The 144,179-nt window shown below is 47.0% G+C and overlaps 1 protein-coding gene and 1 pseudogene across 1 annotated transcript; one reads left to right on the forward strand and one right to left on the reverse strand.

Annotated features, from left to right (window-relative positions):
- The first annotated feature begins 6,121 nt into the window (after window positions 1–6,121).
- Window positions 6,122–95,795, forward strand: LOC146187306 (cytochrome P450 3A24-like). Its single transcript, XM_084607633.1, has 14 exons — window positions 6,122–6,319; window positions 12,631–12,727; window positions 26,589–26,641; window positions 41,785–41,881; window positions 42,337–42,453; window positions 43,452–43,540; window positions 59,292–59,437; window positions 76,280–76,398; window positions 76,626–76,764; window positions 80,240–80,400; window positions 81,217–81,308; window positions 82,021–82,164; window positions 83,036–83,198; window positions 95,598–95,795. The coding sequence occupies exons 1-14, from the start codon at window positions 6,252–6,254 to the stop codon at window positions 95,682–95,684; spliced, it is 1,572 nt and encodes a 523-aa protein (XP_084463759.1). The 5' UTR covers window positions 6,122–6,251; the 3' UTR covers window positions 95,685–95,795.
- A 4,545-nt stretch (window positions 95,796–100,340) lies between these two features.
- LOC146187307 (uncharacterized) lies at window positions 100,341–105,794 on the reverse strand (annotated as a pseudogene).
- Between the last annotated feature and the right edge of the window lie 38,385 nt (window positions 105,795–144,179).

Raw genomic sequence — 144,179 nt, forward strand, 5'->3', positions numbered from 1 at the left:
CGTGTGTGTGTATATATACAAGTACCTATGTATGTAGAAGACTATTCCCTGTACTGTTCATCTACCGTGGCGGCCACTGAGGGAACCAGGCATTGTCCAGTTTCAGTTTTCTTTTCGGGATTCTGTTAGGGCGCTGTAGAGGGTGCGGCAATGCCCGTAACCGCCTTCCCGGCAGCGGACGTTGGGGGCACCTCGTGGTCTTCATAGACGACTTCTGCTTGCTTGTCCTCTAATTCTTCAGACGGCGCGGCCGCGGTCGTGGCCTCCTTGCTATCTTCCTCGGTGATGGCGTTTGTAGACGCGTCACCCTGCGTCTCGGTTTCTTTCGGGTTTTCAGGGGTTGCCAGCGCGAGTGCGGGCTGCTCCTAATAATCGACTTGTTGATCATTCACGTCTTCACTCACTAACACTGGCGCAAATATCTTCTTACATGCCTTTACAGCGTGGTTCTTACCACACCTAGGGCACACGGCCTCACACATTTCATGTCCTTATGCGCCGCAACGCTCGCACTGTGGCGTGTTGCAACTAGCGCCCATGTGGCCTGCGTATCCGCACTTCCGACATACCCTCTTGACTCCTTCATTCTCGCACTGGATGGTTGTATCAATCACATTAAGGAAGTTTGGAATAGACCATCTCTGTCTTGATCAGCCGGATCCCCGTGGTGACGAACGGGAAACCGGGGACGGTCTCGCGAGCTACGCTGACAGTTTTTCTATAGGGCTGCAGTGCACTTGCCAACTTGATGTCATTGATGTTCCGATGAGTAGCCGAAGACGCTCACCAGCTTCGCGTGAGTGCCCCGATACTCAAAAGTCACCGCAGTTCCCTTAACATCTACGATGGGACCTTCAGGAATCTCTCAAAAGCAGCCCGTCTTCAGGAAAATCTCGAACTTCCCGCCTGTGAAACCTTGAACGCCACGAAGTTCCATTTTCGAAAAACGTTTCGCTAGGATCTTCGTCAGTTCTAGCATTGTGGTGCCTTGCGGCGCACAGCCAACAAACGTAAAAGGCTTCAGCCGCTTGGCTCCTGGCATTGCAAGAACGCGCCGGCGAGCGCCGGACGCGCAAGTGTCCTCTCAGCGACGCGAGGCAAGAATGGCGGCGTGGACGCACAATAATCAAATCACAGGGCCAGCTGGCCAACTCACCCCTTTAGGTAACGCATTCATCCTTGCGTCGCCTTCCTTATCGCGTAACACGAGCGTTATTGTCCTGGCACCTCGGAGTTCCAGAAATTCACAAAAAGGTCGCGAGGCCAGAGCCGATGCGGCGCACATGCGCACAGCTCAGCATCTCTTTTGCTCTGTTTTACAGTTTATTATAAAGTTTCGTCTACCTTCCACGCCAGAGCAGCAATTTCCACGGTACGGCCTTTCCTTGTTTTGAGCTGAACCCCGGAAATGGCCGCATACTCGGAAAACACTGTGAAGGAAACATATTCTTTCACCATAGTTGGGCTTTATCTAACAACGAAACTTCCTTCGCCACAAGCAGCAATTTTCGCCGGCCAGTTATAAACACTTTCGTCGAGTTTATATCAGTGAAGGCTTTTCTATTCTTATAGCTTCAGCAAGAAACAAGGCAGCAGGCTTTGATAGATTCTGCGATGCTATATAAAGAAAATTGATTTTCTAGGAACCATACTGCTAAATCTAAGCATGTAGATTAGAATGTAGAATATTATACCCACTCCCCTCTGTAACGCCTAACGGCCCTGAGGGTAAAATAAAATAAATAAATAAATAACACAATTACGATTGAGAATAATAATATCCGCATAAATAAACATATAATAATGTTTAGTCAACACCAGTGGAAATTACACGAAAGGCTTAAAATTTTTTTCATCAACACCAGAAGAAAAAAAATTACGAGGGACTTTAGCGACTAAAGTAGTGAAAGGCGAAACCCTGAGAAGTCTCATCTTGTCTAGCATTGCTGCCATCAGCCATCTCACACTTGAACGCGCGCCAAGGAACGCCACGCGACAGGAGCGATGACGTACCATCCAAATGCACACTTGTCGAAGAAAGTGTGACAGATACTGCGCCTTTCCTCCAGAAGTCTCATCTTGTTTAGCGTTCCGGTCATCTGCGATCCCACATTTGAACGCGCGCCATGGAACGGCACGCGACAGCCGCCACAAAAATGGGACACACTTTGTCCTTGATTCCGGTTCCTCCTTGCGTGGAGTGCGGACGCGCTTCACGTCGACTCCGTGCGAAGACGACGAAATTCGTCAGTACCTAGGCAGCACAGAATGTGGGGCCCCAGTAGGTGCGATGTAGGCAAGTGGGGCTTGGGCAACCATCATAAAACCTGCATCGGTCCCCGATAGGGCAAATGTGGGCAAGCCACACTTTGGCTTGCCCCTGTTCCTTCGTCAAGGGTCCCATAGCGGCGTTGCTCGCGCTAATGAAAAGCCCATTCCTCCATCCAGACCGCAAGAGTCCTTTGTCGGATATTTAAGGGAAATCCAACTTTAATGTTGGCTTTTTATGGGAAAGCCCTCATAGATCAGAAATGAGGCAGCCCCCATAAATTCTTTTTGGGACCTACATTGGCCGTAGTGGGGAAAAAAATGGACATGCCCACATGCTGCCTCAATCGGCAACTTGTAGGTTACTTGAAGGCAGGTGAAATATGAATAAGAGCTCAATTTGAGTAAGCCCTCGTGAAGCCCAAATGAGGCAGCCTTAGCTAAACCGCTTTAGGTCCCACATAGGCTGTAATGGGGCTGGAAAGCGGGCGTGCCCGCATGGTAGCAAAATTGGTCCCTTGTGGGAAATTGGAAAGAGCGTGCAACTGCAGGTGGGCTTTAGGTTCAAAAACGACACCCAGCCCAATTGGGGCTGCCCGCACAAAACTGCTTCATATCCCACATTGGCCGTAATGGGGCTGGAAGGCGGGCAGGCCTGCATGATACAAAAATCGGTCTCTTGTGGGGAATTGGAAGGCATGTGCAACCGCAAGTGGGCTTTAGGTTCAAAAACAACATCCAGCCCAATTGGGGCTGCCCACACAAAACTGCTGTAGGTCCCACATCGGCCGCAACGGGGCTAGAAGGCTTGCGTGCAATTGTATAATGATTCTTTCCAACCTTTATTTGTATTAGATGCTGCCCTATATTACTATTATAGATGATTTGTTTAACAGTTGTTGCCATGTTTAGCCGGTTAGAAATATTAGGATTTAGTTCTCGCGCTCATGCAAATTGCGCTAAAAATACTAAAACATACTGATTGCTAAGTGTTGCTCCTAATGTGGTTGCTGTGGATAGTCCGCAATACCAAGCACAATAATACTGTTCAGAACACACATCTCCATAGCCGTAACAAGATGTACAGGAAGTCATTTAGGTTAGAATAATGTTAAGAATTATTGTAAAATTTATTATTGTGGCTATTTAGAAAGGGCAGATAAAATAATCAATTATGTGCATAAATAATGATTGGGAAAATTTGGACAACGGCTTCCCATCCATTTCCTGTGTCGGACCGCTATGAGAATAATGTGGGAAGCCCAAGTGCGGCTTGCGCTATAGAGCCCGCACCGGTCCTATGTCATTATCTGACGGGCTAACCGAAATAAAAATATAAATGTCCAACCAGAGCGGCAGCCCGAATCTGCCCAAAGTAGGACCATCATGGGAAGCTAGCAGGATGGGCCCTTTTGGCAATGCGTGGAAAACGTGGGCAGCCCTCTTCAGACCTACGTCGGCCCCTCTTGCAGCACCCACATTGAGCCCACCAGAGCTGTCCTGCATTGCCTACATCGGACCCACCAGGGGCCCACCTTCATAGCCCACTTTGTGCTACCTGGGTAGCCCGAACCTGTGGCCTATATTTCAACAACAAGAGCCCTGTGAAGGTGAGCGCCATGCACATACCACTTTTCGGCCCGTCTGGCCAGTTTTCGGGACCCCACGGCCCATTTCGTCTTGAGCCGCCGCGTCGCCCGAGCTAGGCCTCACTCAGCTGGGAGCTAGGCCTACTCCGTACGAGACCTCCAAGCCCAGTCATCATGAAGGTGAAAGTGCCAGGCGAAGCTATTGACCCTCGGAACTTCAATCCGCGGTACTGGACTCACATCCTCAGCGTTCCCGCCCGCACCCATGAGCGACAGCAGAATGATCAGATCTCCGCCATGCAGACCGATGAGGCACACAAGCCTACCACAGACGCTGGAGCGGCATCACCTGCCACCCAAGATACTATCAAGGCCCAGGCATCCGAGCAGCTCCGTGCCGCCCGTGCTGCCGCAGAAAGGTCACGACAGCAGCCGCCACTACCGACGGAAGATTACAAGGTGATTTTCCTCTCCTATGGAGGACTTCACCTCACCTCAGTACCCCTACGACAGCTCCGCGTCTCAATCTCGAACGCCATCGCTTCACTCCAGGAGCCCACCCACACCCAGCTACGCGTTCATCCCACCAAAAACACGTGCACAATGAGCACGCAACACCAGACCTTCGCACTTATGCTGGTACAAATCATCAAAATAATTACCAAGACACCACCTACACCTTAGCAGCCTACATCGCTCCCCCGGACAGTGCGGTGAGAGGGGTAATCTCGAACGCCTACTGGAATGAAACCCCCGGGGCGCTACTGGAGGATCTCGTGAACAGCAATCCCTGTGCTCCAATAGTGGACGCTCGACGCATGGGTGTCACTCGATCGATATTAATTAATTTTAGAGAAGGACCGGTTCCTCGCACAGTTCTTTATGGCGGGGGACTCCACAGGTGCACTCCTTACAGAGGCCACATGGACGCTTGTATCAACTGCAGACAGCCAGGCCACAGGACAGATGTGCGCACGCTGCCACGTACGAATAAGTGCCCGAGGTGTGGGATACCACATTTGGGTCGATATAGTATGGCACAGTTAGGTAAAAGGGACGTTCGTACATGCCCTAAATGAACGCTTCATGAGAATACCACTGGAGTCAGCATTTACAACTCTAACCCGCAATTCCTCTTCGGATTTGTGTCGGTGGCCACGCCTAAGCCAAGAAGCTTGCACACACTTTCACCTATACTCTTTTTACCTAGCTGCATGTGTACGCAGCAGCTGACATCTTTTCACCTGAAATGCAACTGCGCTCTAGTTCTGCTAGAAAATTGTTTTTGCATGTGCTGTATGTTTAAAATTTTCCGCAGTGCGATATATATGCAAGAAGCATCGATGAATGTAAGCACCAGCCTGGGTAACGATTTACAGCTGGTTTGCTGACAGAGCATAGCACCGGTACTTCTTATTCATTTTGCCTACTTTCTCTGATGTCACCAGTATACTTGTATTTAAGTTAATATATTCAAACGTCTGCTATCCATTTGAAGGAAATAATGTACTCTAAACCATCAACTAGTTTCTCGGACGATTACACCTCGCTTGAGTGAAATGTAACTACAGTAAATCCCCACGTTTTGAAAGTCGAAGAGTAGACTATATAACAGCGAATGTGCCTTCCCCCTTCACCCATCTATATACCCCGGCCTGATTGCCACGATGAGGTGGAAAATATCGCATGGAGCCTAATTTTCGAGGTCACTTCACATCAGCGAATTACGGAGCATAACCAGTTAGAAATATTTATTTGTTGCAATGCACACCTTTGGCTTGGTGCAGTAAATTGATGAAGAATATAGCCTGCACCGCTGCTAAGAAACTATATAGGACAAAACGAGGACTACAAAGTAGAAACACTTGCCATCTGGTCTTCGTTTTGTTTAGTGCGAATTCCTAGTTGTAGTGCTTCGAATTCTTGATCATGTGCAATCAACTAGCCTCACATTTCACATGGTGGTAAACAATAGTCCATAAGTTTTAAGAGCTCGTCGTCTTAAAGCAACATAACTGATCTGTATATGGTTATGGCGCCGAAAACAGGGTTCAGTGAATGTCACTGCTGAGATGTATGCGCAGATTAGCTCTCGCTTCATGCTCCATCCATCATATCTTCTTGACAAGGCAGAAGCGTCTGTACAGAGGTCTCCGGCTGTTGTCGTTGTATGTGGCTTGCTCTCCTAGATAACATTTCGCGTCCCTGAAAGACCTCCGGCCTAAGTGCCGTTTTCTGATACACTTATTCGGGATTGGCAGTTACTCCTGGTGAAACAGCAGAGTGGTGGCTTGGTTTAGAGCTGGTTCAGGGCAGTGTTCTTTTGCGTTCATCATTTTCACATGTGAGACGGAACAGAAAACTGCTTCAATTTTGACAACGAACGCCTGCGCCATGATACCTCCACTGAGCGTTGTAGACTTCACCATTGTCGCTGTCACGGCATGCGCCCTCCTGTACATGTGAGCAGAGTGAACTGTTTCTTTTGCCGGCTTCAGCTTTGATTTCGGCTTCTTATGCAAATATTTTGGGGCCCGACTGCATAGCAGCTGTTGTGAAAAAGGATGCGTGGAATTAAGCGATATCGTACCGCCTCAGCCACAGATTTGCTGCTGCTGTTATGCCTGCTTCTATGGCAATCACTTCAAGTTAATTTGTTAAGGAGGAAACAAGGAGCTACAAGGAAGCTCACTGATGACTCTTAAAATATTTTACTCAGAGTTTTGGTTACAACATTGTCCGCTTTTGATAGCGCTGCAAACATGTCCCTCTGTCAGCGTCAAATATTAAGTTATATGACAGTGATAAATGTAAGATGATTCATACCTTAGTTCATCCAAGTTTCTCCGCCTCTGTCGCAGGAGCTGAGGGATAAATCCATCCCATGTAAAACGAAGTCTCCTTAGATACCGCTATAATTTAAATAAATGGTTACACTTATTAGGTCTCCTAGTTATTAGTTACCCTAGGTTAGTTATTAGTTAGTTCAAGGCGAGTTATGTGCCGCTGTATTTGATAGCCAGGCAGCATACCTTCCATTTGGATCTGCTGCACGTAACTTCAACTCCTTGCCCATCCATTAGCGTCCCCAAATTTGCTTTTTCCACGGGCCTGAGGTATCGGGTGGCTTTCAAAAGCTTCTTGATTGGGGTACGGGGGAGTCTTCTTGAGGTACGACGGAGGCCATAGGTCTTGAGAAAGCAGGGGTTGACACGTGGGTGCAGCGGCGACCTCGTATAGATTGGCGCATCTGCCATCGTACGACACGCCAAAGACGAACATTTGTTTTCCGATAACAGGAATGTTAATACTGACCCATTAAAAATGTGAATGACCTATTTGAATGAGCATCCCTTAATTGTTACAAGTTTCGAGGCAACAAACCTTGACAAACGGCATTGCGGGATATATCAGGTTTCATCTCAAGGAATTCAAAACAGCTCACTTCGTCCTTCAATTTATTAGAAAGCTAGCCATGTCTGGGACCCGCAATATTGGCCGCAAAAGATAACTTTTTATAGAAGCCTATGAGGAGCTTCCAAAGCGATGATGACAAGCTTTCAGATGGTTAAGGCACTAGCTAATGCTAATTTCAAGCCCAGACGTTACATTATTTCATTTTAGAGTTTGCGTAGAGTCCCAGCGCTGGCATTCAGCAAACTGTCAGAGACATCCGTGATCAGGTTCACGGACGGTTTGTGGCGGGAGGTCATGCATAATCTTTCGTATCATGTTGGCCGGCGGTATGGGGAACCCAGGGCCAGCGTTTAACAGTTGCAGGCTGACTAGATGGGCCACCTTACGGCTACCCACCGGTGAAGGGGACGGCGACATCCCTCGAGTCAAGAAGGGGGGTTTAATATCTGTGCTTCAACAATTGCGTGTCTAGTCAATGAAATTTGACAGGCAAAGGTGTGTCCCCCTTGCTGGCGCCGGATACTCGTCGTTGTTCGCTATGTTTGTTCGAGGATGGAGGGTTTCCACTTCTTATGGACAAACAAGCATATGTTCAGTACAAAAAAAAAGTATTCGGCTGATATGCGTTGTTAATCCAATTTATTAGTTGATAGTTAGTAAATCATGAAATGCACGAATAGAACTTCTATCTCGATATTTTTTTAGAAGATCGACATTGCAGTAGAATAACATTCATATATGTCCCGTGCTTCCTTAGGTCCCGCCTTTTGCGCCGTTCCATCGGTAATAAAATGTAACCTGCATTTGGGAACGTTTTCTGAAAAATGAAAATGCCGAAATTAAAGCTACTTTTCTGCTAACAAAAAAAGAGGTACAACACGCTATGACTTCAGGTCAAATTTCTGTCCCGAAAAATTAGCTGCTGAGAAGCAGCATATTGAATGACCAGAAAGGACAGAAATCAGAATACAATCTTGTCTCTGAATTGAACAAATGGAAACATATCTGCGACATTTTTAGGTCGTGCATACATTGTGTAGGGGGCCAAGCTTGCTTGACTTAAATATAATTCTTAATCTCAATAGCTCAAAGCTAGCAATCGCCAAGAAAACAGTACTCACGTAGTCTGATGCTGTGATTTTTGTATACCCAGACCTTCATTTTTCGAAGCCGCTGCGAACTCCAGGAAGGGAGACAGCTCTAAACCCTTCAAGATGACAAGTCGCTGCGCACCTGATAGATATAAAGGAGTGTTCTGTAATTAAGCCGGTTATATTAATTCAAGCTTCTCGAATACTATACATGCATGCCTAATTGTTCGATTAAAATTCAAGTATTATCCTCAAATCTTTGTTACAGTATGCACTGGGTACCGCTTTCATTGCTTTTAGCATTTATTTTATGTGTAAAATAGTCCAGCTGGTGTAACCATCAGATGTCTTGCTTTCATTCGTTTAATATTTATTCTAAATACGCTTTACGTCAGAAACCAGAAGCATGTCACGAAAAACGTTCTTTCGGCAACAAAATATTCTACCGAATATTGTCCACAACATATAGCTTGAATAAAATCCTTGCGCAGTTCTACACGGCGGTAATCCTTCTTTTGTACATTATACAACACTAAAAGGAGAATTTGGGAGTAGCTTTTCTCTGTATATTATTTACTCTCCATTATTTCAGCGTCAATGATGAATCATTGGAGGAAGGTTTGCAATTGATGCAAATTATTTATTTGCTGCTCGCGGTAAGGCGTATAAAATTTGGGGATTACATCTCACACTTGGCACGTTGGTTCCATCCGATAAACGCGAGTAGGCTTCCTTCTAGAATAGATATTTTTGGTCACCTAGAAACATTTGATAGAGGAAATAAAGACTGCTATAATGTAAAAAAGCTGACACGTAATCGTAGAAGTAGCCTACAACATACCTGGCACGTGCATGCTCTAAAAATACAAATCATGCGACATAACCTGGGGGCCATTACGAGATAGAGTTGCGTCATAATTTTTAAACGAATATCGAGAAAGCTGGCGCCGCTTGAGAGTCAGCCATTGAGAGTCAGCGGTACATGAAATGGCGGTGGCATCGGTCACAAGTGGGTCTGGTAGCATCCAGTGATTCAACGTGGGCGCTAAAATGGCTGTGTCGGTCATACGACTGGTTGATGGCGTGACCATATCTTTGTTCCCATCGCTGGGGTCTCTACAACCATTTTGCGAAAATGGCGAAAAAACGCAACCATTTTTTTAAGGAGATGTAAAAAACATTCGCAATGAATATAATGCTGTGACATGATTTAATGCTCTCGTTCATTGAGCGGGTTCCACCTCTCCCGAAGGCCACTTAAAATAATCGAAGTCGCTAACTTGAAATGAAACGTGTTTCTCAGGCAGGTGCTGAGTTCAGTGATTGCGTGCGTTTCGAGGAAAAAACACTCATTTGCATCTACTTCACTCTTTCCAACGATTTTTTCGTTGCCTAAGTGAGCAACCTCTCTGTTTTAGTGCCTGCCTTAATGGTAGCGGGCAATCAGCTGTTTCCATCCTTAAGTGGCTTTTACCCGAAGTTTCTTATATGATTCAAAATAAAAAAGAAACGGATACTTTATTACCAACTTCTCATACGTCATCGGCAGGGCTCATTGATTTCTTGGGAGATTACAACGCAGGCGAGACTCGCGCACGATCTGTACCAAGGCTGTCTAAGGGTGTTTGCAAATGGATAAGCAGCCAAGCCACTTGAGATTATGCCTGACGCAGTTGAAAGTCCAACACCACGCTCTGGTAGTGAATATCTCGAGTGTCTTGCTGTTGGTGTTGCAGCAGGGGCACAATTCCGTTGTGAGCTAAAAGCACTGGCTTTAAACCTACCGCAGTGTTGTGAATCGGCCTGGGTGACTCCTCAAGCTCGCTCCCCACGTTTCGCCGCGCGATGACAAGAAGTAAAAGCGTTGTGAAAACAATGGTGAGGTGTGGACGGTGTGTGTGATGTTTTTTTTTTATAAACAAAGAAAAAGAAGGGAGAGGGGATAGTCATTTGCAAGGATGTGAATTTGTTTCACCATTTCTGTGCATGTTGTCATTATGTTTTGTTGATGCCGAAATATAGAACCTAACTGTATAACTTCTCATAGGTGCAAAAAATGTTTGAACGTCTTAATTTAAAGTGTTTACAAACATTGTGCATATTGGAACACGAAAATATCGACGTGTAAACAGTAAATGTTTCTGAATGAAATTAGTGTGGATAATTATTGTGCACCGCATACGAAATGTAAGCACTGCTCATAACGTGGCAGAAAAACTAGCGTCTTCTTCGCCACCAGCATGACAGAGTAAAATGCGTTTGTGTTGTCAGTGCTGCAGTCCCACAGTGAAGAAGTGTTTCCTGTTTAGCGGCATTTCTTAGCGGGCAAGAAGAGAAAATTTATGAAAAAAAAAAAAGCATTCCCGCAATGGATGGTCTTGTGGAATATAGAAGCATGCCTTTCCAAATGGGTGCAGGCAACTGCCCCCTCCCCAGCTTGGCATTTTTCCTGAATGTTCTTAAATGATGTTTTAAATCTATAAACAATTTTGCCATTTTCCTTAATAAATTTTTATTTAGACGCCTCAAATACCTCTTAAGTTATACCCAAACTTATACCTGTGCCGTCATACCTCCGCGTGAGCTATGACAGCTAGTTGCAAGTAAAAAAAAAAATTAGAGGGAAAATATACAGCGTCATTAAACGCACTGCCTTTAGATGGTTTTGTTGAATAATATATTAGAGGTGGGTTTTGAACGCGAAATGTTTTAATTCGTCTGCTCGCCCTTTTATTTTTGTGTTATTTTTTGCATTGCCCTGCAAGACATTATTCTGAACATACAAAAAAAATATATATATAGAGAGAGACCCTTGAGCTCCGCAATAAAATTAAGGACTCTACAGCTTGCAGACGGGTCCCTCAGGATCTCTACATTGCCGTGCAACAAACTGTCTGAGGCGTCGATGTTCCGTTTGGCCATTGAAGGTTGTCCGAGGCCGAGGACAATCTGACCAGGCTGATCAGTTCCCACTGTGAGAGCGGGGTCGCCTGTGCCACCCTTAGGTAACCACCTTCTACTCCAACAGAGACGCCGCTGATACCAGGGACCGAAGCCTAAGAGTTGCGCTCTTGAAAACGTTATACACAGAAACTCAGACGTCATCATTCTACACTGGTTATACTAAAAGCGAACACAGTGCTAATTGTGACTGATAAATGAGAAACGAATTCGCCCTACCTGCCAGTACTGATTTGTTCACCAATTGTAGTTATGATCGCGTGCATCCGCGGGTGTTCGCAAAATGAAGTTCCAACAACAACTGACCAAGCATACAACAATGCTCAATATCGTGCGATACATGCTAGGCATGCACACCATAGTACAGCAGGCACAGGGCACAATAAATTTACTAGTCTTCAAATCTAAATTTATTCCTGAGCTTCGACCCTTTTCTGTAGCGTTTCCATCATTTATTTGTTTCATTTACAATAGTCTGCAAGAGGTAAACGAATACACATTTCTTCTAAAATGCATCACAGACTGATTCTGAGCTAGTTAGCCATCTGCTTCAATCAAGAGAATGGTGTACGGAATAACATCATTAGAATACCGGTGAAGATTGTCGTTTTTGTAGGAATGTTGTTGCGGATGGCTCGAATTATGAAATACCTCGTCTCTTTCTGCGGTGAAAATATTGTCTCACCGCATTATTTGAACTTGACGCGCAGAGTCCACAACAAGAAAAAATGGGTACATTTATTGAGCTCAATATGCCACACACCAAGCATATATACCTGCCACCGCGAAATGCACTGGTGCTTCTCGCATCTTACTTCATAAGATATCACGTGCCTGTTTTGATGTCGGCTTGAAGATCAAGCAACACTGACATGTTTTCTCCGCGTTCAGAGAGCATAGTTCTAGTGAAAACGCGTATAGTAAGGCCAGGTTTAAGAAAAACGTCTATAAGGTAAAGTAAAATGATTGACATCTAAATCAGTTTTGTGATGAATATAAATACCACAATTAGCTTTCCGCTTTGATTTTGACCTGTTCCCTTGTGTCGTGATGTTTTTTCACCGAGTTCACCTACGTCTATGGGACACAGGGAATGCTATATGTCGTGAATGTCATGTTGGTTCAAGCGGCCGCCAAATAATTATCATTTTGACAAAATGTTTTCACAGCTGCGCTATGAGGTCATTACTAAGAATACAAAAACTTTTATCAAAATATAAATGTTGCTGCATGCATAAACATTTTCCTGAACGAGAGACATGACGGTGTCCGATGATGGCCTACAAGACACTGATTATTTCCAGGTATGCTGCAAGGCACCGAAACTACTGGAAGAAGCAGAATGTGCCTCACGAGAAATTTTCCTTGATACTTGGTCCTGCCAAACGTCTGTTATTGAAGGTAACGTTTGCCTACCACAGTGCATGATTTGTTCGCATATTGAATAGCAGAGTGTTTGTTCTGTTTATATATATATATATATATATATATATATATTGTTACGACGTTTATTTAGACAGATCTTAGGCTGCGCCAGAGAATAGCACACAAGAGCGGGCAGAACCAGCTTCCTCTTCTTCTGCTTATCCCGCCAAACCTTATCTTCCTTTAATAAGGACCGCAGGAAGTGCGTGACACTGCCCCCTTCGCAGACGATGCCCGCCGGGGGAGTCAAGGTTCGTCACGTTGATAGAAGGGCTTCATGCGGGCCACGTGGACTACTTGAGTCTTCCGAGAACGACGCCCTTGGGTGGTCACGCGAGAGACTACAAAGTTTACTGCGCTCAGGCGTTCCAATACAACGAAAGGGCCAGTATAGTGGTGCAACAGTTTCTGGCACAAGCCGCGCTTACGCAACGGCGTCCAAAGCCACACCATGTCACCAGGGGCATAATTAAAATCTTGATGACGCTTGTCGTAGCGTTGCTTGTAGCGTTCCTGGGAGGCTAGAGTGCGAAGTCTAGCGAGTCGACGAGCTTCTTCAGCCAAATAGAGAGTATGCGCTAGTGAAGTTTCAGCAGGGAGTGAGAAAGGCAGAAACGTGTCCAAAGTGCTTCGTGGAGGTCGTGCATAGAGAAGAAAAAACGGACTGTAGCCTGTCGTTTCGTGCTTAGCAGTGTTAAATGCGTATGTTATAAACGGAAGGACTTCATCCCAGTTTTTGTGGCGGGAGTCGACATACATTGCGAGCATATTGCTGAGCGTCCGATTGGTGCGTTCGGTAAGACCGTTTGTTTGTGGGTGGTAAGGAGTTGAATGGCGAAAATGGGATGAGCAGAGGCGAAGAAGTTCTTCTACAACTTCTGCCGTAAACTGTCGGCTACGATCGCTCATTAACACACGAGGAGGCCCATGTCGAAGAATGATGGACCGTAGGAGGAACGCCGAGACATCAGAAGCAGTGGCTGACGGTATAGCAGCAGTTTCACAGTACCGCGTGAGGTAGTCTACGCACACTATGACCCAGCGGTTTCCGTTGGAGGAACGGGGAAACGGTCCTAGAAGATCAATTCCCGCCTGTTCGAATGGGGTTCGTGGTGGCGTTATAGGCTGAAGATGACCCGGCGGTGAGCAGGTTGGGTGCTTGAAACGCTGGCACTGGAGGCAGCTGGCCACATAATGTTGAGTAGTTTGACGCATCTTCGGCCAATAAAAACGTTCTTTAGTCCTGTGCAATGTCCTTGCGAAACCCAAGTGTCCAGCTGTGGCATCGTCGTGCATTACCCGAAGAACCTGACACCTAAGACTTGTAGGAACTACCAGAAGAAGCCGCACACCTACTGACGAGTAGTTCTTCCTGTATAGTACACCGTCACGAATGCAGAATGAGGTCGTAGGGATCCGGGATTTTGCTGCCTCAAAAAGCGGCGCCAACTCGTTGTCGTGCCGCTGCGCAATCTTGAATTCACCAACATCAGGGAAACTTGTAGAGATAGCAGCTATATATTCATCCGAGACCTCATTGTCGCAATCAGTAGTTTCTAGTGGCAACCGTGACAAGCAGTCAGCATCACCGTGCTTACGACCACTCTTAAAAGACACAGTAAAATTGAATTCTTGAAGGCGCAAAGCCCACCGCGCAAGGCGTCCACAGGGGTCACGAAGGTTTACAAGCCAACATAAGGAATGATGGTCCGTCACAATTTTAAATGCACATCCATAAAGATATGACCTAAACCGTTGCACACCGAATACAACAGCTAAGCATTCCTGTTCAGTTACTGTGTATTTACGCTCAGCCTTGCTCAAAGAACGGCTTGCATACGCAACGACATGTTCATAGCCATTGTGGCGCTGTATGAGCACAGCACCAATTCCAACTGCGCTGGCGTCAGTGTGAAGTTCTGTTGGAGCTGATGGACAGAAGTGGCGTAGTACTGGTCCTGATGTCAAAATAAACTTTAACTCACGAAAGGCGGAGTCACAATCGGCAGTCCACTTGAAAGGCACATCTTTTTGCAGAAGACAAGTAAGGGGATATGCTAGGTCAGAAAATTTCGAAACAAAACGCCGAAAATAGGAGCAAAGCCCCAAAAAACTCCTGAGCTGTTTTAACGATTTCGGCGGTTTAAAACAAGTGACAGCTTCGATCTTTTTCGGGTCAGGCCTGATTCCATTCTTGTCTATGAGATGTCCAAGTACCACAGTCTGGCGTTCTCCAAAACGACATTTCTTGGAATTGAGTACCAGACCAGCTTTCTCAATACACTCCAAGACAACCTCTAATCGACTGTTGTGTTCATGAGAAGTTTTCCCGAATATCACTACATCGTCCAAATAACACATACAAATGTGCCACTTCAGACCGCGCAAAACTGTATCCATGAATCTTTCGAACGTGGCTGGAGCGTTACATAATCCAAACGGCATCGCATTAAATTCATACAGCCCGTCTGGGGTAATGAATGCCGTCTTTTCTTTATCTTCCGGGTGCATGGGGATCTGCCAATAGCCTGATTGCAGGTCAACTGAGGAAAAATAGGAGGCAGAATGTAAGCAATCAATGGCGTCATCAATACGTGGCAGGGGATACACGTCCTTCTTGGTAACAGTATTCAGACGTCGATAATCAACACAAAATCGCCATGTGCCATCTTTCTTTTTGACTAGAATCACAGGGGCAGCCCACGGACTAGACGATTCCTGAATGATGCCCTTATGCAGCATGTCACGAACTTGTTCTTCGATTGTTTGGCGCTCTGATGGGGATACACGATAAGGCTTCTGGCGGATTGGATCAGCAGTTCCTGTATTGATTCGGTGCTGAGTACGGGAAATGGGATTCCGTGGTGGCGAGTCCCGAGAAAAATCGAAAGCCGCAGTATGTTTCGCCAGAACTTCCACTAAACTGTGACGGTCACTTGTTGGCAGGGATTCATTAATCATGGCAAGCAATTTTGTCTCATCTTCTTCTGAGCATACGGTAGGCTGGGAATTGTCTGTGCTGAGCACGGCCACTGATTTAAAAGTGTCTTCGTCAAAGTTGGCAAGTTTTAGACCACGTGGTAATACAACAGGTTCGTTAGAGCAGTTAGTCGTCCACAAAGAAGAATGGCCATTCATGACTGCGATGATGCAGCGGGGAATCAGAATACTTTTCTTCGCGCAGTTGAGGGTGAGTGGACAGCGTCGAACGCACCACTGGCACAGCTGTAACTAACAACTCGTATAAACTCTGCTGACATTGCAGGAATGACTATGTCTTCCGAAACCGAAAGCGTGCTAGGATGGGTCCGCGAATTTTCACGCAAAGCAGATTCAATTCGAGTGCTCACAGAAATGTCTCCATTGCGAAAGTCGAGAGTGGCCCCACATTGCTCCAGAAAATCGAGTCCAAGAATTACGTCATGCGTTGATCGAGTAAGTACTGCGAATTCAGTTCGAAATGTGTGGCCGGCGATAACAAGATTCACGGAACAGACTCCAAGTGGGTTAAGCGGTTCGCCACCAATACCACATAATGTCGCACTATCCCAAGCAACCATAATTTTACGACCAAGGCAGTTTTTAAAAGCGAGACTTATAATAGAAATAGCTGCACCTGTGTCCAACAATGCCATAGCACGTACACCGTCCACAAACACTTCAATTCGGTTTTTTAACATCGAAATGGGCAGAGGCATGGGTAAGCTAGAATCTTTTGCGACCACACCTCCATCGGCCGCACTCACTAGTTTCCCGGAGGTGGCGACCGTCGTCGGGGAGAAGGGGATTGTCGTAGGCGCCGAGATGGTGGTGTCAGGCTACGGTCAGAGGCCGGTGATTCGTTTCGGTTCAGTACCACTCTGCGTTCTTGTCGGTTAGCTGTTGTCCTGTACTCATTCCGGCCAGGTGTTCTTCTATATGGATCATCATTGTCAGCAGGAAGCCTTGTACGGGAGTTCACCCATTGTCGGCGATACTGCTGGTACGGACGACGGTTGCGGCAAAAGCGGGAAATGTTGCCGATCATTCCACAGGTATAACACACTGGCGGCTCACGTTCGTTCGATGAATAAGGCTCATCGTCGCTTGTATTAAATGTTTCATGCTCTGGATGTGGTCGACGAGGAGGACGAGAGTGCTCGCTGTTGTAGGCGTTGATGTTGATAGGCTGGCTGTTCGGGCGATGAGCAGCAGAGCATCGGGTGTCCGAAGCAGACGTAACAGAGGGATCATAACAGGTAGAAGATGGGCTGTCTGACGAAGAGGTACTCCTGTAGACGGGTCTGACATGGCCCCCAATATCTTGACGCCTCCGAAGCTCTTCGCGGACGATCTGGCGAATTGTATCTGCCAGGCTTGTCGTTTCAGACACATCCACACTAGCGACAGTTGTCACATTAGGCAGCCGACCAAACTTCGGAATGATACGGCGTCGCTTCAAAGATTCAAACGTGCGGCAGTGTCGTGTTACATCAGCGGTGGTATTCAAATCCTCCTTGCAGATGAGAAAGTTTTACACATCTTGCGCTATTCCTTTGAGGAGGTGGCCCACTTTGTCTTCTTCTGTCATTCGGTCATCAACTATTCTGCATAGCTTGAGGACTTCTTCTATATAAGTTGTGCAGGTCTCCCCCGGTACTTGTGCTCGCTGAGCCAGAGTCTGTTCTGCGCTCTTTTTTCGAGCATCGGCATCGCCGAATCCCGCTCTCATTTCTTCTATGAAGCGATCCCAGGTGCTAAGGGATGCTTCATGATTGTCAAACCATGTTAATGCAGTTTCTTCAAGAAAGAATACCGCATTCGCCAGCTTGGTATTCGCATCCCAGCGGTTGTATTTGCTCACCCGATTGTAGTGGGTGAGCCAGTCATCAACGTCTTCCCCAGGCTTGCCATAAAAGTGTCGGGGTTCCCGATAAGGCTGTGGGGTGGTCGGTTGTGCTGCTGGCATGGGCGGCGTTGAAACATCTGCTTGCGCCATCTCCGTCCGTAGGGGGGGTAGCCCAGTAATTCTTCTGCTCCGGCGAAGTAGGAGAGGTTCCGTGGTGATCTTTAGCCCGCAAACTTCACCACACTTGTTACGACGTTTATTTAGACAGATCTTAGGCTGCGCTAGAGAATAGCACACAAGAGCAGAGCAGAACCATCTTCTTCTTCTTCTGCTTATCCCGCCAAACCTCATCTTCCTTTAATAAGGACCGCGGGATGTGCGTGGCACTATATATATATATATATATATATATATATATATATATATATATATATATATATATATATATATATATATATATATATAATTTTTACGTGATGGGCAAATGTCTTGACGCAAAGGAATGATCCTTACTCTTGCGTAATACGGCGCTGTTTTCTCGGAAAAAAGTATTATATCACGAGAAGTTGAAAACGTCGTTCTTGCTATTTTAAAAAGTTGTACGTTTGGAGACCTGCTGATTTCGTACTAAGGTACTGCCGTCAGTTATTATTTACTAACTCTATGCAACTTTTAATTCTATAAGGACTACTAGATAAACGTTTTGCTGTTGCAGTTGATCGAGTTGAAAACGTAAACATTGCTTCACGAGGCATGGGCTGAAAAAAAGTTCAATTTCGATCTTACATACTATCATGACGCCTTACGTTGTTTGCACTAAAACATTTTTTTTTACTTATTAAGTAGGTTACATTGTTATTTCACACAAAATGTAGAGCTCTAGATTTATAAGTGTGTCCTCCACAAGGCATAAAATTCGCCCGAAATTTGAAAACAGCAAAACAGGGGCAAATTTTATTCCGGTTTTTAAAATAAACATCGTCATGAATTTTTATAAATATCCCTTTCAATAGTCCGTAGTACCTCGGAAATATTACGGAGTATAATCTTGTTGCAATATATTCTTTAAAATTATACCTTGTTTTATTATTCTCCCTACATTCTAGGGCGACTCAATAGAGTGTTGACACTGAAACTTTATGCATGTTTTATCTAGCTCTTGTTCTTTATTTCTGGAAAAATTCGAAGCTCACAATTAAGAGAATGAATCGCTCAAGAGGAAAGTATACAACAGTTGCATCTTACCTGTACTCACCTATGGGGCTGAAACGTGGAGGCTAACCAAGACGGTTCTACTTAAGTTGAGGACAACGCAGAAGGCTATAGAACGAAAAATGATAGGAGTTACATTAATAGATAGGAAACGTGCAAAGTGGGTAAAAGAAATAACTCGTCACTGACATTTTAGTGCAAATTAAGAAGAAGAAATGGGCATGGGCAGGACATGTAGTGCGAAAAGAGGATAACAGATGGTCGCTTAGGGTAACAAAGTGGATTCCAAGGGAAGGAAAGCGTAGAAGGGGGCGGCAGAAAGTTAGGTGGGCGGATGAGGTCAAGAAGTTCGCAGGGGTCAAGCGGATGTGGCTAGCACAGAACTGGGTTAATTGGAGAAGTATGGGGGAGGCCTTTGCCCTGCAGTGGGTATAGTTAGGCTGATGATGATGATGTTCTTTATTTCTGGAAAAATTTGAAGCTCTAGAGTTCTCCGTCCTTTCTGTGTAATATTTTGAAAATGACAAAAACTGAAACAAAAAACCAAAAATGGACAACTTTGTTTCGATTTAAATATTTACTGCGGCTTCCTTGTTTATTGCAATCAATTAATATTGTCATAAGTACGTTATAAATATCAAGCTCTAAATGCATTTCATTATATAAATTAAAGCATAAATATAATAACAAACAACGAAATTTTTATTCTGTATAAGAAAGTCGGGTTTAGTTTGTGGGGTTTAACGTTCAAAAACTACACAGGCTAGAAAGTTGCCGTAGTGTAGGGCTCCTAAAAGTTTTACCACCTTGTGTTCTTTAACGTACATTGACATCTCACAGCACACGGGCGTCTTGCTTTTCGCCTCCAACAAGGAGCGGGCGTTGCCTCCACTACGGCGCCTCTCATATCCTTAGTTGCTCTGGGACGTTAACCATCCCCCCCCGCCCCTATATATATATATATATATTGTACTGTGATAGTCATCGCCATCGACATGCACCTGTGCGTTGTGCGACGAAGAAGAAGTACACTGGGCTCGCCGTTGCAAGGTCCTGTCCTCACAGCTCTCCATCTGAGCGTCAATAAACGCCCTATTACAATTGGCGGAGGTGCCGGAAACGATCCCACCCAAACTGGAACTGCGAAGCCGTACACTACCCTCTACGACCGCCATGCAAGACACTTCGACGCTGCCGGCCGTTCCACCCACGATCATGTGTGCTGGCGTCGTGCGCCAGCGTGACCCTTGCCTGTTCAGCGGCACGGCCGATCAAGATGTCGACGACTGGCTGTCATCCTATGAAAGAGTAAGCACCTACAACAAGTGGGATGACTCATACAAGCTCAGTAACGTCATATTCTATCTGACGGACGTGGCGAACCTCTGGTTTTGCAACCATGAGGCTGACCTGTCATCTTGGTCGACATTTAAAAAGAATTTCGCGGAAGTGTTCGGCCGCCCGGCAGTGCGTAAGCTTCGTGCCGAACAACGTTTACACGATCGTGTTCAGCGCGCTGATGAGACCTTTACCAGCTACATAGAAGACGTCGTTGATCTCTGCAAACGAGTCGACCCGGCCATGCCGGAAGCAAACAAAATCCGCTACATCCTCGAGGGCATTTCTGAGGACGCCTTCCAGATGCTGGTAGCGAAAGATCCCACCAGCGTTAGTGAACTCGTGAAGCTTTGCCAGAGCTACGACGAGCTCCGCAAGCGGCGCGCTTCTAGACGCCGCTCCAGTGTGTGCGACGAAGGCGTATCCGCATTAGCCCTGGGTGGTTCGCCAACTTCTGAAGGGAGCCCGCTGAATCAAAAGATCAAAGATTTTATTCGTGAAGAGGTCGCACGTCAAATCTCACTCCTTCCCCATTTTCAAGACTCGGGCCGCCTCGTTCCTGAACTGGCTCCATCTTTGGCCCCTGCTATACGCCGTGTCGTGCAAGAACACGTCGCTGATGCCTTGCCGTCCAACCCCGTGGTGCCGCCTGTGACGGCACCTCTCACGTATGCCCAAGTAACGGCTAGGCCACCACCTTCGCCCACGTCTGGCTCCTATGTGCAGGTCCCTGCCTACCGTTCACCGCCGCATGCTGAGCCTTCGTTTCAAGCCCCACCCTCAAGGTTCCGCCCACATCCTATGAAACCTTGGCGTACTACGGACAACCTTCCGATTTGCTATGCCTGCGGTCGGCCGGGCCATGTTGCGCGCCTTTGTCGCCAGCGCCTCCAACCTTCACAGCCTGACATTCGATTTTACCCGTACGATACCGACTCACGCTCGCAAATGATTCCGCCCGGTTCTCAATTTGTCCCACAAGATCGCCAAACCTATACCACTCGTCGATCACATTCTCCTCGGCGCCGATCGCTTTCTCCAATGCTGCGACGTTCTACCAGCACCGTTGAGGGAAACTAACAGTCGCAGTTCCGGGGGCAAGAACTGCGCTTGTTTCGAATTCCTCAAGTCCTCCATGCCGTCCCGCTAATGTTAACAAAGTTTCTGTAGAAGGCGCCACAGTTCTCGCTCTCGTCGATACCGGTGCAGCCGTCTCCGTCATCAGTGAAGCGCTCTGCCGTCGAATTCGCAAAGTGACCACTCCGATTTCCGACTTTTCGCTCCGCACCGCCTCATCACAGCACATTCACCCCTCCGCATCTTGCACAGCCCGTGTGCTCATTCAAGACATCTTGTACCCCATCGAGTTTATTGTTCTGCCGAACTGCTCGCATGATATCATCCTCGGATACGATTTTCTATCGACTCCCCAGTCGGAAAAAACTACAGAAAATATTCTGATGTTACGACAGAATTTCTGTGCGGTTTTTGACGGGAAACCTGTTGTGACAACAGAACATTCTGTCGTAACATCAGAAATTTCTGTAGTTACAACAGAAAAGTGCTACAGAACTACAGACAACAGAAATATACTACAGAAAACCTACAGAACTACAGAAAAGGACTACAGAACTACAGAAAAATCTCATGGTTACGACAGAACTACAGGATATTTTGTCGTATTTTTGACAAAGTTCTGTAGTTTTTTTCGACTGGGTCATCAAGCCGTTATTGACTGTGCTCGTGCACAAATTGCCTTCGCCCCCCTCTGTGATGCCCCCTTCTGTGATACCCCTCCCCGCACTGCAAAACTTCTCGTCGCCCATGACACCGACATTCCTCCGTTCTCTGCTGCCCTCGTACCACTGTCTTGTGAGTGGGTAACTCCTTTGACTGCGATTTTTACACCTTCCGAAGCCACCTCCCGTCATCCCTGCCTCCTTTTTCCGTTCGCTGTTCTCGAAATTCAAGACGGCAAGAGTGCACTTTACGCCTCGAACCCATTTTCTTGCCCAGCAGTCCTGCTCCGTGGCGAATGCATTGGACGTCTTGAAGAGCTTGATCCCAGTCATATCACCACTCTTGCTGACTCAACCCCCTCCTTCGACGTTAGTCTGTGCTCTTGCGATGTTGCGACCGCTTCGACGCCCTCCGACGTTTTCCAACATGCTATTGATGCTCATCTTCCACTTGCGCAACGTGATCAACTTGTCGCCCTCTTGCAGAACTTCGCTTCTTCATTCGACTTTCCTCAAACTGACTTGGGCCGCACGTCTGTCGTAGAGCACACCATCGACACCGGTAAAACTGCACCTTTGCGCCAGCGCCCCTATCGCGTGTCGGCTTCGGAGCGCCAAGTAATTGCTGATCATGTGGACGACATGCTCCGTCGGGGTGTCATTCGGCCATCCCACAGTCCCTGGGCGTCTCCAGTTGTGTTGGTACCTAAGAAAGATGGCTCCTTCCGGTTTTGTGTCGACTACCGCCGGCTCAACAAGATCACGCGCAAGGACGTCTATCCTCTGCCACGCATCGATGACGCACTAGACTGCTTGCAGGGCGCCGAGTTTTTCTCCTCGTTGGATTTACGATCTGGCTACTGGCAGGTGCCAATGGCTGACGCTGACCGCTCTAAAACTGCCTTCATCACACCAGATGGATTATATGAATTCAACGTCATGCCCTTTGGGCTTTGCAACGCCCCGGCCACATTTGAACGCCTCATGGACACTGTGCTTCGTGGATTCAAGTGGCGAACCTGTCTTTGCTATCTCGATGATATCGTAGTCTTTTCTACCGATTTTCAATCCCACCTGCTCCGACTGAAGGACGTTCTCACTTGTCTCGCTACCGCCGGCCTCCAACTGAATCTGAAGAAGTGCCGCTTTGCTGCTCGCCGACTAACAATTCTAGCTCATGTCGTTTCTAAGGATGGCATTCTTCCCGATCCCACCAAACTTCGTGCAGTTGCCGAATTCCCACGCCCAAAATCACTGAAGCAGCTACGAAGTTTCATTGGCCTATGCTCCTACTTTCGCCGCTTCATCTTAAATTTCGCCTCTATTATTGCTCCTCTCATCCAGCTCCTCTCCGGTAGCTCCGACCTCTCCGCATGGACACCTGCTTGTGATGACGCCTTCAACACTTTACGCCGTCTTTTGGTTTCGCCTCCCATCCTCCGCCACTTCGACCCGAATGCGCCAACTGAGATTCACACTGACGCTAGCGGTATTGGGATAGGCGCCGTTCTCACCCAACGCAAACCTGGTATCCGAGACTATGTGGTGGCGTACGCAAGCCGCACCTTGACCAAGGCAGAGTCCAATTATTCTGTTACGGAAAGAGAATGCTTGGCCATTATTTGGGCCATCGGCAAATTCCGTCCGTATGTCTATGGCCGACCATTTTATGTGGTCACTGATCATCACGCTCTGTGCTGGCTGGCGTCCCTCAAGGACCCGTCCGGCCGCCTTGCTCGCTGGGCTCTTCGCCTCCAAGAGTATGACATTCGTGTCATATATCGCTCAGGCCTCAAGCATACTGACGCGGACGCTCTTTCGCGCTCACCGCTGCCTCCCTCTTCGTTGCCTGATGAGATCTGCGCCTACGATTTGTCTTCGCTTGCCACTATTGACATGGCCACGGAACAGCGGCGCGACCCGTGGATATCTACACTTCTGGACTTTCTTTCAAGTCACTCTCCAGGTCGTCTGTCTCGGGCGCTTGCCCGCCAAGCTCACCATTTTTCAATTCGTGACGGGCTGCTCTATCGCCGCAATTATCTTCACGACGGAAGGAAGTGGCTTTTAGTCATCCCCCGTCATCTCCGCGCCGAAATTTGTGCTGCTTTCCATACTGATCCCCAGTGCGCCCACGGCGGAGTGTTGAAAACCTACACGCGCTTGCGTCTACGCTTCTTCTGGCGTGGAATGTACCGCTTTGTCCGCCATTTTGTCCGCTCATGCCAGTCTTCCCAACGCCGAAAAACTCCTCTCAAGTCCTCTGCTTCGTTGCAGCCGTTGCCCTGTCCTGCCCGTCCGTTTGATCGTGTCGGCATAGATCTATACGGTCCCCTTCCTACAACTTCAGCTGGCAACCGCTGGATTATCGTGGCAGTGGATCATCTAACCCGCTACACTGAGACATCATCATTGCCCTCTGCTTCCGCACGCGACGTGGCTGCCTTTATTCTGAAAAACCTGGTTCTTCGCCATGGTGCCCCTCGCGAACTGCTCAGTGACCGCGGACGCGTTTTCTTATCAGACGCTCTTGAGGCTCTCCTGAAAGAATGCCGCATCATACACCGCACCGCTACCTCGTACCACCCTCAGACGAATGGACTGACAGAACGTTTTAACCGCACTCTCGGTGACATGCTGGCTATGTACGTGAACACCGACCATTCCAATTGGGACCAAGTTCTACCGTTTGTTACTTACGCATTTAACACCGCGACACAGGCCACTACTGGATTCTCTCCATTCTTTCTCCTTTACGGGCGCGAGCCACCCTGTACTATGGACACACTTTTTCCCTACCGCCCTGACGTTTCCGAATCTTCCCCGCTATCCGATGCCGTCACGTACGCAGAAGAATGCCGTCAGCTCGCCCGCTCTCTCACAACAGAAAATCAGTGGCAACAAAAATACCTCCGTGATACCGGCGAAGCTTCGCCATATCTCCCGGACACACTGGTGTGGCTCTGGGTGCCCTCCACAACCCCTGGCCTTTCAAAGAAGTTTCTTGCTCGCTACCACGGGCCATGTAGGGTCCTCCAGCAAACATCTGCAGTCAACTACGTAGTTGAGCCCGTCACGCCCTCTGCGGACTTGCGTCGCCGTGGTCGTGAAACAGTTCACGTGAACCGATTGAAGCCATTCTATGACCCCGCTGTGCTTTCCGCGCCATAAGTCGCCAGGATGGCTCCTTTTTTTTACCCGGGGGGAAAATGTACTGTGATAGTCATCGCCATCGACATGCACCTGTGCGTTGTGCGACGAAGAAGAAGTACGCTGGGCTCGCCGTTGCAAGGTCCTGTCCTCACAGCTCTCCATCTGAGCGTCAATAAACGCCCTATTACAATATATATATTTTACTGTACCCTTATTACGCTAGCTCCTTATTGACAGTTATAATGCAGTTATCCATAACTACACATTTTCTAAGGCGGATATATATATATATATATATATATAAGGCGGATATATATATATATATATATATATATATATATATATATATATATATATATATATATATATATATATATATATCCGCCTTAGAAAATGTGTAGTTATGGATAACTGCATTATAACTGTCAATAAGGAGCTTTTCGAGCATTTTCTAAGGCGGATATATATATATATATATATATATATATATATATATATATATATATATATATATATATATATATATATATATATATATATATATATATATATCCGCCTTAGAAAATGTGTAGTTATGGATAACTGCATTATAACTGTCAATAAGGAGCTAGCGTAATAAGGGTACAGTAAAAATACCACTTGACCAAACGCCGTTTAAGCGAAGTATTCAGTTTTTCGAACTTCATTATATTCCCCCGTCGAAGCTTCATTGAACGCTATGAACGCACTTCATTTTAACAAAATTCAATTGCTGATCATTTCAGCTCAACAAACATTTTCTATAGCACCATCCTGTGTCTCCCACGTCATACTGAGCATTTCAACCATAACAACGTGCACGTTATGGTGATAATTTGTACGTTGAGAAACACATTTTATTAGCGCGTGACGAAAAATGGGCGTCATTTAGCTCTAAGCTTGACTGGCTATCAAAATAAGCTTGTATCCAACGGAATCGCTTGATAGCCTTGCATACTTAATCAGATCCACGGTCATAGCCACTCATAGCCACAGCTTCAGCCCTACAAAGGCGCTTATCTCCAAGAATGGCGTACGTGTGCATGCTGGTTAATCGCGATCTGCTGAAGGAATGATCTGCTTGGAGGAAATAAAAGCCTCTGCTGCCCAGCAAACCACTGCAGTCCTAAGTTCAAAAGTGCTGCAAATGTTACTGCATTATGAGTATAATATTTACCGCAGAGCGGCAGGACGATAGAAAGACAGGACGAACATGGGCGCTGTTCGTTCCGTTTTTCTGTCGTCCCAGCGTTTTGCGCGAAATACTATACTTGTGATGTCAGAACTGGAACTAGTTCAACATTTAACTCTTTTAAAGCTTACTGCATTATTTGCTTTGAAATGAGTGCAGGGAGTAATTGAAGTTAAGTTGAGATATGATTCAAACACCGGATGTTTCTTGGAGCTAATGGAAATAAGCTTCCACGCATTTATTTCAGTTCAGTGAACTTTCACTTCAACAAATATTATCCTAAGGTCGCTTGAAGTTCGTTCAAGTGAAGTTTCACTGTATTTTGAATTCTAAACAAACCACATCTTTCTTTTTCAGCCTGTATGCCTCAGCGACCAGGAAAGATATAAGAAATTTGGACGGTTATTCGGGTGAGGCTTATTTAGTAATCATTATCTATGCACAGACCTTGTGTTTCAACTCTACTGGGCCATTAAAATTTTCACTTATTTTCTCCTGCTTGCCCACTGAACAAGCTATGCGTAAAGTACAGCACAAGTTGTCGTCGCTCTGTGCTTATTGCTTCGATTGCTGCAATAATGCAAATCGCTTTGCTGGCGACGCACACGCTACCAAGTGTCTTCTTTGAAATATTTGGTCGGAGGTTCAAGTTGTTTTCAGCTATCGGTGGGATTATCCTCCGGAATTTTGTCCAGTAATTGCTCCACCGTAGTTCCAGAACGAGGCACATACATTATACCCGGCTCATCTAGATCGCGCAACATACAGCCTAAAGCAATTGTAAATATTCAACTTATGCTGTCAATATCTAGAGTACATATCCGAATAAAGACGCGAATACCGCTTGCGTCTTCGCGAGTTCAGATTTACGCTGCGCATTGTTCTGCCCGCGTTTTCCATTCGAAAGCAGTCCCGATGGCTTCTCAGCGCATTTTCCAGACTGACTACTCAACAAATGCGAGCGTTGCGCCTCATGAAACATGAGCCATCACGGAACAAATGCCGCACTTTTGCTAACCGTTATACACAAGTGATACCTAAACGATAGTTAAATATCAGCTTTCCGATCTATACAATGCGCTGTATAGGGAGGGCCAAAGGTAATTGGAAACTCCCCAATGATTTCCCCACTCGCAATATTGGAGATGCGTTTGCGTACTGGTCGCTCTTTTTCGCTATCCCCCTCTCGTGTTCCTCTCCGGTTGATCACAAACTTGCGCGGCTGATGAGTGGCCCGAATGGCCTGCTTTTTTTTTTTAATTCAAACCTGTTCCCAGTATTTTGTCAGTGAGCTTTTCGTACTGAATACTTCCCATATACATTTACATAGGTGACTTGGTATATTCTAGACACCAGCTCTTCCAACTTTCTTTTCTTCTGATATACGCGTGATATACTTCGACCATAAAAGTAAAGCTATACCAGCTTTCGTTGGAAAATAAAAATAGCCAACCTCTTGCTAGTACGTTGCAATTGTGGCGTCATTAGATTGCTCGGCTAGTGGAAAAAGACACTAGCATCATATCATACGCATGTGACGTGAAGCAATGATGGTCAGACAGAATTAATTCTTGGTGTAGACTTCAGCAGTGTTTAAATACCTGTTCTACCTGTACCCTATCGTCACACGGGCCAAAATATTGTTACGGGGATGTACTTAATGTAACGGCACTGCGAAGGGCTGAACTCGACGCTAAGACTTCAGTAGCCGTGCAGTATTCGCTCTGTCAGCGTCGTCCTCTTTCTCAACGCTTCGTCGTGCCCGCGTTCCTCGGTCGTCGTCTTTGTCAGTGAGCACATCACTTTGGTCCCGCGTTTCCCGGTAACACTACCCTCCTCGGCAAGGCCTCCGATGTACAGGTTTTGCATCGCCGGTGTCAATGCGGTGAGTCACAACTGATGCTTGGCCCAGAGAAACGGCAGCAAAGTCAAAAATGTCGGAGAAGGACGACAAAAGGTTGTGCAGGTCCTGAGCGTGTTCGGGGCTGAGGTCAGAGGCAATCATTGCGGAAATAGGGTCGGCAATTGTGGTGGGGTGTACGGGTGTTGGAAGGACGCTTGAATGTGGGCCAGGAGTGAGGGCACAAATGGTGCAGTCTGTGAGAGGGGACAAGGTAGCAAGGGATATTCCTTCGGGGAGAACTGGGGGTGACAGACTGAAGTTCAAGATAGGAAGGTAGGTGTTATTCTGTGTAACGTGTACAATGAGATGAGGAAGAACGACGTTGCGGTCAAGAAAGACCTCGGTGATAGGGCAAGCAACATAGTAACCGTCAGGCACAGGCGGGAAGGTGACAAAGGTAGGTAAACAGCAGAGTCAGGGGCGGGCGAGCGAACTCGGTGGAGCGAAGGCGGGGTGTAGATGGAGGATGTTCTGAGCAGACAGGTAGGTCAAAACGAAGAAGGCCGCTGTAGCAGTCGATAAGGGCAGAGTGGGCCGTTAAAATGTCAAGGCTGAGGATCACATTGTGAGGGCACTGGTTGAGGACGGTGAACAAAACAGGGATGTGATGACCGGCAAGGGTGACTCGGGCAGTGCACAGCCCAGTGGCGGCAGCAGTACTGCCATCGGCAACACGAACGGTGGGCGATGCGGCGGGGGTCTGTACTTTCTTAAGGCGGCGGCAAAACGATGAGCTCATGATCGAGACTTGGGCACCAGTGTTAATGAGGGCAGAGACGGGATCACCATCTACGAACAGGGAGAGGAGGTTACAGGGCAAAGAAATGGGCAATAGAGGATTTCCAGGCCGGGGTATCAATGCAGCGTCACCTCCGGGAGCTGCATTGGCTAGTTTCCCATGAAGCGGCCGGCAGAGGACGGCAAGGAACTGCGGCTAGGAAGAGGTGAACGGGAACGGCGGGCTGGCGGGGAAGGAGAGCGACTGGACACAGGAGGAGGCGGAGTGGTATCGGTGCGGGGAGGCTCATAACGAGGCGTAAAACGGCGGTGACCGTAATCGGAGTAGCGGTCAACGTAAGGAAAACGTCGAGGTGGTGATGTCCAGTGGCTGCGGAAGTGGCGAGTGATGTGGCCAATACGTGAGCACGTGAAACAAATCCGCCTGTCGTCAAGGGTGCGCCACTCATCAGGATTGCGGTATCGGTAGTGTTGCGTGTAGGTGTTGCGGCACTTAGCGGTGGCGACCATGGGAGGGACGGGGCTCGAACTGTGGTGTTCCACGGTGTGGCTATAGGGGATGCCCAAGTTGGCAACCTCTTGACGAACAATGGCTTGAATGAGGGATATCGTCGCTAGGTTGCTGTCCGAGGAGGGCGGGTTGGATGCAGCAGGAGCGAGCGGTTCCAGTTCACGACGCACGATGCGGGTCACATTTTTAGCGTTGGAAGGTTGCCTTAGGGTCGGCAGATCCTCGCACGTGGAGCTAGGGGCAGTGTTGGGGAGCCGATTGAAGCGATGTGCAATGCGTTGTGTTTGGCCTGCTCGAAATGTCGACAAACCTGCATAACGGAGTCAACCGTAGAACAGTCCCGACAGAGTAAAAGATTGAAGGCATCGTCGGCTATGCCTTTGAGGATGTGCCCCACCTTATCTGGTTCTTTCATGTCTTTATCCGCTTTTCAGCAGAGGGCCAGAACATCTTGTATATACGTAATATAAGGCTCGGTAGATGTCTGGGCACGTGTGGCGAGGTCCCTCTTGGCGACGAGTTGACGGCCAACCGGTTTTCCGAACAGGTCACGGAGTTTTTGTTTGCAAACATCCCAGGAGGGTATATCTGCTTCATGTGTTTCCAACCACACGCGTGCCGTGCCAGTAAGGTAGAAGATGACATTGGCCAGCATCAGCGTGGCGTCCCACCTGTTGGGCTGGCTAACACGCTCATAAAGCGAAAGCCAGTCCTCGACATCGACCTCATCTGTACCGCAGAATGGGCCAGGGTCACGGGGGTGGGCTACGACGACAGTTGGAGTTGCGGAAGTAGATGGAGCTGCCTCAGTTGTCATCGTGACGGTTCCGAGGTGATGGCCACTGCGGAGACCCAGCGTCAGATTGTGTCGAAGCCGCACCTCCACAAAGATGTTACGGGGATGTACTTAATGTAACGGCACTGCGATGGGCTGAACTCGACGCTAAGACTTCAGTAGCCGTGCAGTATTCGCTCTGTCAGCGTCGTCCTCTTTCTCAAAGTTTCGTCGTGCCCGCGTTCCTCGGTCGTCGTCTTTGTCAGTGAGCACATCACTTTGGTCCCGCGTTTCCCGGTAACAATATCATGCTCTGATGTTTGCTTAGGTAGTGTTCTGCAACTTTATCGTACCCGTATTGAAAAATTCTCCCACCTCAACCGAAGGCTCATTGGCGTGAGACTGCGCAGAAAGCTTGCGAGTTGTTGTCCCATTTCTTACAAGGTACGTTTGACCATCGTGCATGTACAGAAACCAGAACCGTCTGCAACGAGACTGAGAAGCAAAAGACGCAAACGCAAATTTTCAGCCGAAGGGTAGTGCTGGCGCCATCTAGCACCCTTTCAAGAACGTGCCATGCTTACCTAGGAGCTTTTGAACCACAGCGTTTTCCTCCAGCAACGCCAGAAGACGCCACAGCTTCCTTTTGCAGAAACTGCGCTGGCGTTTTTTGCTCCTCAATCTCGTCGCAGACGGTTCTGGTCTTGCATAATGCGCCGCCAAACTAAGTAAGCACGATGATAAAACTTGCCTCGTACAGAAGGGGACGACAACTCACAAGCTTTCTGCACACTTACAGCGCAAATGAGCCTCCGTTTAAGGCGAGAGACGTTTTCAAAATTGGGTACGATAAAGTTACAGAATACTGTATATGCAGCACCGTTCAGCACAGGTTAACCAAAATATCTTCAAGAAGCTGACATTAGCTAGGATGTTTCCTTTGACGTAGTTCTGAACCTTATATATTGCACTCCTGGCTTTAGAGGAGATGAGCATGACTGTAAATGGCAACGTTTTCCATGGTTCTAAAGCGAACCATCCGCTCCTTAGCTGTTGATCAGGGTAGAATGACAGAAAGAAGGAAGACGGCAACACAGTATGAAACAGCACTGAACAAGGGTAGAGCTAGAGTCTATGTTTGCAAGCCAAGCCAACGCTTCGATAAGAAAGCTTTTCTTCTATGCAGCGCGATCATCACAAAGCGGGTATAAATAAGCTTTTGCTTCTGAAGACGAAAATCCAAGGGGGGGGGGGAGAGTAGAAGCATTGAAAAGAGGGAAAGAATTTTTCCTCACTATGAATTTCTGAGTCTGAAACCAGTGACCACATCATCATCATCATCCTGAGCCTGACTATACCCACTGCAGGGCGAAGGCCTCTCTCATATTCATCCAATTAACCCGGTCCTGTGCGAGCTGCATCACTTGCCCCTTGCAAACTTCTTAACCTCATCGGCCCACCTAATTCTCTGCCGCCCCCTGCTGCGCGTTCCTTCCCTTGGAATCCAGTTTGTTGCCCTAAGCGACCACCAGTTATCTTTGCTTCGCACTAAATTTCCTACCCACGCCCATTTCGTCTTCTTGATTTCCACTGGAATGTCAATAACTTGAGTTATTTGTCTGACCCACTCTGCACGTTTCCTATCTCCTAACGTTATCCCTACCATTTTGCTTTCCTTAGCACACTGTGTTGTCCTCAACTTAAGTAGAATCGTCTTTGTCAGCTTCCACGTTTCAGCCCCTTAGGCAAGTACAGGTAAGATGTAACTGTTGTATACTTTCCTCGTGAGCGATACCGGTAAGCTGCTAAGTCATAATCGGGGAGTGCTTGTCAAATGCGCTCCCTCCAGTCTTATTATCCTGGGTATTTCCCTTTCATGGTCCGGATCTGCGGTTACTATCTATCCTAAGCAGATATATTCGCCATCTACTTCCAGTACTTCGCTACCTAACGTAAACTGCTGCTCCTTCCCTAGGCCATTGAAAATTACCTTAGTCTTCTGCACATTGATTTTCAAGTTGCAATTTATCCCCTGAGTTACTTAGCAAGTCAATGTCATAAGCAGATCGCAGATTACTGAGGTAATCTCCATCTACTCTTATCCACAACTGGTCCTATTACAAGTCTGAATATTTCTTCTAAGCAAGCTGTGAATAGTACTGGAGAGATCGTGTGCACTTGCCTAAAACCTTTCTTTATTAGAATTTTGTTACATTCTTTATGCAGAACTATGGTTGCTGTGCACCCTCTCTATATATGTTCCAGCACTTTCACGTACGGCTCGTCTACACCCTGATTTCGTAATGTCTGTATGACTGTCGAGGTTTTTACTGAGTCAAATACTTTTTCGTAATCAATGAATGATATGCATAAGGGCTGGTTATATTAAAACATTTTTATCACCTGGTTGATGGTACGGATATGATCGATAGTAGAGTAGTCTTTCCGAAAAAATGCTTGATGTTTTGGTTGGTTACAGTCTAATGTTGCCCTGATTCTATTAGCGATTACTTTGGTAAATACTTTATACGTAACAGGCAGTAAGATAATTGGTCTGTAATTTTTCAAGTCCTTAGCGTCCCCTTTCTTATGAGTTAAGATAATATTTACGTTCTTCAATGGTTCCGGTATCGTCGATGACACCAGACATTGCGTACATAGGGGGGCTAGCTTTTCTGGCACGATATCCCCCCATCCTTCAACAATTCTATAGTTACCTGATCCCCTCCAGCTGCTTTTCTCCATTTCATAGTTTCTAATGCTTTCTTAACTTCGTCCTTCGTAACTGGCGGAACGTCTGGCTGCGTCTCCCTACCGTCAATCTCATTATTGTCGCGACTTCGTTGGCTGCTGTAGAGATCAGTATAGAACTTCTCGGCTACTTTGACTATCGAGTCCATATTCGTGATGACATTGTCCGCTTTGTCCCTCGCAGACATCTGATTTTTGCCTATGCCCAATTTTTTCTTCATCGCTTTAAGGCTTCCCCCATTTTTTACAGCATGCTCAAGTTTCTGCATGTTATACTTCCTTATATCGGCCACTTTGAGCTTATTGATTAGCTTTGATATGTCGGCCAATTCGATCTGGTCTGTTGGATTTGAAGTTTTCGTACTCTCGCGTTTCTTAATCAAATCTTTCGTCTCCTTAGATAGCTTACCGGTATCCTCTCTAACTATCCTACCGCCTACGTCCACCGCACACTCAGTAATATCTCTGAAATTATTGTTCATTGCTTCGAGGGTAATGTCGCCATCCTCGGTTAGAGCTGAATATCGATTCTGTAGCGAGATCCTGAATTCCTCTGCCCTCCCCCTCACCGCTAATTCGTTGATGGCTTTCTTTCTTACTAATCTGTTGCATGTTGCGTTCCTTCAGATTTAGCTAATTCGGGACCTCACCATCCTGTGGTCACTGCATGGCACCTTCCCGATTACTTCTACGTCCTACACAACGGCGGGTTTAGAACACATTATGAAGTCAATATAATTTTTAGTCCCCCCCGTTACGGTTTTACCATGTCCACTTCCGGTTCTTCCGTTTGCTGAAGAATGTATTCATGATTCGTAAGTTATTTGGCTCTGCAAACTCAACTAGTAACTCCCCCCTGCTATCCCTAAAACAAATGTCATAATCACCCACAGCCTGATTTCCAGCCTGCTTTTTCCCTACCTTTGCATTGAAGTCGCCCATTAGTACAGTATACTGCATCTTTCGTTTCAGCATTGCCAATTCATGTAGGTGCGGGCCTGTAAAACCTTCAGTTTATACCGCTTATTAAGCTTATTTAGGAGGCCTGCCACCATCTCATTGGTGCTATAGAATTAATTTATATTGCCAGCTATATAATTATTGATAAGGAAAAGTAGCATTAGTTCTCGCTTCTCCGGTAAACCTCGATAACACAGTACATACCCGCGCTTCAGTGCAGTATATGAATCATTTGGCTTAACTAAGTCCTATGACATCCCATTTAAAACATTCTAGTTCCTCTAACACCACTGCTAACCTAGCTTCACTAACTAGTATTCTAGCGTTACACGTTGCCAGGGTCAGTTTCCAATTGTCACGTAGTGGTGAAAAGGTCGACGACACAAATGAAGGATCGATGATTACACTGAAGAAACTCTTTATAGGGCTGACTTGCGCCCGCAAAAGAAGTAAGCAACTGGGCGGCGGCGATAGCAACAAACGTGCTCGTCGATCGTAAAACAAAGAATGCCCGTCCCACTCGTCAACGCTCAATTTAAAGGCGGCTCAGAACAATCTAGATAACGTCGCAAACTGCTACCAGTACACCCTGGAACGTTGTGGAAACATGCACAAGTGATCGGAATCTTCGAGACATCTCGGCGCATCTTTCGCGACAAATAAAATGATAACTCGTCATATCGCGACAACGAGCATGAACAAACACGGGATACAGAATTGATACGCGTGCCAGAATCACAGTGATAAGGCCGCATGCCGGCGGCTGTTAAAAAACACAACAAATGCAGTTTTGAAGGTTTCGCGGCACAATGGCGGCCTGTCCAGCAGAGCCAGAGATTCTTAGCACCCCCCGCTGTGCCACAGGTCTGACCACCGTTGGTGACTGAGGGCCGGGGTTTTTAGGGCTAATCATAGGAAGTTATGGCCAATTACTGCACCAGGGTGGCCAATTCCTGTTCTGGTGAGCGAGTGCGTTGCCGAAGGTGCTAACCGGTATCAGGTCGCACCCAGTGATGACGTGAGCTGCCAATAAAATATAACGCTGAAGCAGCACGAAAACGTACAATGCGATGTTGGTGATGTAGTTGCACCTGCAGGTTCGAAGCTGGCGCTTATTACTTGAAGTGGGACCGGCCTTCAAAAAAGACCTGATAAGAATTACAGCTGCAGGGGAATAGCTATGATGAGCTTTCCGGAAGAAGGAGAGGACAAAAACATAATAAAACAGAGCAGACCATATCTGTTAATCTTCGAAAATTGTGAAAAAAAAGCTTCAAAGAGGAACAACGTTAGAAGTGATAAGACGGAAACATGTTTGGGAAAACACGTGGAGCTTACGCTATTGCAAGGAGTGGGAAGGGGGGAGGGGAGGTTTACTATGCGCGTGATGTGAATAAAGTGTGCAATCAACGCTTTATAAAATCCTTTTCGTGACTATGTACGGCTCAGAGGGGGAATATATTTAAGGAATTTTTATGATCCTTTCGGGATATATATATGTTGGTTCCAATATTTTAAATTGACGGTTTAGATATGCCTGCCTAGATTATCTGCTTCTCATATAAAGGCAGGCGTTCCTAATACTAGTAGCTAGTGCTAGTGCTGGTACTTCACAGCACCGGTGCTCTTTCAACACATCCCACTTGGCGGCTCAGCGTGTCTGCTAAAAGTAACTGGCAGCTGTTTTTGAGTTCCTTACTGTAATAACAGTACCTCGTGAAGCGGTGCAGGTAATAAGTACGTGACAGCGCGGCTTCCCTGCATTCAATTTAGGATCGCATGCACGAGGAATGTTGCCTCAGAATCATTCTGAGAATGCAACAAAATTTGCATGGGCTGTCGGCATTTTTTCTTTCATTATTCTTGCAGTGACAAAAGAGCCCCCACGAGGACTAAAAAAGCCGCAAACGAAATGACTGAGTTTAGATGCAGAAGTACAACGCAATTGAGCTGTGAAGCTGATTCTGCGCCGAAGGGTCTACTCGTCGCGCTCCACGCCGCTGCCCTACACTTTCATCTCTATCCGACCGTAAGGAACTATAGCGAAATAAGTTGCCGTTTTCATGCCTGTGCTTCGGGCAGCAACCAGCCTCACCAAAGCATGCCGGAATTTCGGGAAGTATACTAGAAAAACATTAGTTGTGGTTTAGCTCTGATTGACCCTAGCTGAATTGCAAAAGCAACGGTGGAAAGTTCTTTTGCCTGCTACATTATTCCACTATGTGCCTGCTTGTCGTAGGGGTAACGAGAATGCAAGTGGTTCTGGCAGGCTGATTCTGATACCAACCTCCCGTATGAAAGGAGTGACCCGAGTTGGCAGTTCCTGCCCGTGACATATGGGCAACGTGAATTTAAACGCCATGGCAGGCTGATTTTTTATAAGGGACCACGGACACGGACAGGCACACAGCGACGAGCGGTTAGACCTAGTGTACTATTGCTCTCACAATAAAAACAAAAAGCAACGTACACTGACGGCCCGAGCTCTTGACTAACCAGGAAGGCCTCTGCTGTCGTTCACACCGCCGCATCATCACTGATGCCACGGGCTGACGCTTATCTATACGTGAAGTATTTAATAAAGGCACACTGGCAGGTTCAGTGAAAAGGAATGCTTTTTTTTTTCAGTGTAAACAGTTGCAAAGAATAAACATTCCAAACTGAGTTTATGATGCTATTTACTTTTCTTTGCTTATAAAATACATCATCTTCGGTCTCACAACGATAAAGCATATATGTGCTACGTAAAATGTTTCGAACTATAGTCCTTTCATACCAAAGCACATGATGAGTTGGGGTCGCATAGCACTGAGCATCCTGACTAGCATCTGCGGCAGTATTTCAGCGCATCCAGTGATGGTCTTGGGGATTAGTTCTTCAAGGCTTTCTGGTTCAGTCGTATATATTTCATTCTTCACACAACACCAAGGGAAAATATCACATGGTTCCGCTCAAGTCTGCTTAAGAGCGGATGTGCTAAAGCATTTGCCTTTTTGCTTCGCTCTAATTTTCCGCTTTTCTGTTTTTTCAGTTTTCATTTCTTGTTTCCCATTTTGTTTTTGATCTCTTTCCGTGTTTGTTTTCAATTTTCTTGTGTGTTTGCTTATGTATCGGTGTACTGGAATCCACAGCATTCGAGAAACAAACCCATAACGTTTTTGGTATCACATCAATAGCAAGGTCACTGTAACTGCTATCGCCAAATATCATCATCCCTATCACTACTATTTTTATTATTCCTGCTATCACATAATATTTTCATCATTATCGTTATGATATCACTTTTATTAAGAATCACTACACTATCTTTAGCAATTACCAGCATCACTGTAGTTCTCCAGAACTATCATTATCTTTAGCTACCATCACTAACATTATTTACTGTACTTACAGTACCCTAGTATGCATACAGTACTAGTCAACTCTTGCTTAATAACCTACTGCAATGTATGTAAATAAGATACAAATGATGATTCAAGTTTGCGCGCACAAAGTTTTGGCCGACAACATTGACTACGCCATACATGAGCCAAGAAAGACTCTGGTGTTCAAAATCTATAAGTGGCCGACACCAGGAGACCTTGGCGGCCAGTGAATGCGGTCACTCCGTTCAATTCACAGCTGAGAAAAATTCCCATTTAGGACCTCAAAGCAAGTGGCGATACAAGCACTGATGCCCTGTCATAAGCAAGCCAGACCTCTTTTACCAAGCTAAGTGAAATACAAGGAAATCGTCCGCATGTTACTCTCAAATGTTTTCTCTGCAACATTTTTCGTTCAGTCGTTCTTCACAAAAGTGCACTCCTACTATTTTGCTGCAAAAGAAGCTGCGCCACATACGCAGCGACCATATACTTGATGTTACTGCTTTTTTAGCCAATTAGAGCTGACGTCCGACCAGTAGTGCGCGTTGTGCATGCTTCCAACAGGGTTCCGGCAGATATGTGTTTCATTTGTCGATATTGCATTCTTACTTCAGGGCCTTTATCAGTTTGCATTAGGGCCCAATTGAAGTTCTCATGCAGCTTAAATTCCGCAATTGCTGATTTCTGATGCAAGCTTGCATAAGAAAGAAGGATCCGATGTTTTTTTGTTTTGTTTTTATCCCCTTTAGAATTGGCAATCTTGACTCCGCGCGTTGATACAAGCGCTGGCACCTCTGGCTTTTTACGTCGTAACTTCGTCAGTAGACTGCTGGCACTGCTAGTTCCGCATTACGGATCTCGTGGATGGATATTTGTAAAAAACATGCTGCAAGGACTAATCTCAAAGAGCAAGGCACCCGCCGTACTGGAGACCGTAAGGCTGAGCAGAGAGAGCCTGTTTCTTTGCACTGCGATGTAGGTAATCACAGTCTTCCCTTGAATTCTCTGTTCCACTTGATTCAAGGAAGGCATTACGAAACGCGCGCTCGCTGCATCCCGGAGCAGCGTGCCATTACTTTTGCAAATTCGAGAGACGATGGAATCTTGAAGCTCAACCGGCCTGTATCCCCCAGGCAGCTACTCTGCACGCTTTGTTTCACCGCAGGCCCCAAACAACTAACTGATCGCTTGCAGAACAAAGCTCGTGTAGGCTGTCGCGATACCCCTGCTCAAATCCCGCATGTGGGCGACCTCAGGAGCGTTCGTGCCGCTGCTTGTTCTCGAAATTTATCTTAAAAATATGTCTAAATTGGTTTACAGAAAAGGCTGGTTGATTGGTTTGTTTGATTAGCTCATGGCGTGTAACATGCCTATATAAAACTCAGGCTGTGAGAGACGCCGGGATGGAGGGCTGCCAAAATTTATACTGCTGGATGTCTTTAACGTGCATTGACATTGCACTGGCGCTAGCTTTAACGCTACCATGTCATGGGATGCCCTCTATGAGTATATCGAAACACAACTCTCCAAACGTGCCGGAATAGTTGCCAGGTTTCGCTGTTTTTTTCCCGTTTCCACAAAATTTATGATTTACAACATACTCTTTCTTTCGTATCTTAATGTTGTTTGGTGGGGGGGGGGGGGAACTCTACACATAAAAATGTTAGTAAAATATTCCCTCTGCAGAAAAGGGTGATTCGTTGTATTACCAATGTGAATTTTTATGCCCATACTCAAGAACTATTACAACGTTTCAGTATCGTCCCGGTACATAACTTACATGACTACTGTTTACGTGTTAGGTATAAGTCTCTCAATAAAAAATCAGCATGCGGTTTTGCAACTAGTAAATTTAGAGGCAAAGCTCGCCCCTTACCCACTTCGACAGCAAAGTTTTGGCACGTTCTAAGTTCTAGAACTCAACTTGGGTGCCAAATGTTGTGTCATACCTTGCCGCGACTTTTAAATACCTATTGTTTGAGAAACATTCCGGTAGAAAAATGTAGTGTTCGTCTTATCAAATCAATGTTCCTCTCATAACTCATTAAATCTTAATTGACAAAAGGGTGATCTTACACCGTGCATGTTTTTTGTGTCTTCTTGTTCTTGTTTCTGATCACAATTAGCAGTGATAAGTTGTTGGCTTCGATGTATGGCCATGTACAGGGGGGCTCAGGTATCATTCCAGCGCTTTTTGCCTCAGCCTGCCTGTTGTGCCGGTGGGGTTATCACACAGTAGCCCACCGTCAACAGGGTTGTGCCAAGGAGTTGGTAACGCAGCGCTCGTCACCCGTTTCGTGAACGAGGGCTGTCAGCTCCCTGGGCGGTAGCGATGAATCCGAGTCGGCGTTGCTGAGATGAAGAAAAGGCTTTATACACTATTTACAGGTATTTACACAACAAGATCGGCTCTGGGGCCGAAAGCTAACATAGCCATACGCGACTGTTCTCACGCAGCGACGGCCGGGAAGATTCCGCCGCGTCCGCACTGTCAGGTGGCGAACTGCTCCCGATGGACGCTATTGACGAACTCACACTCGGAGTCTCGAACGGAAGCACTTGAGACTCTGTCGCCGAGAACCGTTGACGCTCAAAATGGCCCAATCCGACGGCAGCACTTTCGCAGGGCCAATGGGAGAGCTTGCTGCGCTCTCGCTTCAAATATGCCGCGGGGCGAGAAGGGGTCCACCGCCAGGGCCACGGCGCCGTGCTGTTTGGACGCTCAGCTCATGTTGAAACACGTCGCTTCTCTCCCTTTGGCACGGCTCGCCTACAGTGCACGGATGCTTTGCAGAGAAGTATCTGTATTTTGTGAAGGAGGCGTTAGCCGAAGAAGTTTGGCGTCCGGCTGAATTTCTGGGCGGCTTTGGCCAGGCACAACAGCCCACATCTCTGTGATGTAAATAAAATGAAATAAAAAAAAATAACACATGGGTGCGTTGATTTTCGCCTCCATCTAAAAGTGTTAAAAATGACCACCGTGGTTGAGATTTGATCCCGCATTCTTTGACAAACGTCGAGCGCTCAAGCCACTGCAGCGCTAGGTCAGGGCGTTTACGAGGAAGGAAAGGCACAGCTTCCGTCACATTTCTCAGTGGGCACCTTAACCCTGCCGTAAAAATTGGAGCAAGGTGGTAGAAAAAGACGAATTAAGGAAAGATTTGCCACAATGGAGAGCTATGAAAATATTTCAACCGTAGCTTTATACTACGGCATCTCTTCCTATTTTTTTCACTGACATTTTCCTCCATTCCTTTCCACCAAGAAAGCGGAGAAAAAGTCACGAGATGCTTGCCACAGTCATTTTCGTAACTTCGGGCCGTGAAAGATACGCCTTTTTAGAAAAAGGGTACGCGGTGGTCGCACTTTGTAGTGCTACAGATTCAAAAACCTGAATTGTATATCGCTGGCAGCGGCCTACCGACCTCCCATTCTAATTATGCGCATAACTGCAATATTAAAAACTAAACTGTTCAGAATTAGCTCATCAGAATAGTGATTAACATAAATCACATGCTTTGAGACTTCGGCAAAGTCAAAGATACCAACCTCGCCGCTGCCATCTCGATATCCGAGAAAATATATTTTTTAATAATTATGGTTTCCCTTTAGCTGAAACGCTGTATACTTAGGCACGGCAATCCTGGAGTCCTGCAATTCGAATAAAGGAAGTTTTTTTGGAACGTCGATATTAAACAAAAGCTAATATGCTTTAGGATGATTTTGGCCCTAGTGATATAGGGGCTGCGTCGGGCACCTTGTAAGCGGCAGAGTGGTTTAACTAGCTCAATAGTGAAAAAATATTTTATTTAATTTTCAGATATTTCCTTTAGCAGGTTTGATTTATGTGCAGAGATACAGCTCATTATGTAAATCGCATATACGTGAAAGAAACGACTTAACAAATTCTAACGCGCGTTAACATGCGCCCATATGGGACCCGATTTTCCACATCACACAACTACATACAGAAGCGAGCGCGTGTGACGTAGATCAATTCACATAGTGCGTTTGCCGCTGTACTAGCGCAGCCTAAAATTCAGAGCCACCCAGTATTTCGTCGTTAGTTTGGCTTTTGCCGAGGCCTGATTGCCACCGCATTTTACAACCAATGCGTGCAATCATTTCGCTCGCAGTGTGTTCTTAAAACACTGAGGTGGAGCAATGTGCGCGGAAGGCGCTCGCTGCATGTGTTTTACCCTTTCAAGTCACAGTCAGGCAGACATTTGTGCGCCTCGTAATGCAAACTACAAAATAATTAATTTTCTTTTCTCGAGTATACTAACAAGAGGACGAGCTCTTTATAAAATTCAACATACCTATTGAAAGAAGAACAAAAAATGAAATAACCTATCTTGTTAATTAGCGAACTATCTAAAGCACTCTGCCTCCTACTTGGTGCCCGTCGTAACTACCAACACAGCCCTAGGGCAAATATAAACTTGAAACGAGTTTTCTTTGAATACAATTTTTGGAACTCTTAAACAATATCGTTAATATCGTTTTGGAGCGATAACACATAGTTAACGTTGTTTATTAATTTTCTTCAGCGTCTACGAACAAGGCAAGCCCACCCTGGTAGTAGCCGACCCTAATTTGATAAAGCTGGTTCTGGTGAAGGATTTTCAGCTTTTGCCCAACAGAATGGTAAGTGAAACCCAGCGTTGTGCCCTCAATATGAGCCTCTAAAAATACGGAACCTGTGCTCTATGGCAGAGCATATCCCTACAAATATCAGAATTCTCTACTGGATTATTATCGAGGGGACTATTTTCATATTTATAGAGGAGCAAAACAACTGACGTTCAAAAAAAAAAAAGATATTAGCAGGGTTAACTACTTACAAAAGATATTTTTGACCAGTACTTGGAGCAAACTTATATAGGATCAAGCAAGACGAAGAATGTTTTTGGGATGCATGTGTGCTAAAAGAACATCCTTAATGAATAGTCCTTGCAGAAAAGTGGAGTTTTTGTCTCGCTATCGTATTGTATTCCAGAGAACCATTTGCCCTGAAACTCTTTAAAACTCAATAGCTGGCAGAAGTTGTAATCATTTATATTCAGCCGTGACAGTTTTTTGCTGCTTGCGTCCCCCTGCAGCATCGGCGCAGCTCGAATCCTATCGTCGACAACATGATGGTGGTGGCAGCCGTGGATCGGTGGCGGTCAATTCGTCCAGCTGCGAGCCCGGCTTTCTCAACTGCGAAATTGCGCAAGGTATGGGGCATTTTGAACTTAGCCTTCTAGAAGGTGGCTGCAACCTCAGAGTTGAGGTAAGCGGAGAGGGGCGGGGAAGGCTTCCGCAGGTGGCAAGGTTTCACTTGCTGCAGGCGTTTTGGGGATTGTCGCTCTTCTGCCGTTCAAATAAGGAAAGGGTATGCTCCAAATGAAGTACACTTAAAACAGTGTTCTAGCCTCAGTACCAGAACATTAGGTGAGCGTACGAAGCTTCGTCATGCTACTGGTCATGTTTCCAGCCATGAGATAATACCGGAAATGCATTGCATGTGCCTTGGCTCCAGGGTTGAGGCATCATGTGTCGAGGTCTCAAGGAAACATTCTAGGTAGCAAAGAGATAGCACATCCAAATATATCTGCGTCATCAATATCAACGCCCACCACAAAGAGTTTCTTAAATGTTGGATTTGGTTATAGGTTTCACGTACCGAGGCACATCGGCTATGAGGGTGGCGTAGTGGCGGGCCCTGTAAATGTCGACAATATGGAGGTTTTCAAGCGCACCGACGTCGCAATTTCAATGAATGCACAACCACAGGTGGCTCGGTTGCGGCTACAGGTTAAAGAGGTTCTGGCGACATCAAGATAGAGGCAGTATATGACTGGCGGCTTTGTTGAGTCTTAGTGTCTTCATCTTCCACATGCATGCGATAGGAGTAACAAAAATGTGTCTGTTGATTGTCGTCCATATTCTCTCAGTAGCCTGTTCTGCGAGGAAGACAGAAAAATATGTACATCAGTTCTGGCATTTTAATCTCAGAATAGCTCTAACGCACGCAATCTGAATTTGCTGTACTTAATACTTTTCCTTTCCTTACTAAATTTATTTCTTATTATTTAATTTCAACAGCTGCTTGTACGATTTCCAATGGGAAACTCTCAGTTAACAAGGAAAATATGAGTGTGGGAGAACAGTGGTTTGAACGCTTTAAGAAATGGCTGTGCAATACTTTGCGTAATTGTTGAATTTGTTTCAGATGAACGCATTGATTCAAGACTGCGCAAGAATCACATGTTCGCATCTCAAGGCTGCCGCTGAAAAAAATGATGACATCGATATCAAGAGGTAAGTTAAGCCGCAGACACTAAACATGATGGTAGTTTGCTCTGTAGTGTGGAAGCACCTTTTTACGACGTATGCTGAAGGTTAGTTTCACATGACATAAAGAACTAAAAGCAGATAGAGAAAACATTCCTTCTGAAGTTTAAATCAGCTCTTTTGGGGTGCCTTATATAGCTTGCTACTTTGAAAATTGATAGCAGAGTTCTCTTCGGTATCATTTACTTTAGTTCTTTTTTTCTGCAATGAATTTGCAGTTGCATACCGACATGTTTGATTAGACGCCTTCGATAAGCAATTGGCTCGATGCGTCCTGTGCCTAGACATGTTCCTTTCTGCAAGAGTCGCAATATCATGATCGATCATTTAATGTTTTTAAACATCGAACTATTTCACCAATAGGCGCCATAAACCGAGGTTTTTCTCTGATAAAAATCGTAGGCTTTCTATTTCCATTTTTCATCACAGCCAAAGGTATTGACCGGGGAGATTTCGTGGATGATGCGATAAGGGTCATGGTATTCCGTGCAATATATTAAAGAAAATTCTGGTTGGGTGCCAGAGTGATTCTGAAAGTAATTTTTCGGTGTCTGATCTTCGTCGGGACGAAGAAAAAGGGGGAACAAAACTTATACATACTTAATGTATACAGTTCTTCTAAGGACAAAAGCGCGGGCGTCCCGGACCTCCTCAGGTGAGTGGCAAAGCATGTGGGTAAGGCGCAGCTTGTCGTTGTTGGCGACTTTAACGCGCGTCATCCAGCGTGGGAATATCTGACAGGCGACCCTAAAGGAACGAAATTATGGGAAATCATTCAAGACCTAGGACTAACCATCTTGAATGACACACAACAACCGACCCGTATAGGCAATACCGTTAGTAAAGACAAGAGCCCTGACCTCACATTGACGAGGAACATTTGGTGGGCTGAATGGCTGAATACGGGAGTACCATTGGGCAGCGACCACTATGTGATCTCAGTTACCTTTTACACTGTGCAGCACAAACGCACAATGCCTCAAGCAAGAATAACCGACTGGGATAGATTCCGAAAAATGAGGGAAGCGCGGACAGGCGGTGCAATTTCCGATTTGGATGCCTGGATAAACGATCTTAAGCAAGACGCTGAGCAGGCCACCGGGAAGGTGGACACCACCGAAGAACACCCCGCGGCAGACAAACGGCTCATGCACATGTGGGGGTGCACGCGTCTCTTTTGGCCAGGTGGAAGTCGACCAAGCACAATAGGAAGCTCGGACTCCGCATTTTCAAATTGGAAAGGGAGATTGAAGATCACGCCAATGAACTCAACAGACAACAGTGGGGGCAGATATGGGACGGGCTAAATAGGCAACTGGGAAATACGAAATCGTGGCTTCTGTTGCGGCACCTTCTAGACCCGACAAAGTCCGCGGCTCGGACGGCCTTGAACCAGGTAGTACATCAGCGAAGAACTACTAGAGGACTTGAAAAGTAAATACCTCAACACGCCACTAGATGGGAAGGCACCCCCTCGATATATTGGGGTGGAGAATGAGACACTATAGACGCGGATATCGCCACCACGGAGGTGATAGCTGCGATAGAGAAACTCCGCACGACCTCGGCGGTGTGGCCGGACGGAATAACTAACAAAATCCTCAAAAATCTGGATGGCGATTCGGTCCAGGCTTTAACAGAATATATTGCCGCATAGAAGAGGACGCAAAAGATGACGACTGGGAACAAAAGCGCGAGCCTGAAAGAAGAAAGAGGAAGCTTGATCGCAAGACTCGTTCCAGTCGACTATTAAAACCTTCTTATTTCAAGCCCTCCTTGGGGTTCTATCGAGACGTGACACTGGTGGAGCGCGCTGTGGTATGCATAAGACTCCTTCCGGCAGTCCACAGCGGATCCCAGACATCGACACGCCGGTGCATCGCGCTAGCCGCCGCCTTTTAGGCCTAGCCCCTGAGTTCAGCCATCTGCCAAACGACTCTTCAAACGCCCAAGTTCATCAGGTCTTCCAAGTCATGGCACATCCCAACCCTACGCCGGTGACTCTTCAGAACACCAAGGTGCCAGAGTGCTTTCGCGGGGAAGCGTTTGAAGATGTGGAGGACTGGCTTGACCAGTTTGAGCGAGTGGCCAAGATAAATCAATGGAGCGCAGACCAGAAGCTTTCCAATGTTTATTTCGCCCTTCAGGACAATGCGAGAACGTGGTTTGAAAACCACGAGGCCAGCTTATCCACATGGAATGACTTCCGCCGGCAGCTGGTAGACACATTTGAGAGAAGTGATCGACGAGACAATGCGCTACGCCTGCTTGAAGTGCGCATCCAGTAGCCGAATGAGAGCGTGGCTATGTTTGCGGAAGACATGGCACGCCTCTTTCGGCGTGCCTACCCTGATATGAGTGAGCCACGAAAGCTGTGCATCTATGCACGGTGTTAAAGAACAGGTGTTTGCGGCTTGGTACGCAACCCACCCAAAACTGTGAGTGAGTTCATTAACGACGCTACGGCTATAGAGCGAGCCCTCCAAGACCGGTGCCGCCAGTACAACAGACCTGTCAACTGTTCCGCGACGACTATGGCGGCGCTGACTGCAACAGATAAGACCACTCTTCGAGACATCTTTAGAGAAATTGTCCTTGAGGAGTTTCAGCGAATTACGGCTGCGAAGGCTCAGTCGTCAGCGGACCTCATGGAAGCTGCGAGAAATGAAATTCGGTACGGCTTATCACGGTCTGCACCATGCAACGAGTCTTGTCCAGTCGACAACGCGGAGAACCATACCACGCTCCGCAACCGGTCAGCTACACGGCAGACATTCCTGCACCTTACCACGAGCCGCATCCCGAGAGCTATGCCGCGGTCCTTCGTCGCCCACCTCCTGACCACGCCCCACCGAGCTCACCAAGCCGTCAGGAGACGCGGTTCTTCCAGGGGCCTCAGTGGGCGCCTTCCAGGCGCTCTCAACTGCGCCGAACTGACAGGAGGTGCAGTTATGACAGCCAACCACTGTGTTTTTACCGCGAACAACCTGGCCATGTATATCGGTACTGCCACTACCGCGAAGAGGGGCAGGCCTTTCCGCCTGCTTCTGCTCGCTGCCGCTTCGACGCTGACTCTGTCCAAATCGCGGACGACCCTCCAGTCAGCAGGGAAACCGAATCCCCGGGTTTCCGCCGCCGCTCCTCCCCATCGCCACAACTTTATTATCCGCCGATGCGTCGCAGCACTGCTGACGTTAGCGGACGGTGGTCCCCTAGCCCTGGCCGGGGAAACTACCAGCCGCAACCTAGCGAGGGGAGGTTGCAACCAGTTGAAAAGTGTTAAACCCCGCACCATCACCGCAATTGCCGACAACCCGTGCTTCTGACGCCGCCGTTAACATTGACATTGCCGCAATACCACCGAAAATACCGCACCAGATGATCAGCCATGACGAAGTTGACAGCGCCGACCTTGCCGCACTTCCGCCGCAAATGCCGAAAGAAACGAGCAACCCAAATAACTTTGTTAGCGCTGACCTCGCCGTTTTCATTGATGGTCTGGAAGTACATGCTGCGGTGGATACCGGGGCGGATTTTTCAATTATTGGCCAGAAACTGGCCGACACACTGCGCAAAGTAAAAACTGAATTGACTGGGCCAGTAATAAGAAGTGCTGGGGGTCAGCTACTGGCACCGACAGGGATATGCACTCCCCGGATAGGAATAGGAAACGCGGTGTTTGTTGGCAGCTCCGTTATTCTCCCTGACTGCTGCAAAGACCTCATCTTGGGCATGGACTTTCTGCGTCTTCATGGGGCTGTAATCAGCATTCTTGACAGCGTCGTTGCTTTTACCAATAACCACAAAGACCTTGGTTATGCGCAATACTACTATTCCCTTACGCATCGCCAATGAGACGGTGGCATTACCTCCGCGATCATGCTCTCTTGTTAAAGTGAAATGCGACGTGGCGCATACAGGCGACGGCGTCGCCGAGCGGGCGGTTACCCTGGTACTCAGCCGAGGTGTTTCTATAGCTCGAGGGCTGGTCAACTTGACCAATGGGCATACCGAAGTGCTGCTGACAAACTTCAGCGACGAGCGTCAGCAAATTGCGAAAGGCACAACTGTGGCCTTTTTCGACAGCCTTCCAAATGCGCAGCACTGCTTCTCACTGCAACAGGAAGGATCAATGTGCAAGACACCCGTAATTATCGTCGATATGAGCCCAAATTTGTCTTTTTCAGAACGGGACCGCCTTTTGGATCTCATAGATCAATTTCGAGACTGTTTTGCTTCAGAATCGCGGATCGGCCAAATGCCTTTGACAAGGCATCGGATTATCACGGCTTACTCCTTTCACCCGATTGGACAAAATCCTTACCGTATGGCTCCGAAAGCACGTGAAGCCATTCAGCGCCAGGTGGCCGAAATGCTTAGAGACGACGTTATCCAGCCGTCACAGAGTCCCTGGGCTTCACCCGTGGTACTTGTTAAAAAGAAGGACGGCAGCTTACTACTTTGCATAGACTATCGCAAGCTCAACCAAGTGACCAAAAAAGACGTGTACCCTCTCCCTCGCATCGACGATTTCCTTGATCGCCTACGAAATGCACGTTACTTCTCATCGATGGACTTGAAAAGTGGATATTGGCAAATCGAAGTGGATGAGAGGGATCGGGAGAAGACAGCATTCGTCACTCCCAACGGATTGTATGAGTTTAAGGTCCTTCCGTTCGGTTTATGCTCGGCGCCAGCAATATTTCAGAGGCTGATGGACACTGTGATTTCGGGACTTAAGTGGAAAACATGCCTGGTGTATTTTTACGACGTGATTGTGTTTTCGGCCACATTTGAAGAGCATCTACTCCGTTTGCTAGCTGTGTTTCAGGCGATACGATATGCGGGCCTCACACTAAAACCCGAGAAGTGCCACTTCGGTCACGAGGAGCTGCAGTCCTTAGGTCACGTCGTTAGCCAAGAAGGTGTCTGGCCTGATCCTGAAAAGCTCTCCGCAGTCGCCAAGTTCCCAACACCTACGGACAAAAAGACATTGCGGCGCTTCCTCGGTCTTTGCGCCTATTATCGTCGGTTTATTGCTGGCTTCTCACGAATTGCCTCGCCATTAACTTCACTGACGCTTGACAACGCTGTCTTTCGCTGGGGGGAAGAAGAGCAAACAGCTTTCAATGAGCTGGGGAGGCTTCTACAGACACCACCTGTCCTGGCGCACTCTGATGACGACAACCCTACACAGCTTCATACGGATGCCAGCAACGTGGGCTTAGGTGCTGTGTTGGTGCAGCGCCAGGATGGTGTGGAAAAAGTAATTGCTTACGCCAGCAGGACCCTATCTAAAGCAGAAGCGAACTACTCGGCAACCGAAAAAGGATGCCTTGCAGTTGTATGGGCGGTTATGAAGTTCCGCCCTTATTTGTACGCTCGCCCCTTTCAAGTCGTCAGCGACCATCACTCTCTCTGTTGGCTGACGAACTTAAAGGACCCTTCAGGGAGACTCGCGCGTTGAAGTCTTCGATTACAAGAATTCGACATGGCAGTTATATACAAATCTGGAAAGAAGCATGCGGATGCAGATTGCCTTTCGCGAGCGCCGGTCGAACCTTCCACTATGACTGATTGAAGACACTGTGTTTTTAGGTGTCATAGATGACGCAACGCTTTCCCAACAGCAGCGAGAGGACCAGGAATTCCTCCCTCTTATTGATTTCTTGGAGAAGCGAACTACGGTTGTGTCTAAGATTTTCGCCCGAGTAATCTCTTCATTCTTTATTCGCAACAACGTACTTTACAACAAGAACTTCCGTCCTGGAGGAACCAGTCATCTACTCGTCGTCCCATCGGCTCTCCTCACTGAAGTTTTGCACGAACCAACCGCCGGTCACCTAGGCTACATCCGCACGTTGGCTAGAGTACAGCACGGATACTATTGGCCAAAACTGCCGGCGACAGTGAAACACTAAGTACGTACGTGCATAGACTGCCAGAGCCATAAATCACCTCCTGTAAAACCAGCCGGCCTACTCCACCCTCTTTAATTGCCAACGACACCTTTTAAGCAAATTGGCATGGACCTCCTGGGACCATTTCCGACGTCTACAGCCGGGAATAAATGGATAATTGTCGCCACCGATTATCTGACCCGCTACGCGGAGACCAAGGCTCTGCCAAGGGGTACCGCTGCCGACGCAGCTAGGTTCTTCGTTGAGAACATTGTCCTGAGGCATGGCGCTCCGGCACTTATGATAACTGACCGAGGAAACTGGATTTATGGCCGAACCTTTGGAGGCCGTTCTTCACCTCAGTGGTACAAGTCACCGTAAAACTACAGCCTATCACCCTCAAACCAATGGGTTGACGGAGCGCCTCAGTAAGACCCTCGCAGACATGCTTTGCATGTATGTCGACGTGAACCATAAGAATTCGGACGAAATACTTCCCTACGTCACGTTCGCCTACAATACGGCACGCCAAGACACCACTCGCATGACACCTTCAGCCTCTTTTACGGGCGACCAGTAACAACTATGCTGGATGCAATGTTGCGCTCGACTGCCGACACCGATGATCTCGATCAGGACGCCGAGGAATTCGCTCAGCGTGCAGACAAACCTCGCCAACTAGCGCGTGTGCGGATCAAAAATCAGCAGGAGCATGCTGCACGACGCTACAATCATAGACACCGACATGTAATGTACGAACCTGGCGACAAAGTGTGGGTCTGGACGCCTATTCGCCGCCGTGGCCTTTCCGAAAAACTATTGCGGCGATATTTCGGACCCCCTGTTGTTCAGCGGAGTTTAACCGACGTCACTTATGAGGTGGAGCCAGAAGGGGTGCCGAGTCAAAGCGACGCCAGCACCAAGCTGACGACGTCCACGTCGTACGTATGAAGCCGTATCACTCGGGCTGACCTTAACCTCCTACTTCCTTTTGTTCTCATCGGGACGATGCTTTCTGAGAAGGGGTCGATGTCGCATAGAAGAGGACGCAAAAGATGACGACTAGGAACAAAAGCGCGAGCCTGAAAGAAGAAAGAGGAAGCTTGAGCGCAAGACTCGTTCTACTCGACTACTAAAACCTGCTTATCTCAGGCCCTCCTTGGGGTTCTATCGAGACGTGACAATATGAACAAGTGCTGGAAAGGGGGAAACCTTCCGCTGGCATGGAAACATGCAAGAGTCACTTTTATACCGAAACCCGGCAAAAAGCTCAACACCGAAAGCCTTCGACCTATTTCCCTTACGTCGTGCCTGGGTAAGCTCATGGAGCACGTGTTTCTCACGCGTTTGCAGAACTACGCAGAAACCCATCGCCTCATGCCACACACAATGATCGGATTTAGGCCGCATCTGTCCACGCAGGACGTGATGCTTCAACTCTCTAGAGAAATCATAGACTCGGGAAACGGTAACGGCACGCGGGCCATCCTGAGGTTGGACTTGAAGAAAACGTTTAATAACGTCTCCCACGAGGCTATACTGTCCAACCTCTCGGAACTAAACGTAGGGCGACACACCTACGACTATATAAGAGATTTTTTGTCCAACAGAACTGCGGAGCTCACCATAGGGGAACTCAAGTCGGAACGCATACCGCTGGGAAACAGGGGCCCGCCGCAGGGGTCAGTGTTATCCCATTTTCTATTCAACGCTGCGCTGATCACGCTCCCTAAAAAGCTTGATGCTATACATGGTATTAGACACGCCTTATACGCTGATGACGTCACGATTTGGATGAGTCAGGGATCAGACGGGAAATCGAGGAAGCCTTACAAGAGGCGGCAGACGTCGTAGACGCCCACGCCCGTCGGGCAGGACTGGAATGCTCCCCACAGAAGTCGGAGCGGTTGGTGATCCGTAACTACGGAAGGGCTTGCAAAACAAAGCCGAACAAGATACAGCTAGAAATACAGGGAAACAAAATACCGGAGGTAAAAACGATACGGGTGCTTGGGATGTTTATACAATCTAACAGGTGCAACAAGGTAATGCTGAACGATTGTCGACCTCGATCCAACAGACCATACGGCTAATTAAGTGCGTGGCGACTAGGCGACAAGGTATGGGAGAGCGCGATGCATGTCGGCTCGTTCAGGCTTTTGTCCTCAGTCGGCTCGTGCATGCAGCCCCTTACCTGGACCGCAAAAAGGCCAATAGTGAAAAATTGAATTGCCTGATAAGGCAGGCATACAAAGCGGCTCTCGGTCTCACCAGAAACACGTCCACCGCAAGACTTCTATCGCTAGGGGTCCACAACACCCTCGAAGAGCTTCATTGAGGCACAATTAACATCGCAAGAGCAACGGCTAAGGAAAACTAAGGCGGGGTTGTGTATACTGAGAAGCTTAGGCATAGGACCCTTCAAGCCAGGTGATCTTGACGGTAGAGATGCGTGAACACATTCGGGTCAAACCACTCCCCAAGAACATGCAAGCGGATCGCCACGAACGTCGGAGGAGGGCCAAGGCGAAGAAGTTACGCAAAACGTATCAAGGGGATGATAATGCCGTGTATATCGATGCGGCAAAATACAACATTACAGGGAAGAAGGCTTTCGCTGTGATTGCGGTGAGCATCTCCCGCAGGGTAGCAGCTACGGTGGTCACGGGCCGACTAGAAGAGGCAGAAGAGGCCGCAATAGCCCTAGGAATTGTTCAAAACGGAACTAGCACTATTCTCAGTGATTCCAAAACGGCCCTTCGCAACTTTGCCAGGGGTGGTATCTCCGCCACTGCATTCAAACTTCCTAGTGCGTTGTCAAAAGATAGGAATGTAGTGGATCTCGTATGGGTGCCGGCTCACTCGGGCGTCCCGGGGAATGAGGCTGCTCACCAATATGCTCGAGGTTTTGTCAGCTGAGCTGGTGAGGGGATCTCTGACGCGGGAGCCCGACGGAGTGAGACTCTGGATACCTACCAGGCCATTACCACTTACTACAAAGAGCTCAGGGTGAGCCTGCCTCCTCCGCACGCTTCGCTCAGCCGAGATCAGGCTACCACGTGGCGGCGGCTGCAAACGCGGTCGCAGCCAAACCCTTGAACTTATGACAAGATCTTTTCCGATATAGTAAATCCGTACTGCCAACTGTGCGGCGAGCCTGCCACCTTAGAACATATAATCTGGGACTGCGCGGAGGATCCGCCTCCGGCAGATCTAGTACCATCTCCCTCGTGGGAACACTGGGAAGCTGTTCTCGCCAGCCGGGACCCAGACGTACAGTCCTGGGCCTCGGCAAGAGCTCAAGGTGTCGCTGACAGACTTGGACTGCCAGCCACCTGGAGCAGCTGAATGCAGCCCAAGACAAATACCAATTGCTGACAAATAAAGTTTTTTCTGTCTCTCTCTTGGCAGCCCGGGGAAGGCGATGTAAAATACCGGTACAACTAGGGACATTTTTCCGCATGATTTGGAATTTGTGAAAGGGAATTCCACTTGGAGGTTCGGGACTATACGGTAAGAAGGTGTTCATTGTGGACGGTGCCTCACCCCCATAAAGCAGGATGAAAAGGTTGAATGACCGCGTGATGGTGTAGTACGCGCACGACAGGAAAGGAATGACAGCGAGATCAGTTGTGACAGGCGGCGACCTACATCGTGAGCATATCTCCGAGATTGCGATTGAAGCGCTCAGTCAACCCATAGTTTACCCGAGGGTGGTAGGCTATGTTGTTCTGATGTACGATGTGACGTTCGGCCACTAAAGCTTCTACGACGTTGGAAAGGAAGACGCCGCCGTTGTCACTTAGCAGCTCACGTGGTGCGCAGTGGCGAAGAACAAAATGATGCAGCAAGAATAATGCAACTTTACGGGCACTAGCAGTGGGTAGGGCGGCTGCCTTGGCATACCGGATGAGGTGGTCGATGCTTACGATACTGTGGTGCGTTTTAGAAACCGTGCAGAGAAGTGGCCCCCAGAGTTCAACGCCAATGCGAGCAAAAGGACGTGTTTGGCATAAATTTTGAAATGTTTTCAGCACACCAGGCTGGGCACACTGAGGGTCGGCGGGAAAAGAGGCCCACATTTCAGGTCGCAAATGGCGAAAAATGCCGAGAAGCCCCCGTCGGCCATATTGCATTTATTTGCAGCGGTAGAGAAGCCCGCCCCATGTGCAAATACAGTGTCGGACGGTGTAAAGTCCGAGAAGGCACAAAGTTGGAGAAGTGCACAAGACGTTGATATAGATGCAATCAACAGGTCTCCGCTATTCCGCAGGAATATCAGCGACGGTAAGAGATGAGAGGACAGGATCGGCCGCCGTGGTGCAAGCAGTGTTGGTGAATAGGAGAGAACAAGACAAAGCTTCAGTGCCCACGTGTTTACGCCCAGAACGATAGATGACACGGACGTAAAACTCTGAATGAGGACAAATCGTGCGAGGGGCCCGGAAATGTTTTTAAGAGAGGATGCTCCGCGCGTGATGCTCCGTGACGATGTCAATTTAGAGACCATACAAGTAGGCTTGGAATTTTGTTAGTACCCATAAAATGCCTAGACACTTTCATTCCATAACAGAGTTGCTTTCAGCTTTAAGAGGACGCAACTCACGTACGTGACGACTACGTATTCTTGAATGCCCTCTTTCCACTGAGCAAAGACAGCATCGAAGACACGCCACTAGCATGAATATGAACCTCGGTAGGTGCTTTTGTATGAACCTAGTATGTTGCTGAGGTGTATGGGCTTGGTAGGTAGTGACGAAGTATTATTGGTGGCGAAGTCAAAAGATGGCACTTGGTGGTGAATGCTTCATTGCACGCGGCCGACCATATGTTTAAATCACTGTTTCCATCGAGTAGCTTCGTCAAGGGTGCAATTCTAAAAGCAAACTTGCGTACGAAACGCTGAAAATATGATCACAGACCTATGAATCTTGGAAGATGCTTGAGCGAGAGCGGTTCAGGAAGCTCCGCTACTGCGCGGAGGTTGGCGGAATCAGGGCGAACACGTTCCTTAGAGATAATGTGCTGTTAAATGGTGAAATCCTGATGAACGAAGAGACGCTTCTTAAAATTAAACTCTAGGTCAGCGCCAGGAAGGCAAACCAAAACTTGCTGCAAGTGTTCTAGGTACTTGGCCAAATAAGTGGAAAAGACAACAATGTCGTCAAAGTGGCAGAGACAGATGTGCCACGTGAACTCCGCAAGTTTTATGCATCACCCTTTCGAATGTATAGCGCGCGTTGCACAGACTGGCCGGTATCACGTTACATTCATAGAGGTCATCCGGCGCAACAAATGCTGTCTTCTATCTGTCAGAGGCTGCCATCGATACTTTCCAGTACCCGGAACGTAAATCAAGAGACGAAAAGTACTCGGTAACTTGGTGGCAATTAAGAGCGTCATCTATACGTAAAAGGGGGTAGTTGTCCTTGGGGCAATTTGGGTGAGGCACCAGTATTGAATAAAAAATTGAATAGACCCATCACCTCTGCAAGCAGCACCAACGAATACCAAGGGATTAGAAATGGAGAGATGACACCACGTTGTAGCATGTCCTGAACTTGTTCACTGATTATGCAACGCTCTGCTGCTGGTACACGATACGGCCGCTGTCGAAAAGGCGACTGAGAACCGGTCTCAGTTTGGTTAGCGACTGTGGAAGTGCGGCCGAGAGGTGCGTGGGCGGCGTCGAAAGCGGAGCTAAACGTCTGCAGAAGGGCCACGAGCTGCGTCCAGTAGATGAAAGAAAGAGTTTCATCGATGGCGGTCCTGAAGAAGTAATCAGGCAGCGGATGAGGCGTATCAGAATGCGGAGCATTGATACAATTACTGTGGTAGGTCTCGCATGCGTCCAAGTCAGAGAGAGGGCAAACATGTTGAATAGAGCCGCGAGACGGAGTATGTACCAGAGTAAACGGGCATGGACATGGATTTTAGATGTAACGTTCCTTGAAGACACCTTGAATATCTAGAACAGCAGACGCCTCCGGCATCTCCTTGCGTGGATAAAGGATGCAGACGGCGTAAATACAACTGTGACGGCCGACACGGCAGGACACGAAAACGGCACAACCCTCCTGCGCTACGTCGACGTCTTCAGCGATATTGAGCTGATGGCAGTTCGTCGCACAGTACAGAAACTTCCATTTCAACGTGGGCGCAATCGAACACAGCGTTATTTTTCGACAATAAACCCCATCAATGAACCACATCGGATTATTTTAGACCTCAGCAATATAGAAAAAGACCTGAAAAGACATGCGCTGTACATGCTGTTAAAGATGCAATCATCTCTGCGCTAGCAGTGCGGACCGATAAACTAGGAAATGACGTCATAATTTCTGTAATCGTTGGCCGAGGCGCTCATGAATTACTAACACCACATCAGCCGTATCGATCAGCGCATATACAGACAGACTATTGATACAGACTGCTATACCATTCGTGGGAAAAAAATAGGACGTGAGCATTTCGCAGAACGAACAATTCTTTTCTCAGAAACGACGGAACTTAGTTTCCCTCGTCAGAAGGGGTAGATCGGCGGAGGCCGCGACATCACTGCAGCGTAGGTCAAAGGGGCCGTAGCGGAAGGTTGGCTATACTGAACTGGTGCTCCAATGTATCTCAAAGGAGCTACAGAAGGAACTTCAGGGAGCGCAGGAAGTGATTCTTCGGCTTGTTCGTGAATAACCTGACGCAACTTCGGCAATAAAGGATAGGGAGCCTCAAATCGCAGGTGTACGATAGAATGTGGACGCGCAACTTCTTCACAAACAAACAGCTTGATTTGTGGCAGCAGGGATGACTGTTAAGAGTCAGTTGTCAAAAGCGACAGATGCTCCGGGTGTGAGTGCTGGAAACGAGTGATATTACGGCGCTTGAGTAATTCATTGTACACTTTTTGCTTCTGCTGATGGCGTCGACGACAGTTGCCAAATTTCTGGCCAGAAGCATCTGGAACGCATCACCCCGAATGCCCTTCAAGGTCGATCCTGGCGCACTTAGGTATTAAACCATCCACGTGCTTGCACAGGTCTACTACATTTTCGATGTCCCTTGTGTAATTTTCATCAGGGAGCTGTGTACGGCAGCGCAGGCGTTGTTCAGTAAGCCGATTGCGCACCGCAGACCGGTCGACGATATAGGTTAAACTGGTCTTGAAGACTGCAATGATGTGATGTTGGCCCTGAGATTCCGGAACCACAGGTTGGCAACGTACGTACATTCGTTAGAAGATGATGTTTTTAACTTGAGACCATCGTCCCATTTGACATGAGTACGGACCCGCTTGTATGAGGCCAGCCTGTCTTCGATGTCGTGTTCTCCGGTTCCGCTAAGGATATGAGGATCCCGCTGGCGCAGAGATGGGGTGCGCGGGGGGGGGGGGGGGGGACGTTTGTTTTAGGGCTAGTAGCGTCGTCGGGAGTATGCGGCCGCGGAGTTCCTGGTAGTCAGGAAATCCTCATCTCTACCAAGTAAAAGGGGGTTTATCCAGTAACCTGGGAGTACAATCCTCCGTATGTTGCACGGAGGGCAACACAATTCACAGCCAATCTAGGCCCAGAAGCGGTCTCGAGAAGCGCGACAGCACTTTGTCGTTCTTATCTTCGTCTTCCTGATATGCGGCTGTCATGGTCTACTACAAGTGTTATATTGGATCAGTGTGACTGTCTTAGTTTGTTACACGCCTGGCACTCACTGCTCACAAGCAGTCGCAAGCGTACTCGTGACAAACGCTACCTCTGTAATTTAGGTTGTGGACTGCAAATTGTGGACGGTGTTGTGGACTGCAATGACAGTTCACTGTAATACCAAAACGTTCAGAGGCTCATGGAAGTGCGCAGAACGTGTGCGTCCGCAGACGGTTTCACACAGTCCATCTAATAGAAAAACGTGATTTACGAGCAAACGAAAGGCTGTATATGTATAAGGGCGGAAAAAATGTCTCCGGGCAAAATGTTTGACGTGGAGTAATAAATAATTAGAATTAGAAAGCAAATTCAAAGTCAAAATAGCTATGGACGCCGATATAGTGTACATAGTCAAAAAGCGATGGCCATCGAAATTGTGGAAACTACGTGGAATGTGGTGCAAGCAACGTGCAAACACTTTGGAAAGATTTAATTTCAGGCCTTTTTGTTGCGTTACAAGGAACAAATGGAAAGAAAGAGAAACAGCAACAAAAAAAGACGGAAATGAGTGAAAAAGCGGCAAATGAGGGCAGAGAGTTGCTGAAGAACTTTTGCCTTAACGCACATGACCCTTAAGCTCCAGCAGGGAATATATTTACGATCTGATTCAGGTAACTGGATAGCCCGAAGAAATGCCTTTCCGCTCACAGTCATAGTGTGACACCTTTTGACACACTATGACAGTGTATGACAGTATGACATGGCAAAAAAATCGTTTAGAGTTTCTGTATAAGCTAGTCGATACTGCTGCAGATTTTCTAGACCATCGAGCCATTTTTTTGTTCCGAGTGTCCGTACGCAGGTCTTCCGCCACCAGGAAAGTAAATTACAAATACTGGGCCATCTCGTGCCAGAAACGTCAATGCATTATATACAGCTTACACACCGAAGATTTCTCTAATGTACGATGATGTTTTAGAGCCTTGGTTTAGCGTTAGTGTAAAATGACCTGACTTGTCGCGTCGGAAAATATTTACCTCTGGGCTTTTGGTGAAAGCTCAATTACTTTGCACACCGTTTTCGTACCTAAATTACAGGGCATTTTACGGCAGCACAGGCTTTAATCTGTTTGTTTTTCACTGCATCATAATGTAGGCCAGTGAACTGATAATGAAGAAGGCGATGTGGGGGACCTAGTGGTTTTTGTTGCCCGCTTGAAAGATGAAGACAGCTGGCCCCTATCTCTTACATACAGTGACAGTCTCAAAAAAGAACCAAGGGCTTTATCTAAAATTGACCCTGACTGCCCTGTGCCTATTACCAATTACGTGCCATGGAAGAACCAAACAGCTTTTACTAGCACCGAAGGTATTAGTGTGAACCATAAGTCTCGGAAATAGTGGAGGCGCCTCCGTTACTCTCTTCGAATAGCTATTTTGCTCTACGACTCTCAAATATTGTTTCTGATGATCACCTCCACTTCCTGATGAAGCTATGAAGGCAGGATGTGAGCGGCTACACTTGTAAGAAATATTCAGATCCCATTGCTACACGACAATCCTCAATTAAAGAGCTGAAAAACGATTCCTCTCAAAGCGATACTAGGCGATTACAAAGCAAGACGTTAAGGATTACGTGTTCATGTACGATGTTCACCTGTACTCTAATTACTGCTTCGCAAACTTCCACCAGAGGTAGGACACCTCTCTTAGCCTACACGGAAGAATATTCCCATAGCTGTAATTGTTGCTTCATATAAGCGCTTGTAGTATATAAGTATCAGTGTGACCCATAAGTGAGCACGTATTAAGGTAATAATAAAGAGCATTATTTAAACATTTAGCTAGTTTAATACCAGAAGAGACTATAGGGGCGTTTCAGGGTTCAAAGAGATGTAAATTTCTCCAAGCAATTTTAATTTTTTACTACTTCTGCAAACAACTTATTCGCTTTCCATAGGTACAAAACATGGACATCGCAGCACTTATGAAGGTTGTGAACGATGATATTGTTTCGGGGCAGCAAGCCGATGAAAACAGAACAGAGAACAGAGAGATGATGTTTGATGACCGTGAGACGACGCCTAATAAATTGTTGGAGGGTCTAGCGCGAGCGCTCCTGCCTACGCAACTGCCCGTTTATTCCTCCTTCCTCGTCCGTAATAACATAAAAGTGCATATTTTGCAGGTTTTACGGCCACTACTCGCTAGACGTGATAGCGAGGTGCGCGTTCGGGACCGAAGTCGACTCGCACACGGATGCTACCAACGAGTTCGTAACACAAGCCAACAAGGCGTCCTCGGCAAGAATGTCATGGAAGGTGCTTGTCTCAGGTACAGTACTACAGTACAGTACATATTTATTTAGTAACGATAATGGCGAAGCAATTATGGTGTCTTAACAAATCATCAGTATGCGCTAAGGCGCTCATGAAAGCATTGCCACTTCCGGAGTTTTTATTCGGCTTCAACGAAAGATAAAAGGAAGAGAAATTCAATATTGTTACGAAGCGGCAAGCCGATGAAAACAAGGAGAACAGAGGACAGAGAGATGGTCGATGACAGTGGATGGCGTTTAATGAAATGTTGCCGGGCCCAGCGCGAGCGCTCCTGTCCGCGCCACTTCCCGCTTCTTCTTCCTTGTATTGTCCGTAACATGACTCGGGGCCACCGAGCGATCGCCCCGGTCGTGGAAGAGGAAGTTTACCGATGTTGATTCCATGGCATGATGATGGGCGTGTCTGTATTTTTGAAAAAGAAGAGGAAGAAGCAAGAATAGAACGGCTTGCCAGCACGATGATTCCCGATGAACCTTGGCCCAGGACACTCTCGGGCCACACGTTGCCACGACTCGATAGCGGAGGCCAAGGCACGCACCGCATGGCATAGGCAGGGGAGGACGTCTTGAAGTATAGCGGTGTCTTGAGTCGGAGGGTCTTTGGTCGGCAGATCTGGTCAGTGGGGTCACATATGGTCATTCGGGTTTCTTCTTGCGTCTTATGGTCAAGCAAGGTATTTCGGGTCAGTCTCTCCTTCGTCGTTTCATGTAATTGAGGCGGGAGGACGGGGCGGAGGAACGGCAAGATCTGGCAAGGTTGCTGGGTCCGGCAAGCTGGGGAACAGCCATGCGATGCCTCCTTACCTTCAGCCGACGGCTCAAGAAGTCGCAGGGCATCGAAGCTTCGGACCAGGATGAGAGGGTGATGATGAAGTACCTCGCACCTCCAATCAAATGTTACGAAGCGGCAAGCCGATGAAAACAGGAGAACAGACGACAGAGGTCTGGTCGATGACAGTGAGATGACGTTTAATGAAATATTGCCGGGCCCCGCTCGAGCGCTCCTGCCCGCTTTTTCTTCCTTGAATTATCCGTAACAATATTATCACGTAATGGCAGGCCCGGTAGCCACAAATGAAGACAGTGGCTTTGCACTCGAATGAAACTCTTAATTGGCCTGACTTGGGTCCAAAAGATTAAGCAATTGGCGGCAGCGATATCAGCAGTCGTGTTCGTCGTGTTCGAAAACGGCCACGCGCTCCGAGTGTCTTATTTCAATCCGTGAGTACTGTACATCTCGAATCTTCTGCCAGAACAAAGGATATGATACTGCCGCGTCTCGAAATAACGGGCAAAAACAAGCAAAGAATACAGAGGAGATCCGTGGGCTAGATTCACAATGATAAGGCTGCATGCCGGCGTATGTCAAAAAGAACAGATAAAGATTTGAATGGTTGGCGGCAATATATTGATTCACTAGACACGGTAAAACAATAGCCAACAAAGAAGAACTATGCCTTTAGTGCTATAAAAAAAATCAACTCAGATTTTAAACGACAGTTTACACAGTTCGCTCGGTGGAAAAGCTGTCGTCATCGCCCTCGTAGTAGAAGCAATTGGCATAGCCTGTCGGAATAAGCTGGGGCTGCATAAACGTTCTCTGAAGGTAATTTGTCGTTCTAGTGACAGATGATTGACTGACGTGACATAGGCGATGATGACTTAGTGAGAGCATTGTGACTGATTCATTAGTTGTTCAGTTGAGTATAGGAAAAAAAATAAATATTTCGAAAAAGGAGAGGGCTCAAAGGCGCCAAATGCTGAGAATGAAAAGCAAATACATGATTTCGCTAGTCCGGTTGGTTTGTGGGGTTTAACGTCCCAAAGCACCTCAGACTATGAGAGACGCCATAGTGAAGGACTCAGGAAATTTCGACCACCTGGGGTTCTTTAACGTGCACTGACATCGCACAGCACACGGCCGCCTTGTTTTTCGCCACCAGCGAAAAGCGGCCGCCGAGGCTGGGGCTCGATCCCATGTCCTTGGGAATAGTAGTCGAGCGCCGTAACCACTGCGCCACCCCGGCGGGAGACGTCGCTAGTCTGAAAATGTAGAGTGTAATAGATGAATTAATAAAAATGACTGAATAATTCAAAATGCGTTATAAGAGTCTAACTGCTCAGAATGAAATGTCAATGTGCTGATGCTAACTATAGATGTATAAAAATAGAAAAAGAATTAAGCAAATGAATTAAAATTAAAATAGAACATAAAAACAAAAATTAAGAAAATATTGTCTGTGTTAGCGAAGCGCTATTGCATCATACCCTTAACGATGGAGCTTAATTGTCTCTTAATTTTTACAATATTGATTGATAGATAATTGGTAGATTGATTAAATAATTTTTTATTGAATAGGCACTTGAAGAGTCGGTGATCGAAATCTTATTTAAGAACGCCAGTGGCACCCGGTGCCACCAAGCAGCAGTCGATGACCTTCACCTATCTTATGAATCACTGCCGGACAATGTTTCCCCGCTACTTGGACGATGCATGCAGTATATTTATTTGCGGTGATCTGCACGAAAGGCCCCCTAAATACACTGTTCAATGAGCGAGGTTCTAGTCGGTAACCTTCTATGAAGGAAAGCCACACATTCACGAGTTGTGTACGAAATGCAATGAGAATGCTGACATCTCAGAGAACTGTAACCACGTGGAAAGGAACGTGCTGCATTTTACACAAAAATTATTGGGCGAACCTTTACACATATATAGATAGCATATTGTCACGAAGACAGGGATTTATGGGTATCGGCAACAGGGGCAGATACACACAGTCAAGACAGAGGTTCCCGAGAAACGGTAACACGAAGACACAAGCTCAAGAGTCCACAGTCCTAGCTAGCCGAAGCGCGAGAGTTTCCAACTTCTTCGTCGTTCAAGCGCTACCTCGAACCGTCAGGTGGCATTATTCCCCCCCCCCCCCCTCGAACAAAAAAAAAGCGCAAGCTCACAGAAAACAAAACTGCTCCGGATGGCAAATACGACTTTCAGCGGGTAAAATACGGCTTCATGCGAAGCACATGCACCAGGTCAGACGAGCACTGACGACTAGAAATCGGTACAGTTCCGTCTGGAATAACCTCGTACGTAACTTCTGAGAGGCGACGTAACACTCTGTAGGGTCCGAAGTAACGATTGAGAAGTTTTTCTGACAGGCCTGGGCGCCAGACAGGTGTCCACACCCAGACTTTGTCACCAGGCTGGAACACGACATAGCGATGGCGGTCGGTATATCGGCGTGCATCTGTTGCTTGCTGTTTTGTAATGTGATTACGGGCGAGTTGGCGAGCTTCCTCAGCGTTGTTGGTGAATTCTTCTGCATCAGCGGTAAGCAGCTCGTCGTCAGCCGCACATGGCAGCATAGCGTCGAGCATGGTCTGTACATCGCGTCCGTATACTAGGCGAAACGGAGTGAACCGAGTTGTTTCTTGGACGGCCGTGTTATATGCAAATGTGACATAAGGCAATATCTCGTCCCATGTTTTATGCCGGACATCGACATACATGGCGAGCATGTCTGCTATTGTTTTGTTTAGTCGCTTAGTAAGGCCATTAGACAGGATGGTAAGCAGTAGTCTTTCGGTGATGTGTCTGGCTTAGTTAGAAAACTTCTTCAAGAAGAGTGCGTCTTCTTCAAGAAGACGCACTGTAAATGCCTTGCCACGATCAGTGATGACGTATGAAGGGGCGCCATGGCGGAGGACAATCTGCGTCATGAAAAGTTGTGCCACTTCGGAGGATGTTGCACGTGGCACCGCCATAGTTTCCGCGTAACGTGTCAGATAGTCTGTAGCCACGATAATCCACTTATTGCCAGCTGACGATAGAGGAAAAGGGCCAAGAAAGTCCATACCAATTTGGTCGAATGGTACTAGCGGTGGGGGAATAGGGTGCAGGAAACCCGCTGGCTTCATTGGCGGTGTCTTGCGTCGCTGGCACTCGCGGCAACCTCTAACATATCGATGAACCGTGGCGGTAAGTTTGGGCCAGTAGTAGGCCTGGCTCACTCTGGTAAGAGTGCGTGCAAAGCCCAAGTGTCCAGTGGTGGGTTCATCATGACAAGCATGAAGGATTTCATCGCGGAGATCTGCAGGGATGACTCGAAGATAGACTCGGTCACTGTTGCCGGCGCTTTTCTTGTAGAGGTTTCCGTCGCGCGTACAGAAGGATGACAAGTTCTTAGCAAACAGTCGAATACTGTAGAATCGAAACCCTCCAGATGATCGATCACAGTTTTGAGGTCTGGGTCAGCCCGTTGCCGGGCCTTTAAATCAGAGGAACTGATAATGCCAAGAAAATGGGCGTCTTCATCCGTACTGTCATGGGCCAACTGCACGGGTGATCGAGACAGTGTGTCAGCATCTTCATGTTTACGTCCGGATTTATAAACGATAGAGTAATCAAACTCCTGCATACGAAGGCTCCACCATGCAAGACGTCTTGATGGATCTCGAAGACTAGCTAGCCAACACAAAGCATGATGGTCTGTCATAACTTTAAATTTACGGCCGTAGAGGTAAGGTCGGAATTTCATTGTGGCCCAAACGACGGCGAGACACTCCTTTTCAGAAGTTGAATAGTTTGATTCTGCGCGAGAAAGGATGCGGCTGACATAAGCGATCACTTTTTCCTCGCCTTGCTGGTGCTGGACCAGAACAGCACCCAGACCGACATTGCTGGCGTCGGTGTGAATTTCGGTGGCAGCGTCCTCATCGAAGTGTGCAAGAACGGGAGGGTTGTGCAGCCGTTGGCGCAGGTCGGTGAATGCCTCCTGCTGCTCGGAAGACCAGACATACGGGACGTCATCACGTGTCAGGCGCGTCAAAGGTTCTGCAATCTTGGCAAAATCGGCAATGAAACGGCGATAATACGCGCACAGGCCCAAGAATCGTCCGGCTGTTTTATCAGGGTCAGGCCGGAAACCGTCAGCGCTAACCACATGACCGAGAAATTTTAGCTGCTGATATCCAAAGTGACATTTTTCCGGTTTGAGTGTCAAATCGGCCGAGCGAAGAGCGTCCAATACCGTTCGCAGCCGCTTAAGATGTTGGTCAAACGTTTCTGAAAACACGATCACGTCGTCCAAATAAACCAAACAGGTTTGCCATTTAAGACCAGTAAGTACGGTGTCCATCATTCTCTGGAACGTCGCTGGCGCTGAACACAGACCGAAAGGCAATACTTTAAATTCATATAAGCCATCGGGTGTCACAAAGGCAGTCTTTTCCCGATCGCGCTCATCCACTTCTATCTGCCAATAACCACGTTTTAAATCAATGGAGGAAAAGAACTTGGCGTTGCGAAGTCGATCGAGTGAATCGTCGATACGAGGCAACGGATATACATCTTTTTTTGTGATGTCACTCAGTTTCCTGTAATCAACGCAAAAACGCAGCGTGCCATCCTTTTTCTTAACACGACTGGCGACGACCACGGACTTTTAGACGGCTGAATAACATCATCATTAAGCATTTCCTGGACTTGTGTGCGAATTGCCTCACGTTCTTTGGCCGAAATATGGTACGGCTGCTGTCGAATAGGTCGGGCATCGTCAGACGTTAAGATGCGATGCTTGGCGATAGAAGTTTGCCGGACTTTCGATGATGAGGCAAAGCACGGGGCGTACTCCAGCAGTAAGGCACGCAGGGCGCGTTGTTGACAGAAAGAAAGGTCACTGCTAACATCGATGTGGTCTAGAACACTGGGAGTATCAATAATGACAGACGCAAAACATTCAGAAACTTCCTTTAACAGTTCGCCGAAAGCGATGGCAGTAGAGCGATAGAGGTGGCGAGATTCATTCGTGAAGTTCATGACGAGAAGCTCAGAGTCACCATTGCTGAGAATAATTAAGCTTCGAGCTGCACAGATGCCATGAGAAAATAAAAGCGAACGGTTGCTTTCAGCTATTATCGGCCCGTCACGAAGCCCGTCGCACACAACACTCACAAACACGCTGGAGCGGGGAGGCACTGAAACACACTCGGCTGAAACCCGTAGGGCGCACTTACGTTGGCCATCGGTGGGGCTGGCAGCCCCTTTCTCTGTTGAGAACGAGACCGTTCGCTGTCGGAGATCGATGATGGCGCCATATTCCCGCAGGAAATCCACACCGAGAATCAAATCACGAGAACATTCCCGGAGAATGACGCAGCTGACAACGAACGTTGACGTACGAATCTGGATTCTAGCCGTGCACTACATGCCCCCCAGCCGTGCGTATTTGCGTGCTACACCATGCTGTCATAACCTTCCTAAGGGTCGCTGCCAGTTTCCCACTCAAAATCGAAAAGTCTGCTCCGGTATCCACTAAAGCGCTGACATTATGACCATCGATACACACAGGGATGTCCAGCGATAGCCGGTCTCGTAAACCAAATGCTGTCGTTTCTGCTCCAAAATTTATATCTGTTCTCATTGGGGGGACTTCTTTGTGCTGACATTTAGCGGCCCCGCCCCGAAGGTCGCTCTACTCAGTTTTCCCGGTGGGGGCTTGGCGAGCGACCAGGCGGAGCTCGCGGGAAGTTACCAGTTGTTGAAGCGGTTTGCCGACGTGGAGATGGAGACCTGGATTGTCGGCGCGCCATCCGGAGGCTCTCTTGTGCGAGGTTGTCTCCAATGTCACGAGGTAGTTGTCCGAACGTGCGTCTAGGTGCGTTGGTGTAAAAACCCTCCGGTCCGAGCTCCCGATAAGGGCACCACCGGAAAATGTGACCAGGTTCCCCACAGTGGTAGCAAAGGCGGCGGCTCCGAGGGGCCTGCCAGACGTCCGTTCGTCGAATGTTTGATCGCGGTGGTCGCACGTACCGCGTTGGCTGCTGTACAGGAATGTATTGCGTTGGCTGCTGGACGGGCATGCACTGGGTTGGTGGTAACGTAGACAACGGAGCTTGGACGGGAACTGGGCGTCGGAGAATGTCAGCGTAAGTCGGACGAGAATAATCAGGAACAGGGGTACTTTGAGATTCAGCAACATGCAGAGATGGCTGCGTGACTTGCTGAATCTCTTCGCGGATCGTATGTGCAAGAGAATAACCCCTGGGTTGAACGTGCCACAAACCTTCTGCAATTCCTCGCGTACAATCGCACGAATAAGATCTCGGAGCTGTTCAGTATTGCTTACAGCAGCTGTAAGAGGCTCGGCAGCAGTCGTAGCGAGGATTGGGCTGTCGTAGACCGCCGAGCGGCGCTGGTGTAGGATCTTTTCCATGGTGACCGCCTCTGTTAAAAATGAGGTAACTGTAGTTGGTGGGCTACGTACAAGACCAGCAAAAAGCTGTTCTTTAACCCGATGCATGAGGTGGCGCAGCTTGCTCTCTTCAGACATGTTGGGGTCCGCACGTCGAAATAGTTTCGTCATGTCCTCAACGTACATCATGACGGACTCGTTTGGCATCTGTTTTCGAGATTGTAGAGCACGTTCTGCTCGTTCGCGCCTATCCAGGCTGACATATGCCTCTACGATAAGACGGCGGAACTGAGGCCATGATGTTATTGTGCCTTCTCGGTTCTCATACCATGTCAAAGCCTGGTCTTCCAGGCAGAAAATGGCGTTCCGTAGCGTTAAGTTGTCGCCCCACTGATTAAACGATGCGACTCGTTCGTACTGAGTTAGCCAATCCTGAACGTCTTCATGCGCAGTGCCATGGAATGATTTCGGCACTAGGGGGTTTTGAAAGTACACAGGAGTACCTTGCATGACCGACGTAGTGCTTTACGTGGCTGGCTGGAGGCTCGTTGTTGAAGTGGACTCCGAGGGCCCGTGTTCGGGAGAAAGGCCCAGGTTCTTCCGGCTGACGCGATGAACTGGCGTGTCCACAGGCAAAAGCTCGATGTGGTTGGTTCGCGGAGGGGTGTGCGACATTGAGAGGGCAATTACCCAGCGGCTCCACTAAAACTGTCACGAAGACAGGGATTTATGGGTATCGGCAACAGGGGCAGATACACACAGTCAAGACAGAGGTTCCCGAGAAACAGTAACACGAAGACACAAGCTCAAGAGTCCACAGTTCTAGCTAGCCGAAGCGCGCGAGAGTCTCCAACTTCGTCGTTCAAGCGCTACCTCGAACCGTGAGGTGGCAATATGTTTAAATAAAAAGTTAATTCAAATGCTTGAGGGAGAATTACGCTTCTAGCACTGAGTTTGCCCTTGACAAATATACCAAAGATTATACATCTTGAACATCTGTCCAAAATGATATTATTTGCTTTTACTGCAGAAGAAAATATAGCGACAATTCTGATAAGAAACTTGCACTTACGATTCAGGCGTATGGCGATGACACATCGAGTTCTACTATGTTGTGTAAATATTTCAAAAATATTTTTTTTATAGAAGTACACTACATTCCAGAAGAGGGCAAATTTGAGATAGTTGGTTTAAGATCATTGTAGAAATAGCGCTAATACAGGCCCAAGCATGAACACAACTTAGCTGTCAGCTAATAACTGGCGTTAATTTCACAAACGCAGTTGTATAAGCGCAGCCCTGCTAAAAACAAACAGGATCAACTTACTGCACAAAAAGATGACGAAGGAAACTGCACGATCACAGCTCATGAGAAATTAATCCTAAGAAGAGGTGAACCGGCAGAACGGGTGGAAGGGAGTAACAAAAAAGGGGAACAGGTGATAATAAAAAAATGGCTATGGTTATGCAAGCAAAACATTTGTTACGCTTGGTTATGCTTTGTTGCTAAGGGCGGTTCGGTAAGGACATGTTACATAGGCGGCTAGAAAGTATCATGAATGTTAGGCTCAAGAAAAGCAATTTATTTCGGAATTAGTCACAGAAAGCCCCTTAACGCAAATGTTATCTTGTCGTCGAGTGATAAAAGCTTTCCAAATTTTCTGAGCATGCTGACTGATTTACCTCTTAGTGACACCAGTTTGACCAATCAGAGAAAAGGATTTGAATTTGGCTCAATAATTGGCTAGGTTGGAAACGGTAGTTGCATTCGGGAATTAGCGTGCTCGAGTAACCTGTCATTGACACATGTTTTAATTTGGCTAATATCGGTTCCGTGACGGGAAAGCAGAATTTCATACGCAACTTTTTCTGGCCCTATGCCAATGAATTCTTTTCTTTTTCATTCAATTGTTTGGTATTTTCACTATTCCCGCGTTTGTACAAAGCAGCAAGTTTGTTCGGAGCAACAAAAATAACGCAAACGCTACATTTAGCCCCTGTATTGTTGGCGTTGTGGGACACACCAAGCACAAGACAACCCGACTATACGCGATAGTTCGATGTCCGGACTTTTGCTTTTATAATGCCTGTGGATTTTCTAGATGAGTTTCTCTGTTCAGGTGCTCAGCTGGTCCTCCAGAGAACTAGCGGATCTGATTGGTCTTACCTGCGAGTTCAAGCTTCTGGGGACTACAGTGCACAGAAAGTCCCTGCGGGTGGTATTTTGATTGTAAAAACGAAACTGATTGAGATATTTAGACGAAATACAGAAAATGCTTTATTTACACTCTACACACTAGAAAAAAATGTTACTTCTCAAAAATTCCACATTTAGCCTTAATGGCTTTGGAAACGCGTCAGCCACGGAAACCAGGTAGTCATCATCTATTTCCTCCCAGGCTTTCTGAAGTGATCGCTTCATCATCATCATCATCATCAGCCTGATTATACCCACTGCAGGGCGAAGGCCTTTCCCATATTTCTCCACTTAACCCGGTTCTGTGCTAGCTGCATCCACTTGATCCCTGCGAACTTCTTAATCTCATCCGCCCACCTAACTTTCTGCCGCCCCCTGCTACACTTTCGTTCCCTTGGAATCCAGTTTGTTACCCTCAGCGACCATCGGTTATCCTTTCTTCGCACTACATGTCCTGCCCATGTCCATTTCGACTTCTTAATTTCCACTAGATTGTCGGTAACTTGAGTTATTTCTCTGACCCACTCTGCACGCTTTCTATCTCCTAATGTTACCCCTGCCATTTTTCTTTCCATAGCCCTCTGGGTTCTCCTCAACTTAAGTAGAACTCTCTTGGTTAGCCTCCATGTTTCAGTCCCATAGGTGAGTGCAGGCAAGATGCAACTGTTGTATACTTTCCTCTTGATCGATACCGGTAAGCTGCTAGTCATAATCTGCGTGTGCTTGCCAAATGCGCTCCATCTCAATCTTATTCTTCTTGTTATTTCCTTTTCATGGTCCGGATCTGCGGTTACTACCTGTCCTAAGTAGATATATTCGCCTACTACTTCCAGTATTTCGCTACCTAATGTAAACTGCTGTTCCTTCCCGAGGCTGTTGAACATTACCTTAGTTTTCTGCATATTTCAAGCCTACCTTTCTACGTTTCGTGTCTAGGTCATCAATCATTATTTGCAGTTCATCCCCCAAGTTGCTTAGCAAGGCAATGAAATCAGCAAAATCGCAGATTACTGAGGTATTCTCCATATACCCTAACCCCTAACCGGTCCCATTCCGAGTCTCTGAATACCTCCTCTAAGCAAGCTGTGAATAGTACTGGGGAGATTGTGTCTCTGCCTAACTCCTTTCGTTATGGGAATTTTGTTACTTTCTTTATGCAGAACTATGGCTGCTGTGCAGCCACTATATATATCTTCCAGCACTTTCACGTACGGCTCGTCTACCCCCTGATTTCGCAATGCCTGCATCAGCGCCGAGGTTTCAACTGAGTCAAATGCTTTTTCGTAATCAATGAATGCTAGGTATAAGGGCTGGTTATATTCCGAGCATTTTTCTATCACCTGATTGATAGTATGAATATGATCGATAGTAGAGTACCGTTTCCGAAACCCTGCTTGATACTTTGCTTGATTGCAGTCTAAGGTTGTCCTGATTCTATTAGCGATTACCTTAGTAAATACCTTATACGTAACAGACAGTAAGCTGATTGGTCTGTAATTTTTAGTCCTTAGAGTCCCCTTTCTTGTGAATGAGCATAATGTTTGCATTCTTCCATGGTTCCGGTACCGTTGATGACACCAGGCACTGCGTATACAGGGTGGCCAGTTTTTCATACACTATATCCCCCCGTCATTCAGCAAATCTGTAGTTATCTGTTCCTCTCCAGCTGATTTCCCCCTTGTCATAGTTTCTAGTGCTTTCTTGACCTCGTCCTTCGTCACTGGTAGAACGTCTGACTGGTTTTCCCTACCGCCAATCTCATTACGGTCCTGACTACTTTGGCTACTGTAGAGATCTGTATAGAACTCCTCGGCTACTTTGACTATCTTGTCCATATTAGTGATGACGTTGTCCGCCTTGTCCCTTATCGCATACATCTGGTTTTTGCCTATGCCCAATTTCTTTTTTACCGCTTTAATGCTTCCCCCGTTCTTTACAACATGCTCAATTTTCTCCATTTTATACTTCCTTATATCGGCCAACTTGCGCTTATTGATTAGCTTTGATATCTCGGCCAATTCAATCTGGTCTGCTGGATTGGCAGCTTTCATACTCTGGCGTTTCTTAATCAAATCTTTCGTCTCCGTGCTCGCTTCAAACTCATCCAATTCTTGTGAGGCTTGTTGAAGGTCTCACTCTCTAAAATAGACCACACGGAGTAGTCAAGTGGGTTTAAATTGCACGATTACGCAGGCCATTCTTTCGAAGTGATGAAGTCGGGAATCTGGGCTAGGCACCACTCATGAGAAATCTTTGTTTTGTGAATGGGTGTACATTCTTGTTGGAATGTCCAGTTCTGACCCCTGAAGTGACCACGGCTGTCCAGCTGGCTGTCCTGGCTGTCCAGCTTGACTCTCTGACCGACAAAAACTAGGGAGACAGCGGCTGGATGCCCTTTGATAGGAACGTGCTGGCCACGGCCATTTGCTTCTTCAGCTGATGCAGCGAGGATTCGATCGTTCTGGCAGTTGCAACGCTGTTCAATGGTGAACAGTCTTTAATAGTAAAAAGCGCATTCCTGTGGCGTTGCTGGGAAAAGCGCTTCAGAAGCACACAGCATTTTGCACTCGAGTTGCCTTGCATGCGTCTTCTGGTGCATGCAAGGCAACTTCAATGCATGCGTCTTCTGGTGTTTGATAGAGCGTAAGCCTAGACGGTATTTTGTGAAGTGAACCGATTTAGCGCTAAGCTCAAGCTCCCTGACCATCTTTCTCACACTTAAGAGAGTTGACTGCTGAGCTATTTGGTTATCACACATAATTGCAGAGAATTCAGCGCTAACACACACACACACACACACACACACACACACACACACACACACACACACACACACACACACACACACACACACACACACACACACACACACACACACACACACACACACACACACACACACACACACACACACACACACACACACACACACACACACACACACACACACACACACACACACACACACACACACACACACACACACACACACACACACACACACACACACACACACACACACACACACACACACACACACACACACACACACACACACACACACACACACACACACACACACACACACACACACACACACACACACACACACACACACACACACACACACACACACACACACACACACACACACACACACACACACACACACACACACACACACACACACACACACACACACACACACACACACACACACACACACACACACACACACACACACACACACACACACACACACACACACACACACACACACACACACACACACACACACACACACACACACACACACACACACACACACACACACACACACACACACACACACACACACACACACACACACACACACACACACACACACACACACACACACACACACACACACACACACACACACACACACACACACACACACACACACACGCAAGAAAGAGGACACCACGGGCGCTTACTCCAACTGTTTAGTCAATTGAAAGTAACGCATTTAATAGCCTTCTCGGCTAAAGCGCACGCGTGCAAGGTATCTAGGAGAGGCATCAATGTTATCAAAGAAAGCATGACAGAAATGTTTGCTCAGCGTCAAAAGGGAATACCGACGTGTTACAGATGGAATTCGAACCTAGTGAAAGCTCGTGAAACTTTATAAGCCTTTTGCTTATAAGACACTGCGCAAACATTTATGTCATGCTTTCTTTGCTAAGATTGATGCTTCTCTTTCATACTTTTACGTGTGCTCTTTAGCCGATGAGGTTATATATGTGTGTTAGTTTAAATTGATTAAACAGTCGGAATAAGCGCCCGTGGTACCCCCTTTCTTGTGTGTTCTTGTGTTGCGCTGAATTCCCTGTATTTATTACTCACACTTTTTTTTTGTTTCGCTTGACTCTCTGTAGCACAATTTTGACCACCTTTTTGGAGGTAGCCGTGTAAGGTCTGCCACTCCTTGCGCAGTCAATAGACTTGACGGTATCACGATATCGGTGGGAAGTGTGCTGGATTGTCCTAATCGGCATGTTGGTGATCGAAGCGAGCTTCTTCTGTTAAATACCGGCCTGCGAGAGCAGCACTATCATGGTCCGTGCGCTGTCATATGCCATAGTGCTGAAAAAAATATATACCCACTGTATAAAATCATAAGAACCCAAAGTAATGGAGAAAAAAGGGGGAGTATATCAATCCATCCTGACAAAAACCACCACGATTATACCTTCTATAAAGCAGCCGCAAGGGGTTTCCCTTCACCCCACAGGAAAAGAAAGGCGATTTATTTGCCACACATCCTTTTGTGGGCACCTACCAAGCTCCGTAAAGGAAAAAAATGAAGGTGGGAATGAAAGTGGAAAGCGAGAAATAGGAGCCGTAGGGGAGGGCTACGAAGTTTTTTCGGCCACCTGGGGATCTTTAACGTGCACTGACATCGCACAGCACACGGACGCCTCCCCATTTCGCTTCCATCGAAACGCAGCCGCCGGCAGTCGAGATCGAACCCGGGAACTCCGGCACAGTAGTGGGGCACCATAATAACTACACCACCGCGACTGGGCACTGAGTCCTTGGTGTAGACTGAGTTAGCGCAAACACTTTGACGAAGAAGAGAGACACATACGAGAAAAAACATGCGCTACTCCGTCAACGTTTTTGCGATACCTCCACCTACATGAGGCAGAAATAACTAGCTCGACAGCAGGCACGTTTGAGGATTTTGCGCTGGAAAACCTGCAGAGAGCATTTTGGATTGCGGATGTGGTGGTTCATTTTTGTTTGAGTAGCTTGAAGTGCGTGGAGGAGAACGGTGTTCCATGGATTCAATTCATGCAAAAACACCAGAATCCATTCGTACAATGCGAGAAAAACGTTGTGTAAGTAAATCCCTTTTCCTGGCGTGATTCCACGTATGCCTGACTGGAACATTTATTAATGACAGGTTGTGCCAGTACTCAAGTACTCGAAATGCAACTATCGGTTCCAATCTAGTTGTTCACCGCGCGAGATGCAAATGCGCGGCATTTCTAGGCCAGATATTTATTACCAAGCAAATTTCAATTGGTATGCTTTAGAAATTTCGCGACCTTTCAGCACCTACAGAATATAAAGCATTTCTGTTGGTTGCACCATCCGACTGACTCCTTCCGAAAGAAATTTCTTTTCTTGAGCCTCACACTCATGATTCCCTTTAGTCGCTGGTATAATATGTCTTTAAATTGTCATGTTTCTTTTCACCCGACCCCCCCTGTTTTATCCCTTTATCTCCTGCTGATATTATTAGAGAACTCGACAACCTAACTTTCACCTTGACTGCATGCATGAGATCTTTGACACATGCACCTGGTTAACTTAAACTTTCTTGTTCTGTTGTCATTATATTTTGTTAACCCGCGTTCACAATTACTTTGCCGGTTAGTCTCAAGTTAGGCTTAATTTTTCATTATCTTAGCATGCACGGACGTTTACTTCGCCATCCTTTTGGGCAGAAACTTGATTCTGTTTGTGTTTTTTAAAGGGTTGCGTTATGCATTTCTGGCACTTCTGAAATAAACGCCAGTTTTTAGTCAGCGCCTGTGTTGCATCCTTGCTTCGTGCTGCGTCAGTGCCTTTTTCACCCTCACGCTAAAGCCAGGCAGGTGCTGTTTGCGGGACAACAGCAACATGTCCGAATTAACCGACATAGTCCAGCCCACTTATAACAGCCGCAGATGTAAAGAACGCTCGCTTAGTACGAACGAGGGCGTAGCTACCGTCAAAATATATATTGGGGCAATAGCACAGTGTCTCACATAGAACGAACTGTTGTGGCCTCTACACTCGGTTAGAGCGAACGCGAAGCTGTCGGGCCCCCGTAGTTGACCGAGCCCGCTTGTTTGGCGCGGTTTCGCTCAACTGCGAACCCGCGGCAGGCGAATTTCGCGCACTTTGTGTTCCCCTGACACGACTCAAACACAGAGCGCACAAAGCGTCCCCCGGCTAAAGCACCTTTATACGTTACCCCCGGCGCTCCTTTGCGGGTAAAATAAGTAGAAAAAGAAAAAGCGCGCGTTGAAAAATGAAAACGAAAAATCGTGCGCGCGCGGCGACGAAAGAGAAAGTGGCGCCGCCTGGGTTGCTGTGATGCATCCACGTGATCTGCTTCGGCCAATCCGGAAAGTCAGGCGCCTGCTCTACAGGCTCAAACCGCTTTTCCATTCGTTGCTCCGTTGCCACCCCGCGCTGAGGGCATTGCGCCGTCGATTCTTTCTGTGCGATGGCACTGCGTTGACATCGTTGCCGCATCCGTGCCTTTAAACGATCGGGGAGTTGAAGGCTGCCTCAACGCGCGAGCCCAAGGGATCGGCTTGCGCCTGGTGCGATGGAGGACTGTACACCGACCTCTTCGGGTGCTAAAAGGAATGCTGTCGACATCGCAACGAAGATGGCCATTGTTAAAGAACTTGCTCAAGGTGCAAAAACCTGCGAACTGGTCAAAAAGTACGGACTGCCGAAATCGAACATTTCAACCATTGCTAAGGGCAAGGAAAAGATTCTTGGTGCTGCGGAGCCATGCACTGACGAAGCTATTGTGCGTGAAGTACGAGCCCTTCCTGACTGCCCAGAGACCGACGAGGACGATAACGAGGATGCTGCTCTACCGCCGGTTGCTGTGAACGCTTCAACCGCGATCGGCTACATCGCGTCGCTTAAGGAACTCGTGTGCAGCAGAGGCCTTGGCGATGAACATATTACCGCGCTGGAAAAATTAGAAACGGCAGTGATGCGATCAGCTTTAAAGAAGCAGACATGCATCACGGACTTTTTTCAAAAATAAAGTTAACTTTCGTCTCGCTTGCTCGTTTTGCCCGTATAATAGGTGGTCCACTTATTACGAACTTTGGATACAACGAACAAATGCCGCGTGACGATCAAGTTCATTATAAGTGGGCTGGACTATTGAATTATCGCAAAAGAAGAACAAAGTATGCCACATGAATGTAAGGTTATTTCATACACGTGCAATATATGCTCGTTTTCTAAAGAGGTGCCGCGAGATTTGAGCATTTGCTACTACAATAGTGCATCACTGCAGTCGCCCAGTTTGTTTACTTGTTTACTTGTTGTTTACTTGCTCGACATTACAAATGGCCTTTATTGACTAATGCAACTAAAACGTTAAATTGAGTAGGCAGAAAGGTTTTCAAGTTTATCAATTATTGTGCCACAACTCAGCCCAAATGTGAAGGAACGCGGGGAAAAGTTTGTCCAGTTATTTTATTCTTTGTTTCTACGTCCATCTGAAAACTCCTTTTGGAAATCGTATTACACATATTCGCACTCTTTAATCAGTTGGCCAGCATTTAAGAACAGAATTACTTGATTTCATCTCCTGCTATTATTGCGAATATTCATCTATGCATCTAACTGGCTATGTGCGTGTGATCGTATTTCAGTGCTGTTTCCTGGACTTGCGAAAGCTTTACGTCTTAGGTTAGGGTTCGGCAGTGACCCACTCGAATACTTGGGCAATGTTTCCAAGCGCATCATGGACCAGAGGCGTCAGAATGGCCAGGTATGACAGCTGTTAATTTCGCATCTGTTTTCTGCATTATTGGAAGACGTTAATTTTATTATTGTAACAGTTACCTGTTAAAAGTTCTCTGGAACGCCACTTATGAGTCAGTTATGAGCGCAACGCCTAGCAGTACATCTAAAGGCAATGCTGAAAACGAAGGACTGAATTTATTAACACAGACCTGGTGTGTGAAAGAATACGCATAAAATTGACCTTTCTTTCAGCGTCAGGAAGACTTTCTCCAACTCATGATGGATGTCCAAGAAGCCACTCTCTCCACGAGTGATGCGACTTCGAGCGAACTGGAAAGCAAGCTGTTCGATGTGGACTCGGAGGCAAAGCTAGAGGCTACTACTACAAAACGTATACAGAATTTCGATTTCAGCGAATGCTTTTATTTTCCTTACGTCAAACCAAAATAAGACTGCGTCAAATGAAAAGGATCCAGCGTCGTGATCAGCAGCCAAAAACACTCATTCTCATCTATGACTTACAATCTATGCGTAACCCTTGGGTAACAGCCATAAGGAAATTTATCAGGCTTAGCCGCGACTTCAAGAGGATGTGGAGCCATGAGGGTATCCATCAAATCCTAACGTAAAGTAACCTAACCTCATATACCCATTGCTAACCATGTGCAAAGAAACTGAATCAAGTTTAATCCAATGTGGCCGTGCAGTGCTCTTAGTCACGTGTCATAAACCTAGGCCACGGAGCGAAAGCTTTGCTGAATGGTTATGGTCTTTAATTATGTGCTCCATGTGGGCATGCAAGTGCAATTGTCTGCCGGCTGATGCAGGTGCCATGTCGATTTTGTGATCTGGTAAGCAGCATTTACTCAGACTAATTATTAATGAAAAATTACTAGATTATTTACGGACACAAAATCCCACGTAGCCAACAATTTCAGGAGTTAAACTACACGTAAACCATGTTTCATGAATGCAAGCCATCGACCGCATCCGTAGTCACTGCTGCCGCTTCGAGCATGGCACGTTTCCGCTCTTGGACGCGCTAATTTGGCATTGCTTGTTCGAGTGTCTAGGCATCCTGTCTAGCGCTGCTGCGTTCATTCGAAAATTATCGGCAAGAAAATAATTAGAAGGGATCATAGGATTCGATTGACGCGATAGCGCTTTTAGCTCTGCCGCCTATTCCGAGAATTTGTTTTATAATTTTTGTTTGTTTTGTATGTCTGTATGTAGCCGCAGCGTATGTCTCAGTTCTCGATGAAAACCTAGATGTGTAATTAGCAGCAGCATACAAGTGGAGGCACGTATGTCGTCGGCTCGGATTCCTAACGCAAACTAGCCTCCAACTTAACTAGCAGATGAATGCCTAGTGGGAAGCGAAATACCATGGATCCACCCCGAACGCCTCACAATGTACGGTTAAGTCTTAATTTTGATACAAAATCAATATTTTTCCAGTATGTTTAGACTGATGTGAATTATTTCTCTGGTAATTGTGAGGTGCGGCAATGGCTGTTCGGTACTACAAGCGCCGTACTACTGGTTACAGTTCAATCTTACAAATACAGATGGTTTAGTTTATGCGGTTGAACGCCCTAAAGTAACTCATGCTATGAGGCACGCCATAGTGGAGTCCTCCATAACTTTTGACCATCTGGGGTTTCTTAACGTGCAGTGAAATGGTACATCAAATAGGCTCCTTGTTTTTCGCCTCAGTCGAAACTAGGCTTCGGCGTACGGAATTGACGCCGTGGGTTTAGGTTCAATGGTCCAGCGCCATAGCTATTAGGCTACAGCGGCGGAGATTGTGCTTGTATGTAAATAGCCCCAATTGTAGCAACCACCTTCCGGCTATTACCACACATTACCAACACTTATTCACAGCCATATTAAACCTAAATGCAGATACAGTGATTACATTAACACCAGCAGTAATAAACACTGCAAGCATATAGAACGACTGAAAGCCCAACAAAATTGCTTATCATTATCCTCATGTGAGTGCTTGCAGACCCACGCCACTCTCGTAGCAATTTTTGTCAGAGGAGGCAACCTAAGTGTGACTGGGACCCATAATGTATTTTTCGCTGCCTGGGGGCAAACATTTGTAGAAACGAGTCGTGAAGAACGACAGGAAATAGGCCAAATCAATTCCCAGCCTTTAATGAACTCAGTAAAGCTCTCTGCGAATTTAGAGGTTTGTCCACTGGGTGAACACACGAGCGTACGGCCGCTTCCTTCGGAGTGGAATTGAGACTGAATAATGAATGGCAGCTCACCTAACCATAGCGACAACTTTCAAGTCCTTCAGTGCCTGCACCACTTTGGAAGCAGTTGCGGCAGGGTCGAATACAATGTCGCTTCGAAGAGAGTCAGAGGCTGGTGGCGTTCACCATAAGAGTGAGCGGATATGTAAAAGGTCGACCACACTCTTATTGTGAACACAAGAGCAGGTGTCCGCTCACTTCAGAGCACCAGTTCATCTGTTAGGAATGCTCACTCAAGCAAAATGCTGGCGTATGCGCACTAACAACCAAGTTCCTCCATGACGTCTTCATATTGGTTTGATGCGGTGCGTGCATGCCGTTCCTTGAGGACAGCGACGACAATGTCACATGTTTACCCTAGGAGTGGATGCTCTCGTACCTAAAGGCCCCAACTGAGGTGGTGAAGTTAAACGACTATATGTGCCGAATAGGGCTGTTTGTAGACATATAGTTATACATGCTGGCCCGGGTAAAGCGTACCGAATTACAGAGCGCCGGGCGTCTCTGTGATTCAGGACCTGTCTGTTATTGAGACCGCCGGGCGTTTTAGGCGTGACATGATAACTTTCATGTGCAGTAAGACGTCTAATATTTTCATGAATTCTGTCCTTTGATAAAGCAGCTGCGTCTTGCTTTAAAAGTAAGATTAGAGTGGATTAATCTGGCTTCTTTACTGTAGACTGAATTGACTTCGTATCTGCCCTTTTTCACATTAGTGGCAGAGTCAGGTGAGCATTAACGCTAATTTTGATGCACAGAGGGACATATCCGCATCCGATGCCCACCTAAAACAGCATTATCCGCGCATTCATCACGTTTCTGCTCAAGCATGCGAGGCCAAATTAGACTATCAGGGTTTTGATCATGTTTTGAACACTGTGTATTTAGTGACACACTGGTTATTACTCGCGTTAGCAGATTGAGCCTGCCCATCACAGCACAGAAAAGCCAATTAACAGACCTTCACGGACCACATTGCTCCCATGTATCATTCCCACTCGAAAGCTTCATAATTGTTTGTCTTGCATGTGTACAATAGACAAGTTTAGCGTAGACTAAGCAAATATTATGAATAGGTAAATATTAACCATACGTTAACCTACGCTAAAAACTGTGCCTGCATGATGTTGCTACTTTAGAGTAACATAATAAGGGAGCCAATATCATCTGGCACAAAGGGAAGCATACGGTTTATTTAGATGCCTGTTTAACTGTGTAAGGCTTGGGTGGGAGCGATGAATATGAAGTAATAATTATTCGCGAAGAAAACTGATGAGAAAGTGGGATAAAAACAATATCCGAATTTCACCTCTGCTGCTCTACCATTGGACTATGACGTCGCCTGTATAATTTTTTACTTCATGTTTAACCCATTCTTGGGAGTGCTCTCCAGCGCCACTGTACTTTATACCGGCGGACGCGGAACTTCCTATGATACTGCGAGTGCAACATAAAGCGCTATCTAACATGGAGCGCGGAAGGTGTGTGAAAACCCTCATACATTATTTGTGGCGTCGGTATACGGTTGTTTTCGTGTTATTGTGATACTTATGTGAAACATAAGCTGCCCGCTATTTGTTTTTTGCTGCTATACACAAGGTTTGACCGAAATAGAGGCACTGGCTCAGTGCGTCTTGTTCTTCCTTGCCGGACTCGAGACCACTTCGTCAACGCTAGCCTTCGCCGCTTATCTGCTCGCCCTTCACCCCGAAGCTCAGGAGAAGCTCCGGAAGGAAGTGGATGACTGCATGGCCACACATGCAAGTGCCCTCATCTGTTCGCGCGTGATTTAGTGCTGACGAAGGAGTGAGTTCGTTTTGTGTCTGTCACGCTAAACAAGCTGTCTGAGGCCGCAGCAAGGGGATGGAGTTAGTCAGCTGACTTAAGGTGCTTTTAGTGACCAACAGATTCCCTTTACCTCTAAACAGAAAACTACAGCCATGCCAGGGAGCAAAGAATACTTTGTTTGAACGCACGTATTTCGTTCATGCCATGTTTTAGGCTTTACCTTAGCATCGTTGCATGTAAGATAACCTCAACTGGGAATGTTTGTCAATAGCTCAATGCTTCGCTTGCCTCAACTAAAATGCGAAAAGGTCTTCATTAATTTGACATGGGCATAGTTGTAGTGTCAGCACAGAGGCTCAGTTCTGATTAGGCTATTGTGTCATGTGTGTCTGCACTGGTTGATGCAATATTGAGCGTCTTCTCTTTGTAGAAGGTTAGGAAAACAATTAGGAATATTGCATAAGTGTGGGTGTGCCACACTCATGTTGAAGTCATACTCCATTTGAGGTGGCGCTGAACGCTTTGTGCTAGGTGGTCCGACAAAAACGCCATATTACAATATTCATCGGATGTACAGCGGGGAAAACACAAATAGAATAATATTGCATTTTTTCACTTCGGGGAGGTCGCCCTATCTCACCGATTGTTTGCTTTTAGTTTCGCTATCTGAAATGAAAATAAAAGTAATTGTTGAAACTTCACCGTCGCGGAATGTTGAAAAATATCGCTTACAACCGCAAGGAACATTGGCTTATTCTGCTATGTGTTATTCCTTAATATTTTTGCAGGGTACAGAGCCAAACTTGGACGTCATATCTAAGTTGAGCTACATGAATTGCGTGGTATCAGAAACACTTCGATTGTATCCCCCCGCCACGAAGTGAGTATCAAAACGGTCGATTTTATTGCCAATCATGCACGTATCTTCGAACATTCTCTGTAATATATTTCGAAGTTCTGTTCTTAGTTAATACTTGGAGCGGTATTATTGAGTATGCGGAAATGTCAGAAAGTGTAGAAGATTTGATTTAAAGGAATAGTTTTTGTGATTCATTCCGAACACAACCAGAAGGCTACAACAATAAGCTGTAAATATTTCTCATATACTTATACTTTGATGTTGAAATAAAAAAATATCTTTGTTCCGGGCTTGAAGCCCAGTTCATTGCCTTCTCTAGCTGTATTATCAAGCCATTCTACCGGAGAAGAGGTGCCACGCTGGCATTATATGACTGAATAACTTGAGCAATTATCACTGTTAATAAAATGTAGTCTTTGCCCATTCTACAGCAGCTGCACTACAAACCATTCTTCCGTGTCTGAGGCATTTTGCCACACTAACAAAATTTGATCTTACCTTTTAGAAAGATTGAACTGAAATAAGATATCCATATTTGAAATGTTTTAAAGTTTTTGGTATTTCCTTTTCTCCTTCACCAGCCTATTTATGCACTATATCTGTTCCTTTTGAGAATCTTTGGCAAATTTTGTTTAACACTAATGAACTTTTGTTCTTAGCTACATTATATTTGTTGGCTCGACAAGTGTGTTTGGTTAACTGTTTATTTCTATTGCTTCTTGGTATCCACCAGACTAGAACGAACCGGCTACGATGACTACGTCCTTGGTGACACCGGCATCAAGCTTCCGAAAGAATGCTCCGTTCTGATCCCCATCTACGCGATACATCGTGATCCTGAGCTGTTTCCTGAGCCCGATAGTTTCAAGCCGGAGAGGTAGCCAGCGATAAAAATATTGCAACTATGCGGTTTTGCACAATGCGTCGTGATCCAATTTTATCCACTAATGTTATCCACTAATATATCATAAAGACAGAAGCGGATAACATCGATTGCCCTGAACACTAAAACCTCGCGTTAAACACTTTGAGGTGGAATGCCATTGAAAACTCGCACTTGAGGTAAGTTCAGCGCATGAAAATCATATTTGGTAAGACACGATTTTATTTATTTCCAGAATTGAATAAGGAGGTGGAAAGGTGTGATGGACGCAAAAGGAGCAAGCTAATCTGAGCCAGCTTTACGGACCGCCAATCTCTCCTTAACTCGTTGTGTTCTTCTTACTTATGGAAGGGAATTTGGAATAAACAAAGTCATGAGAAATACAGGATTCCAACTGCTATAGCTACAATGGTCATAGTTCACTTTGATAACTTTTTTAACCTTCATAGTAAGCAATCAAGCTGACTTTTGTGAAAATAATTTTGTCATCAGCACGTGTGCTTCTGAGGAAATTCGCGCTGCAGAGTGTTGCCCTCATTTTAAACGATTAGGTTTTAACGCGTGGCCCCTTGCAGCAGATTGACGACCCGTGACTCTCGGGCTGCAGCAATGCCAAGGAGACCGCTCCGATAACCGAAGCTTCACTGAAAATGTTTCACGTGCGTTGTTTTCAAGAAGCACAACAATTCCTAAAATATATACCATCTAGATGATAGCTTTTGATTGCGATGCAACCTAATGAAGAATTCGACGTTCAAGTATTTCTCCAGGTCTGCTAACCTGTGTGTCATTATTGCTGGAATCCACGGTTTGTTTTGAAATATTCACTCTGATAACTCTTGGCTATTTCACATTCATCATTCAGATTCAGCGCTGAGAACGTTGAGGCCATCAAGCCGTTCAGCTACCTTCCTTTCGGTGCTGGACCGAGGAACTGCATCGGGATGCGTCTGGCACTGCAGTCCGTCAAGCTCTGTCTGCTTCACTCCCTGCACAACGTCCAGTTTGTGCGTACAGAGAAAACACAGGCAAGTGGAGCAGGAGAAAAAATTTATTGGAGCGAGAAGAGCATTTTTTGGGGTCGACTACCCTGTGCCATGATCCTGCAGAATAGTTCATAACCAAAGTTCCCATACCATGCCTTGCGCGAATGGCGTCTGTTTTACGAAGCAGAAACGGCCTTTTGCTCCAGCCCATTGCCCGGCTTTTAGCCGGCATGACCCGAACAGACACGTGTATGAAAATAAGGCGATAGGTATGATTAATTATGAGCGAAGCTAATCATCAGTTACTCCAAGGAGAGAAACGGGAATATTATTATCGCGCATCACGAGAGCTCCCATTGTGTTTTTAGCAGGTTTCACTGCGACTAGAACAAATATAGTCATTACCGGATGTGGATTCCAGCCGAGGCGTACGCAGATCAGTTTACCTGGCCATGCTTTAGAAACGTACGCCATCGCAGTTTTTCTAGTTAGTGCTGGTCTGTCACGAAGTATCCCAATACATCAAAACCACCTTTTACACAAAGAGAGGATTTCAAGACGACAGTATGGTTAGCCAAACAAGATTGTCCTTCAGACGGCAAAATTTCATTGCCACCCAAAGGCTCTACTCATGAGAGCTAGTCAGGTAAAGGATGAGCAGCACTTTATACCTTAATATTACCAGCGCATATGTTTGCGAAAATACGCGCATGCGTGATGCTCTACGGTAGGATTAAATTAGAAGCTGCACCATATAAACTGATAGATATCTGTTCCAATGAGTGTCTACCTGAAATCCTTTCTTCATTTCTCTCTGTACAGCACTGGAGAAATAAATCCTCTCCAGAAATGCAAAAAGAAAAGCATGGTCAGTTTTCTGTGGTTTCTGGCGCTACAAAGCAGTGGGATAACCATGCTAGCAATAGACTGTTCATCTTTATATCTGAAAACCTCATAACAGGTAATGCTTCCCAACGTGTCATGCTACTTCAGTGGTAACTTCGCAACGTAATATATTGTTGACTGGTAGATTAGAAAAAAGCTTTTGGTTGCTGATAAAATTTGCCTTTTCTTTAATCGCTTCCAAGGCATAAAAGCCTGTGCAAAGCTTCTGGTAGTACAACGTATTTAGAGTAATTGTACAGCTTTCTTTTCTTTATAGTAGCTAAGTATGTTTTTTTTTAATGTAAGCTCATCAAAATCTATCACTTATTGCTCTATTTCCTCGGCTATAAGTGTAATGCCTCCTGTAAACGTGTAAAGGTTGCAGGTCTAACAGCCTAATCTAGGAACGCCAGCCTAAGCCTGATTTGGTACAACTAGAATGCATCAAAAGGGGCAGGCCTAGCGCAGAAATAATGTTTCATCATTCCGAACAATTATTTTATTTTTATTTCAGGAGAGCAAATAAAGCATCTGAGTCAGGCTGTGTCACCTGGCGACGAGCTCTGTCCATGTGTAGTCGACAGAAGTGCCGTCATATTACCCCATAAAAGGAACTAATGCACATAAATAAAAACGAATCACAACATGCCACTATAAGAGACCTTATCAATATTTACAACGATAATTAAGTTGTATTTAATAGAGATTTCCTTCAGCACAACTATAAGGTTTTTGCTAGACACTTAAAATAAATATAATATACAGAGGAACACGCTAAAATGCGAAATAGATTAAATAGGTCACTGTGCAATGCTAGGATATGTTCTGGAGAAACATGACCAAAATGATATTCAATTCCTGTACAGAACTCCAGATATTTTTACACCTTTTTAATGTGCATTTTACAAAGACATATACTAGTTTCGCAGTTTATCGCACCTTCTAATTTATTAAGGATAATCACCTTTTGGTTGTGAGTGTTTGCAATGCATAGTAAATTCTGGTTTTGGCGTGCATCTTTCGTTATATATGAATGCTTAAACGTAATTGTCTTCGCTGTCGCAGACGTGCAGTTTTCAGTGTTTTATGAACTGTAGTATTTTTTAGTAATAAAGCGGGTTGGCCCTCTACATATTGTAATTTAGGAACAAAGGGAAAGGAATAATTTTCATAACAACGCAATGTTTTCTTCTGTAGTATTATAATCTTGTTCTAATTAGTATATGTTGAGATTACTTACATCATAATCCCATACAGCAGTTTTGAATAAAAATGTATATTATACAAAAGTTGCTATCTCCATAAGGCGGTTTTATGAACTACATTGTATAAACAGCCAATTATTACTCCCTGGTCATTTATTAAATGGTTCAGGTGTGGAGTACATGACAATTCTTCCTTGAACCACACGCCTAAGCATTTTTGTTTTTTAACCGAGGAAAGGCACTGATCATCAAACTTCAGTGCTAATCTAGTCTGTAATGGTTTATTGACCGGGCGAAATACAATATAGGTTGTCTCGATTAATTCAGTTCCAGAATAATTTCCTTCAGCCACCTAGAGAGGTGCATAAGGCAGTTGCTCACTATTGTTTCGAGTAATCTTGTATCATACGAGGTGAAAAAATGTTAGTATCATCTGTATACATAACGACTTATGCTGATTCGGGTATTTTGACAACATCATTTAAACAAGTCAGGAGGAGCAGCGGTCGCAATATAGATCCCTGTGGAACACCCTGAGTTAGCCTTAGTTGTGCTGAACTCGAGCCGTTTATGCGTACGATATGATAGCGATCATAGAGATAAGAAAAGTCGCAGTGCAATACTGCGTACACGCTACATATATAATTTCTTTAGTAAGATGGTGTACTGGATAGAATCGAATGTCTTTTTGTTTGATATCACAGAAAAATCCTACTGGTATTTTCTATCCTCTATGTTATGAGGAGGAGGAAGATGAGGAGGAAAGGCAGGGAGGTTAACCCGTAAAAGAAACCGGCTTGCTATCCTGCCCTGTGGTAAAGGGGTGAGTGGATATAAAAGTTGCGAGAGAGGGATGGGTGAAGTTAGTGCAGTCACATCACAGACATGTCACACCACATCACTTCACAGTCATATCACGGAACATAACAGCAAATTAAGTCTTTCGATTAGGCCTGTGCTTTTCATAAAGCGGAGCAGTGCCTGGGAGGCCTTCACCGCATAAGATCGCCGTGGCCAGGGACCTAAAATCTTAATGTCAGTCAATAGGCGTCCATCTAGATGCTCCAGCGCACGGCATAGACACTGTCTTTCCTCACTGTATATGGGGCACTCACAAAGAATGTGGACTGTAGACTCGTCGCACCCACAGTTTGTACATGCAGGGATGTTTGCCATGCCTATCACAAAAGAATACAACTTTGTGAATGCTACACCAACCCACAGGCGGCACAGCAAAGTTTTTTCACATCGGGGTAGGCCAGGTGGAAGCCGGAACTTCAGGTCAGGGTCCAGGGATTTTAAGCGGCAGTTCGCAAACAAATAAAGCCTGCTCGGTAGATTTTTTCTTTTTGAAAACCATATTGACTTTCGGTAATAAGGTTGTGCTTATCAAAAAATGACGGTATTCGGCTACGAATTACACCTTCGAATTTTTTTGATAGCGTTGACAGCACGGATATATGGCGATAATTTGCCGGGTGCTCACTTCTCCCACCTGGAGTGACTCTTGGTATCTTCAAATTTTGCGGAAACGCTCCTGTGCTAGAGCGGTAAGCTGGGTTAGTTTGTTAACGTTAATCTTATCAACGAAGAGAGATAATCAACGAAAGGGAGTACTACGCTAAAAAACACACGGACGAAAGAAGAAGTGGTGGACTCATGTGGATAGCGTAAGATTTATAATACAGGCAAAACAATCAGATATCACTGTAGATATACTTCATCTCAATCGGGCCAATGCCGTCGATTCCAGGGGCAGCATTATTTTACAGCTTGTTTATTAAGAGCTCTACTTCATGAGGACTAGCTGAATGCACATAAACAGAATCACGTAATGGTCTTACGTCAGATATTGACTCATCTGCAATGTTCAATGCTGCAAAATTATTCGAGCCAACGCTTATAAAATGCATGTTCATAGCATTGGCGAGAGCACAGGCGCCCACAGCATTGCCATCAATTGTGATTTCTCTAATCTTTAAACTGCTATTTTTCTTCCAGTGAGCGTATTTATTGCATTATACATCTTTCTAGGCTCCTCGCTTATGCTTTCGAATTTACTAAGATCTTCCTTAGCTTTCTTCTGATCGGATGTCAGTGTGTTCCGGTATTTTTTAAATTTCAATAATAAAAAATAAATCTCTATAAGCTCATGTTACATTTTATCATTAATTTTTATGCGACTGAAAGAAGTGAAGTCATATGGTTTTCGACATTTCTTTGTTTATGCATGAAGCGATGTTTTCTTCTGGAAACGCAGCATCATAGAAGGCCCGTAACAAGGTTAAGAATAAGGTTAAGCTCTGTCAGGGTCATTTTGTTCGTAGATTTCATTCCAATGAACTCTTGCGATTAAGTGGACAAAGCACTGCAGTGTTGCATCAGTGATTTTTCGACGCAGGTGAAGCCACGCATTCCGATCTTTTTTACTTTTCTTTTGGGACACTGCTCTAAAGAATAATGGTAAGTGATCGCTCAAGTCTGATAAGAGCACGCCAGCAAAAAAATTCCTGTCGTTTTCAATTTGTTAAATTTCTTATAAATTTTTAACAATTGACATCGCATTGCACTTATGTCACATTTACAAGGTCCAGAATTGAAAATAAAACTTGGTGTGCAATACAATCGAAAGCTTACTCCAGGCCGAGTTGCACCGTCTCTCAATCTCGCAAAACACCAAAGCGTATCTGGCTATGTTTATATTGGCACAGTAGAATGTCCTTAATCCTCGCGTTTGATTAGAAGGGCAACGAATTCATTACCAATTGCAGTCATCCGGCTAGAGGCTTCATCAAAACATTATTTATCTATTTATTTCAGTTCAGCTCAGTCGTTCAGTCGTGTCCGACTCTTCGTGACCCTATGGACCATTTCACGCCACGCTTTCCGGTCTCTCACTATCTTCCTAACTTCACATAACTTCATCTGCAGTGCCTCGAGGATGCCATCTAACCATCGCGTTCGCTGCCTACCCCTTCTCCGGCGACCGTCAACCTTTCCCAACATCAAATCTTTCTCCAGCGACTCCTCTCTTCTCATCAGATGACCAAAGTAGCTGAGTTTTAACTTTAGAATTTGACCCTCCAATGAGCAGTCAGGGTTTATGGTCGACAATATCGACTGTTTGATCTTCTGGCAGTCCAAGGAACTCTCAAGAGTCTTCGCCAGCACCACAATTCAAACGCGTCAATTCTTCGGCGGTCAGCCTTTTTCACAGTCCAACTCTCGCATCCATACATCACAACTGGAAAGACCATAGCACGAGTTATACGGATCTTGGTTGGCAGACTAATGTCTCTGCTCTTTACTAGGCGGTCAAGGCTAACCATATTTATTTAGTTATTTATTTAACAATACTGCCAATCTCGCAGGAGATTATAGCAGGAAAGACACACAAGTAATACATACACACTGGAACGAAACGTTTGAAGGAAAAAAAAAGCAAAATATCGGATATAAACCCTTGCTTATTGAGGACTTCAATATGAACATCATACCAATTACACAAATAAACTAAGTTTCAAAGCCACGTAACACAGAGTGAGACCAATGCGACAGTTGGAAACTATTATACAGGACGAAAAGAGTTTAATTTACAAACAGTAAACGACTGCATTTAGAACTAAATAAAGCAAAAAGGTAACGGTTAGCGAACCTTATACACTCAGCACTAAAAACCCATATAAGCTATGAACCTGCCGAAGGCTTTAATGTCAATACAATACAAGGCATTTAATAAATCATGGAAGGATTTCCTATTACAGACGCTACACATTACCAACAATTAGTTAATAATCATCACAACTGGAATTCCAGTAATTCATTTTCTACAAGCGTTATGAAGTTGCTTAGTGAAATAGTGCTTGTAATTAAAGGATTCAGTTGCTTCCATTTTCTAGATACTCGTGGAAAATATTGTCAGGCATACACACAGAAGAGAACAAGGAAGTGTGAAACAGAAGCTCGCCAGAAGGGAGGTTGAGGAAGATGAAGCTCCCCATCTGTTGCTTAGCGCACCAGGCTAAGGTGAAGCGCTCTGTGAATAAACTTTAACAATATTAAAAAGTTTGTGTCGCGTGAGTATTCGTAGAGCGTGTGCTGATGCTTTTGACGTGCTTGTCTAGTGTTAGTGAAGGAGATGTGCTTCGGAGAGTCGACTTTTATTTGTCCGTGTATCAGTTGATACAGAACTTTTAATCGCACTAGCTTGGGTCGAATTTGTCGAGTTAGCATTCTGGCATCATTTAGCAATTGTTAAAGTGACTGAGTTATTCTGTATTTGTTAAATATAAACCTGACGGCCCTGCGCTGTGTATAATCTATTTGTTTTGTGATTTGATTAGTAGGGGGAACCAAAAAATATTACCATAACCTAGTATTCATCTTATGAGTGTATTATAAGCCATTTTGTTTCAGGGGGTGTGAATCGCAAGTGTCTGTTAAGAAAGAATAGTCGTTTCAGTGCTTTCAAAGTACTGTTGTTAATATGAGTACACTGTCGGAGGTCATGACATATCATTAGGTGGAGACAGTTATACTCAGAAACGCGAGTCAGGGGAGTATTGAGGACGGAGTAGGCAAAGTTAGATATTTTCGTTTTCCTCGTTATAGTCGATATTGCGTATTTGTTAATATTGAGAACCATCTGCCAATCCGTGCATCACCTGAAAACCGACCGTAATGAGGCGTTTCGTGCATCGTGGTCTTTAGGCGAGTTACTTTCGGGCTATAGAACACAATCGTCGGCAAAAAGACGAATATTTGCAGGAAAGTTGATGTGCACATCTTTTATGAATATCAGGAATACGATGGGGCCTATCCCACTCCTTTGCGGCGCCCCGGAGATGACAGGCACTAATGCAGATGTATCGAGGTTACTTTGTACAAATTTTGACCGCTCGGTAAGATAGTTAGTAATCCAGCTAATGAGGGGACTATCACACAATGACGATTGAAGGTTTCTGTTAAGTTTGGGGTGTGATACATGGTCAAAGGCCTTGAAAAATTCTAGAAATATTATGCCTGTCTGTTTGCGGTTATCTATGCTGAATCATGTCATGTGTTATCTCAAGAAGCTGGGTAATAGTTGATAGCCCTCAGCGGAAGCCTTGCTGAATGGATGATATGGCATTATCTTGTTCCAGGTTAACTGTTAACTATATGATGATTATGTCTTCAAGGAGTTTGCAAGCTGTACAGGTTAATGAAATGAGCCTATAGTTTGAAGGTTGGGATTTACTCCCAGCTTGGTGTTCCGCCATCGGACAACAATAAGTCCGCCTTGCGCGGCAACAGCCCATTATGTGGCCCTTTTCTGTATCAATTGGCGACGTATCTGTTATGGGTGTATCTTGCAGTGCTTCCTGAATGCCTTCATTGCCTTCCTACTTATTAGACTAAGCCTGCCGATCCTTTCTCAGCAAGATAATGCCATATCATCCATTCAGCAAGGCTTCCGCTGAGGGCTATCAACTATTACCCAGCTTCTTGAGATAGCACATGACATGGACGGTTGTGATTACTGATCTCGAGCCGGGCATCCTGAAGAGTGAAGTTGAATGGGCCTTAGCCAGCCTTGCTAAGAACAAAGCTAGCGGAATTGATGGTATTCCAGCTGAGTTGCTTCAAAACCTCAACCACGACGCTGTTAACACACTGCATACATTATGTCAAAAGATTTGGACAACGCTGCAGTGGCCACAGGATTGGAGGAGGACAGTTTACATCCCCATTCCAAAGAAAGGCAGTGCCAAAGATTGTTCCAACTACCGCACGATCGCGCTTATTTCGCCTGCTAGCAAGGTGATGTTAAAAATCCTGCAAGGTAGGCTGCAGCAGTATGTGGATCGGGAGCTTCCGGACGTGCAAGCTGGGTTTCGCAAGGGCAGAGGAACTAGAGACCAAATTGCCAACCTTCGCTGGATCATGGAAAAAGCAAGAGAGTTCCAGAAACCCATTTACTTCTGCTTTATTGATTATGCGAAAGCGTTTGACTGCGTAGATCACAGCAGATTGTGGCAAGCTCTCCAAGAGATGGGAGTTCCAATTCACCTCATCTGTCTCCTCAGGAACCTTTATGGAGGGCAAGAGGCCACAGTCAGAACTGGGCATGGTCTTACTGATTGGTTTCCGATTGAGAAAGGGGTGAGGCAAGGCTGCATACTGTCGCCCTGCCTATTTAACCTATATGCAGAGTGCATCATGAGGAAGGCCGGTCTGGACGAGTCTTCAGCTGGAGTGAAGATCGCTGGAAAACGCATCAACAACCTTAGATATGCGGATGATACCACTTTAATGGCAGAAAGTGAAGTGGATCTCAAGAGACTTCTGATGCGCGTACAAGAAGAGAGTGAGAAGTTTGGGCTTAATCTGAACATTAAAAAGACGAAGATCATGGCGTCTTGCCCTATCAAGTCCTGGAGCATCAATGGAGAAGAAGTGGAAGCTGTGACAGATTTTCTGTTCTTGGGCGCCAAGATTACCTCGGAAGGAGACTGCAGCCATGAAATTAGGAGACGCCTGCTTCTGGGAAAGAGAGCAATGGTTAGCCTTGACCGCCTAGTAAAGAGCAGAGACATTAGTCTGCCAACCAAGATCCGTATAACCCGTGCTACGGTCTTTCCAGTTGTGATGTATGGATGCGAGAGTTGGACTGTGAAAAAGGCTGACCGCCGAAGAATTGACGCGTTTGAATTGTGGTGCTGGCGAAGACTCTTAAGAGTTCCTTGGACTGCCAGAAGATCTAATCAGTCGATATTGTCGACCATAAACCCTGACTGCTCATTGGAGGGTCAAATTCTAAAGTTAAAGCTCAGCTACTTTCGTCATCTGATGAGAAGAGAGGAGTCGTTGGAGAAAGATTTGATGTTGGGAAAGGTTGAGGGTCGCCGGAGAAGGGGTAGACAGCGAACGCGATGTTTAGATGGCATTCTCGAGGCATTGCAGATGAAGCTATGTGATGTTAAGAAGATAGTGAGAGACCGGAAAGCGTGGCGTGACATGGTCCATAGGGTCACGAAGAGTCGGACACGACTGAACGCCTGAACTGAACTGAACTGGTGTATAGGAATGATTTTATCTATTTTCCACTCTGCTGGAACTATTCCTGTTACTAAAGATTTTTTTTTTAAAAATCAGGCACAAGAATTTCGCAGTCCACTCAGCATATCTCTTGATGAAAGCATTGGCGATGTTATTTGGGCCAGCACACTTCTTAATGAATATCTAACAAAAGGTTAAATACACCAGGATCGGCTACAGTAATTTTCTGTAATGTGCTGGACGTGCATGCATCGATGTCAGGCAGTTTTCCGTCATCGATAGTATAAACTGACTAGAAATATGTATTGAAAGAATTGGTGGCTTTTGTGTTATTTTCAATGCAAAATACCTTTTCGTTTTGCTTTCTTAAGTTGATATAATTCCAGAATTTTCTAGGTGCAGTTTTGATATAGGTGGAAAGTGTTTGAGTGTAATATTTATTTTTTGCAACCTTGGTTTTAAATTTCATGTAATTAATAGAACTGGTAAGCTTGGTCCCAGTCGTTACGCTGGGCCTAAGCTTAAGTACTCTGCGTAAAAGTTTGGTTTTTGGTTTGTCACGAATAATGTCTCGCGTTATTCACGGGCTTTTCATTTTAGTTTTTATAGTTTTATTTGGCACATATTAATTTGCTACAAAAGAACACAATTTCCTTGAACCTACCCCAGAGCATGTTGACATCAGTAGAAGCGCTATTAAAAATTCCTGAAATGGAGCATACTCGAAAAAAGGTAGTCAAGAATACTCGTATTATCTGCATCATGAAATTATAGATGTAAATGCGTGATTCCAAGCTGGTCACTTTACCACACATGGTCTGCCAGAATTCGCAGCATAGAGAAAAAATTTTGCTAGTACATAAAACCAAAAACATGTGCTGGTTACCTTACCACACATGTGTGGTAAGGTAACCAGCACATGTTTTTGGCTTTATGTAGTAGCAAAATTTTTCGGTCCCTTTGAGCTAGGCGCAGGTAATTACCACTCTACTTTTGTCTCGGAAATCGGCTAGCTTCACAATTAACGTTCTAGTCTTATTAGCTGCTGGTTTACCTAGGCTGCGAATCCTTTCATTAGATCTTTTTAGGTTGTCTTTGGCGATAGTTGGATTAATATGCTCATATAGGGAATGTGCGCCTTCGCTTTCATCTTCTAGTTTTCCGTATACTATAAAGTTGGACCTTTTGGAACGGATTTCTTGATCATCACCTTTCAGCTCTAGTTAACGCATAGATTCTTCTAATATGGCAACATGACCCACATAGACCGATATTTTCTGGTCAAGGCCAACCAAATTCTCTCCATTCTCCCCTGTCTACACAGGGTAGCAGTGGCGCCTCAGCTAGAACCAATGTGCACCCCCTGTAGTTTCGTTTCCTCCTTCCAACAGTCGCATCTTTATGGTTTAGCCCTCTTTATTGATACCGTCTTATGTTGAAAACTGTCGATGCGGGATATAACGAACTAGAAAGCGATCTCAAAATAGTTCCATATATATATATATATATATATATATATATATATATATATATATATATATATATATATATATATATATATATATATATATATATATATATATATATATATATATATATATATATACATATATATATATATTATATATACATCGATAATTTCATATATAAAGTATACCAGCAGAGGAGCTGCACTCTCACCCAGAAGTGTGAATACGGTGCACCAATGTTAGCGGCACACTGTCTGTAGCGACGCGCTGAACGCGGAGTCCGCTTCACGCCACGGTTGCGACGATGCGCGAAGCCCACGCACACGCACACGCACCTTTGCCATAAATGTCACAAGCGTTAAGAGATGGTCTAAAAGAACGTTCATTTGGGCTAGAGGGTGCATACTACTGGAGGCATAACATATAATAGCCCCCAATAGAGACACAACAAAAGTGAGACCGACGCGAAAATAGAGCGTCAAGAAGTGCGCACGAAGTGCAGCTCCATGTGCTGCTCGGTAGGCACGAGCGCGCACTCCAAATGTATGGTTGGGTCATATTGAAGGAGGAGGAGGCGTTGCCTTCAGTAGTAAAGCAGGGCACTGCAGGGCGGCAATAGGCCTATAGTAAGCAGGGCGGTCCTTACTGCTCGGCAGTGGTACGCCGAACTTTAGTTTGTCCGCATGTAGTAAGTATATCTTGAAAACAAGAATGCCAGATCGAATGGTAACTGGCACCATCAACAGGATTTGCACCGTTAGCGCTACCAGCAGGGGCCCAAGGCTCCACTCGCGAACATGCTTCGAGTCTACTTGTAGATGCAACTAGAAGAGAGCCCCTTGCAAGGAACAGGGCGCAGTTTAATGTTGCGGTGAGCAGAACTTCGGTGAACGCGAACACAATTCCTACACATTTAGATGGTATTTTCGACGAGATATAAGACAGTTCGATATAAGTTATAACTCGAGATATCCTTGTTCGATATATGCAAAATTGACGGTACCAGTAAAAAGACGTTTCCAGATGTATTTTCGAGCTAAAATGCTTTCAAGTTTTCTTTTTAAACATAGTACACGGCGCCATATTTTACTGGGCGTAGTTTGAAGCTAAGCAGCATAGGCTTGTTTCTACAGTGTAATTAGGGAGCGTGAGAAGCGGCAGTAGATTGGCTTGACGCAATGTTAGCGCATTATATAGTGTATAGGCGCCGTGTGCGAAGGTTGCGCTCGTAGGAGCGCACTAGCTTGGTGCCTTCCATCATATAGCAAGCTTCACCGGTTAGACAGGTGGTCGTCGCACATACAATTTATCAAGTGAACTACGTTTCCTTCGAAAATGAGGGCGAATATATTAACAGTGAGTTTACCTTCTCAGCGAGAGTCCTACTGCGCAGCGGTGCAGCTCGGCAGCTGCTCCTGCCGCCGAATGCGCGGACTGCGTATTGTGGAAAAGACTGCACTCTGATTTTTTTCTCGTATTAAGCAGCGTCATGAAACATTATAATAAACGAAATATAACAACGACAGTCGGCAAAGAACTCTACTCTGTAAAAGCGCAACATATCTGCCACATTTTTTCCATTATGTATAGCTGTTTACGCTGGAAAATATAGGATGTTTGAAGTTATTTCTTCTAGTAGATACCTGATTCTTCCGATCTTTATGTAGTCAGTTCAGGCTGCATGAGAAAAGAATATCTAACTTTATTTGAAAACACAATAACATAAGAATAACCAGGTAAATAATATGATCAAACTACGGAAGAGCACCACAAAAACGAGATTTCACAGTTTTGAAGTGTACTGAGAAATAATCTTTCCTTTGTGATGTATTTCTTTGCAGGTACCATTGACGATCAAGAAAGGACTAGGCTTTCTGACCGCGGAAGACTTCACTGTTGGAGTGCGTAAAAGGCCTGAGAAGAATTGACATTAACGGTCCCTGCCAAAGCACAGAAAATGCCTCACTGCGGAGTACAGTTGCACTCAAACCTAAGCAAATAATAAAATTCACTGCGTGAATAAGAGCGTTCTCTTAAAGCAACAATAGGGATGCGGGGCACATTATTTTGAAAATATTTAGCTGCGTGATGCGTCGTATCATACCTGTGCCGCTCTCCTTCTGGGAAAGATGTTTCCTCTTCAGTCTCGGGCGAGGCCACCATATTTTGGCAGAAGTGAAAAGCAACGCGCTCGTCAGTTTGGGTTGCAATGTATGTGAAAATATCCAAAGTATCTCAGATGAATACAAAGACCGCCATTGTTACGTCCCTTAGAGACTCTTCTTCGACTGGCAATAAATTTCCATGAATTACGTTTGCATTTCCTTACTGTGGCAGTCTTTGCTACACCAGCGTGTAAAAGCCCCAGAGGCAGCCGGTCACCCCAGGGCATACAGGCTGCGACAATATATTTGGGCGGAATGCTTGGAGATACCTGCACAGAAGTCATATTTCCCACCGACAGCTGTAGGACGAATTTATTTCCCATATAAAGCATTATGAATGTCCTTGCGATGTTTGTTCAGAGGGATGTAAAGGTAGACGTTAAGGAATAGTTACCAACACATTATAATTGTACTCTAACTTTAAGGGTGTCCACAAACCATTGGATGAATATAATCGCTAAAAATGCACAGTTGAGTATAGTTTCAAATCCGTGTGGTGATGTGCGGTTTCCCTACGGAGCTGTGCGAAAACGTGGTGTTTCTTAATGTATGGCGCAAAGATTTACTCCAAATAAGTTTAGCACCTTTAACACGAATCATGGTAGTTCAGGCAGCACATTAGGTTTTCGTAGCTTTCCATAGTATGCGAGGCGGCCCGCACCTACAGCCGCGATGTGAAACGGAAGCATGAGCTTCCGAATAAGCATTATACTGTGGCTTCTCCTGTCAATATGAAAATATCCCTGTCTAGATGGAAACTATCAACATATAAAAATATATGTTTCGCTACTTGCACGGTCACGTCGCACAGCTCGCCCGACATCATAACAAGAATGTTCGTCCGCTACTTATTTCACCGCAGGATTAGGTACGGTGGCCTCACACTTGTGTTCGCCGTTCTAGGCATGGCACTTCTCAATTTTCCATGGCCGACCAGAAGATCATTATCGCACATTCAAACGTTCGGGAGCCGGCGAAATGTGATCATGTGAAATGACATTAAACGGTGCTGCTGCGGCATCTAAACCGCTTGCTTGATGCGAAGCACAATAAAGAACTGATGCGCGAGTCTTACGTGATTTGTCCACTCTGTTCCCTACGCTGACTCTCGTCCCAATCACAAAGCCGGCTATATAATGCTATGCGAAGCCAATGCATGTTACAGGGCCTCCGATGGCCGGAAGTATCGGAACTTGATAAAAAACCTTCCACCCCGGCGCTATTTATGGCGGACGCTTTATATATATCGTCGGCAACGAAACCGGGCATTGTCGCCAGAAATGTGGTCTAAAATAAATCATATTGTTCAAGCAGTGTTATGACGTCATCCCACATGAATTCGAGCCTCGAACCGGCAACAGAATGACGTTGCGCGTCAAGAACATGTGCAAAAACATCCCGATAAACATCCTAATTTTCAATAACCTTCTTGTAGGGTTTAGCCTCCTAAAGCGACTCGGGCTATGAGATATGAGGTAATGGAGGACTCCGGAAATCTCGACCACGTATGGTCTTTAACGTGCACTGACCTCGCCTTGCTTTCCGTTTTCATCGAAAAGTGGCTGCTGAGGCCAGGATTTGATCCCGCATCCTTAGCACAGTAGTCGAGCGCCGTAACCACTGCGCCATCTCAGCGGGGTGCAAAGTGAAGTATATACAGCTTAGAAAATTTGAATTGTGGAACCGGTATGCCGCCCAGAGGCCTTGAACGCTTATCTGTCATCGCTGAATTAAGGTAAGCATAGTGAATGTGGACACAGACCGTAGTTCAGCACAGGTAGTAAAGCAGTAACATAACAAGAAAGAATGAATTAACACTTATAAACCCAACTTCGCAGAAACACTTCAAACTCCTTACGTGTGATAATGTAAAAGCATCACTTAATTACTATGTGTGGCGGCAATTCCTCTTGAAATTATTATAAATTCATTAGATTGGGATTGACTTGCTATCCGAGTCAAATCGTGAGAGGCTCTGCTGGTACAGTGTGAACAGGATGCGCCGAATGCGAATGTGGAAATCAAATAGATATCCGTGAACACAGGCGGAACCTTTATCGAGATCCTGAAAAAACTCTAATAAAGTGTGGGGAAAACAGTAGCGATTTCCCCCATTGACGTATATGATAGGGTCATCATTCATGGAAGCAAAACAGAAAAGTATATAGTAGCACAATTTTTTATTGAAGGAAGCGGGTGCCTTTCATGAAAAGGCATGAAAAACAAGGCCCTCATGTACAGACCTTATAGGTTTGAGGAAATGAATTCAGTGTACGTGAACGAGCACTTGTGCTCATTTCGCAAGCGCTTAATTGCTGATGTTGGCTGCCAATAAGAAGTGCGAAAAAAACTGGATGCTTGTTGAGTGCGCGGATGCACGGAGATATGTGAACTGAACGCTGCGACATATAAAAAATAGCATTTACATGGCCAAGATGACCCCTTCATGGATCACTGCCTTTTCGTGGCGGAGGGGCTTGCGAAACTCGATGAAGTCGTGAGCTCTGCTGTGTAGGGCCACCCAAGATAGACAGGTCACGGAAGAGAATTCTGACAAAATGTGATTCACTGGAGGAGGTAATGGCAACCCACTCCAGTATTTCCTGCCAAGAAAACCCTATGGCCAGTCGCAATACCATTAATGATAGGCGCCGGAAGATGAGCACCCCCAGTTTGGAAGGCGTCCCACACGTTACTGGGGATGAACAAAGGGCGATTCCTAGTAGCTCCGGGACGAATGAAGCGGCTGGGCTAAAGCCAAAAGGACGCTCAGTTGTGGATGTGTCGGGAAGCGACCGGAAAGTCCGATGTTGCAAGGAGATATATCACATAGCAACATGGAATGTAAGATCTAAGACGCAAGGTAAGTTGGATGTCGTCAAGCGAGAAATGGACAGATTGAAAATTGATATCTTGGGTATCAGCGAGCTCAAGTGGACCGGAATGGGAGAATTTAACTCCTGCGATCATTATGTCTTTTATTGTGGTCACGAATCCAAGAGAAGGATTGGGGTCGCTCTCATAGTAAACAGAAGAATGGGCAAAGCAATGCTAGGGTACAACCCCAAAAACGACCGAATGATTTCACTTCGGATCCAAGGTACCCCTTTCAACATAACAGTTATCCAAGTCTATGCACCGGCCACTACTTTTATTTCATTTCATTTCATTTTATTACCTTAAAGACCCCTCGCGGGTATTACATAAGGGGTGGATGAGCAGAAAAGGTACAAGACAATGCAATATATGTGATCATATACAAAAAATGTTGTTTAGATTGCTAGCAAACGATAAAGGGCAGGTGATGTCGACGATATGCTGGGGAAGGTCGTTCCAATCTTTAGCTGCACGTGGGAAGAAGGAGGCCGAAAAAGTAACAGTTCGGGCACGTGGGCGAAACACTTGAAACGTGTGGCTAGTGCGGTGGGAAATGTAAGATGCTGGTGTGATGTAGAGGTCACGGTTAAGGGATGAGTGAAAGAATTTGTGGTACAGTGATAGCGTGGCTATGCGACGACGAACGGAAAGAGGCGATAGTGCTGATTTAGCTTTTAGGGCTGAAACACTGACGTCGTACGAGTAAGAAGAATGAATGAACCTTGTAGCGCGGTTTTGAACGGCTTCTAGATCGTTTATGAGGTTAATATGATGCGGGTCCCATATCGCGGATGCATATTCAGGTTTAGGTCTAATAAGTGACTTGTAGGCGAGCAATTTCACGTGATGCGAGGTTAGGCGAAGGTGACGTTTAAGAAATCCCAGAGTTTTGGTGGCAGATGATATCACGTTAGCAACATGTGCATTCCATGTTAGGTCATTAGATAATGTGACGCCTAAGTACTTGAAAGATGGTACAGATTCAATGGACTCGTTAGCGATTTTGTAATGGAAGGCATGACTCTTATTGCGACGGGTAATGGAAAGAAGCTTGCATTTGCTAGGGTTCAGGGTCATAAGCCAATTTTTGCACCACTGTTCAATTTGGCTTCTTGATCAGTTGTGTTTGTTATTTGGCGGTAAATTACGCAGTCGTCAGCGGACATTCGAATTTGGCAGGATACATGCTGTGGGAGATCGTTGATATATATTAAAAACAGTAGGGGCGCTAGAACGGAGCCTTGTGGAACGCCGGATGTTACAGGGAGAGGGTTGGAAGAGTGGTTGTTCACAATGACTGACTGAAAACGATTTGTTAAGAAGGCCTTGATCCAGTTTAGTACATTAGGATGTAAGTTTATTTATTTATTTATTTCAATACCCTCAAGGCCCGAGGGCATTACAGAGGGGAGTGGGTTATATTACAAAAGTATAACATAAAAAACAGCAACAAAATACATGCCAACATATAAATGACGCTCTCCAGAAAAAAAAGAGAGGTTACGTAAAAGAAATAAGCAATTAAACATTCTGAGTACACACCTACATCTGAGAAGGAACAACACATAAGTATACAGGGCATAAAGGCAACTTTTGCAAAGGACGAAATGACGCTCAAAAAGCAATAACGCAATAAAGAATATAAGTTTTTTAAAAAAAAAGATTGGCTGATCTCAAAATAGCTAAAAGAAAAAAAATGGCATTGCAACAAATTCATGTGTTTATGATACTGATAGGTTGAGTAAGGCAGATATGAACACAGAATTATCAGAGATTTTGACCACATTTCGGGGGAGGTGGTTCCAACTTGCCGACGTGCTGGGGATGGATGTATTTTAAAATTGATTGGTTTGACACGCAGGAATACCAACCGTATAACGATGTAGCGATAAATTAGCTTTCATAGTGGTGACGCTGGAGTTACGATGATACTTGGAAAGAATGAAACGTGCCCCCCGGCTCTGAACAGATTCAAGCTGATGGATGAGTGTTTCTTGACTGGGGTCCCAGATAGATGCAGCTGTTAAGCGGGGATCCAGGCACTGGTAGCGGGCACTGGTAGCGAGCAGGACCGGAGCAGGGGTGGCCTAATTTGCAGTCAGCGGGCCCACCAAATCACTTTCTCTTCCTCCTTCTCGGTGATCTGCCCACTTAATAGGAACCTCTTCTTTACAATTTCGCCCCCGAAGAAAAAAGAAGCCATCCTGGCGACTCAGGGAGACGAAAAGAATGCGGGATCGTAGTAATGCTTCAAACGGTCGACGTGAACAATCTCACGCCCACGGCGGCGAAGGTCGGTGGATGCGGCTAGCGGTTCAACTAGGCAATTCACGGGAGAAGTCTGTTGGAGCACCAAGTAGGGTCCGTGGTACTTAGAAATAAATTTGCTGGTCAGACCGGGTGGTGTCGATGGGACCCAGAGCCACACGTAAGAACCGGGAGAAAATTGGTGGACAGAGTGGCTGCTGTCGCTGTGCGCTTGTTTCTGGGCTTATCGTCCGAAGTGAGTGAGCGAGCCAGTTTGCGACATTCTTCAGCGTGCCTGGCAGCTGCTGAAAGCGATGTATACTCTGAGATATCAGGACGATAGGGAAGGATGGTGTCGAGTGGAGACGAAGGTTCACGCCCGTACAGCAGAAAAAAATGGCGAGAATCCGGTAGTTGCTTGAACGGCGGTGTTGTAGGCGTAAGTTATAAATGGGAGAATCTTGTCCCAATCGGAGTGATCGGAGGCGATGTACTTGGACATCATGTCACCTAGTGTGCGATTGAAGCGCTCTGTCAGTCCGTTGGTTTGAGGGTGGTACGCGCTGGCTGTCCGGTGGATGGTTTGACATTCGCGTAGGAGCGCTTCGACAACCTCGGATAGGAAAGATTTGCCTCTATCACTTAGAAGTTCATGGGGGGCGCCGTGCCGCAGAATGAAATGATGGAGAAAGGACGCGACAGTGGGTCCGGTGGCATCCTCAAGTGCTGCTGTCTCCGAATAGCGAATAAGGTGATCGACGGCCACGATTATCCAACGATTTCCTGAAGGTGTGTACGGCAGAGGTCCATACAAATCGATGCCAACACGATCGAATGGTCGGTATGGGCACGGAAGGTGCTGTAGTGGAGCCGGCTGATGAGGAGGTGGCTTGCGACGTTGGCAATCGATGCACGAACGCGCATACTTACTGACGAAGGTATACATACCGCGCCAGTAAAAGCGCTGTCGAACCATTCATAAGTCTTAAATACACCCAGATGGCCACACTGCGGATCGTTATGGGAAGATGCGCAGATATCACTTCGGTGGTGGCGAGGTACGACGAGCAGCCACTTACGGCCATCTGGCATATAGCTGCGTCGATAGAGAAGACGGTCACGAAGGGCGAGATGCTGCGCTTGACGACGAAGGGCGCGAGGAGCCGGTGAAAGTGACGAGTTCGTAAGAAGATCGATTAGTGATGTAAGCCACGGATCCTTGCGCTGTTCTGATGGCATGTCGTCGATGGACAAGGAAGACAAGGCGGAGCTGGAAGCAGGGGACAACGGAGCGTCAGGCGACACTGGCGAGCGAGATAAAGCGTCTGCTTCGGAGTGCTTACGCCCTGTACGATAGATGACTCGGATGTCATACTCTTGTAGCCTGAGCGACCAGCGGGCGAGACGGCCGGTGGGGTATTTTAGTGAAGACAACCAACATAAAGCGTGGTGGTCCGTAACAACATCAAATGGGCGCCCATACAAGTATGGCCGAAATTTCTGAAGCGCCTAAACAATTGCCAAGCATTCCTTTTCTGTCACCGAGTAATTGGTCTCGGCCTTGGTCAGCGTTCGACTTGCGTACGCCACAACGTATTCATCAACACCGGGGTTTCGTTGGGCAAGAACAGCGCCGAGGCCGGCGTCACTGGCATCGGTGTGTACTTCGGTAGGAGCAGCCGGATCGAAGTGGCGCAATACGGGGGGTGACCTAAGTATCGTGCGCAATTTCGTAAAAGCAGTATCGCAAGCCGGCGACCAGGCAGAAAGATCTTTGTGGGCGCTGAGAAGTCGCGTCAGAGGAGCAATGATGGTCGCAAAGTTCCGAACGAAACGCCTAAAATAGGAGCATAAGCCTGTGAAGCTGCGTAGTTGCTTGATAAATGTTGGCTTCGGGAACTCAGCGACAGCGCGGAGTTTAGATGGATCAGGATGGATGCCATCCTTAGACACTGAATGTCCTAAAATAGTAAGTTGGCGAGCGGCGAAATGGCACTTCTTCAGATTGAGCTGCAGACCAGCGTCGCTAAGACATTGCAGGACAGTTTCAAGGCGAGTTAGGTGGGTCGCGAAGTCGGATGAAAATACGACGATGTCATACAAGTAGCAGAGACATGTGTGCCACTTCAAACCGCGGCGAAAATTGTCCATCATGCGTTCAAAGGTGGCGGGCGCGTTACACAGGCCAAACGGCATGACGTTGAACTCAGAGCCCGTCGGTGGTGACAAAAGCTGTCTTGGGGCGATTGTCTTCAGCCATTGAAACTTGCCAGTAGCCAGATCGTAAATCAATTGAAGAGAAAAATTCTGCTCCCCGCAAAGTATCCAGCGCGTCGGCTATGCGTGGTAGCGGATAGACGTCCTTTTGTGTGATCGCATTAAGGCGGCGGTAGTCCACACAGAATCGAATAGACTCGTCTTTCCTCGACTAAAACGACCGGGGACGCCCAAGGGCTACTGGAAAGCTTAATAACACCTCTACGGAGCATCTCATTGACTTGCTCATCAATAATGCGGCGCTCCGAGGCTGATACACGATAAGGACGTTGGCGTAACGGGGCATGCGTACCAGTATAGTTGTGGTGGGCAAGATTTGATGTCCGAACCAAGGATGGCTGCTGGATTTCAAAGGAAGTTCGGAATCGGTTCAGCAAATCGAAGAGTTTGGCGCGTTGATCTGGAGCGAGAGCACTGTCGATGGCTTTCTCAAAGGCAGCAAGAAGCGATGAAGAAGACGAGGAACGAGGTGGGCGAAGGGCACTGAAGCTGTCGGAGATTGTGTCGGCACAGGCGGAGAGAAGCGGCGGGACGGTGACAAAATTTTCTGACCGAACAGGGTCGGCATGCCCAACGCACTCGCCACATTGCAACGTGAGTGGATAGAACGAATCGTTAGTAATGGCTAGTTCGGTGCGACCGCTTCGTACACTAAGGACGGCGCAGGGTAGGGGAAGACAGCGTCGCGACACGGAAAAAGAAGATGGGGTGAAGAGCACTGTACTGTATGAAGAGAGGCACAGTTTATAGGCGCAATAGCGGCAGATAAAGGCGGGATATCAGTAGCATCCGCAACGTGGCATTTGGCTTCCCCAAGAACGTTAACGGCGGTCGGTGCGGTGCTCAGCGGAGAAAGCTCTACCTCGGCACGAGCGCAATTAATTACGGCGCGATTGTGACACAAGAAGTCCCACCCTAAAATAATGTCATGGGAACAGTCACGGAGAACAATAAAACTGATGACATAGAGGACGTCCTGAATGGTGACTCGAGCCATGCAGGTATCGAGCGGTGCGATGTGCTGAGCAGTGGCGGTGCGCAAAGAAATCCCAGCATACGGCAAAACAACTTTTCGTAACAAGCGGCACATTCTAACGTCAATAACCGACACAGCAGCACCAGTATCTACAAGCGCAAGAGTACAAACATTTTCAATGGTAAGTTCGATTTAATTATTAGGTTGCGAAGCAGGACTTTCACTTGTCGACGAAAGCGCAGTTCTTGCCTGCGGAACTGCGTCTAGTGGTTTTCCGGCATTGGCGAGGTAGAGCGACGACGCATCGGTGACGGCGAGCGACGACCCGGAGAGGTTGAGCGGTGGTCGTGCGAGAAGTAGTCGAAGTGAGACGAGGGCTGAGGTGGCGCACGGGGTGGGGTCGGCGGCTGTGCGTAAGCAACTGGGCTCTGATCGAAAGCGTACGGTGTCGGGCGACGGCGGCACAGGCGTGCAACATGGCCAGGGAGACCACATGCAAAGCAAATTGGCCGGTTGTCAGATGTGCGCCAAGGGCGTAGAATCGGTGGCGAAGGACGCTGAGTGAAAAATGCGCGCTGAGGCGGACCATACAATGGCAAAGGCGTAGGAGGGGGTGGTCTTGCGGCAACCTCAGCATAAGGCAGTGGAGTGGGTCCGGACGTCGGAACAGCGTCGGCATGAATGAGCGGAGCTGTCAGTGGTGCGGAATGAAGAGTAGGTTGTCGAGCGGGCGGAAGTGCGTCGGCAACTTGTTCCTGAATAACCTGGCGTATGGTTGGAGCCAGGTGTGAGCTGGAATGCTGAACGTTTGAAATTAGCGATAATTGCCGTGCAACTTCTTCCCGTACGAAGTCTTTAATTTCTTGAATTAGTGTGGAGCGGACAGGGGCGTCAGACATAGCCGCGATCGTGGCTTCAGGTTGTCGAGGGACGATGCGTTGCCGACGACAGTCGTCGTAGCTCTGACACATCGCGACAACCTCACTTACACTACGGGGCTCTTTTGCCATCAGAATCTTGAATACGCCTTCGTGGATGCCCATCATGATGTGGCGAATCTTCTGGGCTTCAGTCATTGATGCGTTTACACGATGATACAAATCTAAAACGTCTTCGATGTAGCTGGTAAAGGTTTCTCCTGTCTGCTGCATCCACTCGCGCTAACGGTGTTCGGCGCGAAGCTTGCGGACCGCAGGTCGACCGAAGACATCCACAAATCGGGATTTGAACGAGGCCCAAGTTGGAATGTCAGCGTCGTGATTTGTGAACCACAACTTTGCTACTTGGGTCAGGTAGAAGATCACGTTGTTAAGTTTTAGGATGTCATCCCACTTATTGTGGGTGCTTACGCGTTCATACGAAGAAAGCCAGTCCTCGACGTCCTGATCGTCGGTATCGCTGAAGACCGGCGGGTCCCGCTGGCGAAGCACCCCGGAGCATGGAATAGAAGGGGCCGAGGTAGCGGGCCCGGTGGTGTTAGTGCTGGAGTCAGTCATTGAGGTAGGAATTCATCGGCTGCGGTGCTCCAGGGCGAGGAAATGTAAGAGAAATCCCGCGACCACCACCAAGTGTTAAGCGGGGATCCAGGCACTGGTAGCGGGCACTGGTAGCGAGCAGGACCGGAGCAGGGGTGGCCTAATTTGCAGTCAGCGGGCCCGCAATATCACTTTCTTTTCCTCCTTCTCGGTGATCTGCCCACTTAATAGGAACCTCTTCTTTACACAGAATATTCTAGTTTAGTACGAACTAATGATTTGTAAAGAAGTAATTTTACAGGACTAGAAGAAAGATAAAAATTGCGACGTATGTAGCCCAGCATGCGATTAGATTTTTGGTTATATGGTGTACATGCGTCTTCCAAGAAAGATTAGAAGAAATGTACACGCTTAGATATTTGTAAGAGGACACAGATTCCAGAATAATGTTATTAAGATGAAATGAGGGCAGTGTTGTAATATGACGAGAAACACGCTTGTACTTGCATTTTTTAGCGTTTAGTTGCATGTTCCACGAGTTAGACCAGCCAAAAAGAGCACGGTTAATATCGGACTGAAGAAGCGCTACATCCGAATAACTGTTAATTTCGCGATATATGACGCAGTCATCTGCAAAAAGGTTAATCGATGAGCATATGGTATCAGGTAAATTGTTGATGTAGATGAGAAAAAGCAAAGGTCCCAGCACTGAGCCTTGCGGAACGTCCGATTGAACTGGTGAAGAGAAGGAGCAAGTGTTATTAGCAGTGACAAATTGTGAACGATCAGTAAGAAAAGAATGAAGCCACGCAAGAACGTTAGTGTCAAGGTTAAGTTTACTTAATTTTAAAAACAGCAGTTGATGCGAAACCTTGTCAAACGCTTTAGAGAAATCTAGGAATATACAATCGACAATAGAACCCCTGTCAAGGATGGAATTTAGATCATGTGTAAAGGATAATAGTTGAGTTTCGCTTGAAAATGACTTTCGAAATCCATGTTGATAATCCGTAAAAAAGCCATTTGACAGAAGGAATGATACAAGGTGAGTGTAAATGACATGCTCCATGATTTTACATGAAATGCTCGTAAGTGAATTGGGTCGATAATTAAGTGCCGAATGTTTGTCCCCAGACTTGTGCAAGGGAATCACCTTCCCAACCTTCCAGTCCTCTGGAATACAGGCTGTCTGAAGAGATTGCTGGAATAGATTAGAAAGTATTATAGCGCTGTACACTTTAGTCCTGATCAGAAACTTGGAATTGATGTTGTCAACACCACACGATGAAGAAATTTTTTGTGTTTCAATTAATTTTTCCACGCCAGCAATATCAAAGACAATAGGGTCCATTGGTGTAAAACCAGCACCAGGATAAGTGGGGGCTACAGAATACAGATTTTTGGAAAACGCGGAAACGAAAGTAGAGTTAAGGACATTTGTGCACTCAAGTGGGATTAGTTGGTTGTTTGAGTCTTTGAGCGTAATGCCTGAATCATCTCTTTTATTGACTAAGTTCGAAAATTGCCTAGGGTTACTAACTAAAAGGGATGGTAATTTAGAATTGAAAAATGTCTCAGCGTGTTTGAGGGCTTTTTTGTATTCAGCAGCCACCGTATGATACGCAGCCCAACGTTCTTGAGAGCCAGTTAGTTTTGTTGAGCGGAAAATGCGTTTTTTCTTGTTACTAAAGCTTTTTAACGATTGATTGAACCATGGTGACTGCCGGTTAGAAGCAATTACTGTGCGCGGAACGTCTTTCTGAGTGAGCGATGAAACTTTTTCTTTAAATAAATTACAGTTAGCGTTCACGGAGCGATCATAAAAACTTGTTAAGTAATAATTTAAAAAAGCAGACAGCTCATGGTTAATAGCATCAAAATTAGCATTTTTATAGTCGCGGATACATTTTTTGTGGTTACACTGATGAGGTACGGTGCAAGATAAAAAAATGAAGCAGTAAGTGATCACTTAGCCCTGGTAGGAACGTTAAAGGCTGAAAAAGATCAGGCGAAGTAGTAAGAATTAAATCAAGGATATGTTAGAAGTAGTCGACATGATCCGAGTTGGCTGCATCACAAGCTGGGACAAGTTGAAATCACTGCACAAACTCAAAAATCTATCGCCTTCACTAGGAAAAGGATTACAATAAGAATTTACATCACACCACACAATGTTAGGTAAATTAAAGTCGCCTAGTAAAATGAAGGGAATGTTTGGATACCGCACAGTAATCATATGGATGACATCATGAAGGTCGTCGGCAAAGGTTGGTGAACTGGAAGGCTGACGATAGCAAGTAATCAATATCAATTTCTTGGAGCACGTGCGAATTTCAACCAAGACTAGTTCTAAATCGGTTTGTACAATGGATACGAAAAGCGCAAAATAGCATCACAGACGGCAATAAGCACGCCTCCACCACACCGAGCACCCCTGTCACACCTATAAATGTTGTAGCGCTTTTGACAGTCAAAGAGTTCACTGCTATCAACCTTCGCAGACAGCCAGGTTTCAGTAAGGCATACTATGTCGGCATCACAAGCATTGATAACAGAGCAAAGATCGTCGCGTTTTGGAAGTATGCTCCGTATATTTGTGAATAAAAATGAAAGCTGGTTACTGACGGGTAACTTTATTCCACTACCCCTCGCGTAGTGCTAATCAGTGATGGGCTGAGCGGATGAGGTGGAAGGAATAGATAGTGCAAGCATGTCATCAGAAGATTCGACCAGTTGTTTATGTACAATTTATTGAAGCGAAGTTTGAAGGTTAATGGTTGGGTTTTGCCAAATTCAACCAGTTTCTTCCTAGCAAGACGAGTAGCGACGGAATAGTCTTCACTAACTGCAATTTTTTCTTCCTTCAGCTTAGAACTAGCGACGAGTATTTTCTGTTTAAGCTTGTAAGACGAAAATTTAGCAATAAGCGGCCTGCATTTATTCGGAGTATACACGCCGAGCCTGTGTGCTCTTTCGACCAGAATTTCGGTGGGTGGAATTTTCAAACAGGACGAAAGCATTCTATCCAGTTTTTCCTCTGACTGAGCCCAGGATTCGGATTGTGTGTCTGATAGGCCGTAGAAAAGAAGGTTGTCTGGCCGCTGCCTGTCTTCAAAGTCAGCCTGTTAAGAGTGCAGTTGAGAGTTTTCATTTGAAAGACGATCAGTCGACTGGCGAAGACGCTGTAGCTCCTCCTCAACTGCCTCAAGGGCGCCGGTTTAGGGTTCAACCCTTGTTAGCCTTCTTTCTATATCTGCCAGATTTTCTTGAAATTTAGCCTGTGTTTTTATAAGATCGTCAACATACTTGATTAAATCATTCTGATCCCTTTCCATTTTTTTCAGTCCGCGTGTTCACAGTTTGCAATATTGCAAGCATATCGTCCATTTGCGTGGAACCAGAATCTGACGGAGAGCCCTGCACCCTCGATCTCGTGTTCAGCGGAGGCCCAGGGTGGAGCTCAACATCGCCGGACAACATAAGCAGATGGGTTGTAACATCAAAGCATTCACTGAACACGGAAAGCAAAACTCCCGGGCGTGGGAACAGCCGCAGACAAACATTATTCGATTTCTTAGCGTATTGAGGTATAACAGGACTAACCTGGACGAGGAAGCAGAGCGGGTTAGAAAACCGCATCGTCGTGCTGTTCACACGCCCACTAAAGGCGCCGTGATCCCGCCAGTTCTTCATATAGGCAGCACAGGGTGATGTTGCCGTCGATCCGGATCTTTGAAATGATGGAGGGATGACCGTGAAAATCCGGGTGTCGTGAGGCCAGGCGGATCCAATTCCGTTGTTGAAATGACAGGGCTTGCTGGCGTCAGTGGCGGGTGAAGATAGCGGTACGGCGCTGAAGTGAGCCCATGCGGTAACCTGGACGAGGAAGCAGAGCGGGTTAGAAAACCGCATCGTCGTGCTGTTCACACGCCCACTACAGGCGCCGTGATTCCGCCAGTTCATCATATAGGCAGCAGAGAGTGATGTTGCCGTCGATTCGGATGTTTGAAATGATGGAGGGATGACCGTGAAAATTCGGGTGTCGTGAGGCCAGGCGGATCCAATTCCGTTGTTGAAATGACAGGGCTTGCTGGCGTCAGTGGTGGGTGAAGGTAGCGGTACGGCGCTGAAGTGAGCACATGCAGTAATCGGGAAGTGGAAGCAAAGTGGGTTAGAAAACCGCATCGTCGTGCTGTTCACACGCCCACTAAAGGCGTCGTGATTCCGCCAGTTCTTCATATAGGCAGCAGAGGGTGATGTTGCCGTCGATTCGGATCTTTGAAATGATGGAGGGATGACCGTGAAAATCCGGGTGTCGTGAGCCCAGGCGGATACAATTCCGTTGTTGAAATGACAGGGCTTGCTGGCGTCAGTGGTGGGTGAAGGTAGCGGTACGGCGCTGAATTGAGCCCATTGGACGAGGAATTGGACGAGGAAGCAGAGCGGGTTAGAAAACCGCATCGTCGTGCTGTTCAAACGCCCACTAAAGGCGCCATGATTCCGCCAGTTCTTCATATAGGCAGCAGAGGGTGATGTTGCCGTCGATTCGGATCTGAAATTATGGAGGGATGACGGTGAAAATCCGGGTGTCGTGAGCTCAGGCGGATACAATTCCGTTGTTGAAATGACAGGGCTTGCTGGCGTCAGTGGTGGGTGAAGGTAGCGGTAAGGCGCTGAAGTGAGCCCATGCGGTAATCTGGACGAGGAAGCAGAGCGGGTTAGAAAACCGCATCGTCGTGCTGTTCACACGCCCGCTAAAGGCGCCGTGGTTCCGCCAGTTCTTCATATAGGCAGCAGAGGGTGATGTTGCCGTCGATGCGGACCTTTGAAATTATGGAGGGATGACCGTGAAAATCCGGGTGTCGTGAGCCCAGGCGGATACAATTCCGTTGTTGAAATGACAGGGCTTGCTGGCATCAGTGGTGGGTGAAGGTAGCGGTACGGCGCTGAAGTGAGCCCATGCGGTGATCTGGAAGAGGAAGCAGAGCGGGTTAGAAAACCGCATCGTCGTGCTATTCACACGCCCACTAAAGGCGCCGTGATTCCGCCAGTTCTTCATATAGGCAGCAGAGGGTGATGTTGCCGTCAATTCGGATCTTTGAAATGATGGAGGGATGACCGTGAAAATCCGGGTGTCGTGAGCCCAGGCGGATACAATTCCGTTGTTGAAATGACAGGGCTTGCTGGCGTCAGTGGTGGGTGAAGGTAGCGGTACGGCGCTGAAGTGAGCTCATGCGGTAATCTGGACGAGGAAGCAGAGCGGGTTAGAAAACCGCATCGTCGTGCTGTTCACACGCCCGCTAAAGGCGCCGTGGTTCCGCCAGTTCTTTATATAGGCAGCAGAGGGTGATGTTGCCGTCGATGCGGACCTTTGAAATTATGGAGGGATGACCGTGAAAATCCGGGTGTCGTGAGCCCAGGCGGATACAATTCCGTTGTTGAAATGACAGGGCTTGCTGGCATCAGTGGTGGGTGAAGGTAGCGGTACGGCGCTGAAGTGAGCCCATGCGGTGATCTGGAAGAGGAAGCAGAGCGGGTTAGAAAACCGCATCGTCGTGCTGTTCACACGCCCACTAAAGGCGCCGTGATTCCGCCAGTTCTTCATATAGGCAGCAGAGGGTGATGTTGCCGTCAATTCGGATCTTTGAAATGATGGAGGGATGACCGTGAAAATCCGGGTGTCGTGAGCCCAGGCGGATACAATTCCGTTGTTGAAATGACAGGGCTTGCTGGCGGCAGTGGTGGGTGAAGGTAGCGGTACGGCGCTGAAGTGAGCACATGCAGTAATCGGGAAGTGGAAGCAAAGTGGGTTAGAAAACCGCATCGTCGTGCTGTTCACACGCCCACTAAAGGCGCCGTGATTCCGCCAGTTCTTCATATAGGCAGCAGAGGGTGATGTTGCCGTCGATTCAGATCTTTGAAATGATGGAGGGATGACCGTGAAAATCCGGGTGTCGTGAGCCCAGGCGGGTACAATTCCGTTGTTGAAATGACAGGGCTTGCTGGCGTCAGTGATGGGTGAAGGTAGCGGTACGACGCTGAAGTGAGCCCATGCGGTAATCTCGACGAGGAAGCAGAGCGGGTTAGAAAACCGCATCGTCGTGCTGTTCACACGCCCACTAAAGGCGCCGTGATTCCGCCAGTTCTTCATATAGGCAGCAGAGGGTGATGTTGCCGTCGATTCGGATCTTTGAAATGATGGAGGGATGACCATGAAAATCCGGGTGTCGTGAGCCCAGGCGGATACAATTCCGTTTTGAAATGACAGGGCTTGCTGGCGTCAGTGGTGGGTGAAAGTAGCGGTACGGCGCTGAAGTGAGCCCATGCGGTAATCTGGACGAGTAAGCAGAGCGGGTTAGAAAACCGCATCGTCGTGCTGTTCACACGCCCACTAAAGGCGCCGTAATTCCGCCAGTTCTTCATATAGGCAGCATAGAATGATGTTGCCGTCGATTCGGATCTTTGAAATTATGGAGGGATGACCGTGAAAATCCGGGTGTCGTGAGCCCAGGCGGATACAATTCCGTTGTTGAAATGACAGGGCTAGCTGGTGTCAGTGGTGGGTGAAGGTAGCGGTACGGCGCTGAAGGGATCCCATGCGGTAATCTGGACGAAGAAGCAGAGCGGGTTAGAAAACCGCATCGTCGTGCTGTTCAAACGCCCACTAAAGGCGCAATGATTCTTCCAGTTCTTCATATAGGCAGCAGAGGGTGATGTTGCCGTCGATGCGGACCTTTGAAATTATGGAGGGATGACCGCGAACATCCGGGTGTCGTGAGCCCAGGCGGATACAATTCCGTTGTTGAAATGACAGGGCTTGCTGGCATCAGTGGTGGGTGAAGGTAGCGGTACGGCGCTGAAGTGAGCCCATGCGGTGATCTGGAAGAGGAAGCAGAGCGGGTTAGAAAACCGCATCGTCGTGCTGTTCACACGCCCACTAAAGGCGCCGTGATTCCGCCAGTTCTTCATATAGGCAGCAGAGGGTGATGTTGCCGTCAATTCGGATCTTTGAAATGATGGAGGGATGACCGTGAAAATCCGGGTGTCGTGAGCCCAGGCGGATACAATTCCGTTGTTGAAATGACAGGGCTTGCTGGCGTCAGTGGTGGGTGAAGGTAGCGGTACGGCGCTGAAGTGAGCACATGCAGTAATCGGGAAGTGGAAGCAAAGTGGGTTAGAAAACCGCATCGTCGTGCTGTTCACACGCCCACTAAAGGCGCCGTGATTCCGCCAGTTCTTCATATAGGCAGCAAAAGGTGATGTTGCCGTCGATTCGGATCTTTGAAATGATGGAGGGATGACCGTGAAAATCCGGGTGTCGTGAGCCCAGGCGGATACAATTCCGTTGTTGAAATGACAGGGCTTGCTGGCGTCAGTGGTGGGTGAAGGTAGCGGTACGACGCTGAAGTGAGCCCATGCGGTAATCTCGACGAGGAAGCAGAGCGGGTTAGAAAACCGCATCGTCGTGCTGTTCACACGCCCACTAAAGGCGCCGTGATTCCGCCAGTTCTTCATATAGGCATCAGAGGGTGATGTTGCCGTCGATTCGGATCTTTGAAATTATGGAGGGATGACCGTGAAAATCCGGGTGGCGTGAGCCCAGGCGGATACAATTCCGTTGTTGAAATGACAGGGCTTGGTGGCGTCAGTGGTGGGTGAAGGTAGCGGTACGGCGTTGAAGTGAGCCCATGCGGTAATCTGGACGAGGAAGCAGAGCGGGTTAGAAAACCGCATCGTCGTGCTGTTCAAACGCCCACTAAAGGCGCCATGACTCCGCCAGTTCTTCATATAGGCAGCAGAGAGTGATGTTGCCGTCGATTCGGATCTTTGAAATTATGGAGGGATGACGGTGAAAATCCGGGTGTCGTGAGCCCAGGCGGATACAATTCCGTTGTTGAAATGACAGGGCTTGCTGGCGTCAGTGGTGGGTGAAGGTAGCGGTACGGCGCTGAAGTGAGCCCATGCGGTAATCTGGAAGAGGAAGCAGAGCGGGTTAGAAAACCGCATCGTCGTGCTGTTCAAACGCCCACTAAAGGCGCCATGACTCCGCCAGTTCTTCATATAGGCAGCAGAGAGTGATGTTGCCGTCGATTCGGATCTTTGAAATTATGGAGGGATGACGGTGAAAATCCGGGTGTCGTGAGCCCAGGCGGATACAATTCCGTTGTTGAAATGACAGGGCTTGCTGGCTTCAGTGGTGGGTGAAGATAGTGGTACGGCGCTGAAGTGAGCCCATGCGGTAATCTGGACGAGGAAGCAGAGCGGGTTAGAAAACCGCATCGTCGTGCTGTTCACACGCCCACTAAAGGCGCCGTGATTCCGCCAGTTCTTCATATAGGCAGCAGAGGGTGAGGTTGCCGTCGACTCGGATCTTTGAAATTATGGAGGGATGACCGTGAAAATCCGGGTGTCGTGAGCCCAGGCAGCTACAATTCCGTTGTTGAAATGACAGGGCTTGCTGGTGTCAGTGGTGGGTGAAGGTAGCGGTACGGCGCTGAAGTATCCCATGCGGTAATCTGGATGAGGAAGCAGAGCGAGTTAGAAAACCGCATCGTCGTGCTGTTCACACGCCCACTAAAGGCGCCGTGATTCCGCCATTTCTTCATATAGGCAGCAGAGTGTGATGTTGTCGTCGATTCGGATCTTTGAAATTATGGAGGGATGACCGTGAAAATCCGGGTGTCGTGAGCCCAGGCGGATACAATTCCATTGTTGAAATGACAGGGCTTGCTGGCGTCAGTGGTGGGTGAAGATAGTGGTACGGCGCTGAAGTGAGCCCATGCGGTAATCTGGACGAGGAAGCAGAGCGGGTTAGAAAACCGCATCGTCGTGCTGTTCACACGCCCACTAAAGGCGCCGTGATTACGCCAGTTCTTCATATAGGCAGCAGAGGGTGATGTTGCCAACGATTCGGATCTTTGAAATGATGGAGGGATGACCGTGAAAATCCGGGTGTCGTGAGGCCAGGCGGATACAATTCCGTTGTTGAAATTACAGGGCTTGCTGGCGTCAGTGGTGGGTGAAGGTAGCGGTACGGCGCTGGAGTGAGCCCATGAGGTAATCTGGACGAGGAAGCAGAGCGGGATAGAAAACCGCATCGTCGTGCTGTTCACACGCCCACTAAAGGCGCCGTGATTTCGCCAGTTCTTCATATCGGCAGCAGAGGGTGATGTTGCCGTCGTTTCGGATCTTTGAAATAATGGAGGGATGACCGTGAAAATCCGGGTGTTGTGAGCCCAGGCGGATACAATTCCGTTGTTGAAATGACAGGGCTTGCTGGCGTCAGTGGTGGGTGAAGGTAGCGGTACGGCGCTGAAGTGAGCCCATGCGGTAATCTGGACGAGGAAGCAGAGCGGGTTAGAAAACCGCATCGTCGTGCTGTTCAAACGCCCACTAAAGGCGCCATGATTCCGCCAGTTCTTCATATAGGCAGCAGAGGGTGATGTTGCCGTCGATTCGGATCTTTGAAATTATGGAGGGATGACCGTGAAAATCCGGGTGTCGTGAGCCCAGGCGGATACAATTCCGTTGTTGAAATGACAGGGCTTGGTGGCGTCAGTGGTGGGTGAAGGTAGCGGTACGGCGTTGAAGTGAGCCCATGCGGTAATCTGGACGAGGAAGCAGAGCGGGTTAGAAAACCGCATCGTCGTGCTGTTCACACGCCCACTAAAGGCGCCGTGATTCCGCCAGTTCTTCATATAGGCAGCAGAGGGTGATGTTGCCGTCGATTCGGATCTTTGAAATTATGGAGGGATGACGGTGAAAATCCGGGTGTTGTGAGGCCAGGCGGATCCAATTCCGTTGTTGAAATGACAGGGCTTGCTGGCGTCAGTGGTGGGTGAAGGTAACGGTACGGCGCTGAAGTGAGCCCATGCGGTAATCGGAAAGTGGAAGCAAAGTGGGTTAGAAAACTGCATCGTCGTGCTGTTCGCACGCCCACTAAAGGCGCCGTGATTCCGCCAGTTCTTCATACAGGCAGCAGAGGGTGATGTTGCCGTCGATTCGGATCTTTGAAATGATGGAGGGATGACCGTGAAAATCCGGGTGTCGTGAGCCCAGGCGGATACAATTCCGTTGTTGAAATGACAGGGCTTGCTGGCGTCAGTGGTGGGCGAAAGTAGCGGTACGGCGCTGAAGTGAGCCCATGCGGTAATCTGGACGAGTAAGCAGAGTGGGTTAGAAAACCGCATCGTCGTGCTGTTCACACGCCCACTAAAGGCGCCGTGATTCCGCCAGTTCTTCATATAGGCAGCAGAGAATGATGTTGCCGTCGATTCGGATCTTTGAAATTATGGAGGGATGACCGTGAAAATCCGGGTGTCGTGAGCCCAGGCGGATACAATTCCGTTGTTGAAATGACAGGGCTTGCTGGTGTCAGTGGTGGGTGAAGGTAGCGGTACGGCGCTGAAGGGATCCCATGCGGTAATCTGGACGAAGAAGCAGAGCGGGTTAGAAAACCGCATCGTCGTGCTGTTCAAACGCCCACTAAAGGCGCCATGATTCTTCCAGTTCTTCATATAGGCAGCAGAGGGGGATGTTGCCGTCGATTCGGATCGTTGAAATTATGGAGGGATGACCGTGAAAATACGGGTGTCGTGAGCCCAGGCGGATACAATTCCGTTGTTGAAATGACAGGGCTTGCTGGCGTCAGTGGTGGGTGAAGGTAGCGGTACGGCGCTGAAGTGAGCCCATGCGGTAATCTGGACGAGGAAGCAGAGCGGGTTAGAAAACCGCATCGTCGTGCTGTTCACACGCCCGCTAAAGGCGCCGTGGTTCCGCCAGTTCTTCATATAGGCAGCAGAGGGTGATGTTGCCGTCGATGCGGATCTTTGAAATTATGGAGGGATGACCGTGAAAATCCGGGTGTCGTGAGCCCAGGCAGATACAATTCCGTTGTTGAAATGACAGGGCTTGCTGGTGTCAGTGGTGGGTGAAGGTAGCGGTACGGCGCTGAAGTATCCCATGCGGTAATCTGGATGAGGAAGCAGAGCGAGTTAGAAAACCGCATCGTCGTGCTGTTCACACGCCCACTAAAGGCGCCGTGATTCCGCCATTTCTTCATATAGGCAGCAGAGTGTGATGTTGTCGTCGATTCGGATCTTTGAAATTATGGAGGGATGACCGTGAAAATCCGGGTGTCGTGAGCCCAGGCGGATACAATTCCGTTGTTGAAATGACAGGGCTTGCTGGCGTCAGTGGTGGGTGAAGATAGTGGTACGGCGCTGAAGTGAGCCCATGCGGTAATCTGGACGAGGAAGCAGAGCGGGTTAGAAAACCGCATCGTCGTGCTGTTCACACGCCCACTAAAGGCGCCGTGATTACGCCAGTTCTTCATATAGGCAGCAGAGGGTGATGTTGCCAACGATTCGGATCTTTGAAATGATGGAGGGATGACCGTGAAAATCCGGGTGTCGTGAGGCCAGGCGGATACAATTCCGTTGTTGAAATTACAGGGCTTGCTGGCGTCAGTGGTGGGTGAAGGTAGCGGTACGGCGCTGGAGTGAGCCCATGAGGTAATCTGGACGAGGAAGCAGAGCGGGATAGAAAACCGCATCGTCGTGCTGTTCACACGCCCACTAAAGGCGCCGTGATTTCGCCAGTTCTTCATATCGGCAGCAGAGGGTGATGTTGCCGTCGTTTCGGATCTTTGAAATAATGGAGGGATGACCGTGAAAATCCGGGTGTTGTGAGCCCAGGCGGATACAATTCCGTTGTTGAAATGACAGGGCTTGCTGGCGTCAGTGGTGCGTGAAGGTAGCGGTACGGCGCTGAAGTGAGCCCATGCGGTAATCTGGACGAGGAAGCAGAGCGGGTTAGAAAACCGCATCGTCGTGCTGTTCAAACGCCCACTAAAGGCGCCATGATTCCGCCAGTTCTTCATATAGGCAGCAGAGGGTGATGTTGCCGTCGATTCGGATCTTTGAAATGATGGAGGGATGACCGTGAAAATCCGGGTGTCGTGAGCCCAGGCGGATACAATTCCGTTGTTGAAATGACAGGGCTTGCTGGCGTCAGTGGTGGGTGAAGGTAGCGGTACGACGCTGAAGTGAGCCCATGCGGTAATCTCGACGAGGAAGCAGAGCGGGTTAGAAAACCGCATCGTCGTGCTGTTCACACGCCCACTAAAGGCGCCGTGATTCCGCCAGTTCTTCATATAGGCAGCAGAGGGTGATGTTGCCGTCGATTCGGATCTTTGAAATTATGGAGGGATGACCGTGAAAATCCGGGTGTCGTGAGCCCAGGCGGATACAATTCCGTTGTTGAAATGACAGGACTTGGTGGCGTCAGTGGTGGGTGAAGGTAGCGGTACGGCGTTGAAGTGAGCCCATGCGGTAATCTGGACGAGGAAGCAGAGCGGGTTAGAAAACCGCATCGTCGTGCTGTTCAAACGCCCACTAAAGGCGCCATGATTCCGCCAGTTCTTCATATAGGCAGCAGAGAGTGATGTTGCCGTCGATTCGGATCTTTGAAATTATGGAGGGATGACGGTGAAAATCCGGGTGTCGTGAGCCCAGGCGGATACAATTCCGTTGTTGAAATGACAGGGCTTGCTGGCGTCAGTGGTGGGTGAAGGTAGCGGTACGGCGCTGAAGTGAGCCCATGCGGTAATCTGGAAGAGGAAGCAGAGCGGGTTAGAAAACCGCATCGTCGTGCTGTTCACACGCCCACTAAAGGCGCCGTGATTCCGCCAGTTCTTCATATAGGCAGCAGAGGGTTATGTTGCCGTCGATTCGGATCTTTGAAATTATGGAGGGATGACCGTGAAAATCCGGGTGTCGTGAGCCCAGGCGGATACAATTCCGTTGTTGAAATGACAGGGCTTGCTGGCGTCAGTGGTGGGTGAAGATAGTGGTACGGCGCTGAAGTGAGCCCATGCGGTAATCTGGACGAGGAAGCAGAGCGGGTTAGAAAACCGCATCGTCGTGCTGTTCACACGCCCACTAAAGGCGCCGTGATTCCGCCAGTTCTTCATATAGGCAGCAGAGGGTGATGTTCCAACGATTCGGATCTTTGAAATGATGGAGGGATGACCGTGAAAATCCGGGTGTTGTGAGGCCAGGCGGATACAATTCCGTTGTTGAAATTACAGGGCTTGCTGGCGTCAGTGGTGGGTGAAGGTAGCGGTACGGCGCTGGAGTGAGCCCATGAGGTAATCTGGACGAGGAAGCAGAGCGGGTTAGAAAACCGCATCGTCGGGCTGTTCACACGCCCACTAAAGGCGCCGTGATTTCGCCAGTTCTTCATATCGGCAGCAGAGGGTGATGTTGCCGTCGTTTCGGATCTTTGAAATAATGGAGGGATGACCGTGAAAATCCGGGTGTTGTGAGCCCAGGCGGATACAATTCCGTTGTTGAAATGACAGGGCTTGCTGGCGTCAGTGGTGGGTGAAGGTAGCGGTACGGCGCGGAAGTGAGCCCATGCGGTAATCTGGACGAGGAAGCAGAGCGGGTTAGAAAACCGCATCGTCGTGCTGTTCAAACGCCCACTAAAGGCGCCATGATTCCGCCAGTTCTTCATATAGGCAGCAGAGGGTGATGTTGCCGTCGATTCGGATCTTTGAAATGATGGAGGGATGACCGTGAAAATCCGGGTGTCGTGAGCCCAGGCGGATACAATTCCGTTGTTGAAATGACAGGGCTTGCTGGCGTCAGTGGTGGGTGAAGGTAGCGGTACGACGCTGAAGTGAGCCCATGCGGTAATCTCGACGAGGAAGCAGAGCGGGTTAGAAAACCGCATCGTCGTGCTGTTCACACGCCCACTAAAGGCGCCGTGATTCCGCCAGTTCTTCATATAGGCAGCAGAGGGTGATCTTGCCGTCGATTCGGATCTTTGAAATTATGGAGGGATGACCGTGAAAATCCGGGTGTCGTGAGCCCAGGCGGATACAATTCCGTTGTTGAAATGACAGGACTTGGTGGCGTCAGTGGTGGGTGAAGGTAGCGGTACGGCGTTGAAGTGAGCCCATGCGGTAATCTGGACGAGGAAGCAGAGCGGGTTAGAAAACCGCATCGTCGTGCTGTTCAAACGCCCACTAAAGGCGCCATGATTCCGCCAGTTCTTCATATAGGCAGCAGAGAGTGATGTTGCCGTCGATTCGGATCTTTGAAATTATGGAGGGATGACGGTGAAAATCCGGGTGTCGTGAGCCCAGGCGGATACAATTCCGTTGTTGAAATGACAGGGCTTGCTGGCGTCAGTGGTGGGTGAAGGTAGCGGTACGGCGCTGAAGTGAGCCCATGCGGTAATCTGGAAGAGGAAGCAGAGCGGGTTAGAAAACCGCATCGTCGTGCTGTTCACACGCCCACTAAAGGCGCCGTGATTCCGCCAGTTCTTCATATAGGCAGCAGAGGGTTATGTTGCCGTCGATTCGGATCTTTGAAATTATGGAGGGATGACCGTGAAAATCCGGGTGTCGTGAGCCCAGGCGGATACAATTCCGTTGTTGAAATGACAGGGCTTGCTGGCGTCAGTGGTGGGTGAAGATAGTGGTACGGCGCTGAAGTGAGCCCATGCGGTAATCTGGACGAGGAAGCAGAGCGGGTTAGAAAACCGCATCGTCGTGCTGTTCACACGCCCACTAAAGGCGCCGTGATTACGCCAGTTCTTCATATAGGCAGCAGAGGGTGATGTTCCAACGATTCGGATCTTTGAAATGATGGAGGGATGACCGTGAAAATCCGGGTGTTGTGAGGCCAGGCGGATACAATTCCGTTGTTGAAATTACAGGGCTTGCTGGCGTCAGTGGTGGGTGAAGGTAGCGGTACGGCGCTGGAGTGAGCCCATGAGGTAATCTGGACGAGGAAGCAGAGCGGGTTAGAAAACCGCATCGTCGTGCTGTTCACACGCCCACTAAAGGCGCCGTGATTTCGCCAGTTCTTCATATCGGCAGCAGAGGGTGATGTTGCCGTCGTTTCGGATCTTTGAAATAATGGAGGGATGACCGTGAAAATCCGGGTGTTGTGAGCCCAGGCGGATACAATTCCGTTGTTGAAATGACAGGGCTTGCTGGCGTCAGTGGTGGGTGAAGGTAGCGGTACGGCGCTGAAGTGAGCCCATGCGGTAATCTGGACGAGGAAGCAGAGCGGGTTAGAAAACCGCATCGTCGTGCTGTTCAAACGCCCACTAAAGGCGCCATGATTCCGCCTTTTCTTCATATAGGCAGCAGAGGGTGATGTTGCCGTCGATTCGGATCTTTGAAATGATGGAGGGATGACCGTGAAAATCCGGGTGTCGTGAGCCCAGGCGGATACAATTCCGTTGTTAAAATGACAGGGCTTGCTGGCGTCAGTGGTGGGTGAAGGTAGCGGTACGACGCTGAAGTGAGCCCATGCGGTAATCTCGACGAGGAAGCAGAGCGGGTTAGAAAACCGCATCGTCGTGCTGTTCACACGCCCACTAAAGGCGCCGTGATTCCGCCAGTTCTTCATATAGGCAGCAGAGGGTGATGTTGCCGTCGATTCGGATCTTTGAAATTATGGAGGGATGACCGTGAAAATCCGGGTGTCGTGAGCCCAGGCGGATACAATTCCGTTGTTGAAATGACAGGGCTTGGTGGCGTCAGTGGTGGGTGAAGGTAGCGGTACGGCGTTGAAGTGAGCCCATGCGGTAATCTGGACGAGGAAGCAGAGCGGGTTAGAAAACCGCATCGTCGTGCTGTTCAAACGCCCACTAAAGGCGCCATGATTCCGCCAGTTCTTCATATTGGCAGCAGAGAGTGATGTTGCCGTCGATTCGGATCTTTGAAATTATGGAGGGATGACGGTGAAAATCCGGGTGTCGTGAGCCCAGGCGGATACAATTCCGTTGTTGAAATGACAGGGCTTGCTGGCGTCAGTGGTGGGTGAAGGTAGCGGTACGGCGCTGAAGTGAGCCCATGCGGTAATCTGGAAGAGGAAGCAGAGCGGGTTAGAAAACCGCATCGTCGTGCTTTTCACACGCCCACTAAAGGCGCCGTGATTCCGCCAGTTCTTCATATAGGCAGCAGAGGGTGATGTTGCCGTCGATTCGGATCTTTGAAGTTATGGAGGGATGACGGTGAAAATCCGGGTGTCGTGAGGCCAGGCGGATCCAATTCCGTTGTTGAAATGACAGGGCTTGCTGGCGTCAGTGGTGGGTGAAGGTAACGGTACGGCGCTGAAGTGAGCCCATGCGGTAATCGGGAAGTGGAAGCAAAGTGGGTTAGAAAACCGCATCGTCGTGCTGTTCGCACGCCCACTAAAGGCGCCGTGATTCCGCCAGTTCTTCATACAGGCAGCAGAGGGTGATGTTGCCGTCGATTCGGATCTTTGAAATGATGGAGGGATGACCGTGAAAATCCGGGTGTCGTGAGCCCAGGCGGATACAATTCCGTTGTTGAAATGACAGGGCTTGCTGGCGTCAGTGGTGGGCGAAAGTAGCGGTACGGCGCTGAAGTGAGCCCATGCGGTAATCTGGACGAGTAAGCAGAGTGGGTTAGAAAACCGCATCGCCGTGCTGTTCACACGCCCACTAAAGGCGCCGTGATTCCGCCAGTTCTTCATATAGGCAGCAGAGGGGGATGTTGCCGTCGATTCGGATCGTTGAAATTATGGAGGGATGACCGTGAAAATACGGGTGTCGTGAGCCCAGGCGGATACAATTCCGTTGTTGAAATGACAGGGCTTGCTGGCGTCAGTGGTGGGTGAAGGTAGCGGTACTGCGCTGAAGTGAGCCCATGCGGTAATCTGGACGAGGAAGCAGAGCGGGTTAGAAAACCGCATCGTCGTGCTGTTCACACGCCCACTAAAGGCGCCATGATTCTTCCAGTTCTTCATATAGGCAGCAGAGGGGGATGTTGCCGTCGATTCGGATCGTTGAAATTATGGAGGGATGACCGTGAAAATACGGGTGTCGTGAGCCCAGGCGGATACAATTCCGTTGTTGAAATGACAGGGCTTGCTGGCGTCAGTGGTGGGTGAAGGTAGCGGTACGGCGCTGAAGTGAGCCCATGCGGTAATCTGGACGAGGAAGCAGAGCGGGTTAGAAAACCGCATCGTCGTGCTGTTCACACGCCCGCTAAAGGCGCCGTGATTGCGCCAGTTCTTCATATAGGCAGCAGTAGGGGATGGTGCCGTCAATTCGGATCTTTGAAATGATGGAGGGATGACCGTGAAAATGCGGGTGTCGTGAGCCCAGGCGGATACAATTCCGTTGTTGAAATGACAGGGCTTGCTGGCGTCAGTGGTGGGTGAAGGTAGCGGTACGGCGCTGAAGTGAGCCCATGCGGTAATCTGGACGAGGAAGCAGAGCGGGTTAGAAAACCGCATCGTCGTGCTGTTCACACGCCCACTAAAGGCGCCGTGATTCCGCCAGTTCTTCATATAGGCAGCAGAGGGTGAGGTTGCCGTCGACTCGGATCTTTGAAATTATGGAGGGATGACCGTGAAAATCCGGGTGTCGTGAGCCCAGGCAGATACAATTCCGTTGTTGAAATGACAGGGCTTGCTGGTGTCAGTGGTGGGTGAAGGTAGCGGTACGGCGCTGAAGTATCCCATGCGGTAATCTGGATGAGGAAGCAGAGCGAGTTAGAAAACCGCATCGTCGTGCTGTTCACACGCCCACTAAAGGCGCCGTGATTCCGCCATTTCTTCATATAGGCAGCAGAGTGTGATGTTGTCGTCGATTCGGATCTTTGAAATTATGGAGGGATGACCGTGAAAATCCGGGTGTCGTGAGCCCAGGCGGATACAATTCCGTTGTTGAAATGACAGGGCTTGCTGGCGTCAGTGGTGGGTGAAGATAGTGGTACGGCGCTGAAGTGAGCCCATGCGGTAATCTGGACGAGGAAGCAGGGCGGGTTAGAAAACCGCATCGTCGTGCTGTTCACACGCCCACTAAAGGCGCCGTGATTACGCCAGTTCTTCATATAGGCAGCAGAGGGTGATGTTGCCAACGATTCGGATCTTTGAAATGATGGAGGGATGACCGTGAAAATCCGGGTGTCGTGAGGCCAGGCGGATACAATTCCGTTGTTGAAATTACAGGGCTTGCTGGCGTCAGTGGTGGGTGAAGGTAGCGGTACGGCGCTGAAGTGAGCCCATGAGGTAATCTGGACGAGGAAGCAGAGCGGGATAGAAAACCGCATCGTCGTGCTGTTCACACGCCCACTAAAGGCGCCGTGATTTCGCCAGTTCTTCATATTGGCAGCAGAGGGTGATGTTGCCGTCGTTTCGGATCTTTGAAATAATGGAGGGATGACCGTGAAAATCCGGGTGTTGTGAGCCCAGGCGGATACAATTCCGTTGTTGAAATGACAGGGCTTGCTTGCGTCAGTGGTTGTTGAAGATAGCGGTACGGCGCTGAAGTGAGCCCGTGCGGTAATCTGGACGAGGAAGCAGAGCGGGTTAGAAGACCGCATCGTCGTGCTGTTCACACGCCCACTAAAGGCGCCGTGATTCCGCCAGTTCTTCATATAGGCAGCAGAGGGTGATGTTGCCGTCGTTTCGGATCTTTGAAATTATGGAGGGATGACCATGAAAATCCGGGTGTCGTGAGCCCAGGCGGATACAATTCCGTTGTTGAAATGACAGGGCTTGCTGGCGTCAGTGGTGGGTGAAGATAGTGGTACGGCGCTGAAGTGAGCCCATGTGGTAATCTGGACGAGGAAGCAGAGCGGGTTAGAAAACCGCATCGTCGTGCTGCTCACACGCCCACTAAAGGCGCCGTGATTACGCCAGTTCTTCATATAGGCAGCAGAGGGTGATGTTGCCGTCGATTCGGATCTTTGAAATTATGGAGGGATGACCGTGAAAATCCGGGTGTCGTGAGGCCAGGCGGATCCAAATCCGTTGTTGAAATGACAGGGTTTGCTGGCGTCAGTGGTGGGTGAAGGTAGCGGTACGGCGCTGAAGTGAGCACATGCAGTAATCGGGAAGAGGAAGCAAAGTGGGTTAGAAAACCGCATCGTCGTGCTGTTCACACGCCCACAGAATAGAAAGTTTTTGTATTAATCGCTGATGAGGAACTTTATCAAATGCTTTAGCGTAATCCAGAACGATGGCGTCAACTTGAAGGTTAGCGTTCAGGTCAGCATGTAAGTCGTTGAGGAACATGGCTGGTTGTGTTTCGCATGAATACCCCTTGCGGAAACAGTGTTGGGATGGATGGAAGAAATTGTTAGAGTCTAAGAAGTCCATTACCTGAGAGTATATGACATGCTCCATGATCTTGCAGGGGACGCTAGTTAGAGAAATTGGACGGTAGTTTGGGGGTGAATTTTGTCACCGGATTTGTAGAGTGGAACGACTTTCCCAAGTTTCCAGTTTTCCGGAATGAGACCTGTAGAGAGTGATTGCGAAAACAATATTTCTAGATACACTGCACTAATGCACTTCGTGTTTTTTAGTAGTTTATTGTATATCTCGTCGATGCCGGCTGACGAGGAAAGTTTCGTTTTCTCAATTAAAGACGAGATGCCAGTTGAAGAAAAAGTTATTGCGTCCATCGGTGAGGTGGCATTAGTAGGATGTATCCTTGGAGGCGGGTGGCGCTCCTGGGTGAAAACTGACGAGAACGCCGTATTGAAGATGTTAGCGCATTCTGTGTCGGAGCCTTGAATACCGGATGCATGAGTGAGGGTTATTGAGTGTGATGGTCCGGGATTGATAACGCGCCAAAATTTTTTGGGGTTATCGCATAGCATGCGCGGTAGGTCGCTATTAAAAAATGCGTGTTTAGCACTGGTGACAGAAGGCAAGTATTCGTTTTCGGCTGAAAAATATTTCTCCCACGCTTCGGAACTGCTTTTCAATTTGGCAGCGCGAAAAAGCCGCTTCTTTTTATTCTCGTGTCTTTTTAGTGTCTTAGAAAACCAGGATTTAGAGCGATTTTCACGAAAATTTATTCTAGGGATAAATTTTTGTCTTAGTTCGTGGAGTTTATCTTTAAATATTAGCCAATTCTCGTTAACAGATCTCTGGTTATAACTGGCTTCGAAGAGTGGGAAAAATGCTCAATTCATGATTAATGGCGTTGTAGTTACTCTTGTCATAGAGGGTGATTGTTTTCTTTTGTATCTCATGGCGCTGGGTGCGGAAGGAAAAATCTGCTTGAATGACTTTATGGTCGCTAACGTGCTCTAAGTATGTAATGGAAGACAAACTGTCAGGATAAATCCAAAATGTTGCTCGAATCGCCTGCGATGCGTGTTGGGCTGGTTACTAGTTGGTAAAGATTAAAGTTCGAGCGAACACTTAGAAAATCTCTTGATTCTGCACTGATTGGCTGTGAATGAAAGCGGTTGAGCCAGTTTATTCCTGGATAATTAAAATCACCAAATAGAAGAATATGCGCGTTCGGATAAGAGGTCATGAGCTGGTCGAGCATATTGTTCAGTTCGCGGGAAAAGTTTGGGCTTGCATGCGGAGGCCTATAACACACGCCGATTATAACTGAATGCGGTGAAGCACGGCACAAAAGCCACAGTATCTCTAAGTTAGATGGTAAGCTAATGGGTGAACAAGATAATTCCGGTCCAGCAGCGATCAGTACACCACCCTGTCGAAATCTGTGCGGTCCTTTCGATAAACAGAAAAATTTGGCAAATTGGCAATAACTTCAGCATCAGTGATATCATCAGAAAGCCAGGTTTCAGTTAACAGGAGCATACTGCTGTTAGATGAAGTGACTGAGCTAGACACGCGTACAGGGACGGGTATTGATTGCTTTCGGGGGAGGTGACTGCTATGGCATCTCTTGAACGGTCTGCGATGGGATATCGTACATATAACGCTTAGCCCCAATGTGCAACGTCTTGTAGCGAAGTGAAAATTTAACTTTTTTTGGTTTGGCGAAAGCTACAAAGTGGCTACGCGCGGTTTGGACAGAACGAGAGAAGTCTTCGCCGATGCTATATGATGTGTTCTTTAGTTTCCTGGCATTTGAAACAATATTGTCTTTAGTTTTGTAGGACATGAATTTGGCTATTATTGGGCGACAGCGCTCGTTATACTGTCGTCCAAGACGATGTGCGCGTTCTATTTCTTTAGGGTCGATTGATATGTTAAGACGCTCCTGGCAGTGACGAATGATTATTTGTTCAGCCTCAGCATATGTTTCGGTCGTATTATTGTCTTCAAGGCCATAACATATTAGATTGTTCCGCCGCGATCGATTTTCAGCGTCGTCTAGGCGTGTTTCTAATGCAGAGACTAAGCAGGCTGTCTGGGCGGCGTTAGTTCATACAGTATCGAGGTCTGTTTGTAAGGTTTTTAGAGTTTGGTAGTGGTTCTGGAGGTCGGTCATTCTTTCGTTCAGATTGGAGATGGTTTGGTTTGTCGTTAGTAGTTGGTTTTTTAGTTCGCCCACCGCGGCGATGAGTAGGAATCGACTGAAGAAGCTGACGTTGAGAGATTTTATGCGGACTTACAATGCCTTTTAGACCGCACCCCATCATCAGACGTCGTTTTCCTCATAGAAGACTGGAATGCTAAGGTCGGGAGTGAAGAAATATCCGGAATTACAGAAAAGTTCGGTCTTGGTGAGCCAAATGAAGCTTAAGCTGAAATGAAGTAGAGTTTTGTCCAGAAAACAACCTGACTATAGCGAATACTCATTTTCAACAGCACAAGAGACGCCTGTACACCTGGATTTCACCGGACGGTCTGTACAGGAATCAGATGGAGTATATTTTTTGCCGGCAGAGATGGAGAAGCGCTATACAAGCAGTAAAAACAAGGCCTGGGGCCGATTGCGTCACCGATCATCAGCTTCTTGTTGCCAAAATTAAGCTTCGATTGAGGAAAACGCAGAAAACTAGAAGGCCTTTCAGTTATGATCGATCAAATTTCATTAGAATATGCTGTGGAAGTGGGGAATCGATTTCAAGAATTAGATCTAGACAGAGAGCCCGAAGGGATCTGGACTGATGTTAGTGATATAATACAAGAAGTTGCTACTAAGGTAGTTCCAAAGCAAAAGAAATGCAAGAAAGCAAATTGGGTATCTGAAAAGGTTTTGCAAAAAGCTGAGGAAAGGAGGATGGCAAAAGGTATGGGGGGAAAAGAAAGATACAAGGTTCTGAATGCGGATTTTCAGAAAATAGCAAGGAGAGATAAGAATGCCTACCTGAACATACAGTGCCAAGCAGTTGAGGACAGCAGCCAATTAAGGAACACAAGAGCTCTGTATAAGAGAATCAAAGATATCAAAGGAAGCTTCTGTGCTAAGCTGGGCGTGATAAAGGACAAATGAGGCAAGGACCTCACTGAAGCCTCAGAGATAAAGAAGAGGGGGCAGGAATACACAGAAGAACTGTACAACTGTACAAGAAGGACTTGAATGTGCAAACCCAACATAAGATGGTTGTGATTACTGATCTCGAGCCGGGCATCCTGAAGAGTGAAGTTGAATGGGCCTTAGCCAGCCATGCTAAGAACAAAGCTAGCGGAATTGATGGCATTCCAGCTGAGTTGCTTCAAAACCTCAACCATGGCGCTGTTAACATTCTGCATACATTATGTCAGAAGATTTGGACAACGCTGCTGTGGCCACAGGATTGGAGGAGGTCAGTTTACATCCCCATTCCAAAGAAAGGCAGTGCCAAAGATTGTTCCAACTACCGCACGATCGCGCTTATTTCGCATGCTAGGAAGGTGATATTGAAAATCCTCCAAGGTAGGCTGCAGCAGTATGTGGATCGGGATCTTCCGGCCGTGCAAGCTGCGTTTCGCAAGGGCAGAGGAACTAGAGACCAAATTGCAAACCTTCGCTGGATCATGGAAAAGGCAAGAGAGTTCCAGAAACCCATCTACTTCTGCTTTATTGATTATGCGAAAGCGTTTGACTGCGTAGATCACAGCAGATTGTGGCAAGCTCTCCAAGAGATGGGAGTTCCAATTCACCTCATCTGTCTCCTCAGGAACCTGCATGAAGGGCAAGAGGCCACAGTCAGAACTGGGCATGGTCTTACTGATTGGTTTCCGATTGAGAAAGGAGTGAGGCAAGGCTGCATACTGTCGCCCTGCCTATTTAACCTATATGCAGAGTGCATCATGAGGAAGGCCGGTCTGGACGAGTCTTCAGCTGGAGTGAAGATTGCTGGAAAACGTATCAACAACCTTAGATATGCGGATGATACCACTTTAAAGGTCCACTGAAAGGGGTCACAAAGAAGGGTAAACAACGCCATAGCACTGATAGTTATTGAACCACCCATCATTCTCCCGCAAAAATTTTCGACCTAGCTTCTGCAACACCAGAGATATCGGCGATTAAAAATGACCCTTCCAATTTTCCCTCTCAACTCGTACGCCGAAGGGAGCCATAAAAAATCAAAGAATACAAGCAAGTTCAAAGCTCCGCCAAGACATACGTCACTTCGACGAACTTCCGGTTGCCGCGCGCTCGCTGGCGTACTCGCGCCAACCCGTCCTCGCTTGCCCACGCCTGAGGAGCTCGCCAGTTCGCGCAGCGACGGTTAGTGTAACCGCGAACCCGTGGTTATCCTATGTTACACGGCGGACCAAACCATGGTTGCACCACTAACCGCGGTTACCTCAAACCGAGCTTGACGACCTCGGTTTGCGTCGTTAACCGAGGTTATGACGGCGTCTGTTGACGGAAGCTACTCGTCGGCGCCCGAGTGCGCGAAACGTACGAGCGGATCTGCTTCACAAAGTTATTCATTTGCCCACTGTATCACGTTTAAAGATCGATGTATAGATTATGGTGCCGCCCGACGTCTTCGATTACGGCCGACAGCGCAGCGACTGCGTACTGAAGCCTTGTCGTGCCTACAGTATCGTTTGAACGGCTTGTTGCTGAGCAGAACGCCAAAAAATACGCGGCCTTAGCTATGAAAGTACACGAGTTTGCAACGCTTGCAGCACGGGATGCCGGGAGCAGGCTGAGGTACGTTACACAATTACCGCGGGGGTGGAACGTGCGAGCGCGGCGAACGCCGGCGCCGTGCGTGACCGTCCCTAGTCGTCGCTAGGCCTATTGTTTCGCTTCGAAGCCGCGGCGGTCGACGCTTTGGAACATGATCAACGCTGTCGTAAATCGTCTACTTATGAAACTGCCTTATAGTGATTCCTATCCTGCCATAGTAAACTAATTATAGGATTAACTCTGCCGACGCATTAATCGCAGAGCTAGTACGAGCAGATCGGATCAGCCGAAATGCACCAGCGACAGCTGGCTTGAGCAGAAACTAGCTTGTATCACGGCTATCGCTCTTACCAGCAATTTGCTGCTGGTCAGCGATCCTCACGAGGGCTTCATACTTGATATTCGGCTCAGTATTCCAGACGCCAACAAATTTTAGCACGCTTTATTTCGGACATCGGTGCTAACGATCCGCCGTGTCGTTCGCGAACGGTATGCGGGAGGAGGGGCCACAGCGGCGGTGTTTACGGCGGTCGAGGAGGTGCTGCCATCGTGCGGTGCTTGACCGTGCTGTTGACGCCTCGTCTGACGACACTCCGATACTCCTGAAACCACGTTATATAAACAAGATATTTGTAAATGCAGCTTCGTTCTGCCGATCCCTGCGTCGCTTCGGTTGTAGCACTTAATGAGCAATGGCCACCTAACCGATAAGGGCGGCGAGCTGTGTAACAGCCCGCACAGAGTTCGAGCAGCGCACGAGCAGACGACTTTCGCAGCTACCGGATGTGTGTCCGTGACGTCATGGTTGCAGTGACCGCAGCGAATGGCAGCTTCTAGCAAGCCTTGCCAGTCAACCGACCCGTGACGTCACGGGATTAGGAAATAGTTCCATGCGACACCGCCAAGCGACATTTCCTCTGCCCGCGAATTTCAAAAAACGCTGTTTTTAAAAATTAATAATAAATTGCTGGCTTTGTTCCAAGGAGTTATACTTTGCGTTAATGCTCAAAAGGATGTGTTCTACACACTGAACACGTTTATCAGTGGTTTCTTGGGGGCCGTTTCCGTGGACCTTTAATGGCAGAAAGTGAAGTGGAACTCAAGAGACTTCTGATGCGCGTACAAGAAGAGAGTGAGAAGTTTGGGCTTAAAGTGAACATTAAAAAGACAAAGATCATGGCGTCTTGCCCTATCAAGTCCTGCAGCATCAAGGGACAAGAAGTGGAAGCTGTGACAGATTTTTTTCTTCTTGGGCTCCAAGATTACCTCGAAAGGAGACTGCAGCCATGAAATTAGGAGACGCCTGCTTCTGGAAAAGAGAGTAGTGGTTAGCCTTGACCGCCTAGTCAACAGCACAGACATTAGTCTGCCAACCAAGATCCGTATAACTCGTGCTATGGTCTTTCCAGTTGTGATGTGTGGATGCGAGAGTTGGACTGTGAAAAAGGCTGACCGCCGAAGAATTGACGCCTTTGAATTGTGGTGCTGATGAAGACTCTTGAGAGTTCCTTGGACTGCCAGAAAATCAAATCAGTCGATATTGTCGACCATAAACCCTGATGGCTCATTGGAGGGTCAAATTCTAAAGTTAAAACTCAGCAACTTTCGTCATCTGATGAGAAGAGAGGAGTCGCTAGAGAAGGATTTGATATTGGGTAAGGTTGAGGGTCGCCGGAGATGGGGTAGGCAGCGAACGCGATGGTTAGATGGCATCCTCGAGGCACTGCAGGTGAAGTTATGTGATGTTAGGAAGATAGTGAAAGACTGGAAAGCGTGGCGGGACATGGTCCATAGGGTCGCGAAGAGTCGGAGATGACTGAACGACTGAACTGAACTGGCCAAGATGACCTAAGAAGTTATCCGTTATAGGTTGGTATCAGCGGCTATCTCCAGGAGAGTTAAATGAGCTAGGTAGCATAAATTCCGTAAAAAGATTTCTCTTGACACAGCATTCGATAAATAACAAATTTAATTTAAATAGAAACCCTTATCGTGCTTTCAAAATTTGATTTGGCGTTATTATGTTTACCGATTCCTGGTATCAAAATGACGCAAACTATTCAGTTCTATGTAATTATACACACTTTGTTCTCAATAGACCTAGTGGTGACCAACAAAGGAAGCAGAAAATGGAATTGTTAAATGCGTTCCGGCGTTAATTCTAGGCCGCTACGTCATCGTCAAGCATCCCTCGGCCCTGACGCAACCTGTCAGCATATTTCAGTGCGAAACTCCCCACTGTGTCCAAATCTTCGGCGCTGCGCGGGTCGAGGCATGCGGCACTGGCGTCGAACGTAGCCAACCCAGCCCCACCGAAGACACAGCAGAGGCCATCCTCTACTCAGTACTCAGTGCAAAAGTCGTAGGCCAACCTCAATGTCAAGCCTTTCTGTGAAGCCTTAGCAACACAATAATACATAGTTGCGTAGCTTATATTGAGTATAATAGCATTGGGACTATTGCGAATCTGAATTAAACAGTGAATCAATTACCTACTCTCAAACATTCTACTAATCCAGCATCATCGACTCATATGTTGTTATATAGCTTATGTCAAGTATAATTGCACTGGTCTCCTTTCAGGTCCTAGTTGATTACTGGTATTTAGATAGCTGTGAATAAAGAGTAAAATTTGATGCTATAGCTACAAGTCGTATATCGTTGAATTGCTTGTGCAGAGTAGAATTGCACTGCACTAACTTAACGTCATAATAATTACCGAACATTCGCTTATTGTGAATAAAATTTGCAATGTAGGCTGTAATTCCAAGTCATATATTATAGCGTACCTTATATCAAGTGTAGTTGTATCAAATTAATGTAATTGCACAACAATAAGGTCCTAACTTTGGATTTTTAGTATTTATAATTAAAATTAGATATTATGGCATAATATCATGTCGCATATTGTTAAATTGGTCTTATCGAATCGAATTCAAAACCAAACGCTAAACAACACAAAAGCTGCGCAATACAGGTAATTCTGATCTAACTCTGTTCAACCGGCTTAGAGGACAAATTTCTTTCAATTTTAGCAGCACTAGTATGCATCTTCCTCGAGGGGAACCGGGCCCATGGCCCTGTGGTTTAGCAGGTGAATACCTTTGCCAAGGCCCAATTTAGCTGGAGTTAAAACTCCCTAAAACCTAGTTTTTGTTCTCTGTATTGTCGACGTTGGGTTTGCTATACACATTTATCATCAAATGATCACTTCTAAGGCAACTGCGTTTATTTTGTATAAATATTGCTGCTCTTGCTATCATATCCTTGGTTTTTTTTTGCTATCAGCCTTTGCACACTCTTCTATTTTATGTTAATTTGCCATTGTTTGCGGATTCTGCATTTATTTGTTTTATTTTTCTGCATTTGTATATCTATTATTTTATCACGCAGTTACTAGCTATCCTATATTTCTGTAATTTGAACTAACTTGCTTGTACGGATTGCATTTTTCCACCATTTAATTCTGTATTATTTTGACATGCCGTAGAAAGCATCTGTCCTCAATATATATATTGCTTTTATTGCATGGATGCATAACTAGCCTTTGGCTAAGGATACAGACAGTGATGATATGTATTGTGTCGAAGAAATATTCCACAAAGTTCGCCGTAAACAGTGTTCCGTCGCAGTGAGGTGCGAAGGCTGGATACCGACAGAAGCGCACTGAATATGCGGTAAATACTTCATCACTGCTAAGATGGAGCTTATTCACCATTACGCGAGAGCAGTTACGGGCGCTGCATGCCGTGTACGTGCCGTTTTTCCATCCATCGCTTTTGTTCTCACCACTGAGGTTCACGAAATACTCACATAGCACATGGGTATTTAGTATGCCAAAGAGGCGCCTCTACATCACAATTACACGCTTTTGATAAGCTTGGCCACAGTGCCGGTCTTGAGCGTATTGCCTATCGTGGGGTCGCAGAAGACAGAAGCCCCTCTTTAATCGCCTTGTTTGTTTTTAAACATGAAGGAGGTTGATATAATTACATACGGCGCCTGTAGATGTCCATGAATAGCCGGGCTGGCGCAGTGCGTATGCACAACCATTTGTGCTGCGCAGTCTAACAATTCTGAAATAAAATGAACTGCACATAAGCGGTCTCCGTCTTTTGCTTGCCAGCCCCCGCAGCGAACAGCTTCCTGCCTAAGTGTTAGGGCCTCAGCATCTTTTTGGAAGCCTTAACAGCAAAGAAACAGTCGCTATGTGCCTGCACCTACACGCCTTAATGCAAGAAGCATGGCCAGTTCGAAATTAGCTTTAACGAGCGCAATGTGACTCCAGGCGTCGTTTTCACACGGTTATTACAACCGTAAGCAACACATGAACCAAACAATGTTTTGTCATTATCGTGTTATAATACTGCGTGCGCACTTGGACAACCTCCACTTCTCCGTGCGCTCAGCGGGCGCGCTCTGCGGCAGGGCAGGTGGCTCTCTTTTCCGCCCCTCGCAGAATGGCGTCGCGGAGGCTTCACTCGACGGGGCGCTCCATCCAATACAGCAATTTTTTTATAACCTGCGTGGCTCGAAACCAACCACCAGCAGGTGCGTTTCTCTGGAGGCGAAACAGAGAGGTGTGAGTGCACGTTGAAGGTCGACCCAGTTGAAAAAAATTACTGCGCAGCCCTACACTACAGCTCTCATTTCTCTCTTTCCACTTTCATTCCCATTTTCCTGCCTTCCCTTACGGTGCGGTACAGCTGTTTACAGAAAGGTGTGAGAGATGCAGTACCTTTTATTGCCTGTAAATCAAATTAAATTAATGTTTCAAACCTTGTGGCAGTGTCTCGCTGCCGAAATTTATGAAGATGAGGCGTTGTCCCGCGGCGGAAGAGAAGACCAAGCCGTCCTACAAATTTCAGGCCTGCGCATTACAGGCCACGACGTTTGCTACGTCACGACGCGGAGGCTGATGCCATTCCGACTGTATACGGCCGCGGCACCATCATGACATATGGCAGAGGCAATCTGTCACTTTTCCTGTCATCCATCCGGCACATGACGTTGTTCGCTGCAAGCATGAAGAGTTGAAGTGAACGGCAAACGTGAATAGAAAATAGGCTTGTGAAATCGGGAGTATCAGAGAAAGAAAATTGCTATCGGAAACCGTGCAATTCCCAAGCAATTGCAAGGACCAAAATATATTAATTTGCTGCATTACGCTCTTAACTGGCTTTATAAGTTGCCGAAACATTAGGGGGACATTTAAGCTCCGCCGTTAAGGTATATTATTGCAGGACGGCAAGGCAATGAAAACAGGATAACAGAGGACCGAGAGAAGATGTTCGGTGACCGTGAGGTGACGTTTAATGAAAATGTTACGGGCCTAGCGTGAGCGCTCCTGCACGCGCCACTGCCCACTTCTTCTTCCATGCTCGTCCAGATATTTTTCGCTTTTTAATTTTTAGACATTTATATTGTTGCATATTTTTTTTTCATATAGCCCGTCAGGTGATAACGTCGCCAGCAAGCTCGGACACCGCGTCTTTAAACGATGCGTCTCAGTGCGCGTTCAGCGGTGTGCGCTGTTTCAACGCCTCCTTAGGAGCTTGGAGTTTGCTTTCGATGAAACGTCGGGGACTTCATCGTTAAGGCTACGACGCAATGCGCTTCACACACCAACGTTGTCTCAAAAACATTTAAATTATTTTTAAATTTATATCTTTCTATTTTTACTTTGTAGACAGCAATACTCAGCATCAAAACACTTAGCTATCCATTCTGACCATTTTGACAACGTTGATCTGACTTTTACTAATTTTAACTTTTTTCAATTACTTCAACTATTTATTTGATTATTTTCTACACCTTCCTGATTAGCATTACCAGGTGTTGGTTTTTCGTTCTGAGCATTTCACTCCTTTGAACTACTATTCCGTTAGACACATAAAAGTTCACCGGCGTTCTATAATCCGATTACAGGAGAGGAAAGGCGCAGTGTCTGTCACGCGAAATGTCGCTGCAAATATCGCGGACAACACAGCAGTGGTCCGGCTCACGCATTTCTCCAGTGCAGATTCTGCTGTGTTCTCATAACTTTTTACTGCGAAAGCCGTTAACGGCTCATACTGTCGGGCCCGATTCTGTCACACACTTCAATCATGATATATTATATCCGCTTAGGCGGCAGTTTCAATAATTTAGTCAGCAGGAGTCCAATCAATTAAATTGGTGGCATCATCAACGTAACTCAGTAGTTTTGTAGTGATAATACCACACCTATAACTGGTTAACAATTTGTAGCTAATTACTGCCTAATAAATTAGGAATCCTATCTGCATTGGAACTCGAACCTCTATGCTTCGGATCTCCAGCCGAGGGCTTTAAACTGCGCCAAACCCGACATCGTGAAACGCTCATCATAATTCTCCTCGTCTACCGTGGGGAGGATAGTAGCGATGACAATGACGCTGCTATTAGTTATAATGGCATCAGGAATAATACCGATTCTGCATTTAGCTGATAATGATAATGAGAGCAAACGTGACTAGCATTTTTGCCGTGTAGATTAGTACGGTACTCTCGGATTTTTTAAGGCGAGCCTTTTATAGCTCATGACTCGTTAGCGCTTCCGTGCGAGAGCCCGCGGCGATTGTCAATCTTCTCCAGGAGGATTAGGATGGTTTCAGTAGATATTTATTAAATGAAGTATTAGAGTAATGAACATCACTTAACAATAAATACTTGTTAAAAATTGTAATAGGTTATTCAGGCAATAATAAGTTAATATGTGAAGACTAACAAGTAATTAGGTAATATAGCCAGTCAGTAAACGATATTTGTAATTATTTGTAATAATTACGTAATCAGCGAATGATAATTAGCTAATCAGCCAATTATAATGAGTAAATTACTAAGCTTTGAGACAACCTGCACTCACACACTCGCATGTGCACTGCCCTCATGCGCAAAACTCAACGGACACCTAGTACCGACAACTGCGCACGCGCAAGGACGTCAAAATTGCGCAATGGGCTTCCGCGTCAGCGTACCTTAGATCGTCAAAATGCCACCTGAATGTTTTTCAACGTGTCACCCTCTCATTCGCGCCGCCACAGTTTTCCCTTGCGCCGCCGCCTTCTGCCATGACATAACGTATTCATAGTCCTCATAGGTACTTGACCGAAATTGATGTGCCACGTGAATACTTTTCACGTCACCGATACTTTGGTTGGTTATTTCGATGTCCAATTCACTTATTTGACTTCACTCATCTATTTTCCCCACATGCACCAAAGTTGAAATCCAAAAAGATTGTTTTCTCCTCTATCGCGTGCAACCATTTGCTTTTCGATATCGTGTTCCAGTGCGACATAAACGTATCGAAAATGTCCTGGTGACAAACTTCTCAAACCTAGTCACTTAAAGCTTTGTTTTAATAACATCCTGCTGCGCCCCATGATTGTCTTCATGGCCCAACCGCGCAATTGTTATCGCACGTAAGCCGATGAAAGGGTGATGATAAGCCGGGTCCTACTGTGTCCTACTCCGTTTCGGACGGGCTCAGTTGGAACGGAAGACGCTGTAAACATGAACATGTTGTCGAATGTCTGTATATCCAAGTGTGTTACTAAATGGAATAGAGCAAAAACAAAAAAATCAAATACTTAAAAACTTAATACTTACTTATTTCTTAAAAAGGAATTTTAGTAGTAAAGCTACTAGTGCAAGATATTATCAGAACACTGTCTGAGCGACCAGAGTATTCAGATGCTTACGGTACATTCTGACCGTCAATCTTTCACTGTAGTTTACTGACCACTGGAGGACCATATGTACGAGTTCCATCGCGTTTTTGAAAAAGAAATTTATTTCATGTCAGATAACTTATCTTGTACAAGAGATGATTTCAACTCAGACATGAGTGCCAACGGTTGTGTGCAACAAGAATTCACAATATTGTTTCACGCTTCTAGCTGCCAGAACGGCATAAATAGCCCCACGCGCGTAACGGCCACGTCTTCTAGGATTATCGACCTTTTTATCAGGAATTATAATGTGCCTCTCACCGCAGGGCGTTTCGCTGAGACATCGGAGTCCACCTACCTGTCTTCCTGCACATAGATACAAATTCCCGCTAATGTCATACCTTTATTACCCATCAGCAGCTTATTTCACAGAAAATATATTGAAACATTTAGGTGTCGTATAGAGAAAGCAGACTAAGAACCTACTTTGTTTATGCACCGACTCGGATGTTGGCTATAGAGCTTTTGTTTGGACTTTTTTATCAATCTATCATGGAAGGTTTCCTACTCTTGAAGCAAAAGTGCCGAAAATCGTTCGCAAGCTGTGGATGTCCCCACGACTTCTGCAACGTGTAAATAAAGCACAGAATGTTGGTGAAATTTATTAGCACTAAGGATACCGCACTACTGGTCCGCATTAAAGCATTTCGGGACTTTTTGGGCAAATAAATCAGGATAGCTAGGACGACTTACCACAATACCCTCTTTAATAGTGAACTCTCTAATAATCCTAAAGTAAGATGAAGCTGCCTTAATCAATTTTTAAATCCTACAATTACTCACCCAAGTAAGATGAAAAGATTATCAGTGGATGGTATAGACTTAAATCGGCGTCCTTTGCCCAATGTATTTAACGAATGTTTTACTGCAGTTGGTGGTCCATCTCACTGCCCTGATAAAGTTTCCCAATCTCTTTTTTGAGCCGCCAGATGAAAATGAGGTTTACTGTACTTCAAAATGCTTACAAAATATGACAACCTTAGGCTCCAGCGATTTCCAAAAGCAGCCAAAACGATGTCTTGCTTTTAATACTAACGCACATATATAACACATCGTTAATTACAAGAAATTTTCCTGCTGATATGAAACTTGCTACGGCGGCAGTAATCTTCAGAATGGGTGATAGAACTAGTTTAAGTAATTACAGCCAGCATCTGTCTCACCTTTCTTCTCCAAAGGACTAGAACGCATAATTTACTTCTAAAACACTCTATTCTAAATGACTAATATGTGATTACCAAACATAGGTCTGCGGAGCATGCATTACTTGAGAAAAAAGAATACTTATTAGGCACCATAGAATCCCAGAAGCTTACTCTTGGAAGATTTGTACACTTCTGTAAGGTGCTTAATGCACTAAATCATAGTACTCTCTTTGCTAAATTCGAACTTAGTGGTATACGTGCCTATGCCCTCAGTCTTCTAAAGTCATATATGTGCTCGCAATCACAATATGTTGTTATCAATAATTGTCGCTCCGAAGTGCTACAAATTTTGAATGGCGTGCCGCAGGGAAGTCTGCTGGGTCCTATAACTATTAACGTATATATAAATAATATTGCTGTAGGTCGAATCATTGAAGATGAGACTGACGAAGGGTGTGTACGCTTAGCGCGTGCTCGGTGCCCGAATCCTTGGAATTGGTCTCTGTTTTGACGTTCGATACGCCTTGTGCGTGTGTCCAGTTCTGTGTGAGTGTACAGTGTTTACGTGTTGTGAACGTCTTCAGTCACTTAACATCTTGGTGGAGGGGAGGACTTTCCCACCTCCGCTTCCTGGTTTATTACACCACGGAGCTTCGCAGCGACGCTGCACCGGCACTGCCACCATGACTCGACCGAACTTATCGCCAAACACCACTGCCCCTACACTAATGATCATGGCTCATCCCCATGACCCCGACATCTTTTCTGGTGCCTCAGGTGATAATGATGACAAGTGGCTACAGCTGTACTAATGTGTCGGCAACCATAATAGATGGGACGCCACCGTAATACTGGCGAACGCAATTTTCTATTTGTCTGGAACACCGAGACAATGGTACGACACCCACGAAGACAAATTAAAAAGTTGGAACACCTTTAAAGAAAACCTTCGCGCTCTCTTCGGAACACCATATGTTTCGAAGCTCGCCGCCAAAAGACACCTTGAGTCGCTTGCGCACTCCTGCAGTGAAAACTACGTCACCTACATTCAAGACGTGCTCGAATTATGTCACCAGGTTGACAACCGCCATGTCGGAATCTCAAAAGGGGGGCCACATCCTAAAAGGAATTGCGGACGACGCTTTTCATTTGCTCAAGGAATGCCGTCTCTTCGAGCAAGTAAAGAGCCGGCGCATTTTTCTAGTTTCAACTACTTCCGAATACGGCCGCCACATATTCGTGTGTTATGCAGCAGCCGTCAATTAGCACACCTTCCCCTTCGCGTCTTAATATCACCGGCACCGTCACCCGAACCGTTCGCCCCGAAATGGAGGCCTGTGCATCTGCACCACTTCAACCCACCGTTCCCGGGCATGCCTTGCCTGATGTCTCCCTTATTCAGGCCGTCTTGCCAGATAACCTTGCAAACTTGGACCTCTTCCCTGCTGTCTGTTCTAACAGAAACTGCCCGTCCGGCCACCAAGAACGAATTATTTCCGCTCCCGAGCCGCGTACTTTCGTCGGTATCGAAATCCAGAAGAATGGCGGACGCCTGATGATCGCCCCGTAGTTTAAAGTGTTCCTGTGTCGGCCACATTTCTTTGCATTGCCGCAATAGATGGTCTCCGACTCATCCCACCGAGTTTTCCTATGACTACCGTCCGGATATGCCCTGTCGTTTTCCGCCTCGACCACAGCCTGACCAATCAGATTTGCCTCCAACGATTTCGAAAGCTCCGTACCACGTCGTTCTTCCCGCTCTCCATTTCCACGAGCCCGTCGTTTTCGATCCCCGCAGCCCCCTCGATCTTCGTCTGCAGCCTCATAGGGCCGATTTGATTTGGAAAACCAGCTGATGCAGCTCCCGGAGGTGACGCTGCATCCACGACCAGGCACACAAGTCCTCTACAGACCTGCCGCTTGAGCCAGTTAGACATTTGTGTTGATAGTGTTCCCGTGCTAGCTGCATGCACTTGACCCCTGCGAACTTCTTAACCTCATCCGCCCACCTATCTTCTGCCGCCCCCTGCTACGCTTTCCTTCCGTTGGAATAGTTTGTTACCCTAAGCGACCATCGGTTATCCTCTCTTCGCACTACATGTCGTGCCCATGCCCATTTCTTCTTATTGCTTTCCACTAGAATGTCGGTAACCTGAGTTATTTCTCTGACTGACTCTGCACGCTTCCTATCTCTTAATGTTACCCCTACCATTTTTCGTTCCATAGCCCTCTGGGTTGTCTTCAACTTAAGTAGAACTCTCTTGGTTAGCCTCCACGTTTCAGCCCTATAGGTAAGTACAGGTAAGATGCAAATGTTATATACTTTCCTCTTTAGCAATACCGGTAAGCTGCTAGTCATAATCTGTGAGTGCTTGTCAAATGCGCTCCATCCCAATCTTATTCTTGTTATTTCCTTTTCCGGGTTAAGTGGAGAAATATGGGAGAGGCATTCGCCCTGTATTGGGTATAGTCAGGCTGATGATAATGATGATGATGATGATGTTCCCGTGCGTGCGCTTGTAGACACTGGAGCACCTATCTTTATCATGAGTGCAAACCTTTGTCGCCGTTTACGTAAAGTTCTCACGCCGGCCCGGTCTCGGGTGCGTGTCGCGGACGACGGAACGGTTGGTGTTCACGGACTCTGCACTGCTCGCGTTAGTTGTGCTGGCCATGCCTTTCGGTGCAGTTCAGTGTTTTGACCCCTTCTACCCATGAATTCATCTTTGGCCTCGACTTCCTATCGGGACACTCTGCTCTGATCGGCTACTCGCAAGGCATCTTGCACCTAGATCTCCCAGTAATCGATCCTGAACCTTTGCATTCCCCCCACTGTATTCGCCATACGAAGTTTTTCTGCCCTCACTAGCCGCCTCATTCGTTACCTTGAGTACTACCTCATCTATTCCTGATGGTGACTACTTAGCTGCACCTAATTCTGATCTCTTTCTGAGCCGCAAAATTGCATTGCCCCCTACTGTCGCTACAATCAAGGGAAACACTGTGTCACTTCCATTGATCAATTTCAGCTATTCGGCCTAAGTACTTCCATCTGGCATATGCGTAGCAACGTTCTAACCTCTTGGCTCCAGCCAAGCTGCTCCATTGGACACTGACCATGCTCCAACAACTGCAGACCCTGCCCACGATCCTACTCAGGCTGACGCGATCATGACAAAGATGCCTTCCGATTTGCTCCCTGCCCAATGTCGCGAGCTATGTGCGCTTAAAAAGTCATATTCCGACATTTTATACCTCCAAAACAGTGCCTTTGGTCAAGTTATGAGTGTCACGCACTGCATCGATACCGGCGACGCTCCTCATATTCGCCGCCAACCATACCGGGTCTCCCATGCAGAAAGACAGTTAATCCAGGCGGAAGTGGCAAAATTGTTGGAGAAGAACATAATTGAGCCCTCTCATAGTCCCTGGGCTTCGCCCGTAATCCTGGTCAAGAAAAAAGATGGCCTGTGGCGCCTCTGTGTGGAACATCGACACCTGAAAAAGATCACTAAGAAAAGATATGTCTATCCACTTCCTAGAATCGATGATTCCTTGGATTGCCTCTACGGAGCCTAATTCTTCTCGTCCATTGACCTACGATCTAGCTAATGGCAAATCGCTGAGGATAACCAGGATCAAGAGAAGACTGCGTTTGTCACTCCGGATGGTCTGTATCAGTTTAAGGTTATGCTTTTCGGCCTATGTAACGCGCCAACCACTTGAGCACATGATGGACTCCTTGCTGCAAGGATTCATATGGTCCACTTGCCTGTGCTATTAAGATTACGTAATTTTGTTTTCACCCACGGGTTCGTCTCACATGACACACCTCTCTAAAAATTACTTTACTCTTCCGTCATGCCGAACTACCGCTCAACTCTTCGGAATGCCCTTTCGCCCGTCAACGTGTAATTGCCTATGCTATCAAAGTTATGGGGGAAAGAGAAAGGTACAAGGTTCTCAATGCAGATTTTCAGAAAAGAGCAAGGAGAGATAAGAATGCCTTTCTGAACATACAGTGTCAAGCAGTTGAGGACAACAGCCAATTAAGGAACACAAGAGCTTTGTATAAGACCATCAAAGATATCAAAGGAAGCTTCTGTGCTAAGGTGGGCGTGATAAAGGACAAACGAGGCAAGGACCTCACTGAAGCCTCAGAAATAAAGAAGAGGTGGCAGGAATACACAGAAGAGCTGTACAAGAAGGACCCGAATGTGCAAACCCAACATAAGACGGTTGTGATTACTGATCTCGAGCCGGGCATCCTGAAGAGTGAAGTTGAATGGGCCTTAGCCAGCCTTGCTAAGAACAAAGCTAGCGGAACTGATGGCATTCCAGCTGAGTTGCTTCAAAACCTCAACCGTGACACTGTTAACATTCTGCATACATTATGTCAGAAGATTTGGACTACCCTGCAGTGGCCACAGGATTGGAGGAGGTCAGTTTACATCCCCATTCCAAAGAAAGGCAGTGCCAAAGATTGTTCCAACTACCGCACGATCGCGCTTATTTCGCATGCTAGCAAGGTGATGTTGAAAATCCCTCAAGGTAGGCTGCAGCAGTATGTGGATCGGGAGCTTCCGGACGTGCAAGCTGGGTTTCGCAAGAGCAGATGAACTAGAGACCAAATTGCCAACCTTCGCTGGATCATGGAAAAAGCAAGAGAGTTCCAGAAACCCATCTACTTCTGATTTATTGATTATGCGAAAGCGTTTGACTGCGTAGATCACAGCAGATTGTGGCAAGCTCTCCCAGAGATGGGAGTTCCAATTCACCTCATCTGTCTCCTCAGGGACCTGTATGAAGGGCAAGAGGCCACAGTCAGAACTGGGCATGGTCTTACTGATTGGTTTCCGATCGAGAAAGGAGTGAGGCAAGGCTGCATACTGTCACCCTGCCTATTTAACCTATATGCAGAGTGCATCATGAGGAATGCCGGTCTGGACGAGTCTTCAGCTGGAGTGAAGATTGCTGGAAAACGTATCAACAACCTTAGATATGCGGACGATACCACTTTAATGGCAGAAAGTGAAGTGGAACTCAAGAGACCTCTGAATCGCGTACAAGAAGAGAGTGAGAAGTTTGGCGTAAACTGAACATTAAAAAGACAAAGATCATGGCGTCTTGCCCTATCAAGTCCTGGGGCATCAATGGACAAGAAGTGGAAGCTTTGACATATTTTATGTTCTTGGGCTCCAAGATTACCTCGGCAGGAGACTGCAGCCATAAATTAGGAGACGCCTGTTTCTGGAAAAGAGAGCAATGGTTAGCCTTGACCGCGTAGTAAAGAGCAGAGACATTAGTCTGCCAACCAAGATCCGTATAACTCGTGCTATGGTCTTTCCAATTGTGATGTATGGATGCGAGAGTTGGAATGTGAAAAAGGCTGACCGCCGAAGAATTGACGTGTTGGAATTGTGGTGCTGGCGAAGACTCTTGAAAGTTCCTTGGACTGCCAGAAAGTCAAATCAGTCGATATTGTCGACCATAAACCCTGACTGCTCATTGGAGGGTCAAATTCTAAAGTTAAAGCTCAGCTACTTTGGTCATCTGATGAGAAGAGAGGAGTCGCTGGAGAAAGATTTGATGTTGGGAAAGGCTGAGGGTCGCCGGAGAAGGGGTAGGCAGCGAACGCGATGGTTAGATGGCATCCTCGA

Source organism: Amblyomma maculatum, chromosome 6 (assembly GCF_055883805.1).
Source record: "Amblyomma maculatum isolate TAMU_Amacu chromosome 6, ASM5588380v1, whole genome shotgun sequence".
Taxonomy (NCBI): Eukaryota; Metazoa; Arthropoda; class Arachnida; order Ixodida; family Ixodidae; genus Amblyomma; species Amblyomma maculatum.

Bases quoted from the DNA above. Each gene is read 5' to 3' on its own strand.
- LOC146187306 (XM_084607633.1), top strand. From the start codon at position 6,252: ATGATACCTCCACTGAGCGTTGTAGACTTCACCATTGTCGCTGTCACG. The intron at 12,728-26,588 runs GTAACGTTTGCC...TTTCTTTTTCAG, and splicing joins CCAAACGTCTGTTATTGAAG to CCTGTATGCCTCAGCGACCA. The intron at 26,642-41,784 runs GTGAGGCTTATT...AATTTTCTTCAG, and splicing joins AAATTTGGACGGTTATTCGG to CGTCTACGAACAAGGCAAGC.